We start from the raw sequence: 122,069 nt of genomic DNA, 5'->3' as shown, positions 1-122,069 counted from the left end.
AATGCAGAAAGAGTAACGTTGGGGATTTGGAGCTAGAATAGTGAAAAGTTCATGTCAGTAGGTCAGCCCATCATTCATTTTGTACAGAAAACTCGTCCCATGTCAGCGGAGAAGATTAAACCTCGGGACCAGAAACACATGGATGTGCCTCTAAACAATAAGATGTGTTTTCAGCGTTTACTTCCACTCACTCTGCTCTTGAGTGCCACTCAAACACTAGCATTCCTGTTTGTCTTGACTCTGCCGTGTCCCACATAACTTCTTCTGCCTCCTGTGCTTTCTAATTGCCTGCGTGCTGGATGTTAGAATGGGGAAATGGCTGTCTGTCGTGTCAAACCACTCAGCGTTCACTCCGTCTGTCTCTGTCACAATGTGGCCATGTGTCTGTCATCTCCCATGGCTCAGGCTCCTCAGCTTGTTCTTTCACAGCTCCGTTACCATGACTGCAGGATGGGGGGGGGGGGGGGGGGGGTTGCTGTCATGACAGTGAACCGGGAGCTGAACTGAAAACGTGGAGTTTGGAGAAGAGATTTAATGTTGAGCAAATGCAAGAAGTACGAGGCCAACAGTCTGTGGACGCAGTAAGCTCTGAGCAACGCACTTTGCCAGCGTCTGAGCGAAGAAAGAACGATGACTCACACACTATTGAACAATGCATCACACTTAAATTGTTCCAGGCCATGAAGTGCCTCCACCATTTCAACTTACACACATATACTGTATACAGACACACAAGTGTGTTGTTGCCACTGCAGACAATGATGTCTGTTTGAACCCCATTTGTATTTCACTGGTGCAAAGTGAAATTGAGTGACATGGCAGACGGACAACAATGTGCACCTGTACTTGTTTAACCTCTACTTATTTCTGCGTGTGTTCAGTGGAACAGAGCTCCCGCAGTGAATGCTGAATACAAAGAAGACCGCAGGAGAGGGATATTTGTACATACACACTGTTCTTAATTGAGTATTACACATTCATTACATACTATAGCACTGTCCCGATTCTTTACCTTACACTTATCATGGCACAAGGAACTAGAAAGGTGCACTCAGTAGAGTGCAGATCTCCATCAGGTGTGTCTGCAACGACCACTGCTGTAATGTTTGGTCGAATGAAGACAACTCACCGTTGGCTCCGTGATCCGTGCCGATGTCTGCAACGACTTCTCAGCTTCGTCTACTGGCCGTTAACTGCAACTTGAACCTTTCATTCAGGCTTCAGGCTTTTTTTCCCCCGACGACACACGTGTAAATGTGAGGTTGATGCCCAATAAAAGCCGGAACTGAGAAATGGGCCAGGGGGGTCGCAAAGGCCAATGTTGACTTCTGATCGGCCATGACAGCTTTTCCCCCAAAATTGTGGGCAGCAAAAGTATGAAAGCCATGTTAGAGATAGCATCATCATCCAACACATTGTTTTCTACTTCAAAACAATACCTGTGTTTTATCAACATGGTTTTTAGTCATGCAAAGCAAAAAGGAATGATCCGTGCCAAACTGCTATTGCTCAAGGGTATAACTCATCTGAGTAACAAATGGTCTTGGCACGCTGCTGGTCTCACAGGCCAATTGCAAAGGCAACAACTCAAGTCCACTTCAGTTTTCCTCCTAGCAGTAGCTAAACAGTTCTCATGACCAGTTTTAGGTATATTTATACAAGACATAATTAGTTTGGGGGGAAAAAAACTCCGCTGAAGGACACAATTCATTGTAGTTGCATATCCTGATGAATGTCTTCCTTACAACTTAAAAATATATAAATCTTTTGACCGACAACATCATCTCTTTATTGAGGAATGAAACAACGTAACTATTTTGGTTACCCTTTAAGAGGCTTTTTTTCAGTTTACATGTAGATGCAAAGGTGGCCTCCAGTAGCCTAAAGCTGAAAGCTGAAAACAGCCGACTCACTCGTCCCGATTAATTCTGTTCGGCTAAACTCTCAGAGGCACAGTCACATACTACACTGTGAAGCATTTACCTAGATGTGTCTGCCAGGTTTTCCAGCATATACAATTTCACTGAGTCAACTTACTACCCATCAACTTAACGCTGAGACAGTTTATATGGCCTTGTCCAAACAACAGATTTGGGTCTGGTGTTCAGTCGTTTATGTGACAGGAGGACCACAGTATGTGGGGAAAGTTGATCCTACTGTTTTTCAAAGGATGATACTCCACTTGGTCTGGAGGACATTTTCATTCGTCAAGGTGTCAGTGGGGCCACTTCCAGAGGCTGTTGGCCTAATCCTGAAGGTATGGGAGACACAGGGTTCTTATCACATGCTCACGTTTAGAGGCACCGCATTTAAAGAGGAAAGAAACTGAAAAATGTGAATGTAAAAATAATTGAACTCAAAAAAAATCGAGAACCAACCTGCTGCTTACTGAGAGAGCAAAAGAAACAGTACAACAATGCTCTGTGATCATGTAAACATTTCACTGTTTTTAGGAACTGTTAAGTATAATTAGATCACCCGTTCCAACTGCAATCATGAATCAGTCCCTAGATTACAGAACAATTAGAATTCATCACGTGATTGACCATTATAATTATTTCAGCGGTTGCACCAAAGACAAAGACGTCTGATAACATTGTACAAAATGAAGTGAAACATTTTCAAAACGTCGGGTGGTTTTGGCTCGACATTATCACAAGACCAACCACCCATAGAAGAAGCAAGCACAGACCCGACTAGACACAGCCGCAACTGGAGCAGAACTTAAATGGACCCAAAGAAAAGGACCACGTTCACGGAGCCACACAGTTTGTTTTATGTACAAGTCAATATTTGTATGTACAGGTGGATCAGAAGTGGAATAATGTTTCAATCACTGTGGAAAACTTGAATCATTTATCTTCTCTTTATCTGACGTAGAATCATTGTACAGAGAACCTCTTCTTAAAAACACAGAGATAACTGGTGCCATCCAACGCTTTCTTTCTGTAGTTCAGGAGTCAAAATACAGTTTGTCTTTTGGAATATTGGCATTTCATTTTTTTATACTGTGGCTGCAGTGCACATGGAAAAAAAACTCTACAATGTGAAGTGGCTTCAACTGGGCCTAGGGTAGAGTGGAAAAGCACAGACGTGGACCTGTGTGTCAGCGAACTCACTCATAATAACTGCGTCTTACTTTTCTTGGGTCCCGATGTGTTCAGTAAAATCTTCTATTCTGAAAAAACGTTTGTGTTTCTCGTGTCTTGTGATTTCTGTGACGTGTAGCAATGCGTTCAGTGTTAGTAACTAAACCAGCTCCTACAGAAATAACTAAATGTCTGTCATTTATGATCTCAAGACATTCAAGTGTCTGTTTTCAAGTCGTCGTGTTTGCCCACTGCTGAGACCCAACTAGCATCGATGTTTGTGACCGCGGCCCTCCCTCTGTGTCAGGGCATTGAGTTTTTGAGGTGATCCTGGCTGGTTTTATTTACACGTTGAGTAATGCACCCCTCCTTTTGACTTCTTTCAGGGGGGGGGGGGACAAGCTTTTCATGGGACTAATTGGAGTGTGCGAGCCATCACAGCTGAAGTGCTCCCGCAGGGCCTCTCTTTCTTTTTTTCCCTCTTTTCTTGCCTTCTCCCCTCCTCCAACACCCAGGCTTTTATTATCATTTGCCATATCGAGTAAACAACCTGTTAGTGTAAATTCGGGTCCAGTGAGTGATGAAGCGACACATCCAACCCCTCCTGCCTCTGCTTTCCCCCTCTCTCCCTTGCCATCACACTCTTTCCGTCCCTTTGAGCTCTTTCCTCTTTTGTGCCCCCACCCTCTGTTCTGCCTTGTTTGGCACGCAGCCTTTTCAAAGACAGTGGTAGTGATGGTGTTGTGTGTGTGTGTGTGTGGATGCAGGGGGTCTGAAATGAAGATTGAAGTGGACAAAAAAGCCCTGGCGCAACCTTGAGGTAGAAATTAATAATGATAAAAATAATTACTGCCCCACTCCCCACGCCTCCCCGACCTAGTTTTCATAATGGAGAACGATAGCCCCCAGTCGCACACTGTGTGTGTGTGTGTTTAAGTGTGTGTTAGTGTGTGTGTGCACATAAAGGAAGGGGCTGCACAACGGCCATGGTGTTAGGGATGGATGTAGGACAGGACCTACGGTACATGAGGAAAACACAGAGGCCATCGTGGTACAGGGAGGCGTGTTGCTGTTACTAAAGACGGCTACAGGTAACACAGATGGCTCGCACCGTTTCTCTCTCTGTCTCCCTGTTGTGCATCAGAAACACTCGCGCTGGCGTTCACACTGACATTGCTCACCTTGTCAAGGGTCCTCATTTTGGGAACATGTATTTTTGCACGTGCATGTGTGTGTGTGTGTGTGTGTTTGAACACTGTGAGTGCATGTATTCAGCAGCAGTGTGTGGAATAGATGGCGAAACACTGATGTGACCGATCCCTGCTAGCAGCTCCGGTCAGAGAAGGCTGCAGAAGGTCACACACAAACACACACTTGTGCGTGCACTTATGCAGACACACACACTTTTTATCATGATGAACTATTACACAATTACTGTCTTTGGAGACCTTTAGATGTCACATTTCTTGTCATTCGTGCCACACTTGTAAACTAATTGGGCTGTTCGCACAGGTCGCTTTGAGACACGCAGGTTCGCGATCTTTAGTTTTTGCCGTCTGGTCTATTTTCTCTGCGTCCCGCAAGCAAATCTGGCCAGAAAATACACTGATGATATCCTATAAATTATAGAAGTGATATATTATAGAAATTATAGAAATTATCTCATTCTGACAAATGATAACACGAGTATCGCACACATGCTTTTGACTTTCATTCCCTCTTTTTCTGCCGTTTCTCATGCAAGGCCTGCACCCCATTCAACCAAAAGTGATTTTTCTTCTTAAATTCCTCCGTAGACTCAAGTTTTGGGTCTTGCAGAAGAATCCGTCCTTCTGGCCTACTGACACTGTTCTGCTGTTAAACGAGGTCACTGGGCTGTTCAAGCCTGAAAAGCCTTTTGACTGACACACCCTCTGTGGACTGTGGACTCTTTAGCAAAGGCTCCAGACGTTCTTAAAGACCTCGAAAGTGGCAACAGACCAGTGGTGGTGGAGATTTGGCCCAAAATGTTCAAACATTGTTTTGGATAGAACGCCTCTTCCACGCTGCATGGAGGACAGTGCCAATTAACAGGCAAAAAGGGATTGTGGTTTCATTTTAAAGAAGAGAGCTGTAGTCTGTGCTCTGCAGTGCTCAGCCTCACCGTCTCCTCTTATTGCAGAGGAACAAGGAACAAGTTGTGTGTATTTCCATGTTTGTATGAACATTTTAACATTATTTTACAAGACAACTCAAAATAGAGAATTAAAGCGCTGTTGAAACCGAGCTTAGCCTTGAAGTATGGACATGTTTTACATTTGCCACCATGAAACAAGTTCCCTAGTGTCTTAGATGCCTTTTCTCAAAAACATCTCTTGCTTTTATTGGACCAAAAAGGAACATCTTGTTCACTTGTTTAAGTGTAACGCTGGATCCAAGTGAAAACTTAAAAGTTAAGAGGTCCACGGCGTAAACTACAATCTGGCCACATTTACAGAGTAGAATGCAATCAAAGCTGCACATACTGTGCAAGCCACTGTAAGGACTTAAGCTCTTTAAGAAGTCTCACCGGTGGGTTAATGCAGTTGGATTAATTAAAAGTGCTGAATTAAGGCATTGAGGAGCTGGAGGGTGGCTGTGGACTGGTTGAGAAGAACGACAGAGGAGGACTGCGATAACCTCTGACCTCACTCTCCAGTCTCAGCAGAACGGGCCACCGAGGTGACCCCGTAGAGCGGCTGGGGAGGACGCTCGGTGTTTCTGAAAGGTTACTGCCTCCGTTGGATCTTACTCTGTTTCTTTACTGTACTTTCTTCTCCAGTTCTTTTCTCACCGTCTTAAATCGGCACACTAAAACGAACATCACAACACACCTGGTCCTTGTGAAGCCCCTGTCACGCTTTCCACATCGCTTCATTCCGCTCTCGGATGTTGTGTTGTCCCACGGGCAGCAGGGGTCTGGTCACAGTATTACCGTGGACTCTGTTTGAGGAAAATGATTGCTTTCTCTTTTGAGCGACTTGGTCCTTTAAGGTTTTTATGTTGTGGAGGAGAATTGTTCGGGTGAAAAACTGAACTAAAACTCAAACACATGATCTCATCAGGCATAAAGTGTCCTCAGTGGAGACTGATGTGTCAAAGAGAGCACAGAGCAGTTATTTACTGGAGAAAGGCAGAACTTTTTTTTTTGTCAGACCGGCAGAATAGAGATGGTTGACCTCAATTTATCTTCTAAGTTACTGTATTTGAAGCATTGCTAGGCTGTGTAGGTTTTTCTAACTTTTATGGCTCTGTAAGTTAAAACAAATCAGTCTGACCACCATCAAACAAATCCACAAAGTGAGTCTGTGAAGCTCCTTAAAGTTGCATAACATTTGCCTTTTTTGTCCAGCATTGACGTGTGGACTGCTGTGTGGATACACGTGCTGATTTGAGCCGGTCTAGGTGCAGCAGCTGTTCTGGCAGGTGAATGACTGCGCTTGAGAAAGAAAATATATAAATCACACTAAATACTAAAGCAGAGAGAAACAAGTCATGGGCAGAGATACAGTGTGGTACTCATGCATTTTACTCCTGCATGTATCTTCATGTTCATCCATGTGTGTGTGTGTGTGTGTGTGTGTGTGTGTGTGTGTGTGTGTGTGTGTGTGTGTGTGTGTGTGAGATTCAGGGTTTAGACTGAGAGAGCATCTGGCCCTGCCGGCCTGGCTGTGTGCTCCTGCTGTGGGTCAGTCAGGCTGTTTGGACGTGAAGTGGCTGTGAGTGTGTGTGCGGCTTGCTGGCTTGGGAGTGTTTATGTCTGTAATAGGCACTTAACCACACAAACCCAGCAGGCAGCTAAAGAGAAATGCCAGAGGAGATGCTCAGCGGTGTTAACAGCAAGTTCTTCAAGTTCCCCCCTCTACCGTGATAATTTATCTAATGTGGTTTTCTCCGCAGAACCACATTATATAGCAGACCTCTGCTGAGAGGTATAGTGTATCACTTACACACAGAGCAAGAGATGGATGAGAGAGAGACGTGAGGGGAATCTATGGCTGAAAAGTGTGATCCATGTTTGTATTTATTCCTTGATAGGAGAGAGCGAGAAGGGTGTGTGTGCACAGGGTGAGATATACTTATCCATCATTTGTTGAGCTGGAGCTGGGGGGGGGGGGGGGGGGCAGCATTATGGCTGGTGTCTGCACTGTAGTGGTGGGTTGATCTCGAGCAGAGAGGCAGCGCACGCCGCTCTGACACAGAGGAAAAAGTTGGAGAATCTTGTGGAAAAGAAGATTCTGATGGAAAACCCATGAAAAAAGCAACAGTGGAGAAGAAGAAAAACAAATCTGAGTGCTGCTGAGGACGAGAGGAGAGACGGAGAGGTACAGGGTTGGAAAAAGAGGGAGATTGGGAGAGGGGAGGGGGACTAAGTGGGAGAGCAGCAGAGAGACACAGGGAAGGAGAGGGAGGTGAAGAGAGCGGAAGAGGGAGGGAGAAAGGAGGTGTGATAGTGGGTGGGAGAGGAGGAGACCGTCTGGTGGACGGGCAAAAAGACAAAGGAAAGAGAGGAGAGTGAAAGGGATATGTCAGCGAGCTGGTTAGGGATGAAGAAACTAACCGATGCATAGAGATAAGACAGCCAAGGTCTCAGGAGAGGGATACAGAAGTGCAATGTGGAGTAACACAGTGGTTTAGTGAGAGGTAAAGGAGAAGGGGAGAGAAGAGAGAGGGGGGGGGGGGGGAAAAGATTAAGAAAAAGAAGCAGAGTGATAGACTGGCCGAGAAGAGGGAGGAGAGAAGAGCTGGATGAGAGAGAGGAGGGAGGCCGTCTCGTAGAGCGCATACAGCACGCGTGGAGCTGGTGTTAGAGCGAAAGAGAGACAGAGCGAAAGGGAGGGAGGGAGGGTGGGAGGAGAGAGGGAAACAGAGGGAGGGGGTGAGGTATTTAAACGCCGGAGCAGGACAGCACAGGCGAAGCTCTGAACTCCCCGAGAGTGAAGGTAGGACAGGGAGAGGAAGCAGAAGAACAGAGCTTTTACAGTTTTCCTGACGGCCAAGCCCACATACAAACACACAACAGACGCACTTATTCTCACGCACGTGCTTTTGGACTTTCGACTCATCTGTGGACTTCAAAAGCTGTCCTCTGGAACTCTACCTGTGCCTTCCTCGCTCCCACTCATCACTCTCCTTAACTCTCCACCCAGCGTCACTCCCTCAGCCCCTCGCTTGGTGAGGGCAGATGGCCATGGCGCGGGCCTCTCTCGGGGGTGCCTTAGGCTGTGCCCTGCTGGCCCTGGTCTTGGGGAGCAGCATGGATTTCGGGGCGCCCCCCGCCAGCTTCTACCCCCGTTTCAACCCCTTCTTCTTCCTGTGCACCCACCATGGGGAGCTGGAAGGAACCGGGGTGGCAGAAGGTGGGGGAGAGGTGCTACTCACCCTCCAAATCACAGGCAACCCCATCGCCTACACCCCTGGACAGGAGTACCAAGGTGAGCAAACCCCCTTCGGCGTCCACTTTTTTTCTTCTTTTTTTGCTGCATGTTGAAGAGGATGGGATCTATTGTTTTAGCAATTTGTAAATATCAGTGTTGAATCACACACAGAAGAAATGTGTTCAATTGATCTGATTGTAAATTGCATTGGTTGTGAAAATACAAATGCATTTTGTGTTGTTGAAAATAGTTTTCCTCTTGTGAAAGAAATTCACTTTGAAATTCTCTGTTTTCTTGATGAATAGACATCGCTGAAATGTGCTGAAATTGTTATTATGCCGAAAGGACATTTCACATTAAAGATATAAAAAAACAACTTCATGATCAGAAATGCCGCACACGCGAGTGCAGCGAATGCATTTTACTTGCAGGTGTTTTGCTTCGCACACGCGGTACCGCTGTGGCGTGTGCATTTGGGAGGCTGCAGTTTGTGTGGGGTGGCTGTTGTTGCAAACCGGCATTTATGTAACTGTAATAAGTAGTGATGCTGAGTGGGACTCCTGTTCAGTGCCGTGAGCAGCTTTGGTGTTTCACTGAGCTGTGATCCTGATGCTCTATGTGTAGGTGGCTTCTCCACAGGACTAACAGCGAGTTCCCTCCAACTGAATGAGAGAGAGAGAGAGAGAGAGAGAGAGAGAGAGTGGGAAAACAACGAGTGCGAATGGACAAACGGAGCATCATAGAAAGCTCTGAAATAAAGACTTAGAAATCAGTAAACCATGCGTAGTGTGTAAGAGGGGACAGACATTGATGTCCCCTTTCCCCACACTGATGTGCTGGCACCTGGTCCTGGAAAAATGATCCCCTCTGACCTCTGTGTCTTCATCGCTCAGTCACTCACTCTCACCACTCACTTAACACTGGGGACAGTGAACCGCACAGGCCACCACAGACCGACTGAGGTCACATTCCCATGCAGCTATCTTCTTCACTTTGAGTTAAATACATACATATTTTATGTATATTACTGATATTATCTCACTTCCTAGATACAAACACATTGTGTGTACATTGCCCGTATCTCCTCCTAACCCCGTCTTTGTTGTATTTCATCTATTTTGATATGCCGGTGGATGAAACGTGATACAATGTTCTTGCGCTGTTAACAACTGCGATCCATCATCATGGCAAATAAACCTCTTAATAAAAAAAAAACGATCTGCGCAGCAGAGTTTGTGTAATTGTATATAGAAAGGAAAGGATGTGAGAAGGCCAGGAAAAAAAAGAGCAGGAAAGGAGAGAAGTCTGGAAGAAGCAGTATTATCCTCCGTCTGAAAATAACAGCCCGGATCAACCCTTCAGTCAAGCACCTTTTAACTGGGGCCGGGCTTGTAAGGAGAGCGGGTGGGGAGAGAGATTTGAATAACTAGCTGGTGGATGGGAGGGATAGAGCGCACGGAGAGGTTTAAATAATTAGCATTAGAAACGTGGTGGACTGGGAGGAGGGAGAGATTTAAATAGGGCCACGGCTGGGATCGGATGGAGTTGGGGGAGATTTAAATGACGATGAGAGGATTGAGCAGATAAGATACCAGCAGCGGGGCTTGCATGGGAAACTGACAGGGTTCCAAGCTGCTCACTTTTCTTTTCCTCTGTCCCCATGTTTTGGCACATGATGGCACCTCATTGTTACATTTCTAGGGTTTTGAAAGAGTTTGTATGGAGATTGAAGGACGAATGGCAAGTGAGCAAGTGAAACGTGGCTGGCTGTGTGCTCAGTTGTGCAATCAGGAGCAATCCCGGTCCGTGTCGCTCTCATCGTTTCAAACCTTCATGATTATATCCATCTTTACATGTTCTTACCACTGCCAGGTTCATTGTGACAATATAAATATATGTACAGGTGTTGAATTTAGGGTGGACGTGTATCTGCCTGCTCCGCCTGCTGAAAGCAGAATGAGAGAAAAAGATACAAAGAAACAGTAAATCACATATTCTGGTGGTGTGAAGGAAAAGGCAAGTGTGATTTTTTTTTTAGTCGATGCTTCTTCTATGTGGTTTGCGCTCAATTGTTTCCTACGTGCTCTCTGGGCTTTAGTTTTGGATTACATTTGGTTTAATCTTCTAAAAGCAACGTGTGATCTAACCACTGAAAGAGCTGCATGTGGAAATGGTGGGCGGAAGGCATTAGAGATGCTGGCCGTGTGGTTGTTGAAGGGCTGTAGAAAAGAAAACTGAAGAAAGAGCGCAAAGGAGAGAGGTTGTCAGTGGAGGGAGGGGAAGTCAGGAACAAGAAAAGAGATAAATGACCCCTTCTTAAGGAGACGGGAGCTGAGTGTCTCCAAGACCCACCTCGGTATCCGGTGCCGAGCCAGAGGGAGATTCTGTGTGGCAGAATTGTCGTACAGTAATTGGGTTTCTGACCTGACCTCACTGCCTCTCGCTTCTCTGTTGCTTTTGAGTGATAAGACCATGTGTGGGCAGCGTACTCTCTGTGTGTGTGTGTTGTAGACAAGATTACTGTGTTTAGCTATCAGAATGAAATGACCAAGAGAGGTTGCGCTGCTCTCTGTGTAAAATGTTTGAGAGGGTGGGTGTATTGGCAGGGTCATAGTGGACAAAATGGAAACAGAAATACTGTAGAGACACTCTGAACTGCTGGGAAACCGAACGAGGGGAAATGAAAAGATGTGTGTGCTTCCATTCAGACTCTAGGGTCAAACCTTGTACCAGACAAATGCAGAACAAGTGTCACCCACACACACTCTCATACTGCCCACACACAGCCTTATCTTTCAGAGGAGAGAGAGCAGCAACATGAACTGAGGTCACACTGGGATTTTAGCCTCTGAATAATCAAACAACCCCTTTGAACCACTTTTTCCACACTCGGGAAGCCGCTCTTTATTTCAATAATGTCAAAGCATTTTTTTATGAATTTAGTGTTTGACCTCTTTTAACTGCTGTGGGAATGCGAGATGTTCTCCACACAGCGGCCGCGTGTTTATAGGAGCACAAACCCCAGAGCTCCGTTTCTAAACACAGTCAATCAGAGAGTGCTGTTTTTCATTCTTGTTGTTTCTGGTCCCTCTTCTGTGGAAACGTTGCATGTTCATTTTTACAGATGAACAACGGTGTTCAAGGAGGGAGGGTGACGCAGCGGCGGGAAAACAGGACGATGCAACATTCCTCCAAATGGACTGTTTTAGTGTCAGAAAACATGGCCTTTTCCAGTAAAGCACATTTGATTAAAATCATGAGCAGAGGGGGCATCACTCTACTGTGTTATGCAGCATGATTAGAAAGGAATGCAATGGCAGCGCGGTGTCCTCTGCAAGTCCGTAGAGAACAGCCGGAAAAATGGAGGTGCATGAGCAGAAATTGGGCCAGTGAGGTTGATTGAGTGCCTTTGTGTGTCGAGGAATTTCAACCATTGTTTATGGCAGTGGTTTCAAGTACACTGCACGTTTGTTTGTGTACGGAACCCATTGTTATGTCTGCTGTCTGTGGATTTTCATCTTTATGCTGTTTGAGAAGCTTAAGTCAGTGCTTGTGTTGGCAGTATGCATATTTGCGCATCGGGTTTTTTTGTGTGTGTGTGTTTCTATGTGCAGGGTTATTTGATGTCAGTGTAAAGCACTGAATGAGCCACTAACACAAGCCCCTGCTGAGGCATGAAGGTTCAGGTATAGGCAGCATGGCTCTGCCTCTCACTATATTTGCACTATTGAAAGCCAAGCAATATGCAGTGGGCTGCAGCAGTGCCACATTAGAAAAACAGGAGGAGGAACAGCGGTGCGAGGGAAAGGGACAGAGGGTAAGACAAGAGAGCTGCTGGGAGAACTAGTTGACAGTACATGGCTGAAATGGACATTGCTAATCTGTCAATGGTCTCTACAGCAGTCCGGGTTCCATGGACCTTTTCATGTGCAAATGATTGAAGAGGCCCGAGAAACAATCAACATTTCAAGGGGATTTGGATGGTGCCACTAAATGACATTCTTAATGGGAACTCGGAGATAAATTCATCCCCACAAAATGCCATCAGCTCTTCCCAGGATAACCTATCAGATTATACATTGTGAATTACTTCAGCTGCTCTCCTGCCAACCACCAGAAACAACTCAATGTGGCTTACAATGGGAATGCGGACATTATCTATCGGCACAGTTGATTGCTTGTCGTGGGTTGGGGGAGTTTTTTTTTTTTTTCTACGAGTGTGCGGTTGACCGACGTGTGTGTAGAACAACAAGACATTCATGTCAAAGTGAAGGCCACAGACGCGTGGCCCCGGTGAGGCTGTAGGAAAGCAGGTATTATCTCGCTGTATGCAGGGTCACCATGGTGAGACACCATGGAAACACAGGGCCCATCTTACAGTCTTCGCTAACTCACAGTCGTCCAGATTGAAGACCAAAACGGCATCAATCTGCTGCGACTTCAGCAGCCCGTCGGATGTCATCATCGCCTTCTGCAGCACTTAACCTCTGAGGGGACCGTTGCGGGTCTGCTGTCTGACCTCTGACCTCTTCTTGTCAGTGCTGCATTGCTTGGAGCTCTGTTCCTACCGCGTGATTAGATTTGGCTGGTGTCCCTACTTTTCCTGTCCCACCAATCTAGTTCCCCTCACGTGTCTGTATACAGCTTAACTGTAGCATTTCATATTTATCTATTTAAAAAGACCAAAGGAAACTCTTAAGTATTTCTTAACGGTGCAGCAAGCATTGGTCAGTGACCCATCAAAAGACTGGCCTAGTTTTCATACAGACTTCTAGTTTAGGGGAGTAGGGACACTGGAAAACAGGAGGTACGAGTGAATGAGGAGTACAGGGATAGAGGCTAATGGTTTAATATCTCAGCACTAGCACTCTCAAGTGGTCCAAACCTGTGCATTCATTAGCTTCCCAGCTCTTCAGCCTCTCTGCCTCCTGCTGCTCCGTCTGAATAGGTCACTTCACTGAGTACAGAGAAGTGTGTTACTGTTTGTATGAGCTTGCTGGGTGTGTTTGGGTGTTCTGTCTTTGTGGACGTTGAATGATGAACCATTTAGAGTGCATTGTATCCAGCGAGATATGCCAGTTTCCTTTTTATAGGAAGGTGCAGATGGGCGAGAAATGAGAATAGATATTCATTGGGAATCTTCTCTTTGTCGCAAATGCACGCTCGGCCATGCGCACAGCACTCGGCTCTTAGTGGGTGATCCATCATGACACAGAGACAGGTCAGATGTTACGCTGGCTAACCACAAATGTCATGATCAGCGGGCTGTTGCGATTCTTTGTGTCGATGTTACAACAGAATATGACATGATAACGTGAACAGGAGCTGACTATTTTCCTCCTGTCAGGAGCTAAATGGCTGCGTCACAGGAACATGCCCGAGCTATTCTAGCATACTGCATAAACCTATGACTTTGTAATGATGCTACAAGAAACGTGCAGGGACGCGTGTGATGTGTCTCTGCCGTTGTGTTGCCTCATAAAGAGGCAGTGAGCTGCAGCAGCTCTGGAGAATTTGAAGCCGAGATAGTTGAGATGGCCCAGATGTCACCTATACGCCACGTTTGTGTAAAATTGATTTACTGCATCAGAGAACGGAGAATCAACTCCGATAACGGTGACGTTGTTAGCCTTTGCCAGGCTGGTGCCAGAGTGATGCCAGCATGGTGCCAGGTGTGCTAGAAAGAGCTCAAAACGCAGGCAGTGAGTGGAAGCCTGCCAGGCAGAGGTGTGTGCCTGTGCCAGTCTTATCTGGGCAAGCGGCAATGAGCGCTTACATTTTTTATTTTCAATTTCCTCAGCGGATTCACATTCCAGCCAAAACAAGAAAGCTCTTAACAAGCAATTGTGAGCTGTGTTTTCAGTAACTTTTCTGAGTGGGCAGACGAGTGGGCGTAAGTATTTTCAGGATGTTGGAGTGAGTGCTTGCCTTTTGGGGGTTTGCCTGATTTGGATTGCCTCTCTGTTGATAATACAAGCTGGGGTGTGCAGATGCTGGGCTCCTGCTGTCCTACTATGTACTCGCTTGCTGTGTTTCCCTTGTGTCTGGAGGTTTAAGGTTTAGACAGCAGAAGCACCAACAGAGATTCCACTCCTGGCATAACTTTAGCAACATGAAAACCGCCCAAAATATGGTGTCATTATTAGGTTTCTTTTCCACGCCTGAAGCACAAAACATTTGGTAGCATTTTCGTCGGTTGCTCACTCACATTCCTGTTGTTGCTGAAGATTCATTTTGGTGAGGAATTCTGTATTTAAGACACATTGTATTTGTATCACTCCCAATGGTAAAGCATAGTGAGAAACAACCCCAGCCCACAAAGCCCACACAACATGCTCTGGACCCTGAGGGTGTGAGGATGAATCCCAACCATTTTTTTCCCAACCATGTATTTTCTTCCAAGGTTTTTCAATAGAAAGCACAAGGGAAGCAGCATTCTAATTTAATTATTTTCTATTGGCACGTTACCTTTCTTCTGCCCCTTTGATGTTTACTTACAACTTACAAACAGGTTGTAAATATAATTACAAAGGTTTTTTGTTTGTTTTTAATCACAGAAAGCCCCAATACCAGGCCCACATATAACATTAAGAGCTCCTTGTGTCTATGCAAACTCATGCTAATGTCCCCATCCCAATCTACCTCGTAACAATGGAGCAGTGTTCATTCTCCTTAAGGAGTACCAAGTGGCTCTAAGCCGGATTTTGAAAAGTGATGGATCCTTTTCAAACCTTTCTTCCCTCCTCCCCATCCTTCGTGCTGGATGTGTTGTTCTCATGGGGTGGTTTCCCAGCCGCTGTTGATTAGCGTGTCAGCTTTGTCTATGGCCTCTTCCTTTTAGAGAATGGAGGTCCTGTTGGAGGATTGTGTACCTCCTCCTCCTTCTTCTCCTCCTCTTGCTCTGGATCCTCCTCCTGGCGGCGTCGTTGAGAGAGCTGTAATCCCTGCTTGGGGGGCAGTGTGCCGTCTGTGCTGATAGCATTCAGAGGGCCTTGTTGCGCTCCAATGGACCCACTACAGAGGAGGCAGCATGGTGCAACTGGCTGGGTGCTGGGCACACGTCGCGTGGCTGGGGCGGATTAGCCCCAGCTACTACCCCCCCATTCAGCTCCAGCCTCCTTCAAACAACCAGGCCCACTCTGCCCACAGAGACCCGGCAGGCTGGCAGAGGCAGATTACACATCCGCACACGGGCACAAGCTCGCTCGTATTGCAGCCGAAAGTGACAGCATGGGTGAGGGGGTTAGCGTTAACAGGGCCCCTGAAAATACCTCATTCCCCTAATGCTCTGTTGTAAAACCCCACATGTCAAACCTCCAGCCCCCACGGCTCTACGTGACACCAGTGAGCTCTGACTCGGGATTAGAAACTCCACAGATTCTCCCAGTAAAATAAAGATGAGTACATTTATCTTGCTTTTGAGGCTTTATCAGAATGATTTTTGAAAGGCAAGCTTACCATTACCTTTCATATGTCATCAATGAATATAAAATGTCCGTTCCTACCAAGTTGTAGCAGCATGTCTTACACCTCAGTGGACCAGGTGTTCGATTGCGTGTCGGGGAGTGATTTACAACTGAAATTCTGAACAAGAAGAAGTGACACTTCACCTTTGTGCCTCACTAGACTCTAGAGTGTGATGGCATCCATCCAACATAAAGGACAGCATGGCTCTCTCTCTCGGCTGATTTCTATCCTTGACTTCCCTTTTCCTTCCAGAAATGAACGTGGAGCTGTCTATCTGCCGCTCAGTGCTCACTTTCATAGGACAGATAATATTAAAAAACACCTCAGCATTTTCCTCTGCCCACTCTGGAGATGCAGACTTTCCAGTGACAATGAATAAATAGAAACAGCCATGTTTATTTATTGCATCGTTTTTGATTTGTCAGCGAAATTGCTCGGATACAGTGATTTAAATAAGTCACATGTAAAGGAGAGTATACTCAACCATTTGTTTAGATAAGGTAGGTATCAGAAGAACACAAAAAATATTAAGAAACCCTAAAACTGGTATACCTCTCACAAGTACTGGGGCATTGTTGTGACCAGTTGCTGTTGACTGTGTACTTAGGACTATGAATGAGGCTCGGCCAAGGTTTGAGTTACAACAACACAATTCTTTGACAGTGACTCAACACAGTTTTTTAATGCACACATATCACTTTGTCTTGACAGCAGAGGATACAGAGTGATGGTCATTGAGTGATCCTTGCTATCGAGTGAAAGCAGAGGTCTGAGGTAGAGGTTAAGGCAGAAAAGAGGTGGTGATGAGAGATGGGTGATGGAGGGAGCGTGACAGTGTTAATTACAGCAATGAGAGCATTCTTACCAAGCCGAGCTGGTGTGATTAAGACTGGATGTCAAGGGAAATGCTCCCCATTGATCCACTGCCAGTAGAGACCATCTAGTTTTTCATTGCCGCAACCAGCTTGTTAATTATAAATCAATCTTTCCCCTCTGCTCTATGAACCCCCCTCCCCCCCCCCCCCACACCACTGTCACTTTCTTTCCACCCAAACATTCATACCCAAAAGCTATGGAGGCATGTCAGACTTTGACTAATGTCAGTACTTTTTCACTTCGTTGGCCATAATCTGTATTTTCACGCCAAGAAAGAGCAGGGAGCGGAGAGAAAAACAGTGAGGCACAATATCCTGCCTTCCTTTCCAACTCACAGGACGTCTTTCACTTCTTTAAAGAATTTGCCAAACTCTAGATTGCTTTAAGATTTAAGAGGACTGAAATCAAATGTACTTGTTGAATAACAATTATCAATTGTTTATTATGGGTCATTAATCTTTAAAGGCTTATTGTTATTTTACATAATTTTACATCAATTTAATATTTTTGAAAGTTGATCTATTGGCACCATTTATTAATATGTAATGCATTACATTGTACCTAATTTATTTTGAATAAAGTCTCACATTATAGTACATAGTCTCCTAATCCCCTATGCAGGAGTGCTGTAATGTTGAAAACATTGTCTGAGCAGGAAGGAGAGACTAAAGAAGGTGTGGAAGTAATGCTGAAGAGGACGGACGGAGCGGGGATGTAAATTAAACCCCCGAGTAAAGTCACAATTCCATTATTCATATTCGAGCTATTATATCTATGATAGAGTGTGTTGGGGACTGCTGTCAGTCTGTAACACTGTAGGCAGCTTGAGCCTGGCTTTGTGCTGTGTGCATGTGCTCCTATGTGCACATATGCATGTGTGTACAGTAGTAGGCACTAACAGGCACAGCAGCTCTCTGGTTTTGGAAAAGGCAGATGTGTCCAGATGTTTCTGGGCTGGTCCAAACTAGGCGCAGATGTTACCATGTTACAGGCACAGGTAGATGGACTTTTTGGCAGACTGATTTTGTGTGTCAGCTTAAAAGCATGCAAAGATGTATTTTATTTCAAATATCCATGTGAAACCTACCACTGTTTCTTCATTGTTGTAACTATTCTGTCAAGTGTGGCCCCTAGAAGCCATGACTGCCTTACGTTAAAAACTCTCTGATTTGTTAAAAAGCCACGCATACTGCATGTCAGAAAAGCTGACTTGTTTTTGGAACACTAACAATAGTTGCTGTCCAACATAAAATGAGAAGCATGTCTTTGACTTTTCACGAGGCTGAAACAGTTCAAAAGTCCAGGTTGGATAAAAACTGCAGTTTGAAGTGTCAGCCCATGAGGAAGATGAGGGCGGGTGCACCTGATGCTAACTTACTCACTTATTCTCTTTCATCTCATAAACCTTAGTGAGACTGGAATACGCAATGTTTGAACTAAAGAGGTGGAAAATCAGCAAAAAGAACGTTTTTGCATTTTTTTTAAGTACAATATGAGAATAAAGTATTAACTTTGTAAGGATATTTGATCGCTGTTTGGAAATAATTCAATAGAAGCACTGTATGTGCTTTGTTTTCTCCTGTACTGTACACCCTCTGCACTGGCTACAAATTCATCTATGATATTGACCACTTGTTTCTTAACATATATATAAAGTCACTAAATGCCATCAAATGGCCAATTGGCATTCTGTTAAAATGACTCAAATTGGAAACACCTTCAGTGTTGGCTGGTTAGTTAATTTCAATGGCATTCTTCTTCAGGAGAATGTTAGAGAAGACACAATTGTGAAGGAAGACCGCTCTATTGTGTCTTCATGAGCCCCTTAGGTTTACTCAGGAAGTGATTAAAGACAGATTGTGTTGTGCTTTTGATATGTAAAGGACTTCACTAAGAATTAATTAAGCAAAGAAAAAAAGCTTTTCACAGCAAACCTACTATCTTCCCTCCTTCCTTGGATCAATGAGATTGCTTCTTTTATTGAAGTATCAGCATGTACGGATACAAACTGCAGTATATGATGACCTGTGGGACAAGTTTCCAAAACATAAGATGCAGGGAGCATTTTGGTTCTTTCATTTATAGCACTTGAGCCATTGTGCTACAGACCTCCAACAATCAGGTTAGGGTTTGAATTGGCTAACTAAGATCCCCGCTCCACTTGCCATGTGAAATAACTGCTTTCTTTAGTTCAAAATGATGTGGGTATTGTTTGGTTCTTCAAAATGTATGACTTCGTTGGACAGGTAGTGACATGATCTGTGGCCTTCTCGGGGCCTTGTCCAAAGTCTCAAGGCCGTGCTTTGACAGATGCATTCCGGTCATGGCTCGCTCAGTAGTGAAGCAGTTTGTGGAGGGAGGTGGGGGACAGACCAGCTGTGAGAAGGGGGGGGGGGGGGTCACTTAGGTTTAGTAGCCTGTGGGGTTATATAGGCTGTGGTTGACAACTTGGCCCTCATTACCTCCTTCCTGTTTCCTATCAGGACAGCTCCTAGTGGAGCAGGTGACATGGAAAGAGAATTATGCAACAGTGTTGGTCCATGTCCAATGTCTGAATTCTGTCTGTGCGTACTTTCACAGCTGTCTATGTTTGAGTGTGTTTCTGTGCAATTGCATGGGATGTTGACGTGTCTCTTTACACATGTGGATGGATGTGTTTAGTGTCATTGATCTGTGTGTGTGTGTGTGTGTGTTGTGTGTCTGTGTAACGAGTTGTGGTTTGGTTCTTACCCCGGTCTTTGAGGCTGACTGGGCTTTTAGTGTTTTCCTACATTCCTTTGATTCTGTCTCGGAAGGCAAAGCCGTACACAGTGGCTTTCCTCCGTAACCTGCGTTTAGAATATAGTTTATGTGTTAAACACCTGGTCTCCTCAAGGGCATGTTCAGAATGGCTCTGATAAGTAAAGGAAGATGCTTTGCTTGTCAGGGCTGGATGGCTGAAGCCTTTTCTCTGTCTACAGAACACATGGTGTTGATCATAAGTACAGCTCACTCTCCAGTCCTGGCAGTCACCAAGCGACAGAGGCCTTACCTTATTACAATGTAACCCTTTAAGTTTACAGCAACCACCAATTATGCATCTTATTCTGAATGATATTCTCTTTAGGCTGACTGCTCTGTAAACCTAATGCTTTCTAAGATGTCTTTCATAAGTGATTATGCAGGATGCTGTTGCTTGCCGCTTTGGGCCTCGGCTCTTTTCTTATCCAGTTGTCTTTTAGTCTTATACGTACAGTAGATATTCTTACCCTTTCTCTTCTACTAAGATTTCATCAAGATTGCTGAAGACATGGTCCATATAGCAGAACTGTAGATTATCAAAACCCATTTAGAGTCTCGTAGCAGAGATCAGTACTATGATGGGATGGGATTGGCATTCTGTTTGAGGCCTCTGTACAATGAACCAATGAATAATGTTAAAAGCCCAGAGAGATGATTTGCTATCAAAGCCACACACAGGTAAAGAGAATAGCCTTTGAGTTGTCCCAACGGGATGTGCTTCTTCTGAACATGCAATGTTCAGTTAGGAACTACGAAGAAATGTTCTGTCGTAACTGATTTGGCCTCGTCGATTCGTGGATATGCCTTCATAATGGGGTGGGACCTTCCTTGTAAATCAAGTGTCGACCTTTTGACACATCACGAAGAATGTGTGCGGAATAATATAACTTTTATATTACCGGCAGATTATATGCGTATGGTGATATACCCCAGAAATCATAATGAAAGGAAAGAAAATGTCCGCAAAGCATGAGGATTAAAATACTCTGGAGACTTTCAGAAGATATAAACCGATGCTTCTTTTTGTGTAGAATAACTCGCACACCTGTGCTTGTTTGTGCTCAAGAACGTGACACGCGTGCTCATATGAATGGAAACAGACACACGCATACATTGCATGGTTTGAGAGCCGCACAATGAAGTGTGATTCTGAAGCAGATTATGTGTGAGGAACAGGATGTTTGTGACAGAACTGCCTCTTCACTCCTGTTTTTCTCCACGGCTGTTGCAGGGGTGAAGCCAAGTTAGGCAGGCAGTAAGGCTTCGACTCCCCTCCTTGGTAAACAGTGGAGAACCTCATCAAATTGGACCAAGAACAAGAATAGGCTGCACATTATGATCTCTGGCAGTGATCATGAGAGGACCTGTAAACTGGTCCCCAGAGATGAATTGCTTTCATGCAAAACAATTTTTTAGAGATGTTGCAGTTAAGCAGACCTGTAGAAGCTCAGTGGCTGATAGGTTGTCTGTGATCTAGTGTCAGCAGCAGATGGCAGTGCCAGCAGGCCAGGATGGTGCCAGAAGGTTACGCAATGGAATGATGCCTCTAAGACCTGACTAGAACACCACATGACACATATATGTGCAGAAACACACTTCCCACACAATCTTTTGAAACTGTAGAGAGACATTCATACTTGCAGTTTCTCTGCATCTGCCTGTACTTTAAAGGGACTGTCTTTACCTTCTGTATCGGAGGACATAACGGCCTATCCTTCAAGGTGCCATGCTCAGGTGACTGATGGTTTGGACCATTTCAGGAAGCGCAGAGTGAAGTGGCACCCCGAGACTGGCATGGCCACGGAAACAGATGGAACTATAGCTTCCCCATGGTCTGGTCTCCATTTCCTGGTACTCTCTGGGGCACGTGCGTGTCTGCCAGTGGGATATGAGTCAGATGGTCGACTATCTTTATCCAGATTGTTGCCAGGAAAATCTCCATCCATTTGGAAACAAAAAGGGTGTCCTCGTAAAAAAACCCGGGGATTTCATTGATAATACTTTCTGTTACAGTATCCCTTGCAGTATGCTGTAATCATGCAACAGTGCAGACTATGCTTTCTTGTTTGTGAGTGCTAAGTTAGTGCTACCAAATCCAATCTTGTCAGAACCTCTTTGTGTAGCAGCCATGTCTTTTCAGTCTTGGGGACTTTCCAAATGTTTTCTGAGACTTGTTTTAGCGAAGTAAAGGTTATGAATGCGGGTGTGGTGAAGACTGGCGTGTGTGTTGGTACACAAAGAGCAGAAAGGAGCTGTTCAGGCCATGCCAACCATACAGGGTCTTAAAACGCAAGTTGTCTAAATCAGGTCTTCTCTCATAGCTCCCAGACTTCCTGTCCAGCTCCAGCCTAGTCCCTCGTCATGCTGTTTTTTAAGAATGAGCTCATGCCGCTAAGCATTGCCAACAACAGTGCGACCGTGCTTTGCTTTACATGAAGCGAGACATTACCAATGCTTTTAGGATACCACTGGGCCCTATTTTTCATGTCCCTAATATGATTGCTTACCCAGCACACAGTGCGCAACACTTTGGTCAGTTTTTCACTGTTTAATAGTCCTTGTTCTTCGAGGAAATGGCCAAAACCATCTATCAATCATGGCTGCTCCCTCACTGCGTGTACTAGAAAGAAAGAAAGAAAGAAAGAAAGAACCAGGGACAAAAACAGATTCTCTGTCTACCTCAGGTGCATTCATTTCTACAGCATACCTCTTTGGGACGAGTGTAAAACCTTACTACAGTATCTTATACAATTTTAAACATCTATTCCCTAACCGCCCATAGTACCTTGTTTGTCTCATGTTGAGGTGATCCACTCTGGTAATAGCAGGAATCCTGATTGACAGGTGGTAAGAAGAAGTTTTGAAATCCTAGCTGAAATATGAATCAAACAAATTAAAATGAGTTTGGGGGACAAAAAAAGTAGCATGCCGTTCTGCTCGTTGATGAAGCTGGATGGAAAACCTTTCTAATTTGCCAGCAATTATTTACATTTACATCACATTTACATTTTCTCAATAGATTGTCGCGGAAGATTGATTTCTCATCACTGATTAGTCGTCGCCGTGTATATTCACTGTGTGTCTGCTTAAGCTCTGAGAGACTTGTCGGCAAAGAGTGTGTGTTTTGTTGGCTTGTGTGGTGGGCTGGTACTTTGTGCCTTTAATATCACGCCTGGTGGATCCAAGGAAGTGAAGAAAGCCCAAGGCCCATCAATAGTTGAGTAGGAGCACGGTTGTGTGTGTCTGTAATGAGGCATACCACATCGCATCATCAATATTGCATGTCGACTGAGGGCCAAGGGAGGTGCTCTGTGGTGTGTTCAAGTATAAAGTATGAGCGTGTGCATGTGCAAGTGAAATGGGTGTTTTTTCTAAGCCAGGTGAACTTGCAACTACTGACACCAGACTTGTCCAGGAGCATGTCGATGTTCTGATGTGGAGTTGAAGGGAGGGAGGGATCCAGAGCAAAGGCTACCTGTAGGTCAGCCGAGATGCACCTTACTGCTGGAGAGTGCTCTGGCTCCTCAAGCTATCACAAACAGCTGCAAACTGCACATTTTACTCTGCCACCACTCAATACTAACCTGGCAATCAAAATAGACAGAGTTAACATGTTATGATATTAGATATTTTCACAAAAATGAAGTTGTGTGCATTTGTGCAAAGAGACTGCATTATATATATCCAGAATACCTCATTCAGACACATGTTAGTCAAAGCCTCCTGTTACTTGAAGAGTTATACACAGGTGCACACACAGTGTGTGTACGCATATGCTCACACACACACACAGAACCTGCTAATGTGTTGGATGAGAGCGTTGGTAATAAAGTTCAGCCCCTTTCCCTCCTCGTGGCTTTCTCATCCCCTCAGCCAAGTGAACAGTACTCAGACATGAAGTATGGACAAGAATTTTAAAGGCTACCATCAAAGGCCGCCAGCCTCCTCCTCGTGTGTGTGTGTGTGTGGGGGCGTGTGTGTGTGTGTGTGTGTGTGTGTGAAGTACCCCCACAGGTGATTGGATCTGATCTGATCTCATCCGATTGGCTCATCCGTCTGTTGCGTTCAGCAGGCGATAGAGAGAGGGGTGTTAGAGGCCTGTCTAAATAATTTAGATCTTGCATTTGTATTGATCAGGCCGCGTCGCTCTCCGTGGGCCACTCCACGACTACTCCTCTCTCCATTCCTCTTCGCCCCTGTTCTTGTTTTTTGATTGTAACCTTGTGCCCTTAGCTTTGCCTCCCCTCCATGCTTTCTTCCTCCAACTCCCACATCAAACAGAGTGCAGGAAAACTGCTGCGAGGGAGCAGAAAATGCATGAGAAGGGAGAAGATGGAGGGGGGAAATGCAGGAGAGAGCATTTTTACCATGATTCCTCATACGGGAGTGAGGCTGAGGGAAAGAGGCTTGGAGAGAGGCGTAAGCGGTAGATAAAGAGAGAAATACCATGGTGGAGGCAGAGAAATATCTTGTGTGTGTGTGTGTGTGTGTGTGTGCGTGTAGCTCATATGCAAGTGTCTGCAGAGAGTAATGGAGTGTGTGCAACCTTGCAGGTGAGTGGAAATGCAGAAATGAGCGTATTGTGTGTATGGAAGCTGGTGAAGCCTGCTCCAACTTACTACATTAAATCCAGTCCATTACTCCATTACTACTGTATCATGCCATGGCCTTGGATCAATGCGACATCACGCAAACACTGATAACCTGGGTCACCACACTCTGGAATGGATTTGTTGAATAGGTAAAAATAGCATAAAAGAGGAGCAGATGTATGCTCAGCACGAGCATGATAATTGCTTGTTTGAATGGAAAGGCCTTTTCTCTGCATTCTGTTGGGATTGCAGTGTTAGAGGTGCACCGAGGAACATGGATTTAATATGATAATGTATCGGTTGCCAAGCAAAATATCTCTTTCTCACAATACAGCTTCTTGTTCACGCTGCTCATGCTGGGACACTATTGCAGTGCACACAGCCGATAACAAACGGAACACAGATAGATTACGTGTTGCTCTCACAGAGACAGTCATACAAAAGAGAAATGTTTGCAAATAATTGAGAATTTACATTGTTAATATTAATTCAGTTGTAGAATATTTTGTATTCACCAAAATCAACTGCAAACAGCTCCTTCTTTTGATTGGTTGACATTTAGATTTAGGTTGACTTTTTTTTTGACAATTTACAACAGTAAGTCAACTGAGAGTTCAAAGAGCTCCTGTTTACCGTGTTCACCATGTCTCATTTTGCTTGGATCATATGGCTTGAGTGGGCATTTTTAAGATATTCAGAGAGCCGCCTTAACAAATATGTAATTTACTGTTGTGGAACAACGAGCATGTTAAATACAGCATTAGCGCTATATTGCCGGATTTCTGTGTAAGAACGGTGTCAGGAGAAGGGGAGGACATGTCTGGATGTAATAACGAGAGCTGTGGGATGAATGTTTGAGGCTTTGATGTGGAGGAGAGACGGGCGGGGAGAGACGGGCTGAACTGTGCTCTTATAACAGGGCGTAGCACATCCAATATACACCGACACATGCAGAACACACGCATTCAGACACACACACACACACAAATGCTGGGCGCCTTGTGTGAGGACGTGTTAATGGAGTCGCCGAGACAGACAGGCAGGAAGACTGGGCCACACAGGAGTCTGCTCTGCCCAGATTCCCACACTGCAACACACCAAGCCCAGAAGAAAGAACGCCCCGAGACCAAATCGACATGTTGCTATTCTTACGAAAAACACGGCAACGCCGCGGGTGTCTCCTCCATTTTTCTCATCTTTTCAAGCAGGGGGGGGGGGGGGTTCCAGGGTCAGGAAATAACAATGCCTTCATCTTTCCCCACTGGAAAGGATTGTTTTCAAAGTGCAAAAGTGTATTTTTGTGGGAGTGTGCTCTCCTTTGAGCCGCAGTCTGTTCCCCTGTGCTCTGATCTGTCTGGCTGGAAGGAGTCCAGTGGCTGAGCTCTTTTCCTCCAGTGATGGAGCTGGCTCTGTGGTCCCGTCACTCACGGCCTTTGTTTACTGGGTAGATCAATAGTCAACTTGCCGCTGGATACACTAAGCTGTGGATCTCCACAGCTGGATAATAGACCTCTGGCAGTTTTCTACTCTGTGATGACCTGTGATGAATGGAGACTGAGCAAAGCTATCAAGGTTACAGCCAATTAGCTCACCAGTCTCTTCTAATATGGTTGTCAACAGGCTTTGATTAAAGCACAGTGATTTGTTCAGGATTAGTTAACATTCTTGAGCTGTTGGCCATGAGACAAACGTTGAGGTTTTGGATTGTTTTTTGTTCAATTACTTGAAAGTGACTCAAACCTCCATTTAGGCGGCTCCTGTGTGTTTTTGTGTGTGTGTGTGTGTGTGTGTGTGTGTTGTGTGGGCGTGTGTGACGGTGTTGCTTCAACACCTGCTTGCACATTTGTGCGCTCTCCTCTGCACCTGCAGGGCGTTTGGTCTCATTGGCCTCCCAGTAAATGCTCGCTTTACATTTCCATTTGTTGACACCTGATCTCTGTGCTCATTAGCAGCAGTATGTCAGGGAGCTGTAGTGTGTATTCACGTCCAGACGTCCTGTCCACACGAATGTTCACAACACCAACTAATTATCTGCGTAGCTCGCAAACGAAGTGTGAACATAACTTTGTACTTGCGATCTCTGACACCTTATCAGCAGTAAATTACAGTTTATCTCACTGTCCTCTTTTGAGTTATCAATAAAAGGTCACTGAAAGATGTGAGGATAGTGTATTATATTTCATAATTTACATTTGTAAAGCAATTGCTTTATGGTGTAACCAACTGTATGTGTAACAACAGTAACATTGCAGCTTGACAGTTAACACCGATGTTTAATGTCTTCCTTTTCTCTGTCTCTTCAGTAACCGTCTCTACCAGTGTATCTTTTGATGGTCTGCTGGTGACCGGCCTCTACACCTCCACGCCAGTCCAGTCGGCTCCCATTCCTGCTCCAGCGGCCTTTGGCTTCGGTAAGTCTTCTTAAGATATCACTGGAGGCTTTTTAGAGTGCTTTCCCCACCCATGCTCTTTGTGCCGATGCAAACTCCTCTTTAAATGCTGAACTTAGTTTTTGCATTTTAGCACAAACGACAAACTCGTAGATAATGTGAATAGCATCTTAGTGCCGAGACTATGGAGTATCACAGTGAGCGCGACCCAGCTCAGTTATCCACATCCGTATCCAGAATCCAAAAGACCACTTCCCCTCTCCTGTTGTGACAGGCCGTGACGGATGAGGACTGGGGATGAGGTGACCATGGTTTCGGCCAGATGCGCTTTCATTGATGCTTGAGGGAAGAAAAACAGACGCGTGAATATGAGATGATATGAGAACAAACCAGCAAAAGTATGTGAGCCCTCTGAGAGACGAAACCAAACTTCCAATAACAAAGGAGAGAATATTAATGATCAGTAAGTCAGCTGGTCAGATGTTGAGTTGCAGAAAAGATGCAGTGGTCCAGTTGCATTGCATTTGGATTGCGTACTGTATCATTACAATAGCAAGAATTTGGAAAACAATTCAGGAATTGGGGACTTTTTAATGCTATTGTTACAGTTTTCTCAACATGATCAGTATTTTGTTTTTGCATCATCTGCATCCATAGCTGTGTCTTATCTCAAAAGTTAAATTTACACCTTCAATTGTTTTGACAAGGACAGTACAATGAGGATTTTTGGACTCTGTGCGGATGGAGTCCCTGTGTGCATGGGTGGGGGCTATCTCGGGTGATGGATCGGCCATAAAGAACTCCTGTGAGAACAGGGCTACTGGCCCAGAACTGCTGCCCAGCGGGCTCACTTACCCTGACTCACTCCACTGTTCTTCAGACGCTGACTTCACCCTGGCCAGAGCAGCTCTTCTCTCTAGGCAGCCCTGCTTACTGGTGAGGCATCCAAGCAAGGATTGCGTCACCTTTGCTTCGCTCTCATTCATTTGAAAAGTTTCAAAGGGTAGATGGTATTTCCTCAAGGTACCCTATGCAGCCTGGCTGGTTCTGCACACCATGGTCCATGGCAGGGTGTCACACCTGTGGAGAGAAGGATTCTTCAGCCTTGGGAGGGCTGAAGAATGACGCTCACAGAGAGGGAGAGTAAAAGAGCTTCATTAATGAGCTCATGGAAACCCGCCTATGCTGTGCATAAGAGAGCCAAAGCAAAATGCTTTGAAGATCATGCAGTGGAACTACAATGGAACTGCTTGATGTCCATTGGTGTTGTGACAAATATAAAAAGATCTGTGAGGACAAGAGGGTCATGTAACTCCATAAGGGAGTTTTACGAGCCCAGTGTTTAGTGTAGAGGGCCTTACTATAGGATGTGGCTCTAATCCCCTTCTTATTGGAGGCATGTAGGGGACACAGCTACACATGGACATGGCCGTATACACACGGAGAATAAAAAAAAAGAGATACTCATCTACTCTAACTCAACCAACATGAAATCCAGCAGGGGAAAAACCTCACTGCACCGCCACCACAGGATCTCGCACACAGGGAGAAGATCAGTGGTACATCGAAATTGCCGAATGTTTTTGAGGATTGAAATCACAAGATAATGCTTAGCAAGAAGAGAGAGGTAAGACTTTTAAGTTTGTAGATCTTTTATTTCTGCTGAGTTGATGTCAGTGTAGAGACAGACAAAGACGGACATATAGTGAACATAAATGGTTTGAAACGGAGACGAGGGAAGAAGAATCAACGGGTAAAGGCAGGGCACAGAGGAGACGGAGAGGTTGGTGTTTGCACACTAACCTGGGGATGTCTAGTGGTTGGTGTGGTCAGAGCTCTTGCAGACAGGATGACTGCAAGCCGGCCTCCAAAGAGAGAATTCCCCACGGCCTTCCGTTTCACCCTTCATTGCTTTTTACGGAAAACTCATAAAACCGGTGCATGACCACACTGCACACAAACGCACATGCTCTATCACTGTTCCTCCTCTTCCTTTGTCTTTTGTTTTCTTCTATTTTTGCTCTGTCCCATGCACTAATGTAGATACCTTCACATGTACACAGATACACCACGACATGGAGACAGGGAAGTGAGCATTTTATTGGCTTCCACTCCCTCTGAATAACAATACACTCTACACTACATTAGTAATAAAAATGTGAAGCTTTGAGGGACAGACTTTTTACTGCGTCGCCAGAACACCCACACATCGTCGAGTTAACCAAAGTGTAATGGAGCAATTAGGGTGGTTATCAGTGTAGTCTAAGGAATGCCGTATCTTTGGCTTCTGGGCTGAGCTGTGGTTGCTCGAGGCTCATTCCTCCGTTACCTAAAGGCTGGGGATCCCCCACTCGCCGCCGGGTGGCTAACCACAAACCTTTATGATGCTGCAATTGCTTTGCTATGGCTAGTGCAAAATCAGACAAACTGGAGCTAAAAACAATGTTATGTTTGGGAGCCAGGCCTGCTTTAGAGAGGCAGAACACAGGAGTGTAAATTCAGTGTGTTTTTTTTTATAAATCTGACCTTAAGGAGCCCAATGAACCAGTCTGGCTGAGGCACAGCCACAACAATTATTCTGTTTCAAAGTGTGAGGCGCTGGCAGGAAAGAACAAACGCATCATTGTGGGATTCACTCAGTCACAATATACAGTGTAATTCATGCGCGAGGTAGAGTGTGTAAGGTGATTCATTTAACTATATTGTCTGGCATAGTTTGACAACCTAATTGCTCACCAGAGACCTTTGCAACATGTTTTACATTTAAACTTTTAGACTCCGTGTGTGTGTGTGTGCGTGTGTGTGTGTGTGTGTGTGTCTGTGTGTGTGTGTGTGTGTGTGTGTCTGACATGCACGAGGGGATGTATACACACATTGCCAGAAAAGGAACATGAGTCTGAACTGACTCGGCTGCTGGAGAATTCCAACTTCTGCTTCGTGTTTTTCCCTCCTTTGACTGTTATTCCATTAAGAGCACTTTCTTTCCATTCCAGCCTCTTGCCGTTCTGTCAGGAGCTCACACAGATTACAAACTTCTTATGATGAACACAAAGACTTTTGTAAATTGTCATAATAATTTTGATTTATTTGGTTGGGGTTTAAAAAAAGAACAGTTTGCTGTTGTATGTCGCACAGCAACAATGAGGTGATGAATTGGACTCCACAGGCCGGGGGCCTGTATGGAAAGAATTGTCACATGTGGTCTGATTTGTATTGCTCCCTTAATGGCAAAATGTTTCCCACATCATTATCCATTCAAACACAAAAGTATTCATTCTTAATGTCGCCAGATATTTTATAATTACGATGATGAGAAAAAGGCACTTAAAGGAAGGAGAGAGCTTTGGAAATAGACAGGAGAGGGAAATGGATGGGCGACAATGCCAACATGGGGCTAACAGAGTGTTTGAGATTAAGGGAATGAGTGTGAGTGGTGAGTGAGAGGAGAAAATTGGGGAAAGTGCGAACGAAAAATGGCAAAGAGGGACCAATGAAAGGGAGACAGTATGTGAATGATATGAGGAGGGGGAAGGAGGGAGAGAAGATGAGAAGATGGCGTTCCATCTCTGACGAAGTCGCTGATTGGTGTTGCCGTGCCAATGCTGAGCTGCTGAGAAACTGGTCATTGATGGATGGCTCGTTTGCCAGGTGATGTTTATTTTGTCGTTAATTTGCATATTTGTATGTATTTGCGGGCGGTTGGCTTCTTCTAGCAAGGATCAGTCCCCATCTCAATATGATGGATCTGGCTGTCTGACAAAATGGACAGCTTAGTGACGGGGACATCCAGCCGACACTCCGTCCCCATGACGGATGGGCTCATGCTAACACACAGCACGATTAGAGATGAAATCCTGCCGCACCTTGACCTGTGGAGGAGGGGCCAGAGAGGCCGCCGCCAAAAGTCTAATCATACCATACACATGTTTAACAGGACTCCTGCACAAATAGAAACGTATGGAAATACAACACACAATCACGAATGATCTTTCCTTCTCATCGTGCATAATTATGCATTCAAATCCTGATAGCCACACACTCATCCATCTCAAGGCTGAAGTTCGGCTGTCTGCCCCGCTGCCACTGAGCCAGACTGAATGTCAGTGAGAATGTCAGACTACGAGAGACGGCAGCTCATCATGTCAGTATTTACAGGGACGCACTCACAGGTGTGATTCCTGCTGAACAAAGCCTCGCTTTGGAAGCAACAACGGTCCAGAGGGAGCACAAGTGTGCTTCCGCATACCTCTTCCATCAATGGCATAGGGAGAAAAACTGAGATGGAGTTATACTGTGTCGGGAGAGATGGAGGATAAAGAGGAATGATATAGAGAAAAGGGTGGTGCTCGGAGGAGGGAAGGGGTTCCCATGGGGAGAGAAGCTGTCAGTCCCTCGGAGACTTCAAACGCACTGAAGCCCTGTGATCAACCTGCTCCCTGGCTCGCTGCTGACAGCTCCCTGACTGCGCCGCTTAGACTCCTTCATGCACGCACACACATACACACACATACACACACATGCTACCATAAGAGCTCTCACACCCGCTGATTTAGCCACTCATTCCACAACGCATTCAAATTCCATTGACATACACGGAATCATGCCGATTCCCTCAGGTAGGACGCACTTCCGTGACACGTTTGCTCTGACATCCATCCTTGTAATAACCTTGGACACTCCCAAAGTTCCCCTCTTGCAACTCTGCCAAGGACATTGCACTGTCCCAAACTGTTGCTCCGGATCTGTGGGGCTGAACAGAGGCACGGTGGTGCTGGCGGCGCTGATGTTGATAATGATGACGATGACTTATCTCAGCCATTACTCCTTCTCTGCTCAGAGCTAAAGGCACCCACAGGCAGATCCCTCCTGATGATGAATTCATTAGTGCAAAAGATGAAATGAGTTGTCGGGGGCAGGGTTATGGATGGGAGGTGATTTGTGTTCTCTGCGGCACGGTGTTGGATCAGGCCCGAGATCGGCTGGGTCGGCTCGCTGTAAATCTCGCTGCTTTGCTGGCACAGGGCTTTCCCACCCTTCACGCCCAGACTGAGCCTCTGCTCTGTCCCTCACACTGCCCGGCAAAGTCCTCCTGCTGCTAACAGGTGGCTCAGCATTTGGGTGCTCTCAGAGTCCAGAGGAATGCTCGGGTGATTATGCATCACAAGTTACGTAGCTTCTTTCCACGCACAAAGCCTCTTGAGATGCGAAAAAAGCAACCGAAATTTGAAAAGAATTCAAACAGAATACAACATAATCCATTATTCATAAGGTGAACCCACAGCAGACTCTGGACTCGTGCATAGTGCACATCCCAACTGTGCAGGTCTTGTGTCTCAGGTGCGATGGTACAGTAGACCTTCTGGAGCACTGCTGCTGGGAATTACTGGTTAACTAAGTGCCCGCTAGCTCTCCTGGAAAACATAGTCCCTTCTTTGAACTCCCACGGCTTCACGAGGTGTGCTTACATGTGGTATTCAGTATGTGTGTCTATGCTCATGCATATGTGCATCTATTTGTGTGTGTGTGTGTGTGTTTATATTTGCTTTCTGTGGGAGCTCACATGTATTTTGATGTACATGCTGAGCATTTGAGTGCTTTTTCCTTTCTTCGCTGTATTTGCTGCATCCATATGTATGGTAAAAAAGGTCCAGGGTGACCAAGAGAGTAGAGAAAGGGGAAGGCAGGAGCTGGACTGACTGATAGAGATTTCAAAGTGTTGTGTGAGATGTTGGCCAGTTTTTAAATATCATTTAATTTTTTTATCCTGCAGGAGAGAGCAGCAGGCGTAGGCTGTTCCTCCCATGTGTGGTCTCTCTTGAGCAGAGCAATGTTATTTTCTGCCATGCAGAGAGGTTGGTTCCATGCCAGAGAGAGTGAGAGAGGAGAGAGAAATAAAGATAGAATGAAGACAGAGGGAGCTTCGACTAGAAGACTGCTCGGTTTGACACATTTCTGTGAACACTAGTGGGTTTGCATCATTTCAACAAAGAGGCAAGCTGACTGTTGTGTTGTGATATAAAACTCCTTATACTCTATACCTCCACATGCACCTTGCAAGTGTGTGGGCATCTGTGGGTTTCGTGTGCAAACTGCAAGAAAGTGATTTTACAAAGCCTTCTCCACAAAGTGCACACCATCCAGGCTGCACTCTGAGGTCTATTCATTTTTAAAGTTCCCTGGCAGAGAGTATTAGAAAAAGTGGAAGTGCTCTCTCTGACTCTGTGAGATGAGGGAGCTTAGTGGTTCCACCGGTTTCTCCCTGCAGGGCCCTGCCTGGATCTGGCCCTACACCCTCTAAAAGCCTCAGAGAAGAACAGGAATGCTCCACCGCCTCGCCCATTTTTTACATTACATACAAGTTATCTGTGAACAACTCACCCAGATCCAATCTGACCCATATTTTGGCTGCAAAAATAGTTGGTGACCTTCTCAGTGTTTCGCCCTCCTTACGAGAGCCAGGCTGTTGCCGTGATTAGTTCACTGCCTCCCAGCACTCCTCTGTCAGACCAGGCTCAGCTCCAGCCTCCTGCATGAACACATCTAGGTACACACACATACTACACACGCACACACACACACACTTGCTGCGCATGCACCATGCCGAGCTTCCCCAGGCTTTCCACTGGCTCCTCACCTGTCGCCCCAGGTCTCTATCTCTCACACTCAACATGTGTGTCAGGACGGAGCCTGCGAGAGCCCGGCCTAACCAGTTTGTTTGTTTACTGCGTTGATGGGTGGGGAGCAGGGACGTGGGTGCAAGAAATTAGCTCAAGTCAAATCGGATTAATTAATCCCCAGCTCAAACTATTAGCCGAGGAGTCGTGTTGAATTAAAAATCAAATTAGCCCTGGCGCCTGCCGTTAAAGCTGTGGTGTGTGCCTGCCAAGCTACAATGACACACACCCACAGGAGCCAGCCGCTCATGGGCTTCACGTGTGGATGGATGGATGGATGGATGGATGGAGGGGATGAAGAAGAAATGGGTGCTGGAGGACTGGAGGTGTGGGGGAAGGGGAGTTTGGTGACTTTGCCACCCACTGTGGTAAGCATATCCAGGGGCACGGAGCTGGCCGTCCTCCACTGGGTGCTGCTCCACAGTCCTCACACCGCTAGCACTCACTCGAGTTCGGCCTTTCAGCAACATTTCACCCTGATGGTTTACATAACGCACACACACATCTTGACCCTGGGACTGAACCCAGTTTTATACAGGCCCCTGTTCCTCAGCTGGGCTCAGAAACACAAACGAAAATACAATTTTTACACAACTTTGGTCTCATTTCCGCAGTTTTGGCCATCGGTACTTTGAGTAATCGCAACATTGTGCTCACCAAATTGATTGTTGATTTCTGAGACACCATCAGTGAAAATAAATGTGAGTGTGCCTTTGAGATGGATCACAGGGCTGTGCAGAGACGTAGAAGTCTCATTTATCATTCAGGGGTGGGGCTCCAAAACACACAACACTTGTTTGATTCAGAACAACATTCATTTCAATTATGACACATTAGTTCAGGGGGGTATATCATGCTCCAGTGGTGCTCCTGTAGTCCATTCATCATTTACGCTTGTGTGGCTTGTAGCCCTTGCTCATTGAAAGGAAGCCGTACACAGCCTCAAGCAATGAACTAAATGTTCATTTTCTTCATACTTTTATGATTTGTATTATTCAGTTATTGGTTTTGATAGATGCAATAATGTAGAGGACACATAACAGAAGAATAAGCAATTATTAAATGTGAAGGGTATTTAATAATTGTTCATATGTTGATGTGTACAGTGCGGTTTCTCTTTCAGCTGGTTACAGCTACAGTGGCAGCTCTTACAATAAGCCTTGGCTTTGTGTGTTGTGTGGGCGTGTTTGTGTGTGTGGCCTTGCCTTCAGAAGTTTATGGATAATGGATGGTGGATGCTGTGAGATACAATGGAGGCCTAAATGAAAGAGCAGTTGTTCTGTAAATGTATGCACGTGGTCAAAAATTGGTCTGGTGCTGCGAGCCAGGGCATGTATTCCAACGTTGTATCGATACACAAATGGCTTCTTTCACAGAACATTCAATTGACCGTACTGTGCACACATGGAAAAACATAATAATGTAAACATGTACATATACACAGTAAGTCTCTCATATACATGCTTGTGCATGCTCACCTACACACACACACACACACGGCTCAACAGACCTCCAGGTGTCCTTTACTGCCGGTTAAACTCTCCTTCATTCATATGGCGAAACCTCTCCCCCACACATTTTCCCACAGAGTCTCTTACCCCATTTCCCCCCCGGCCACAGGCATCTTTCACCACCCATATTAACACACAGCTTCCTTCTGGCAACGCTGCGCCGGACCCCTGCCATCACCCCAACGCTGCCAACCCGTTTCCATGGTGTCGTGATTGGCAGATGCATGAGATGGATGCTCGTTTGAGCCAGTACACAGATCAGAGTCAGGTTGTCATGCGCCGTGAGACCCTGCAGTGGCCCAGCTGACCAGCTGAGGATGGTGTTGAGAAGAGGCGGTGAATGCAACACAACAGGCGCACACAAACGCACACACACACACACACACACACACACACGTAGCATGGGATCATTCAGCAGCACAAAGCGTATGGGGTCCCTACTCAGGCTGTCAGTACTGTTGTGATGTATCATTTATGTCGCCATTGTGCGGCCTTTTCTTGAAACATGTTGACAGAGGCATTATTTTGGCTTTTGACAGATTCCCATACATTCACAGGCTTTTAATAACACATGTTAATGCTCCAGTAGGTTTATGACAGGTTTTAAGAATTACCAAATGAAATATGAGCCTAAAATGTGCCTGCTCTCCAAATGATCTGAGGTGGTATACATTGGATTTCTACGTCTGAGTAAGTGGGAGAATGATCACTGCTTATAAGGCCATTATCTGTGTGCACATAGTAAAGACACACATGCACACCACAGGCAAAGATATGCATCATAAGCATTAATCTGTGCTCTTTAAATGAGACGCACGTCTCTGTGTTTAATCAAGAAGTGTATAGTGAGCAGTGACAAATATAAATATATCCTCATTTGCTTACAGCACATTACGCTACTTCGTAGGGATTTATTTCATTAACGCTCCAGGCAAACTGCTATGCATACACATGCATTTTAATATTCTGTTTGCGGTTGCTTCTGTATACGTGTGCGCAGACGTGCAGGGTCATGAAAGTGCATTTGCGCTTTAGCAATGAAGTGGAATTTATTGAACATGAATTCATTAAAAACAACAATTGGACCAGTTTATTAGAACTTTTGGTCGAAAAAAAGCAACAAGCATCCAGATTCCTTTTAACCTTTAGGACTGAAGTGCATTATCCTACTGCCTACCTGTCAATCACAACTCTCGCATGAAAAACATGTTTGTCCTGAATGTATCTTAGAAACCATTTAACAGGAATGAATACAGTCGACTCACAGACACACACACAGATCAGTCAAACTAATAGTTTGCTGTTGCTCTTCAAGCCAGACATTGCTGAAGGGCAATTGGGGAATGAGGGACAAATCCAGTAGCTGTTTGTTAGACCAGATGTCAAATGGTGTGTATAACTCTCGTAAATGTGCATATCAATTTGAATGGTGCCTCTCGGATCCTCGCAACTCTGCCACCAAACCGAACTATCAGCCAGTTAGACCGGCTCCTGCTGGTCCTGCAGCGTGAAGTCGCTGCCAGGCTGAGCCACCGATTGCCCATCTGCTCCATCGGGGGAGAATTCTCACTCCATCTATTTGACTTGTTTTGAGCTTGGCTGTGGAAAAGCTCATTAGCTTTGCAAAGTGAGATATAAAGACAGATAAATAAATAAAAAATGTTGTGTTCAAACAGAGAGATGTTAAAGAGGACACAGACAGATGTGAATTGAAGTGTTTACATATTTAAAAGAAGGAAAACCAGACGGAGGGGAAAAATGTCTTTGTTACTCGACGGGTGGACTGAATATGAATACATGAGAGGCGACAACTTCCCACTTCCTTTTTATGGGGCGCTTAAAGAATTCTCTACAATTACCAGCAGAGATTGATGTCGGGTTGAAAGCCCTACAACCAACAGATGACCCTTAAAATCCTGACACACCCATTTCCTGTGTGTATCTGAGTGAGTTTTTGTGTGTGGAGTGCATGTGTGTGTGTGTGTGTGTGTGTGTGTGTGGGGGGGGGTTGTATTTATGAAACATGCTCTGCCCAGTCACACCGTGGGAGTTAGCAGGTCATCTTCCATTGCCATTAATCACTGTCGACAGCTCATAAGTGCCCAATCTGCATGTGAAAGACCTGCATGTATTTGCATGTGTGCATCTGACTGAGGATGTGTGGTTGCAACAGTCCTCCAAGACCCCCCCCATCCCCCTGTGGCAGCTTATTGAATCAGAAGTGGCCTCAGCCTCTGCTGATACTTATCTAACATGCAGCACGGTGGCATTTGTACTGCAGCTACAACTTCTGTCATTGTCAGCTCATTAGGTAAGTTCTGCATGCGGCTGATTGTTTGCTAACGAGTCCCAGTGTGGAGAACAAACCGTCACAGTAGATGAAGCACAACATGTGCTCGCTAAAATGAAACGCTGCTTTCATTTTGTGGAAAGAGGTTAAATGCCAAAATGTAGCAAGTTCTTCCCATCGATCACCTAGTTACTGTGTGTTTTAACAGACGAACAAATGAATGAACAGTTTTTTTTCAGTTGCCGTGACCCCAGTGAATGAGGACACAGGAAGGGCTTTGTTATATATTTTGATTTCACAATGACGAAAGATGTCTTTTTATTTCTCTGGACAGAACCAGGACTGTTCGAGTTGTCTTATTCTTTCTGCCCAGCTTCACTACAGCTTGTTGCTTCACTGGAACCTTTGGGATTTGGATCTCGTTGAATAATAGTGATATTTTTTTCGCTCTCTCTTCACACCCAGACATGAAAGGGAATAGTTTCGTTATTTGCATTTTTACGCCTGAGTGTATTTTTCAAGTGGGAGAAATTCTGTGAGCGGTGTCGATTCCCACCGCTGCTGTGTCCTGGAGTGCATCAGACTGCCTTTTCATCTTCACCCTAGTCTAACTGCTCTCTGCTTCTCTTCAGCCATATCCTCAGTTCCTCCCTCTCTCTGCCTCTCCCACTGTCTGCTGCTTTTTTCTTTTCCTACTTTTCTCACAGTGCTATGCACATCTTTCTTGTTTCAAACATTGAATTCTGTGTTTGGTTTCACTTCATCCAGCATTAGTTCATTTTCCTATTGAAGTTGCTTGTGGTGAATTAATTGATGTTGTATTACAAGAGTGTTTCATCATTGTAAATGAAAAAAACACTTACGGTGTTGTTGGTGCCCTGCCCACCTTTCTCTTTTACTCAATGATGAGAGACGGCGCTGAAGTCCTTTTTAAATGAGTTGAACCGGCCACAGCCCGTTCACTGACTCACGTCTGCTGTATCCCCTCTGCTCATTCTCCTGCTCAACTCACATCATCTCTCTTTCCGTTTGTCCTCGCAGCTTTGCAGATCGTGTTTCCATTGTCGCGAGTGCTAAACTTGTATTATGCACATCTGCAGGGATTCTCAGATTGCACCATGGCAATTTGGTGAAAAAGGATTCACAGTGCTTCTCCTTCTCTTCTTCTGCCACAAAATTGGACATTTAGTGCCAAATCTGTTGTGTTGAGATCCTTGGTTGCGACAGTAAATGGGTGGCACATAACAGCCAGGAAATTGTTCTGGAAATGGCACTTTTTTGTGTCAGAGGGGCTTAAAGAAAGAGAAAGAAGTATGCGTATGTCAACGTTCTATAGAGTGGTCTCACCTACGTTACGATCTCCTTAGTTACGAGGTCTGTCCGCGATGTTGGAGTACATACAGATCCTACATGGCGGCGCGTAAGCAAGGAAGTGCGGCGAAAATACAATACTTTGAATCACTGGATAGTGCATCAAAGGTTCGCTACCTGGCCAAATTGAAGGTTATTGGTAACTTGGATCCCTATACGATGAGTGCAGATGGTTTCAGTGCCGATCCTACTTATCTTCCATCGGTAAACTACGGCAACATCTACGCGTATCTCGTGAACACCCCCAGTCCTTACACAAAAGACGAGCTGGAGTGCTACAAAGGGCTCGACGCTTATAATCAGTTTGTCAGTGGATGGGTCCGAGACGTCAAAGCAACGGTCGTCGAGAATTCTCATCTCGTCATTGGGAGAGTAAATATATACAGATCTGGTCCGATATTTAGCAATATTCAATGTTTACTCACTGCAAACAGACACGTGTGTTTGTTTACATTGTACATGCATGTCATTGTGTGCGTGTGTGTAGGAATTCACTTTAAACTAACCCCTAACTTCACCCCCCCCCCCACACACACACATATATATATATATGATCTGACATTAAACTCATATCAAGCAGTAGAGGGTTTACCTGAAACAGTTTGTAATAAACATTGAAATACAAGTTTACCGAAGTAGTCTTATCGGATTAATTTATATTTCCTTTATTAAATACTGTTCACAAACGAATTTGTAAATAAAATCACTGACCACTTATAAAGTGATCCGCACATACTCTAGTGTACGCCAAATTCCATTCCTTTATATCTCGAGAGATGCGTGACAGCCATTTCTCGCGACGTCGCTTGGATAGCTCCTTCGTGTCATTCCCTTGATGTGTAATGACCGCTGGCAAACGAAAGAATGATTTCTTGTCTCTATCAGCTCTGCTGCCACAACCAAAGACAGCACAAAAGTTCACCACCGATAGGTTATGCGACTCAGCCGTGCATGCCAGTGGCTTTGTGTGTACTCCAACATGGCCGACAGCTAAACTGTGACGTCACACGAGACCGCTCTATTAGCGGGTGATTACATCTCGGTCTGTTGTTACACACCGGCAGCTCCTTAGCGATGTGAAAGGCTGCTCCGCTCGACGCCTCGTAAATCTGACACACGAGGCGCACACGCTGCATGCACTCAAACATAATGACGCAATACGTTTTTGTTTGTCACGTGAAACCTTTTAAATCATGTAGCTTTGATGATTATTCAGTTTGAACTCTAGTTTTAAAGAGTTTCATGTGTCCCACCATGATGAGAACAAGAAAACCTTTGCAAAGCCCGCAGGGTAAACAAATGAATGCGCGGTGCTCGATTTAAAAACAAGCTTGTTTTTCCTGTCGTTTTTTGTCCGACAGCAATGATAAGTTGCTTTGTTTGTCCCGTGGCACACACGTACACACATCAACATAAATTTCATGCAACGGTACAAACGAGCACACACACACACACACACACACACACACACACACACACACACACACACACACACACACACACACACACACACACCTATACACACAAGCAGCTGGCAGAGTTTAACAGAAACATTTATGGTGCTGTCGACATTGTGTGTATTTATGGATGCAATCTGTGCGGTCAAATTCATTACTGTCAGAAAATGGGCGGAATTATTTATCTTTAAATAATTAGTTTTGAACCGCACGCACGCACACACAATCTTTACATATTGATTTGCACATTGATTCAGGGGATATTAAAGCTCCGATGTTATTAATCATTGCTGATTCGGTTTTCAGTGAGCTGACTTATGATTGAGGAGAGGAGAGTGTTGTGTTCGCAGGTTGTATAGAGCAGAGGCCAGCCACCAGAGCGCTGCAGCTCAGAGCACATCTTCATGCACAGATGGGACGTCGCTTACATTTTTAACCCGGCTGAATGTGTTTGCTCTGTGAGCACTGGACCACACTGTGTTGTCTTAGTGTTTTAAAATGATTACAAATGCTCAGATCGCTGTCTGGGAGATGCACACATGTTTTAGCAAATTCATAGTTAAGCGGTGTTTTCATTTGTGCTGGTTACAGCTCAGTTTGGACGCCTCTTTGCCAACACTGCGCTGCTGTTTAGCTACAGTAAATTATTTAAATGTTCTGTGTGTCTGCGCAGTGATTGATGAGTCTGGCGGCGTCCTGCCCTTGCCCTCTGTGATATGAAGAACAGATTATGTGATATGATGTCATTCCGCCGGTGCGATCATAGCCGGACACAGACCGTCATCGGTAAAAGCACCGCTATGTAGTATCAGCTGGCGGGGAGGGAGAGAAGAAAGAGAGGGTCAAGAAAAAGAGAACGAATGAAAGGAGAGCAGGAGAGAGGGGAAAAGAGCAAAGTAGAAACGATGGATGAGAAGTGAGCGTCAGGCAGGATGAAGAAGGAAAGAAAGCTATGATGCCGGTGGAGGGAAACGCATATCAGTAGAATGACACGAGATCAAACGAGTGAGGGAGAAATGAGAAGAAAAACAAAGGGAGGAAGACATCAAGACATTGGTACATATATCAATACTATCATCCAGGTCCTTGTGGCTTTCTGTTACTCTATCTGGATCTATTGGCTCGTCACTTCATGCATTAGTTTCAGACTTGTGCTGATTTGTCTCTGTGTCTTAATAACTAATATTATTGCCGTATTTTAATTGCATACAAGCTGTTTTACTTTGCTGCAAATCACCTTTCACAGAAAAGCATTTTTTATTTTCATACGACTTTCATTTCATCACCAACACGAACAGACTTACTTGAGATGCTTTTGGTAATCCATCACAGGGAACATCAATATTGTGTTTTCATTTTGTGAAAGTCTTGCCGAGTGTGCAGTAATGTAGTGGAGTGCGGGTACGTTTAAATCTGCTGATTGGAAACCGATGACCGTTGGCAACCAAAAAGAAGAGACCACGAATTAAATATAAGACTTTACATCACAGCCATGTTTTAGTAATTGTTTGCCGTTGGATGTGGCTATCTGACAATGCATTTTATGAAGGAAATGTTGTTCGGAAGGCCGATTAACACACACCACTGGCAGGCTATAAAAACAATCTCTTAAATGGGCTTACCAAATAATGATAATGTAACATTTAAAGCAGATAGATAAATAGCAGACATGTACTGTGATTAATGATTCTATAACGCACAATAAAACAAATGTAAACGAGCTGCTACTCCAAGAAAAACTAAAATAATGTGAAATGTATCTAATAATAAACGTGATACTAAAAATGTTTAGTACTAATTACATTACATTTATCCCCTTCACAAACATCTTAAATGTGCGCCAGGTAACTTTCTCTGTCCCTCTCAATTAATCCATTTGCTCTTCTTCTCCTCCCTCTTCCAGGTGTGATGCCAGAGCGCCACTTTGGTGGAACCCAGTTTGTTTGCAGTGTGGTCGCTTCACATGTTAGCCACCAGCCCGCCACCAGCTTCAGCTTTGTCTGGATCGCCCCGCCACCTGGCACTGGCTGTGTCAACTTCCTGTAAGTCATGTGTGAGTGTGTATAAGAGAATGCGTGAGGGAGAATAACACAGACGAGTAGTTGAGATGCAGGCTAGGACCTTACCAGCTGTCCCGTGTCTAACTCAGACATGGAAGTCGTTAACTGTTATGAAAATATCCGTTAATGTTGCGTGGCTGCATATTGACCCAGTAAGCCTGAGTGAGGTTTATCAGCTGACATCATGGCCGTTGTTTTCTCTGTCAGAGCCACGGAAAGAATGTGAAAAGGCCATCCTCTCAGACAAAGCATGCATAATGACTGGAAAGAGGTTAAACCGGGGACAGAGACCGCGTGTATGTGTGTGATAGTACTATAGTACTATCACACACATACATACCTTTCTTGACATGGCCGGTGTGAATGCGTGTGTGTTTACCCATGCTGACATTAAGGGAAATATCCCCATCCTCTCATTCAATGGGCTTGGTCCCTCATCTCACTGGAAAATGTGTGAGTGGTTGAACAGATCCACCCAGTCCCCGAGGATGGGTGTGATACAGACACACACACACGCACTCACTTTATAGAAAAACTCTGGTTCACATGACGCTCTTCTTCTGGGGCATTACACACACGCATTAGTTAGGAGCAATGCCTTCCTTTAGGATCTTAAAGGAGCAGTGTGTAGGATTTAGTGACAGACCGACAGTGGCATCCCTTTCCAAGCGGGTTGAAGAAGCATGGTGGCATAAAGGTAACGTGGAATCGGGAAAGGCTCTCGCTAGAGCCGGTGCTTGGTTTGTCCGTTCTGGGCTACTGTAGAAACATGGCAGTGCAACATGACAGACTCCTTAAAGAGGACCCGCTCCGATGTAGCTAGTTCTAAGGTAACAAAAACCACCCTGTAGACATGAGTTTTTGATACACTGCCCCCTACAGTTTGGGAGAATATTTGATCGCCACGAGGAGAAACCCCACACAAAGTATCAAAGCTCCAAACGTTTCCTCGTCACAATTCCACAGCAGCTAATGTCAAAGTGCGACCATCCGAGAGAAAAGCATGAGTGGGGATTGACTTGCTGTGTTTACCTGAAGCTTGCATGTTGTTTGATGGGCCCAAGTTGGAAAAGATCGAGCTTCACACATTTGAGAACAGCCTTGGTCTTTCCCTTTTTTCATTTTCATTCCCCCTTTGGTTTTTCCGTGCTGTTCATCATGTTCTCCGTCTCTATCTGTTGGAAACATCCTCTAACTGTCTTTCCCTCGAGTTCTCTTTGCTGGTGATTTACGGCCTCAAGCTGATAATTAGTCAAAATGCAATTAGCAGCTGCTGCTGGAGAAGTGTAGAGGAAAAGGGAGGACTCCAGTAACTCTGCCCGTGCAAAGTCACAGCAGCACATTACAAAACTCTTTGAGAAATTCCCCCACATAGTGACAGTGACTTATGTTTAAGTATCATGAAATATGAAAATGAATCATCGTCATCATCATATCATTGGAATGCTTGGATAGTCACATCAAACTGCAAATGAATCCCTTATTTATTCATTTGTTTTAAATTACCAGTCATCCTCTTTCCATATTTGAAAGACGTTGCAAATTGCACATCAATGTTTCATAAAAAACACAACTAAATGAAACATTTTGGCAGTACTCATAAAAACCCCTCAATGAATTTCTGGAGGGACACGATAGTCTATCAGACAAAGACTTTTATGGGCAGACTGACAGAAAGGGATTCAGCCGGGGAATTTGTTGAAGTGGAGCTGCCATTTACACAATATCCACAGAGCCAAACAGATTTACTGGCTTTTTTTTTGTCTGCCAGCAAACACATCGACTGTTGGGCGTGTGTCAGCTTACGAGGATTGTGCGTTTCCTCTGTATTTGTGTGCCGTCCATGCGTGTGCCGTGTGTTTGCGTGCGAGTGTAAACCGCGGAGCAGCAGTGTGCCAGTGCTGATGACAGTGTGGCTGGCAGGGGGCCGCGACTGTGTGACAATAGGGGCCCCTGCGGCTGACCTTATCAAAGTCAGCCAGTCACACTCCAGCTGGCGGGAGACTGCTCCTTTCAAACACACCCAAACGCACTTACTGCACCCTGTTCCAGTTCACAGCTCCCGTCTCCACCAGTAGGGTTCAGTGACCCGACACCGGGAGGAATTCAACAGGAGAGGCCCTTGTGACCAAAGCCAGGGCCACGTTGGGTGCTATATTATGTTTTTCCAGCGCTGATATGTCAGTATTATTCCTCTTGAGGTGATCAAACAACTGTCAATTTAGTTCCCTGTCATATTTTCTTCTTCCAATCACTTTAAAAGGTATTAAAAGTATCGGTGCAAGTGAAAGGACATTCGTCTTGACCATACAACATGTAAATCATGCAATGGCCTGCCCTTGCCCGTAGTATTCCTACCCTGATTGATGCACGGATCATTTTCCACAGGCAGTGTCCATGAGTGTTTGAATTAAAGGCACAGACATCCTATGTCCTTCACAGGGCTGGAGCTGGTCCGCCACTGCATTAATATAGGGCCTGTGAGAAGTTTTATGGGCGATATTGTGGGAGTGTTCCTGGTAACAGATCACGAGCGGGAGGGTGATGGAGTGCAGTGGCGTTGGCATCCAGAAGAACTCATTTTCTGGGCGGCTGTAAATTGCCACCTAAAGAGAAGGGGAGGCCTTGGAAGAGAGGAGGAGAGGAAGTGAAGGAACAGGGAGGACACACACACACACACACACACACACACAAGTTAAACCTGCAGCTGTCACAGTGAAGCTGTGGGCCAGGATCAAACCTTTTCTTACATACAACATTCATAAAAGCTAACTCAGGCTTTAATGATTGCATAAAACACAGTTGTGCCCCACTTTTTATTCTTCTTGCTCAGACAGACAGTGCACGCCACTACACAATCTACTGAATGCTTTGCTGCACTTAGCAGAGGTGAGAATGGTTAATAGCTTCCTCTAGCGAATGCACAGATGCACTGGTGTGTCTCGTCCTTTCTTTGCCTTTATTCTGCTTCACTTACAGCCCCAAGGCAGTCAGCGTAGTGTGTGTGTGTGTGTGTGCGCGAGTGTGTGTAGGTGTGTGTGTGTGTGTGTGTGTGTGCGAGTGTGTGCGGCTGCATGTGTCCATGGGATTTTATTTGTTAAAACAGCTACCTTCAGAGAAACATGTTAGCACTGTGCAAAGGTCTTGCTTGTGGATGTATTTGCATACACGTGTGTGTGTGTGCGTGTGTGTGTGTGTGTGTGTGATGTGTTTTTGAGCTCTAGTGTTTTGTACTATCCCCCTGTGAGACTAAGAAAGTTGCCTGGTTGGAGATTGCTTTAATTAATGTGATTCTCCTTCCCAAAATGTTCCCCTGAGGAGATGCATGTCTGCGTATCTAATGGCACACTGTTCCTTTATGTCATTGCATGCCATGCTTTTGTGTGTTTATGTGCATTTGTTTGCAAATCCTTATTTACTACTACGATTAGTTCTTTTTATACGTCTCTGCTACCTGCGGTTCCTGTGTGGAGTCCTAGACAGTTTGAAGCCACTTGCTGGAGCAGTTAGGAGGAGACATCCAAATAGAGTGAGGAAGAGGAGGTTGGCACTCAAACACTCTCTTGTCTTGTTAGCTGTAATTAAAAAGGAATGGTTCCTGTGCTGTAATTATGCCGACTGTTGTTGTGTTGTTGATACTGCCATCTGTTCAAAGTAGGCAGGTCTGTGTGAGCATGACGTTTGTGAGACGCACGCTACGGTATTGCATAGTACGTGGCTTCCTGCAGTCCACTGCTGCATGTGAACACAGCCCGGTTTGGCTGCTGTTGTACAGAGCGCATCGCTCTTCGTCAAACTTGACTCCGTGTGCGTCAACAACTCGTAGCAGGCAGCCGCCATCCATGCTGCTAAGAAGTCACAGCCCACCAACTACAGGCCATTCAGGGCCATGAGAACAGTCCATATTTATACTCTCACGACAGCTTCAGGTACATGTGTCCTTTTTGGAAACATGACAATTCAATAAAGTGATCAATTTAACTTTGACCTTTGCATTTCATGACAATAATGTGTCCTTATGCTCATGCAGTCTGGTGATTCTGACAGACAGCTTGTTATATTAATCAGCGGTGAAAGGTCAGAGTTCAGACATCAGGCTGACAGATGACCTATCTCACCCGGCGCCTCAATTCTCCAAGTATTAGTCTTCTCCATTGATTTCCTATTTTTCCGAGTCAATCTTCTGTTCCGTTTTAACATAAAACCGCTGGTTAATGAGCTCCCCTCATCATTACAGCTCCACAGTAGCCTGTGGCTGTGGCACAGATTCACTGGAGACGTTGGGCCAGGGAACATGAATGATTGGTTAAGGGTGATCGCATTTTGGCATTGTAGATATAGAAATATGAGGTCGAAATATGAAGCATGACCGAGCACATAAATCCAGTCCACTTTTCTTTCTCCACAAACCGACCAGAGCTGCAAATATGACACGGCCCACCCATATAATTCCAATTTTCATATATCACACCTTCATAAGACAGCAACTCTTATATCTCTCATATTCCACCGCCTTTTTAACTTCTCCTAAACTTTTAGGACATTTTTTTTTTTTCCAGAATTTAACAGTAAATCAAACTTTTAGAGGCAACCCCATGCACTGCTCAACAGATCACAACACAGACTCCTGTTGCTGTTCACCCTGAAGGTCTCCGCATCATGACATTGTCTTATTTCCCCAGGGACGGTCCATGACCCCTGTATTGAAATACATACACCTGTGTACACAGAGACACACATGCACACACATGTACACACACATATATATATCCATATTACACATCAGTGCTCTGATCAATACTGCCACAAATTGTCTCCATCGCATCTGCGCTGCACCACCAGCGCAGACTCTCATCAGGAGGTCACCGTCCCAGCAGGTGGGACGGTGACCTCCTTATCAATTTAAGATGAAATGGAGCGTGGCGATTGAAAAAAGAAGGTGCTTGATTATGAATGCAGCAAAATGAACCATGCTCAGGGGAGAGTGGGTCTTCTCCAGATGTATTCGTCGAGAAATTATTTGTTCACATTCTGCGCCGTCTGTTCCTGCAAATGTGCTTCAATGTGACTGATAAATTACAGACATGACTTGTTATGGGGATTCATCTCTCTGTTGTTGACTCTGTGTCAATACGGTAGATTATTCTCTTTCTCGCCCTCCTGCCCTCGGCTGACCCTCGCTGAGGAAGGGAGACAAAGGTTTTTAAGAGGCTGGTTTTCTCAGATACAAATTTTTGAAATCGTTGTTGAGGGCTAAATTAACAGAAAATGAACAGCTTTCCTTCCTCACATATTTACTCCTAACTGCTGTTGTTTTCCTAATCCCCCTAATTATAACTAACTAACAGTAGTCACGGTCAATTGCTCTTCTCCTGGCTGTATACTGAGCAGTAGCTGCTCTTCTCCTGGCTGTATTTGGAGCTCTCTAATAACTCTCTATGACCCTGTGCTAACAAGCAGGTAATTTGCCAAACAACTCCCAAATCCCTCCTCTGTGGAGCTTCATTATATTTGCATGTTCTCCAAGAGCCTTTTTCAATTAATTAATTTAGGGTCAGCGGGAGGGGGGGATGGGGGACAGAGTAATGTGTTTCCAAGAAGCCAGCCACGCCTTTTCAGGCCCTGATTGGTGTGAAAATATCGAGGCTAGGTCGAAATCAAGAAACTACTTTACATTTCATCGGAGCTCCTCAGTGATTTTCTGAAGCAGTGAATTCTTCCCTCTGATTCTCATTGTCCTGGCTTCACTTCACCACCTTCCTGCCGCTCCATTCTTTTACCCGTCGTCCTTGATTGCTGTGCCATAACCACAGCTGGTCCTCAACGTGGAAGATAAATCAACCAATTAGGGTGTATTATTTTAAGGGCTAGATCCAAATGCACCAAATCAGTGCTGGCTACTGGATCTGCACCCCATTGAAGCTCCTCATATTAATCATGATTACCAACAAGCCTGGTGAGCTGGGAGGGAAAATTGGCTTTTAATTGGGATTTGAGGAGACCGGGATGGGAGAGAGTCATCTAACGAGGGGAAAAGAGCGAGGCAGTGTGTGTGTTCTCCGAACCTCAGACAAAGTGGTGTGTGTGGAGCCAGACAATCATACTTTTCACCTCCCTTTGCATGAAATCAGTTAAAAAAGGTTTGTCTGTGTGGTCAGTATTCAGTGCATGTTTGTGTCTTTAAAAGACAGCAGTCTCTATATTTATCTGCATGTATACAGCTCTAGGGTAAATCAACCATCCCCTCTGTGTGTGTGTGTGTGTGTGTGTAACTGTCAAGCTTGCTCCTGAGGGATACTTATGGCCGACAGCAACATGTAATCTAACATGGAAGACATGCTTGGTAATTACCCACTCCAGGGCCTTTTGGGAGCTCTTTGAGTGACAGCCTGTCCATCTGCATCCATGTTAAAGCTCGTATGTGGCTTGGAGTGTGTGTGTGTCCGTGCGGACTGGATCTCGTATGCCTCGCTATTTGACAGCAGATTTTGGACTTTGAAAGACAAGGCCATCTCATCTCTATCTCCACTGACCAAATCCCCCCATCCCCCTCCTCTCCCTTCCCCCTCAATTTATCCACATCTCTCACTCAATCCTCCTCTTTTTCTTCATCTTCCTCAATCCCTCCCTCTTTCCCATCTCTCAGATTTGCTCCTCTAGACTAATGAGAGGGTAGAGGATGACACTTATTTTCACAAGATAAATGATCCCTCGTTTGATTCAGAGTATTGGAGAGAGGAGAAAATAGAAAAAAACAGCAACACGTTAAGGGCCTTAATTGGTTCCCCCCCCCCCCCCCCAAGAAAGTCAAATTAACATTTAGATGTTCAATACATGTTTTGTGTGTGTGTGTGTGTATGTGGGCGTGCGGCTCCCAGAGTGGAGGCGGTAATGAGAGACACACGCTGAGGAGCCACTGGAGTGTGACGGCAGGACAGACGCTGGCGTCGCGCTACGATGATCACACACTCTCCAGCTCCGACTAAATGCCCTCTCCTGGCTACTGTTTTAACGACATGCACGTTATTAAGCCACACGCAGTCAAACCACACAAACACACACTTTCAAAGGAAAAGCATTCTTTCCCACTCAAATGATCTCTTCTGTCATTGTGTAGAAGATGCCTTAAAAACAGGCAAGTGCTTCTATTTTCAAAGGCACTTCTGCAAAATTGCATTTTAGAAAGACCTCTCTCAAAAATACAACACAGCTTTTACATTGTGGTGGTATTATAGTAACTATGTACATTCACTGAAGTACTTATGTACAATTTTGAGGTACCTTTACTTTAGTTGAGACTTCTGTTGCTTTTCGGATTCAGATTTTACCAACAGAACTTTTTATTTATCAAATTTGACACATTGTTACAGACTATATTACCCAACAGTCTATACAACAGTTCAAACTAGCTCCACCACAACCAGCTACAATATTCAAATGTTTTTATGCATCAGTGATGAGAAAATCGAATATTTAATCAAATCATTTTGACGAGCCATTCTGCGTAATAAGTACATTTAGTTGATATTAGTCATGCAATGGAATGCAGGACTTTTACTGGAGTCTCTGCGTCATTTGTTAAAGTTTCCTGTCACAGATGTGCGTGTGTGCGTGTGTGTGTGTGTGTGTGTGTGTGTGTGCGTGTATTCAAGAAACAGTGTTCGGTTTAAATGTGCTCTTTGACAGATGCCCCTGTCCCTTAACAGAATCTGTTTCGTGAACTTGAGCTGAGACTGTGTTTGGTAAATATTTAAAAGCCTTGTTCCTACATCCCCACCCGCTGTTCGTTACGCGCCATCTTTTATTCATAAATACCAAACTCAAATTAGTTTTCGCCCAATTCTGAAATATGAGCGTAATTAAGTATGTTTTCTCCCCAGCGCTGCAAAGGCACAAGAGCTCTTTACTAAGTGATGAGTGGCCTGTTCATTATTCATAGCTGGGATGAACGTGTAAATGCCTTGGCACCCATAAAAGGCCTGAGTCTGCATGGTGGGCCGGGGTGGGGTGGAGTTGGGAGGCGCGAGGCAAAAGCCACATGAGACTGTAGAGAAGGAAACAGGACTGAAGCAGCAGCAGGAGGAGGAGAAAGTCTGCAAAATGGAAGTGACTCGGGCACACACTACGTTGTGTATGAAGTTCAGCTCATTTGTAATCTTCTCATCATCTTCTTGGTCCGTGTTGTAACGTGAAATATATTGACCGGGTGTGGCACAGCAGCACACATGCAACTGTCTGGATTGCTTCCATAGAGTTTGACGTACAGTGAATTTGAAATGACAATGAGGTTATTCAGAGCTCTATTATGGGTTTGACTTCAATAAAAGGAACTGTTGTGTAATGCCTCTGGATCCAGGGAATACCCTGAACCCTGGGACAACAGTGTGAGTCTCACAAGTGTGTCCTCACATGGCAGAGACCAAGATTATTCAACCTTAAAGGGACTTTCTCAGTGGATGTGGGTGGCACTCATAGTTCTGTGTCAGTGTGTGTTTTAGCGTGAGCCTGCTCAGATTTACAAGCCACAGATGATGTTCATAATTAATAGCAAGGCCAAATTACAACATGAGAATTTAGTCAGGGAGCCAGACGGATGAGACAAGAGTCCAACTGTTCTCCTCTGCTTTATGGACAACACTGCAAGCAGTCAGTGAGGAAACACGTCATGTCTGCTTTATGCGTTTGACCTCAAACCCACTCCAATTGTTTCCCTCTGTGTGTTATGTGGGGAAAATGCAGGTTATGCTGTCGGACTGTGTAATACTGATTTTACTAGCCATCTTAAAACGTAGTGTTGTCTCCCCTTGCACAGAACCTTCCTCCATGGGGCCTCTACAAAACCCATCTTGCTGCTGCCACTGACTAGAAGGGCTCTGGGCTGTAAAACTTTCATTTTTTTTTCCAATAACTCATTTCAAGGACTCTCTGAAAATTTCAGCTTATTCCATACTCTTTCCACCCCAATCTCCCCCCTGTGTCCGAGTTATGGGATTTTATTTTCATGTTCACACTTCAAACTATTACTATTATCCACTGTTTTTGACATTATAACAACTTATTATTATGGTATTATTGCTGTTATTAGTATTATTAGTCGTGGTGGTAGTATTAGTCGTAGTTGTATTGTGGTTGTTTATCATTATCATAGTTAAGAATGACAGTTCTGACTTGAGAGCAGCTTTGTTAGTGTCCATCTTTAGAATCAGCGATTGCAAATGAGAGTAGATCTCTTTCCACACGGCCACAGCACAGCAGAGCATGTCTCAGTGTCTGTGTAAAAGATACCACTGCACCTGCTATTTCACCCTCTCAGATTGTTAAAGATCTCTCCATTTTCAAATGAATAATTCATGTCATGGCCACCGGAAGGAAACTCATATTGCATTCCATACATTCAGCACGCAACGTACAGTTAGATTGACACCGGCATGCAAGAGTGCAGTGTGGTAGTGCAGGCAACTGATGACACTGGAAGACATTTGATAACCCACACTATATTTGATACCATATGAGCACACAAAATGATGTTGCTGTTGAGGAAATATCCCCGTCAATGCTTGGATAATAATAAATATAATAATAAAAACCAAATGATCTGGGATTGGCGAAAGGTTGGGCAATGACTTCAACTCAGATGTGGATGTTTTCATAAGGCTGACAACCTTCTTGTATCGTGCTGCTATATACAAATTACAATGTCCTGTTAGGGGAGGAGAATGCTTTTCAATCATGTTGCACGTTATATGGATGGAATAAAGTGACAGATCCGTTGGAGAGGGCTGCATGACGTGGTATCACAGTTAATCTTTATGTTAATCTTCATGTTGAAGTGGTGCACTGATTAACAAGAAACTTTAAAAATGGCACTTCACCTGCATTGACAGATGAGCTTGTTATTTCTTGTTGTTTTTTTTACCTCAAAGTCACATCATGAACCTGAGAAAATGTCCTCTTTTATGGAGGATGCCATGACACATTTTTGGTTTCGTGGGAAATGATGCCATCTGTGCTGGATTGATCTTCGTATGTTTAGAACAGACGAGTTAACTTTCCCATGAGTGCTGTTTGTGTTAATGCTCTTTTCCTCCTTCTCTCTCTTGTTTCTCTCAGAGCGACAGCAACACACCGGGGACAGATCCTTTTCAAGGATGCTCTGGCCCAACAGCTCTGTGAGCAAGGAGGTGAGTAGCATCAGCACGGAATCCATTCAGTGTACGCCCCTCTTCCCCCTTTATGAAAGAAACATGTTCAGATACTGCACATGCAGGAAGATATTCACATGTGGATAGACATATATGTTGAAGCACACATGTGCACCGACATATATATACACGTACCGAACACCCTTCTCACCTCTCATTACTGTTCATCATATACGCACAGATTGTCAGAATATGGATGACACATTATGGTCGATATGCTGCTTCTGCTCGACGGTGGCATTGCTGCACTTCCTGGCTCTCTTTCTGCCTCATGATGCAGCCAGAGCCAGAGATATTTGGATGTCCTATATTGCCAGCTTAATTTCAGCTTATGCTAAACTCATCTTTTTATCTCTCTCTCTCGCTCTCTCTCGCTCTCTCTCTCTGAGATTTACGCTTTATGGCAGACACTTCTTACATCCACTTTCTGCGACAGCCTTAAGTAGCTGTTGACAGACAGTGTCGTCCCACTCTGCATGCTGAGTGTGTATAATTGCTTGTTTACAGGAAAGAAGCCTCCACCTCACTCAACAACTCCTCCTTGTAGATCAAGAGTGACTTTAATGCTGAAAGTGGAGAAGTACACCAACTGCTGCTGGGGTCTTTATTCGCTAACTGTTTCAGGGGGAAAACAACAACATTTCAGCTTTAAGACATAGTCTTCATTAGAAAAAAACCAACCTCTGTGGCGTGTCTCTGAGGACTCTTCATTTCAAGGACCGGTATGTCCCTCAGCAGGTCATTGGAGACACGACCGATGACTGTTGTCAGTCGGTTATTTGTACTTTTCTGCGTGAAACTTTTCTGCTGCTGTTTGGCCAGGACGCCCGCAGAAAAGAGATTGTAATCTTAATGGGACTATCCTGGATAAATGAAGGTGAGATAGATAAAACGAAAGTCAGCAAAAGCCGAGCAATAAAATATTAAACCCAAAATGATGGTAATGGCAATTTCTGTCTAATTGGTGAAGGACAGATGGGAGGATAGAAGGACAAAGATAAAGAGATGAAAAGATATTGTATGATATAATATGTATAGAATGAGAAAGTTAAAGGTCATAAATTGCAGGTGATTTGAGGGTTGGGGAGAGAAATGGAGTGATTAAACATCGTTAATAAAAGAAAAGTGGGGAAAGAGTAGACGTGAGCGGGTGGCTGATCTTGTAGTCCTTTGACGGACAATAAGGCACTGCTCTTACTACACCAGGAGAAGCTGCCACGGATGAAAAACTATACATAAACCATGCATAGGATATGTATTAGTTCCCTCAGCAAAGTCAGACTTGCAGAGGCCTGTAGACTTCTCTCTACCGGCGGGATCAAATCGGCTACCGTCTCAAATTCAGCAGCAGAGTGGCAAAGAGAGTGCAAGCTGCTTTGAGCAAAGTTACTTCAAATCCAGGCATTAGCATTCAAAGTGGAATAGAAGATATACCAGGCCAGCTCAAGCCACTTCAGAAGTTCATTTGCTTAAGACTTTGAAAAGCTGGTGAAATGAAAGCCATCTAAAGCAGGGTTATGATCCACGGAGGAGAGGGAGGGAAGGAGGAAAAGAGAAAGGAAGGGATGGAGAGAAACAGTGCAGGCTGCTCAAATAAGAAGGCAATCAGGGGTGATCAGCCAGGGTGAAGACTTTTAAGAACAAATGGGCACATTAGCCATGGAGATAAAAGTAGAAGGTGACATTGGAGTGTGAATTTGAGCTTAGCATGATAAAGAGATGGAGATATGAATTCTAATGCCAATAAGAGATTTAAGGATAAGGAAAGAAGAGGAGAAGTATAAGCCTTTAACTCACTGTGGTACGTCTGACATGCAGCACTTTGCCTCTCAGTAACAGAAAGCCTCCCTGAGTGTTAACAGAGACAGGTGTTTGTAGTAATGTTTCCACGGCGGTGCCCCTAAAAGCCTGCTGAGACACACGCAAAGGCTGTGTGTGTGTGTGTGTGTGTGGGGGGGGGGGGGGGGGGGCTGCCTGGTCCCAGACACACTGCTCTAACAGCCCCTTTCTGCTGTGCCTGTTCTCTTCTTCATTCCTTCATTCAATGTTCAATTCATCCCTCCCAACTTCTCTCCCAGTTTGCTGTGACACCCGATTACTTTATTCTACAACCAGCACGGAAAAATACCCATATTTTGTTCTTACTTGGTGATTCAAAAGACAAAACTAATGGTTGTCTGCCAAACAATGCTGCCACCAAGTGAGACGCAGAGCACAACGGAGAAGTTCGTTGCACCAATCAGCGCGTTGCCAAATTGTTTGGACAGGCTCCTGGAGATGCTTTAAAGCATGATGCGGCAAAATGCAAATCACCGGCACACTTTTAAACGACTGCAAGTATAAGAACTGACAGGCAGGAGGATGAAACAGAAGTACATTTCCGCTCCTACTGAGCGAACATAAAAAGTCTTATTAAGTCCATATGAGAGGAGTCAAGGTGGAGAATGAGGAGAGGTAGGGGTGGGCTACGAAAGGGTGCTCTGTGCTAGAGGGTGGAGGGTCGTGGTGGGTGTTCAATGGCGCTGCAGGCCGTCCATCAGCCCCTGCTCTCTGCCCAGCATCGCCAGGTCCTCTCATTCCCAGTGAGGGAATAAATCAGGTCTTTATGGGCCTGGCCGAGTGCGCTGCGCCCCAGATGGATTATTAAAGGGACATATAACTCAAAGAGGCCACTGCTCCCTGAGGGACGCCTGATCACAGCCCAACAGAGGAGCGACGAGTGGCCTCCCCTCTTCCACCTCCTCGCCACACACCCAGTCTGCCAGCCAGCCTGCTTGCCTGGCTGAACGCCGGCTCGCCTGACATCCCTCATCGTTCACCAGCAAGAATCCTTGAGACGTCGCTGTCTCGTCCATATCTCTTCCCCTCTCGCATCCTGACCGTCTCCTCTAGCCCTCTTTTCTCCAGTTTTTCTCTTTTCTCTCATCCCAGTCTTCCTTTCTGTTCATCTTCCGTTAAGATTTTCCTCATTTGCTTTTTTGTTTGTGTAGTTTCAGTTGGAATTACCTTAATTACGAGACTTCAGCGGGCAAACGGTGACATGTGGAAGAATATGCGGTGTGTTTCTCTGATACAATGACAGCAAGGAGATGTTTATCAAAGACATAAACACATAAAGCCAAACACTGCATGCCTAATAAGCCTGTCCTCATGTTTTGAGGCTCTTGGTTCGACTCATTAAGTCTCTCTATTGTGAAGAAATCTTGTTTTTACCTTGGATTCCACCTTTACTTACTGTAAATACAGCTAGAAAAGGTAAAATGGAAATTGGAAAAAGTCTTTCTTCTTTGCTGGTCTCCTCTCCACTCACCTGTGATTATTGTAATGATGCCAATTGAAGCCCACACAAAGGCCCTGGTCTTTGCTGTGTGGAGGGAGAGTGCGCTCCTATCTGACCTTGGAGAACCATTTCCTTTCTAGTCATTGTAAAAGGGAAAAACAACAGCATCCTGCGCCCTGGTGAGGCTGTAATTGCAACCGCCAGTTGGACGGGAGCAACTCAACTTCAAACGCGATTCACGTCGTCAAGGATGTGAGTCAGACGAAGGGAAAAAAAGAGCAAACGAAAGGAGAACAAGGGAGATTGGAAGAGCGGGTGCAGTTTACAGGGTGGGGAGAAAAATCTGAGAGAGAGGAGATTAGAGCAGGAAGATGGAGAGAAGAGGGGGAGAAGATTTAACATGACTTGTGCCCTGCGCTCTTTGTGCCGATATGTCGGTCTGCCAAAGCTTATGCTCATTTAGTCCCCCCTTGTATTACCCCAACCCTGCTCATCAGCACCCATCCGAGTTTAGTCCCGCCATAGTTTTTTTGCATCTGCATGTGTGCATGTGCATATTAGCGAAATAGCAGAGAGGGTTGGGTCAGCTCTGGAAGGAAAAGCCATCTGCGTGTGTGTGTGTGTGTGTGTGTGTGTGTGTGTGTGTGCGTGTGTGTGTGTGTGTGTGTGTGTGTGTGTCCCTCTGCCTGCTTGTCAGTATAAGCCCTGGCCAGGGAGATACAGGCATTAGCAGAGATGAGCAGCAAATAGAGGGGGCAGTAATTGAAGTCTTTAAGAAAGTGAGAGGGGATTAATCGGAGTGAAATGAGCGCCACTGTCTGCTCCCGATGCGCAGAGGGAAGACAGAATGGGTGCGGATGGAGGGGTGGGCAGGAGGGAGAGAAATGAGAGAGACAGCAGGAGAGTGTGATGAAGCATGGAGAAAGAAAACTGTAAATGAGGCCTTTTTGGAAGCTTGAAGGGATTATCCACCCAAAAAAATAATTATTTTGGGCCTTTCTCCAGCCAAATGGCCTCACGAGAAAGACTGAGAGAGATTTGGAAGGGTTTGTTTCAGAGAGAGACTGTAGAGAGCAGAATACCAACGACGCATGTATTACTGTATGTCAGTGTGAGAGGGTGGATTACCAGGAATCAGGTTTTAGTGCGGGAGATGAACACTCATGTAAACTTAGCACAACACTGCACATCTTATTTGTATTACAGTTTAATAGGAATGTTAATAGGGTACAAGAAACATGAGAGAGTTGCACATGCTGGGATTGATAGCTCCTCGAAACATGTTTTGAATCAGCCGACATTGGAGGATTATAGGGCTGAGGAAGGGAGAGAGCACGGGAGACAGAGTGGGAGTAAGAGGGCCCTTTGATCTGCTTTTAATGGGCTTCATCGTCGAGCTCGGGCTCCAGCCATGGAGCTGAGCATCAGGGCCCACCAGAGCAACAGTCGCAGCCGCTGAACCGCCCAGCTCTGTCACACAGGCCACTAAGACTCCAACTTCTGCCGTCAGCATGAAACTTTCCCGTCACTCTGTGAAAAGTAAATCCATCTCTAAGTGCCCGGCATTTGGATCCAATGGGAGGAAATTACAGCTTGAGCTCCAAATAAAGACATTTGGAGAGCCTTTACGATAGTGAGAAATCTTTTTTTGATAATCCCTCCTCTTTTGATTCATGTTCCGTTGTTTATGAGGGGTTTTAGGTGGGCTTCTCAAAAGTAAGCCCCTCTCTCAGAGGACATTTTAAAACTGCTGCAAGGTTTGAAAGAAACTCTGAAGTTACTTGAAACGAAACTTTTGAGTGAGTGAGTGTGTTATCGTGGTGTGTTTTGTCAGGTGGGACTCATCCTGGATGGCGAATACTGCGGCAGATTATCCTTCTCTTCTGTCTGGAGTAAGGCTGTCTTAAAAAGAACTACCAGAGCAGCGTAAAGCTCAAAGGGATTGAAGGGTCACATGTTCGCGAAGGTTAACACCATAATGCCAAACCCATCAGGGACTGATTACGAAACAATTTAAAATTCTAATTCTCTAATATGAGCGAGCAACGTAAACTCTGAAATGTTTCTTATCGAGATAAAACAAAGGGGCACTTTGCTTTATGCTCGAAGTAACTGAATCTTAAATATACAGAAGGGAAGGTTTAATTCTCAACTTTTTTGACTTCCACCAAACTGCATTTGTCACACCCTTCCTGTCTCTTTTTTTCTGTGTGCATCAGCTAATAAAACACCAAAAACGAACCGATCAAAATGTCCTCAGTTTGATTTATTAGGTTTTAAACCTCACCAGCTCCTCCATCTTTTCTAGAACAAAGGTCAAACTCATACAGTACTTTGCAACTTCATGGTGTTTTAAAAAGAATGTGTATGCAGACTGTATTCTATCGTGGTCTCAGTGATTGCGTCAGAGCCAGTGTGTTTTTCTTAAACCCATGTTTGATTCATTAAGTCTCAACGCTCACTACCCCCCCTCCATGCACCTCCCTCCTCCTCGCGGAGCCGTGCATCCCCTGGGAGAGATTGATGGTTGAGTGTGTTAGCTAGGCAGTGGCCACAGATTAGAGCACACAGGCGCCTCTGGGGTGGATGGCGGTTAATTGGCATTGAACCGTTAATCATGGCCGCCCGGCCCTTCATTACTGAAAGGAATTAACATCGGCAGCCAGGAGACTGCAGCCGTGGCCGGCCAGGACACAGAGAGAGTTAGTTTCACTCAGAGATCATTTAAGAATGGGCCCTCTTCGCTGCACGTAATGACTATTACACACTTTTTCCAGACAGTTAACAATGCAAAACTGCACTGATAGGAAACGTTACATGAAGGTTCATACATGCACTTCAATCTGTCTACAACTCACAATATTTCCTTTCTTCTTCTCTGTTTCTGTTTCAGCTCCAACCGAGTCCCCATTGAGGCCTAGTCTTGGTGAGTCTGCATGCTTTTCTTTGGATACTATAAGCACACAGGTAATTGCAACATGAAATGCAAGGTATCATACAGACTGTGCCTAACTGTGAGCATATGGTGTTTTTGTGTAGTGGAGCTCCATGGAAAACACGCTGTGCTGCGTGACGACTTTGACTCAAACCTACAAGGAGAGCTGGACCCGAGCATCTGGTCGGTGAAAATGTTCCGACTCTTCTTGTAGTTCAATCACTTTCTAAATCTGCGCTCCCTTGACGCTTGCTTTTGTTACAACTCAGTTTCCTCTCCTCTCCTCTCCTCACAGGGCTGAGTGCAGTAACTGTGAGGTGGGAGAGCAGTGTGGTGTACTGATGCATGGCAGAGCGGTCACTTTCTGCGAGCCCTTTGGAGAACGAGAGCTGGTAACTGCCATGTTTGACCACACTGCCACCGCTGTACATTTCACAGCCCATTGACCATACATGCAAACCAACCACTGGGTAGCCACAGTAAATTACAGCACGCGAGCTGTGACCACAGTAGAATCTGATGTTTCAACATCTGCACAGATGTACCCTCTCTAACAAAGAAGGGGGCTTTGCCTTGAAATGAATACCTGAAGTATCATTAAGAAATACAAAGACATTTATTTATATCTAGTCAGTTATTTTCATCATTTGTGTCACCGGCTTATACAACTTTGTATACAGCAGCTTTTTTTACTCATCTGACAACTTTAACTGAAAATATTTCTGCAAAACTAACTTCTCAAACCGCTGCAGAACGCAGACCTTACAGAATGTAACGGCTAATGTTACATGTAAAAGTGAAATCAGAAGGAGCACAAGGGACTTAATATCATCCCATGTTCATTTTACAGTAGAAGTACAGTCGTCGAGCCATTTCATGCCCTCGTGCTATCTTTACAAAGCTGATTTCAGACTGTTTCGTTTTCTGTAAGAGATGAAAGCCGGTCAGCAGCAGAGACGTGTTCAGTGCCTCATGAGTCGATGTACTTTTCTGAAAAACATTTGCTTTGTCTGTCACTGTTCCAATTGTTTGATGCCGCTGCCTGCCAGCTCTTCTGTCAAGTGCCACAAAGCGTGCACATCCAGAAACACAGAAAGGTTTCCACAGAACGGCTCAAATATGATATCATTGACAATGAGAACATCTATTTATGTGCACACAGCCTGTCCTTTGCTTCTCTCACACTCTCTCTCTCTCTCTCACACACACACACACACACACACACACACACACACACACACACACACACACACACACACACACACACACACACACACACACACACACACTTCTAGTCTATTTGAGTTTTCTATATGTTATACTCGCCTCCAGGGGTTGAGGTCCTCACCCTTCTGCAGAGATGTGGCAATATGTTGAAAACACTTTACAACATTGTTCGTTGGGGATACCGGCGCAACAGACTTCGAACTTTTAACCTGAAAACATCAACAAAACAAAGCTTTTCAGCTTGGTGTTAAGTCACACACACTTTAAGTGCAGTAAATAATACTGGTTTATGATTGAGATGATTTATGGGTGATAACCTAAACTGCCGTGTGTTCTCTTCCCCAGACCACTGTACCTCTCAACACTAGCACAGCGTCAGTCCTGCAGTTTGCCCTGGGTGAGTATTAAATCTCTACGCACATTGCAAACAATACATGACGACACTGTTCAGATATCTTCGACCCTGTGTGCAACAGTGTTTGGCAGCCAGGACAATAGATCACTTCGTCATCCTCAGGAGAGCACCGTGTTTTGTTCCGTTTCTTGCCAGTGTGTTTCTTTCTCTCTCTGCCTCCCCTATCACAGGAATGAATTATTTAAAATATTCTGGAAAGACACCCAGAAGGTCATGGCTGAGTTTTTAGAGAATGTGTCCTGTCCCCCCCCCCCCCCCTCTTTTCCGATCTCTCGTTCTGTCTGGCCGTGCTCTCGCAGATGGCTATAGAGTATCTGGTCCTACATCAGCTCCTCCCATCACTTCTGCGTACTTCTCTCAGCCCTGTTAAGCTGCTGATCTCTTCGTTCCACCAGGACACCGTTTAGACGTCATTTTCCACTTGGCTAAAGGGGGAATGTGGGAGCAGTCAAAAGAAGCCATCACGCCCGGCCTGGCTGCCCCTCAGGGCTTACTAAGGATCATTGCCCTGCTGATGAAATTCAATTGTTGAAAAAAAAGAAAAAGAAACGAGCGAACACTTTCAGAAGCTGTTCCCTCAACGAGAGTGTTAACTGTTATATATGTCTGTCCTCTGTGTGCATTTATATTCCCCAGGCTCAGGCTCCTGCCGGTTCAGTTACCCAGACCCCAGCATCACTGTGTCATACAGCCTAAGTGGTAACGCCAACGCCTCCGATGACTGGATCACACTGGAGAAGATCAGGTCTCTCTCTCTCCCGCTCTCTCTCCTCTTCTTCCTCCTTCCTCGTCCATCCCACAGTCCTTCCATCTGTTATGAACACCCGTCCTCTCTTTTTTCCCTCATTCACACCTCCCCCTCTCAATTTGTCATTCCTCTCCAGTTTGTTTCTCTGTGATCCCCCTGTTTTTCATCCCTCTATCCCTGCCTCTCTCTGTTTAGTCAGCTCAGAGAGGAGAACAGAGGCATAATGCAATGATGCAGTCTTCTGACTACAATATTTCGCTGCAGCAAGTTGTACTTTTGTGTGGACACAGAAACCAACTCATGAATCAACTACTAATACACTTCTCATACATTCTGAAAGCTGCTCATTCTCTCTGTTTCACTCCACCATAAGGACAAGTAGTGTCTCTCCATATGTGGCTATTTCAGCCTCATTTAAATGATTAATGATAATTATTGAATGCATAAACATGTAGCACTTAATTACGTAAACACAGCCATCACACACAAGACCCTCATGTTATATGCTTCTCCTCCAGAGCCCCGACCAACAGCAGCACCGTTGTCCACCTGCTTCCCCTGCCACATCAATCCAAGGCGTATGGCGTTCGTCTCCGCTGGTCTCAGGAGGTCCCCCATGGCCCCGAAGGCTACGAGTCCTGCTGGGGGCTGGACAACGTGCTGCTGGTCAATGCTGCCCACAGAGCCCCCCTCATGGAGGACAACTTGGACCCTCCAGACACTGCCAACTGGCTCTTCTTCCCTGGAGCTACCGTCAAGGTACACAGATAAATCAGTGTACATTTACATGGATTCATTTACAAAGAAATATGATAGATGTCCGAATGACCAGTCAAATGAAGAAACTCGCTGTTGCCCGAAAGACAGCTTTTCAACTTTTGCTCTGCTGCATGTTAAAGCAGAGGAAACACCATATGAGGAGCAAGAGAAAAACATTTCCACATTCAAGACACTGCTCTGCAAATGTGGTAAAGTGTTGCATGTGTTAACGCCTGTGTTGTTATTTGCCAGCGTGCCTGTCAGTCCGAGGGCAATGCCCTGTATTTCCATGGTGGCGAGGGAGTGGGCCACAGCTTTGCTACCACCAGAGACATCGACCTGCATCGTGAGGAGGGAAGGAGCTACTGGGAGGAAGACTTTGAAAGCCCACCGTCGAAGTAAGCCAAGATGATGGTCTCATTTCTTCCCCCACCCCCTTTATGGCATCATTTTGAACAGATTAAACATTACAATTTACAATTGCACATAAGAACACCATGAAACACAACAAAACAATTACAGGGAAAGGTCAAACTCACGAAATAATTTACAAAGACAACAAAAACCTGTAGTACGACATTATCAAATGCCAATCTGTAGAGATTTTCAGGTTGCCGGACCTGAGGCAGGAGTATTTTATGGAGTTAAAAGAACAATATATCTACAGAGCCAGCTCAAACCCACATAAACATCATCCTTAATGAATGTAGGGTCAGTTTGTGATGATAATTGATGCAGTGATTTAACACCAGGCCATATAATAGCTGGGAAAGAGAGAGTTAACACAGATTCTTTTTGGTAGCATATCAGCGCTCAGGTCTTTGTGTGTGTGTGTGTGTGTGTGTGTGTGTGTGTGTGTGTGTGTGTGCGTGTGCATGCATGCTTTGACACCTGTCACTTGTCATATGCCAAGCGATGCGACATGCAGCGTGTTGCACAAGTTTAAGTCAAGCATGGGGGCTGACACAGGTGAATGCCATGCCTCTGACTGCTACAGAGACAGCAGTCCATCTGTTCAGAGTGAGACACACACACACACACACACACACATTCTTGCTTTCAAACACACACTGGACAGCGGACAGCAAGGTAACACAGTCGGAGGCACTGCAAGAGGCAGAGAGATAAAATAAGAGAGAGGTGATAGATAGCGTTACTGCCAGAGAGTAATGAACAGACCTCATGCACCAGGTCTGTCATTACGCTTTTTCATTAATGAGAAGGCTCTAAAACAGGAGGGTATTTCTACGGCCGCCCCCCCCCCGCCCCCCCCTCACACCTTCCTGCAGCATGCCAACGGGCTACACTGCATGCTATCTCTCACCTATCAGGCGTCATGGGCTGACACACGTGTGAGGTATATGGGGAGAGTTGTTGCTTGTGTTAAGGCTCCTCTCCACTAAGTGTCATTTAACCCAATAGTGGCCGTGACAGAGACGCAAGGAAAGGAAAGGGGAGCGAAAGAGAAAGAGGGAGGTAGAGGAACACAGGAGAGGGCTGACACACTGAGTTAACTTCTGTCACTGCTAATGAGGATCCTCTCTCCGCTGTGCAGAAATATGTGTCTGTATGTGCGCGTGTGTGTGTGTGTGTGTGTGCACGCGCCTGTCCTTCATGTGTAAGTCCTCTTGCAGGTGATTTATTTATTACTGGCATTGTGTGTTTGTTTACTGGCAAGTTGCAAATTATGGCAACTGTTGACTGACTTGAGTAATACTCCTCGGGGAAATGCAATCTTTAAACGCAGGTGTTTGCATCCTATGATTTCCGTGTGCTCGGCCAATTAAGTCTCATTTGGGGTTAATGTTTGGTTACGGGTAAGTGCTTAAGATTTAGCAATCAATGAAGCGCCGCTGTTTACTTTTCTATTAACATGACTGTAAATTACATATTCACATTACGTTGTTATTTTCAGGCTTATTTTCCTTCTAAGTTGTTACTTTTAAACCATATTCAGGCCATAAACCATCTTACTGTGAAAAATATGAGTTTGCACGACTAATTATTTAAGTTTTTACGAGTAGTACATCTTGTGGCATGATTGCTTGAATTTTTTTATTTAACATTTTTCTTTTCTTATTAATGTTGTTGAAATACGGGCACATACTTCATGTACCCCTTATTTTACATATATAAATGTCAAACCTTTTGCCATGAATATTTTCTTTTACTTACTCAACCTGCCCTCGCTGTCTGTTTTCGTTACCCAGTTGGGACATAGAGGGAGCTGTCTGCGGGACCCAGTGTGGAGAGATTGAGTCGGGCTCGGCACTAGTGTTTGAGAAAGAGGGCCGGAGGAGAGTGTGCACCCCCTACCTCGACACCACGTCTTATGGAAACCTTCGCTTCTACTTTATCATGGGTACGGAACCCCCCCCTCATTTATTTGTCTTAAGCGATGGTAGATTTGCACACAAGTATGTTACATTGCATAAACATGGTGTGTTTGTGTTCAGGTGGTGGTGACTGTGATCCAGGAGAGTCTCATGAGAACGACGTGATTCTGTTTGGAAGGTCTGAAGGCAGGAGGGAACGTGTGGCCCTCGACACCCTTCCTTACTCTTCTTACAGGGTGCGACACACACACACATGTTCACACACACACACACAACAATGTGTACTTGTACTCCATCAAAACCTTATAGATAATAGGCCTGAAGTGCTCGCTTTACTGTATACCAGTAAATTGCATTAACAGCAGTTATATTTTATTCTTAGTCCAACTGTCCTACCATACATTACATAATGTTCAAAACATTTCATGAAATGGCAGCATGTTACCGTGGTGGAATTATTTACTCGAATGTTTCTCGGATAGATTCCAAGATACTCTAGATCGCAACAGCAGTGTTGTTCAGATGAATAGAATCAATAAAGAATCAAAACTTTGGAGTAACTTTTGATGTGTGTAAAGTATGTGACTTCTGAAAGGTCACTCTGTCATTCTGTTTCTCACAGAAACATGCGTAACTCCTGAACCAGTGCATTCACATTCCCAGTCATTCCATTTGAGCTGAAACTATTGGATGATTGATAGATTTGTAATCGGCAGGTCACAATCATTTATGTCATTTTTAAGCAAAAATGCTGAATGTTTACCAGCATGTTCCAGCATCTGTGAGGTTCTGCTGCTTTTTTTAATAACAAACTGAATATTGTTTGGTTTTGGACTGTTGGTCAAACAAATCAAGCAATTTAAAAAGATCATCTTCAGCCTTGGGGTATTTTGATTGTAAAAATACTGACGGCTTTTCACTATTTTCTAATTAGTATCTTCCCTCCGGTCTGATCTGTTCTATCCTCTGTTTGTTCGATGTCAGACTCCTGCGGTGGTATCGGTGGCGCTGCCCACTGAGCTGCAAACAACAGTCACCCAGTTCTGCCTGGAGCAGCGGTCACATGGGGGTGCCAACCGCCATGTATGGGCTGTGGACTTCATGCAGCTGCTCCCTGTGCTGCCTGGCACCCACACGCATGTTGCTCAGTTCTCCATCAACCTCGGCTGTGGCTCCTACCAGCCTGCCAACAGGTGTGACACATTTTTAAAACTAGGTTAGGCAGTGCTTTTATGTGAAAATATTGCCACTTTTCATGTCAAAATCACGAAATTGGGCTGCAACAAAGGAGACCTCCACATGCCAAGTGAGACACCTTTGATTGACTCAGTTATTTTAGTTCAGGTAGGGTTAATGCTACAAAGGGAACTTAAGGGTACAATGCTTGAATGTTTCATAACAGCGGCATCTAGAGAAGTCTGAAATCAATTGCCCTCTAAGAATAAGAAATGTAAGTTTAAGGCGTTTCTTAAGATTGTGTTTATTTGATAAGGGACGGGGCACATTAATAAAACCATTGCTGTAAATGCACCAGATTTGAAACTCTTGCACTCATTTCAAGCTTCAAATGCTTTAAATTGGGGAGTAAAGGGACAGGCTTTACAATGGAAGACTTCATTTACTTTTTCTTATCGAATCTAAATTGGAGCACTTGAGTCATTTTACTTTATTTTAGTTTGAAAATGTTGAGATGAGACGTCTGTTGTTTCCCATTAGCGTGAGTCTGGAGTTTTCCACCAATCACGGTCGCTCCTGGTCTCTGCTCCACACTGAGTGTCTGCCAGAGCTCTGTGCTGGACCTCATCTACCTCACAGCACCATCTACTCCTCTGACAACTACAGCGGGTATGAATGAGTCTGCAGATCTTTGTGTGTGACTGTACTTATATGTATCAGTCTGTCAATTTGGATTGATGCATATTGTATTTTGTCTCTCCAGGTGGACCAGAATCTCCATCCCCCTGCCCAACGCTGCCCTGACAGAGACGACACGTTTCCGCTGGAAACAGGCTGGCACTGGATTGGGCAACATGTGGGCTATAGACAATGGTTCGTACTATACATACAGCTCACATGGTGCACTCAGTGCCATATACACCCATTGTTTTTATGTTTAGTTTGACTCCAAAACCTCCTCCAGAAGAATGTGTTTAGGGTCACAGACATGTTTTTATTACAGCTTATCTCAGTATTCAAAAATGTATATTTTTGCAGAAAAATAAATTGATTTAATTATCTAATTATGTAATTTCCATGCCTGTGTTTTGCTTCAGTGTACCTTGGTCCAGCCTGCCTTCGTTTCTGCTCTGGGAGAGGACATTGTTCTCGCACAGGCTGCAAGTAAGGATCTGCTTTTTATTAAACCAAATAAATCCAATGTCTCTCCTTCAAAACGAGTCTGCTCGTTATCCACCTAATGCCTTCCAGCACCAATCACCATTCAAAGTTAATCAAATTGCATTATGGTTATGATTTATTGATGGATTTTCATTATCACTGTCTTCTTTTTCTCGTTTATATCCTTAACTAATTTGAATGTGTCATGTCTTCCCCTCCTACCGCTCCTCTCTTCTCCTCTCCTCGTCACTCTCTCTCCACCTCCCAGATGTGACCCAGGCTTCAGTGGTCCGGCCTGTGAGCTTGCCTCCCAGACCTTCCCGGCTTTCCTGTCGGAGGGCTTCTCCAGCCCACGCCTCTCCTCCTACCACAGCTTCTCCTCACTTCGTGGGGCTGAGGTCAGCTTTGGTTGTGGGGTGCTGGCCAGCGGCAAGGCCTTGGTCCTCAACAGAGACAGCAGGAGACACTTGGTTACCGCTCCACTGGACAGTTCCCAGGCCAGGTAATAAACTTGTACATGAACATGTTCGGCATGCACACAAGCCGATTTTGAATATGCTGATCTTGCCACCAAAATATTTCTTTGTAAAACTCTGGCTTGTCTTCATCATCTGGCTTTACTTCTGATTGATACTGCAAATGTTCCAGCCAGTCAGCTATCCACACTCCGGGTCCCTATGCTGCAGATGGATTGTGATCATGGGGGGGGACTGCAGATGAGAGGAGAGATGAAAAGAGAGGATGGAAATGTGAGGGAGAAAGATAGAGGGGGAACGGTGAAGTTAGATATGGCATCTGTGTTAGATTGATTATGCCTGTTGCAGCTCTCAGTGTGCCACCTGATGGCCATATTTAATGCCAGTTTCCTGGCTGATTGAGTGAACAGCTGCCTGAAAGAGGAAACAGCATCGCTATTGAAGGCACTGCTCAGCCAAGGACGGAGAGAGCTGGAGGGTGACTGGCAGCCCGAGAAAGATGATGGGAATTACAATAAATATTGCATTAGTATAGATGACAATACGTCTGCCAAAACATAGAAGAACACATGAAAGGATGGAAACTCCTGCTACTTTAGAACTATGTACAGTTAACACGGACACATTGATGTGAACTCTGGTTCTCATTCTCTCTCTCTCTGTCTCTCTCTCCCTCTCTCTCTCTCTCTCTGTCTTGGTCTTTATTTCCTTCCACCTCCTCATCTAATTTTGCCCTCATTCATTTAATCATCTCATCCATCATCCTGCCACCTCCCTCCCACCTGTCTACTCTGCATGACTCTGTTTGTCTACCCTTTTTCTCTCTCTCTCTCTCTCTCTCTCTCTCTCTCTCTCTCTCTCTCTCTCTCCTTCCTGACTCTTGGTCACCTTACCTTTCCTTCTTCTCATTCATCAACCTGCCCTCTTCTCTTTTTCTGTCTCATTTTTGTTTTTGTTTACACTATGTCCGTCCCAACTGCTATTGCACTCCCCCTTCTCACTTTACCCGCCCCTACTGCTTCTTGCTTTAATTGTCTTTCATATTCTTGCTTTCACTCTCTGCAGGTACCTACAGTTTACGCTTCGCCTGGGCAGCCGCAGCACCCTGAGCTCATGTCCTGCCCCAGACCAGCCAGGAGAGGGAGTCCTGCTACATTACTCCTCAGACCACGGCATCACCTGGACGCTGCTGCAGCACAACGCTTACCAAGGCTTCCATGAGCCAAGGTACCTCGTGTGTGTGTGTGTGTGTTTGTGTGTGCGTGCAGACACTTGTATGCTCATGATTCCGCAGAGATACTAAGACTCCATTAACACACACATTTGCGCTGCTAATGGCGTGCTGGAGGTGTAAGCCACTGGGACCCATTGAGTCAGTTAGAGCAGTCTATGTGTGTAATGAAGACAAAGTGGGCTGGGTTCCAGCTGCGCAGGCCGGGTCTCAGAGCTCTTCATCGCCACTAGAAAGATCAACGGGGGCCAATGAGTCAGAGGCAAGTTTTACACAACTATCTGACCTGCAGGTGCAATTGCAGGTTGTTACTCTTTCTAGTATGTTTGTACAAAACACCAACATACAGGAATCAGTCTTGGCAAAGAGGAAAAAATGGTCTTTGTGGTGAACAGATTGGGCAATAAGAATCTAAAGAGTGATGCCAGATGCTGTGTTCATAAATCTTGGTTATATTGACCATCTGCATTGTGTCAAAAATCTGTTTAACATTGTCCAAACAGACTGCGATTATGCAGGCTTTAGATCCAAGTCAGAGTCTAATTCCCAGTGCAGTCAGCTTGTGTGATTAATTCTAGCTAAAATGTTTGCCATTATGGATACTAACCCCAAATACACGATTCTCACGTTTGTGCGGATGTGACTATATGCACTACTTACTTCAAGCTAACTTGCCATTAATTGTCAATAAAGCTCCGTTTTAATAATCCCTTCCCCCAACCAGGATCGTGTCGGTTGAACTCCCGGCCGGTGCTCGTAAGTTCGGCGTGCAGTTCCGCTGGTGGCAGCCATACCATTCAGGCCGCGGTCACGATGTGTGGGCCCTGGATGAAATCAGCATGACCTCCGTGCTGTTCAACACCATCAGTCTCGACTTCAGCAACGTGCTGGACGTCACCCAGAGTCTTGGTTTCTATCTTGGCCATGTCCAGCCCTACTGCCAGCATGACTGGACCCTCAGGTGGGAGACTTAATGTTCTGATACAAATACTGTATTCGTCAATGGCATTTCAAAGCTTTTAGCTTTTAGATGCTAAAATCACACAACAATTCTGCACATAATATTCAGTATGGTATTCTCTCTTCTGACGTGTTCTACTCTAGTTTCTCTGGTGAGCCCAGCCCTGGCTCCAGTATTCGTTATGTGGAAACTCAGTCAATGCAGATCGGAGCCTCCTACAGTGTACAGTTCTCACTGGTCATGGGCTGTGGTCGCGAGCCCTCCCCTCACATTGACACTCAGGTGCGCCTGGAGTTCTCCACCAATCACGGCCTCACCTGGCACCTGGTCAAAGAGGTAAGGAGCGTAAACACAGTCAACTTTGTTCCCCATGTTAAGTGATCGATGACACCCGATCCTTTTTGTTTTCACGGCCAGGCTCACGCCGTTGTTTATGACTAAAACTTGTCCAAGTCGTCCTCGAGAAAGACAAGGAAACGTATAATTTATTCATGATCATGAATATTGATTTATCCATTACAGCCTCCGTAATAATATGTAAATAATGAGAGTCTTTAAATGTGGCACTTTGTTTCAGATGAGAAATTATTGCAATTACTTTTTATCATCCTACTATTAGCAAATACATGGCAACACTTGAATCAGCAAGCAGATTATCTTCCCATGATTCAACAAAGATTTTCTGCGATCACAACTGGCTCATGAATATTCATGAGGCACCAAAGTATCTGCCAAGATCTGTATTGCCTTTGGAATTGAATAGCGCGTAATGAGTCCTCCATCAGTGAATTTTCTCTAATTCTCCCATGTGCATGAAAACGCAGTCATCTGGCAGTTGCAGAATGTCACTCATTGAATGTCCTGTACTTCTAATCCTTACTTGTGTTCCAATATTCAAGATCAGAAATACTGTAATCCTGCCTTAGCCTTTTCTATGCACACACTGAGGGGCTAAGTCCACAATGGCAAATGAAAAACTGTGTTTTATGAATTCTGAGTAATCAACATTAAGCAACGCCTTTTCCCCCCAAAATGAGTATCCGATGAACAGTGTCTTTTAATGAAAGCTGTTATTTCTTTCACTAGGCCTGTCTGCCTGGCATGACGAGCTGCGCTGAGTTTACAGCTCCCAGTGTCTACCATCCATCAGAGTTCAAAGGCTGGAGACGCATCACTTTGTCTCTGCCTCAGAAGACATGGTAAGAAGCTCAAAATGCCTTAAATGCTCCAACAAAACAAGAAATAACATTTCCTTCTGTTCATTTTGAAAATCATCAAGAACAAAATAGAGATAATAAACAAATGAATAGATATGACATAATATTGTAAACATTATGTCAGTATTTATTACAGCTCTGGCACGTTTTAATTGTGGGACAGCAGTGATGTAATTAACGCTGCAGAGAAAATGACCCGAGTGTCCGTGAGTGTTTTTTCATCTTGCTGATGACCTCACTATAGAGTCCTCTATATTGTCATCTACATAGAACTCCCTAGATAGTAAGTAGGGAGCAGTGAATGAGTGAGTGATTTAGGACACAGCCTGTAATTGCATTGTATAAAGATAATAACACTGTAATGTTTCACTTTAAAGGGCGACCAGAACTGAAACAAGTCCCTTACTGAACCAGTCATCCTGTACCCACCAGTTCCTGAGGAATACCTGTTCTGTTACAGCCCTAGCTCGCACATATATCAACCCAAACAATCACATAAACCTTCCACGCGGAGCACTGTGACCTCCACCTCCATTTCATTCTGCCACCCAGCCCCTAAATGAATTGGCGGTCTAATCTCCTGCAGGGTGTGATGAGAGGTCACAGGGTCATGGCAGTAAATGATAATAAAATAGTCGTGGCCAGTTCTATATGATCAGGTGCTGGTCTGAGTTGATATGGGTCATCGAAGCAGCGAGCCAAGAAAGCTGCCTCCTATAAAACCCCCAATATACCTGACTATCTACGCTTTGACAGCCATTCGTCATCGCTCTACATGCGCGAAACTGCAAGGCACTCACAGTCCAAGCATGTATCCACACCGCACACACATTCACATCCACAGCCGACCTTTAACAGAGATGATGTGAGGATGATATTAACCCAGGCACACACACACACACACACACACACACACACAGGTAAATAGAAATTCACACATGCGATAAGGTTAATCTTTACCTGCCAGAACACTAAATCCACAAATCTCTATCCCCAGTAAAGAAGTAGATTCGGGAGTATCACATGATGCTGTGGTTGACATGGTAGCAACCACTGTCAATTTATGAGATCATGTAATGCACTTTTTACATTGTGGTTTTTTTTAACAGTTATGATGGAGTAGTCACTGACAGTATTTCATTACATTTTATTCAGCTTCTATAGTATGAATCTAGGTTATGTTTGTGATTGTGTACTTTCTGTGTTCAGGTCCAGTGCCACACGGTTCCGCTGGATCCAAAACTACTATGGAGAGCAGGACGAGTGGGCCCTGGATGACATCTACATCGGCCAGCAGTGTCCGAACATGTGCCACGGACACGGTTGGTGTGACCATGGACACTGCAGGTCAGCTTTCACACACAGACACACACATTAAACTCCTTAAGGATTTTACTCAACTCAAAGGCATGAAAAATATCTTCTGAGTGATGTTTGTGGGATTAAAGCAGAGATGAAACCAGAGCAACGATAATGAGTTCGGCCACTCTCTTCTCTTGTAGGTGTGAAGACGGTTTCTCTGGAACAGACTGCCAGCCCTCCTCCCCCCTCTCCTCCAGTGTACTCTCTGACTTTGAGTCCCAGGATGCACTGCTGGCCACATGGCAGGAGGTGATTGGTGGAGAGGTGGTCACGCCTGACGTTGGCTGTGGGGTGGTCTCATCTGGATCGTCCCTGTACTTCAGCAAGGTGAAACAACTATTAACTTGCCTTCAAGAATGTCAATTGTTTTGTTGTCAAGGTATCCAACAAGGTTGACATCATCCACAGATGAAGGTAAAGTTTGGGGGAAATCTATGCCACGTTTTTAGTGAAGATCCAGGTGCAGATCCCAGAAGTTTTTTAACAATTTCTTAACGTGACGCTTTTTTTCGAAGAAAGAAATCAGGGACATGAATTTCATGTGTGTTTTGGTGCAAATACAGATCCAAATTATAAATGTAAACACATTTGGTGTTGTGAAAATAAGTAATGTCGAGGATTGTGCAAACATTCTAGTTTTTCCTGCCAAAAACTGTTGACCTTTGACCTCTGAATTGCATCTACCCTGAAAACATATGGATCTTATTTAATCCTTCCATGTTTTTATGGAATAATTGATTCTTACTGGGTGGAGGGTGCACGCAATTTTCAGTCAGCTCTGTATTGTATCAACCACATCATATTTCCAAATTAGCAAACATAGCTGGAAATCGACTGATTACAAAGTTTCCATTTCAAGAGTTTGCTGCCCAACACAAACAAATAATATTTGAACCATTGAAAAATTGCCATGATACAGTGTGACCCTTGGAATATAAAAAAATAACACACCAAACAGAATGTGTTGCAGCTCCTCGGTGATCATTCCTTGTGTGTTGTCAGGCTGGACTGAGGCAGCTGGTGAGCTGGGACCTGGACACTGAATGGGCGGAGTTTGTGCAGTTCTACCTGCGGGTGGGCGGAGACTCTGCCGAGTGTAACCAGGCAGACAGCAGGGAGGAAGGAGTGCTGCTGCAGTACAGCAACGACGGAGGCATCAACTGGGGCCTCATCGCTGAGATGTACTTCACTGACTTCACAAAGCCTCGGTGAGAAACCTGAAGAAGAAAATGAATATTCCTCATCTTTACTTTTACTGTTTCTTGTTATCAAAACAGGAAAATAGTTTTAGACGTGCCTGTGAGGTTTGCATTTTTGGAAGAGAAACGTCAATAATCTGTCTCTTCTGTTCCCTTCTCAGCTTTGTCCACTATGAGCTTCCCTTGGCCTCTAAGACACCCTGCACAAGGTTCCGTTGGTGGCAGCCTCTTCACTCTGGGGACGGTTATGACCAGTGGGCAATCGATGACATCATCATTTTGTCAGAGAGGGAGAAACACATCATCCCCATGGCCAATCCAACTCTGCCACAGGTCAGGAATCTATTTCAACAGTTTTTCCTTTAACTTGTCATTTGCTCTCATCTTGAGATGTTATATATGTATTTTCTTGTTGAGGAAAGTGTGGAACAGCCATAAAGCCTTGAATCTTTCCAAAAATGTATCCATTCATCTTATGATGAATATGCTTTGCTGCAGACACTGGTACCTGTAACGAGACACTGGTACCTGTAACGCCTCAATAAACTTGGGTGTTTTCTGTCTCCACAGAACTTTTACGAGAAGCCAGCATTCGACTACCCTCTGAACCAGATGAGTGTGTGGCTGATGCTGGGTAATGAAGGCATGGAGAAGGAAAGCAACAACAGCTTTTGTGCCTCAACGCCCTCTGCCATGGTGTTTGGGCGCTCCGATGGGAACAGGGTGGCCGTCACCAGAGACCTGGCCCTGCGCCCTCGCTACTCACTTCAGTTTAAGGTACTCACATGGAAAGTTTAAAAAACTAGAAAGGCATTTTTAAGGTGCAGTTTTGAAAAAAACATGCACGCAATACCAACTAACCAGAATTAAGGTGTTCTTTCATTTTCTGTCCACTGTTTCCCCTACTAGTTGAACATAGGCTGCGAGTCAGAGTTCAGCGCGTCGGCTCCAGTCATGCTGCAGTACTCTCATGATGCCGGTCGCAGCTGGGCGCTGATCCGAGAGGGCTGTTACCCAGGAACCCCAGGGGCAGGTGTCTGTGAGGGCAGTGGTCGTGAGCTTAGAGAGCCCACTGTCTACAACACTGGAGACTATGAACAGTGGACCAGGGTCACTGTGGTCATACCACGCAATGTTGCAGCCAGGTAGCTATGGTAACAGGCATGCAATTGGATTTGCAACGATGTCAGCGTCATTTTAATCCTCAGACACATGAGGGGCGAGTTCACAGAAGGATTGTGGGGCTTTTGCGGCAGCTAAACCTGCAGAAACAAAACTAAAGAATCTTTTAAAAACAGTCGCAAAGGGTTAAAATAAGATTACTCTATAAATGAATCAACAAATGATTTCTTCCCTCCTTTCCCAAATCCTGGGCTTACATTTGTCCCTTTCCTCTCTCTTAATTGCCTTCAGGAGGTTTGGATGGAAGTAGCACTCTGGCAAGCCCCTCCTGACAAGACCTCTGGCTCAGGCTGATTCTCCCCCCTCACAACCGACTCATTGGCTTCAGGCTCATTTATAATTTGCCACATTGATAATTGCAATCAGATGCAAAAGAAGGGAAAATTGCACTCGGCTGCAAAACGTTATGGACGTATTTGTGCTGTAATGTCAATACAGTATCTTTTGTGAATCTGATCTTGAGACGGGGCAGATAGCAGTTGCAAATGATGCACTATTCATGGTGCTATCAGCGGACGCAAGCCATTCTTTGTGAATTCGCCCCAGAATATATATTTGTTATAGACTGGTCAATTTAAATGTCTGTATTTAGCTCCTTCCCTTACCCCCTTGCCCTCATTTTCACAGTAAAACCAGGTTCCGTTGGTTCCAGGAGAGCAGCATGTACAGAGATGCCCCACCTTTCGCCCTGGATGGGGTCTATATTTCTGAGCCTTGTCCAAACCACTGTGGGGGACATGGAGATTGTATCTCTGGAGTCTGCTTCTGTGATATGGGATACACAGGTACAATTACAGATAGAGAAGGGAAAACGATGAAACTGAAAGCAATAAAATAGATCATATTTTCCATGTATCTTTATATAACATACCTTCTGATTCCCTATGTTATTCTCTAGTGGAGCAGGATAGTTGTGTCCCATCGGTAGCCTGTCCCACAGAGCTGACCGAGGGCTTTGAGGGGAAGCTGAGCCCTCTCTGGCAGAGCCTAAGTGGGGGACAAATTGGAGGTGGATGTGGCATCATTGGTGAGGGCAAAGCTCTGTACTTCAGTAGTCCCGGGAGGAGAGAAGCACGCACGGTGCCTCTAGACACCACCAACACACGGTGAGGGGGATTCACACCTATAAAGCTCTTATTTGGAAGCACTGGAGACCAATTCAATCGGTGGCTGTTTTTTTGTTTTATGTGGAACTGAAATTTAGTTATTCCCGTTTACACACAGGTTGGTTCAATTCTACATCCGAATTGGCAGCAAGAGTTTGGGGCCCACTTGCACCAGGCCTCGGTCCCGCAACGAAGGTAATTCTAACACGCTGTATGAAGGCCCTCTGCTGCATTCATGTGGCTGTTCCTCAACAGTGCAGTGCAACGAGCAGCTCCACATCCGATCGGATCAGTTCACCACTGGCTTGTCTCATTTGTTCCTTCTCACCGTTTGTCTTTGATATGCCCTGTGATTGAGCCAAGGCTGTGTAGGTTCAGATCTGGTCCTCAGTGTCGGCGTTTTGTTTCGAGTGGAGAGTCAAAGTCCAGTGTTGTCTGTTCACCAGTCAGCAGATTGTGGATCTCTAGCCTGCAGCAGTGCTGAAGGCTCAGTCTGATCGTTCCTGCAATGTCAAATAAAACACTGCCGGCCTCCTCAACAGCTTATCTCAACAAAAAAAAATGTATTTTTAAAGTTTACGTGCTGTTCATTTGACTTAATGCTGTATCCATATCTATGCGAAATGATTTCCCATCTAAAAGTTCTCTCCACTCTGCTTTTTGTTCTGTGATTATAGGCGTCATTATCCAGTTCTCTACCAACAATGGCATCCAGTGGCAGTTCATCAGGGAGCTGGACTTTAGTTCCTTCCTAGAGTCCCAAGTGGTGACCATCGAGCTGCCACCTGCTGCCAAAACCCCTTACACAGTATTTCGGTGGTGGCAGCCACAGCAGGGTAAGTGCATAATCAGGGTGCACAATATGACAGAAAAGCACCGAAAATTACAATATTCTTTTTAAAACCACAGCTTTAGCTTTGTTATACATGCTCATTTGTCTCTCTCTCCATCCTTGTAGGGAAACACTCTGCCCAGTGGGCTTTGGATGATGTCTTGATTGGTTTGAACGACAGCTCCAGAACAGGTTTCCATGACAAGTTCGACGGCATGACGCCTCTGAGGCACAACTGGTACCGCATTCAGGGTGGGGAAGTGACTGTGGACTGTTTATCTCTGGACACAGCACTTACCTTCAACTCCGAGGCCATTGACAGTGAGTTACTCGAAACCATTACCGCTCATAAGTACATACATTTAGCGAAGAGGGTTTGTGACTGCAGGGTTGGGTGTTGTAATTCCTCGACTGGCTCAGAAAGCTTGTGTGCATGGACAGTGAAGGAGTAACTCCCTCGACACTCGCTGTCAAGTGGCCCCTGACTAAGACACTTCACACCCAACTGCTCCAGCGACTCTGCAGTGTTCACAGTTGAGCAGCCCAGTGTGAATGTGTTGAAGTGAATGTGCAGCAGCATGTGGCAGAAGCATATACACAGCCATGCATATGCACATCTAGTAACCCACCACATGCTGTATGTTCACATACTCAGCAAAAGTATGCACATAGATGGCTGCACGGTGAATTCATAGTGTTACCCGCACAAAAGGCTGAAATTGAATCACCAATTTACTGTGGCGCTGTGGGTCCTGCATTATGAATGAGAGCAAACCTGAATGAACATCCTGCTCGTTATTTATGCGTGCACCAAGCTGTGAACAGATTTACTTTGGAGAAATATTACATTACAACAGGGCCCATTCATTAAGCGTTCAAAGCCAGATCCATTTGACACATCTATGAATATAAAGCTCCAATGTCCCTGTGTGGAAACGGGAAGCACTGATTGTTCACGGATGCGCTGCAACCTGCACACATTTTACAATGAACTCCGATACCTAATCTTTTCAAAGCTATACTTGCATTTAGACTTTGTGTTTTTGGTGTACACTTCTCACTTCATGTGGCTTTGACGTGGAAATTAGAAAAAAAATATTTTTTTTGTTGTTTTCTGTTTAGGGTCAAAATACATAATTCACCCCCGAGCCTATTTCATCACGGTTACCGCGGGGCCACAGAATTTGCCGCAATCAAAGTTTAAAATCGAACCAGACACATACAAGTTAATATTGTTTCATGGTAACCCAGTGTGTAAACTACAATCAGATTACAGTAAATACCTGTAAGTGTGACATTTTGTTTTTCTCTCTGTCTGCAGAGAAGCCAAGGTATGCAGAGAGCTGGGACTTTGAGGTGTCAGGCTCGTCCTTCCTGCAATTTGAGTTGAGTATGGGCTGCAGTAAGTCCACCTCTTTCTCCCATGGCGTGCGACTGGAGTACTCCACAGACTGCGGTCATCACTGGTCTCTCATCACACCAGAGTGTGTGCCCCCAGCCATTGGCTGCGCTGGTTACACTCAGAGTTCCATCTATACCTCGACCCAGTACAAACACTGGAGGAGGATCACCGTCTACCTTCCCAGTGCTGCTAAGTACGTGTGTTTTATACCCAATATTAGTAGACAGTATTGGTATATTCTCTGGAATGAACCCCCGAAGCTAAGTAACTTTCTTATGCATCCCTTAGCTCCCCCAGAACTCGGTTCCGTTGGATCCAAACCCACTTCACCCCAGGGGCAGAGGGATGGGCTCTAGATAACGTGTTACTTGCCCCTGGCTGCCCCTGGATGTGCTCTGGACACGGTCTGTGTGACAACGGACGCTGTTTGTAAGTTAAACAGACTTCTGCTCAGCTGATGAATTTCGTCATTTTGACACTTATTTTCTGACTTCATGTAAACGTTACCGTTACTTTCGCACAGGTGTGACAAGGGTTATGGAGGGGCCCACTGTGTGCCTTTGGCCCACCTGCCATCTGTGCTGAGAGAGGACTTTAATGAGAACCTGCAACAGGAGACGTGGCCCGAGGTGTACGGAGCAGAGAGGGGAACTCTGAGTGGAGAGCCTCTTAAATCTGGCACTGCCCTTATCTTCAAAGGGGTATGGGTCCTTAACACCATGCAGAAAACATCCACAGCAATAACAATACAGTTAAATCACACAGACACAGCTTGATATCTTTCGATCACTGACTCCTCTTAGCTGACAAACAATGTAATCCTCGTCTGTCTGTTTGCAGGATGGTCTGCGAATGATAGTGTCGCAGGATCTGGACTGCACCTACACTCTCTACATCCAGTTCTCCTTCAAATTCATCACTAAAGGTGAGATGTAACTTCTTTATTTCTTGCTACAGCTGCACTTTTGATCATAACAGGATGTTGTCATCATCGTTTTTCTTGTGGGCTTTTCTAGGTGTCCCCGAGCGCTCCCATTCAGTGCTGCTGCAGTACTCTGTGAACGGAGGAATCAGCTGGCTGATGCTGGATGAGTTTTATTTCCCAGCTTCCACTGACACTCTGTTCCTCCACCTGCCGCTGCCAGCCAGCGCTCAGACCAACGCCACCCGCTTCAGACTCTGGCAGCCCTACAACAGCGGTGAGTGGACACATTGTGTGGTTGCACACTAGAATTCACACAATCTGTGCTCTTGCATACCTTGTACGTGTCTTCAACACATGCGCTCACTTCATGCGGCCTGAACCGGTGGAATCAGTGTGTAACAATCTCCAAAATATGTTGTCCTGCAGGTAAGAAAGAGGAGGTGTGGGTCATAGATGATCTCATCATTGATGGCAGCTCCCTACACAACCCACCGATGGTGATAGACAGCTTTGAGGAAGGCCCCAATGACTCCAACTGGTTGTTCTTCCCCGGGGGAAACACTGGCCTCTACTGTCCCTACCAGAAGACTGGACTGTAAGAAAAACAGATTTTAATGTTGACAATGGCCGTGTCTTGACAGTGTTTCTGATTTAATCTGTGAACCAAATAATGATAAAACTTGCAAAAACATGCTTTTATCCTTGACATGTGTGTGTGTGTGTGTGTGTGTGTGTGTGTGTGTGTGTGTGTGTGTGTGTGTGTGTGTGTGTGTGTGTGTGTGTGTGTGTGTGTGTTTCAGGGAGGAGGATGAGTCAGCCATGGTGTTTGTCTCCAGCGAGCTTGGCGAGCACTCCATTACCACCAGGGACATTGACGTAAATGAGAACACGATCATCCAGTTTGAGGTACACAAACACAGCCTTGATGACTCCTTTTCCAAAGCAACAATAACTCACACTCAATCAAAACATAAATCATGGCTCGTCATGTGTGTGTATTGATGTTTCTCCAGATTAATGTTGGCTGCACAGCTGAAAGCAGCTCCTCCCACCCAGTGCGTCTTGAGTTCTCACGGGACTTTGGTGCCACATGGCACCTTTTGGTGCCCCTGTGTGCCGGCGGGCCCCACCCGTCCTCACTGTGCTCCACGGAGCTCCATCCTGCCAGCATCTATTTCCCTGGTACAACTCAGGGCTGGAGGAGGGAGGTCATTCACTTTGGCAAGCTTCGCCTCTGTGGGTAAGGACCAGATACATCCTGAACAGCAGATGCGTAAAAAAAAACAAGGGGAAACGTTTTTCAAATCATTTTTATATGCAAGATAATATGTTGACAGTATCTGTCTGCCTCTCTAAGCCTTGCACTTTGACCTCCCTACAGGTCAGTGAGGTTCCGATGGTATCAAGGTTTCTTTTCAACTGGTTCTGCTCCCCCAACATGGGCGTTAGACAACATCTATATTGGCCCGCAGTGTCAGGACATGTGTAACGGCCACGGCACTTGTGTGGGGGGCAGCCACTGTGTGTGTGACCCCGGCTTCTCTGGATCTGACTGCTCTGTACCTGACACCCCCAACCCTGATTTCCTCAAGGAGGACTTTGAAGGTACACCAACATACCGGCACAAATAACAGTTTGTCGAAAAATGTGTGTGAGGGAATCTGTGTAGTATTCATTGCTCAGTCAGAGTTAGCAGAATGTGTACCTTAATTGATACTTTTACACACATATCTTCAATTAATGCTCATGTTTTTATTCGTATTTTTAAAGCGTTTTATGACATTATTTTAAGAACTGTTCAGTCAATTGAGGTCTTTAGTGTTTTTAGAACAGTTATGATGGATTTATGATTGTGTGTTTCCTGTTTTGTTGCTTTCTTTGTATGTGCGTTTGTGAACATCCTTGTGTCTGTAGGTGGAGCTGTGGATGCTGAGCGTTTCAGACTGCTGAGCGGTGGCAAACCGTCCAGGAAGTGTGGTATCATGTCGAGTGGAAACCACCTGTTCTTCAGTGAGGACGGCCTTCGCATGTTGCTCACCAATGACATGGACCTGGCAAATGCCAGGTAAAGCTACAGAAACCTACCAAGTCTCTGCAGAAACAAATACACCACCAACAACATTGTTGTTGTTTGATTGACAGTCGTCAGTGATAATCTCGTGTGCTTCTGGCTGTACTCTGCAGGTTTGTCCAGTTCTTCCTGCGTCTTGGTTGTGGTAAGGCTGCTCCAGACCCTCGCTCCCAGCCGGTTTTGCTGCAGTTCTCTGTGGATGGAGGTCTCTCCTGGGGCCTCTTGCAGGAATTTCTCTTCAGCAACAGCAGTAATCAGGCTCGCCTGGTGGCTTTGGAGATCCCGCTGCGTGCCCGCACTTCTTCCACTCGCCTCCGCTGGTGGCAGCCCTCTGAGAATGGACACTTTTACAGCCCATGGGTCATTGATCAGGTACATTAAGTGAGGATCCATTCAACCATCCCTCCATCAATAAGTCTTTTAATCATTTGCATTCAAGCAGTGAAACATCGTGGCTGTTATCCATCCAAGCTGTCATTTTTCACATCTCTGACGAATCCATTTTCTCTGCCTTCTTCACATTAACGATGCAAACATGTTTCTTTTATTCCCTAGGTGGTAGTAGGTGGCAGTGCCAGTGGCTGGGGACCTTTGGAAGATGATTTCTCATCAATCGACGGACGCTCATGGCTCCTCCACCCTGGAGGAACCCGTATGCCTGTCTGTGGCTCCGATGGGCCTGCCTTCGCATTCATAGAAAAGTCCAACACTCGCTATGCTGTTACCACTGACATCAGTTTGGGTCAAGACGCCTTCATCCAGTTTGACTTTTCTGCTTCCTGCTCTGTCACCAACTCCTGCTACTGTAAGCAATAAGAAGTGTGAAAAGGCTGTTATTGGTAGTCAACAGGGCTGCAACTGACAATTATTTTCATCATTGATAAATCTGGCAAATCTTTTTGTAATAATTAATTCATTATTTTGTCGATGCAATTTATTTAGTTATTATATTAACAAAATAGTTTCCAATTATTTGTTTGTAGATCAACTAATAAATCAATCAACAACAGCCATATTTAGTGAAAATCATGATTTTAAAAGACACATTTTAATCAACGTTCGATTCCGGCCGGTTCTGGTGTTGGAAATGTCCGCTAATAAATTAAAAAACTGCGTTAACGTGCGATAAAATAATTGTTGGCATTAATGAATTATGCGTTAACTTGCCCAGCACTAATATTGAGTTTTTTTCTTAAGTATGTTTTTAGACTGTAAAGCTGTTTCTTTTTTCGGTTGTTTCTGCAGTTTCTTGTTGACAACATTTGTGTTTCTCTTGTTTCTCTGCAGCGGTAGAGTTGGAGTATTCTCTGGATCTGGGTCTGACCTGGCAGCCTGTGGTCAGAGACTGTCTGCCTACAAGCCCTGACTGCTCCTCCTACACCCTGCAGAGGCTGCTGGTCTCTGACATTTATAATAAGTGGGGCCGCATTACCCTGCCTATCCCATCATATGCCAGGTCAGCACTGCCCTGAACTCACACATGGACAAACGAGTGTTTTATCATATCCTGATTCTGCAGTATACCCACATCACAAGCATATAGTGCCATGTCAGGATTTAATTTACTTTCTTGCTTTATATTTTTGTTTTAACATAACCTGTGAGATGTATCCGTGACTTTGATTTATGTCTTCAGGTCTCCAGCCACACGGTTCCGCTGGTTCCAGCAGGCTCCCTTTGACAAGCAGCAGACTTGGGCTCTGGACAACCTTTACATTGGAGATGGCTGCCCAGATATGTGCTCTGGACACGGACGCTGCCAACAAAGCTCCTGTGTGTAAGTCATTGCAGCCTCTGGCAGGCGTTTGATGTCTGAATTGTCAGCAATAAGGTGTAAAAGTAAAATACGCATTTGTATTTTAAATACTTCAATTTCCTAAGCTTTATTTAGCTTTGTGGCCATGTTGTTTCGTACGTTAATTAATGTGCTAACATGAGGAATACTGTGTCACCCTCATTATTCATTTGATTTGATCACGTAAAGTTCCTCTATCCAGTGATGGCACGTTTGCCTTTGTATCTGATTATGAGTATCTGACTCCACCATCCTCCCCAGATGTGACCCGGAGTGGGGTGGAGAGTACTGCGATGAGCCTGTGGTTCCTCTGCCCTCTCAGCTGAAGGACAGCTTCAGCCGAGCTCCTTCACTCAGCCACTGGCACGTACTCACCGGCGGCAAACTCAGCACTGTGTGTGGAGCCGTGGCCTCAGGAGCTGCTCTGCACTTCAGTGGGGTAAATACACATCTATACCCTCGTCGGTCAACCATGTTTTCTATAATACAAATAACATAACAGCTCATGAGCCTTCTGGGTTCGTTTTTAGATGTATTATGTCGTTAAATAGAGAATGCTGTGAATAGAGAAATAGAAAGACATCCGTTCATCACAGATCAATGCTGCCTGAGCCTCTGACTGACTCTACTGACTGCATTTCTACATGTGTCTGTGCTCAGAGTTGCAGCCGTCATCTGGTGACAGTGGACCTGAACCTGACCAACGCTGAGTTCATCCAGTTCTACTTCATGTACGGCTGCATGATCCCACCCAGCAATCGTAACCAGGGAGTGCTTCTGGAGTACAGTTTGAATGGAGGAATCAACTGGCACCTACTGACAGAGATCTTCTATGATCTGTACACCAAGCCCGGGTGAGTTTTTATCTTTATCATCAACGACACATGTACGTGACTACCCGCCGTACTCTGTGACTTTCTTCTTGTTTTTGTCTGTGTTCAGGTTTGTGAATGTGCTGCTGCCCCCTGCTGCCCGTCAGGAAGGAGTACGTGTGCGCTGGTGGCAGCCACAACACGAGGGAGCGGACCACGGTGATTGGGCTCTGGACAACGTCCTCATCGCAGGCTCGGACCCACGGGCGCAGATATCTGACACTTTTGGAGGGGTGGCATTGCCCAACCATGAGAGAGCTCCTGCTGATGGGACCTCAGGGCAGCTGAGCGAGCAGGAGGAAACACCGATAGGTAGAACTGAATCAATGCCTCAATCAAACAGTGTACAGGAATGCCAAATTATTTTTACCACGAAACAGAGCCTCTTGGTCTGATTCCTATTTCATTTGATCTTTTCCTTCTTTCTGTTTTGTCAGTGAGCGGCCATTGGTTGTTCTCAGAGGACTGCTCGGTGCAGCGTTTCTGCAGCTCCCCTGATGGAGTGATGGTGTGTGGCAATGCTGACGGGAGAGAGGCGTATGCTGTTACACATGATATTATTCCTGACAAGGGCTGGGTCATGCAATTTAAGGTAACTCATGAGCCTAAAAAGACTCATAGGCAAAAAAGAAAAAAAAACTTAATTGTGTTGCACGATGTCCTTCAGATCCTTGATCTGCTATGATGGTGACTGTCCGTGTTGCTTTAGATTGCAGTAGGCTGCAGTGAGCCAGAGCGTCATGCAGACCGACAAATCCACGTTCAGTATTCAGTGGACTTTGGAGTGACCTGGAAGTACCTGATGCCCCAGTGTCTGCCTGCTGACCCCCGCTGTGGAGGGCAGGTCTGCCAGCCGTCAGTCTTCTTCCCTGCTGAAGGCTGGAAGAGGGCAGTCTATCCCCTGCCTGACAGCCTGGCTGACACGTGAGTCATGCTCCCTCAAATCTACCTTCACATGCCTTTCACATACAGTACTGCTTCATATTTAATTGCACCGTCAAGGCAAGCTTGACCTAGATTATTGAGAGATGAAATTATTGTCATCTTATAAATTATTCAAACTTTTGTCTTATAAATTATGAAAGTATTCTGCATGTTGTTTGACTAACCTATCCTGTCTTTTTTTTTTTTTTCCAGTGCGGTACGATTCCGTTTTTTCCAGCAGCACTCAGACATCCAGTGGGGTGTGGAGAACTTTTACATCGGGCCAGCGTGTGACAGCCAGTGTGGGGGACATGGAGATTGTCTGGATCAGCGCTGTCTCTGTGACCCAGGGTTCACTGGACCAAACTGCTATGCCAGCACTCCTCTGAAGGTAGAATCTGGCTCTCACACAGTTAAAAAAAATTCAGATTCCAAAAGAAAAAGTAGAATTTAGCTGCCCAAGATGGTCGGTGATTCAGATATGTGTGTCTTTTGTCCTGTAGGGATCTCTGAAGGAGCGTTTTGACTGGGAGGGGGCAGCGGGCCCTCAGTGGCAGGTGCTGGAGGGCGGGAGGCCCTGTACAGACTGCGGTGTGTTGGTTGAGGGGACGGCCCTGTACTTCGGAGGGGCTGATGCCAGACAGGCTGTCACTGCAGATCTGGACCTCCGCGGAGCGAAGTTAGTACTTCTTTCAACCACAGCAAGAAGTCTTCGGTTTATCTTTAAATACTGTGCGACTCTACGTGCATTTTGAACTGTGTTTTGTGTGAATAGGTTTGTGGAGTACTGGGCCAGGATTGGAAGTGAAGATAACATGACCATGTGCCACCGTCCAACTTGTCGTAAAGAGGGAGTGCTGCTAGACTACTCTACTGATGGAGGTGCACTAACAACATGTGTACTTTTCCTTTCTCATCGTCATCATCACCACTTTATTTCTTCTCTTCTTTAATTTTTCTCGTTGTGTCCATATCTGTTCCTCAGGCGTGTCCTGGACACTGCTGCACGAGATGGACTATCTGAAGTACGTGTCCGTGAGGAGAGATTATATCGTCCTCCCAGAAGGAGCACTGACCAATGCTACTCGTCTGCGCTGGTGGCAACCATTTACCGTTTCCTCCGGCCTAGCCACTCCCAGTCTGGAGAGAGCCCAGTGGGCCATAGACAACATCTTGGTGGGGGGGTCAGACATCAACCCACCCACTCTGCTTGACACTTTTGATGATGGTGAGTTGGTTTTTGCGTTGATGTAATCTGAGCCTGTCATTGCAAATGAATGAATGATCTCCTCTGTTCATGTCTTTACCTTTCACCAGAGGGTGTTTCGCACGAGGAGAGCTGGAGTTTCTACCCTAATGCCGTGCGCACTGCTGGCTTCTGTGGAAACCCCTCCTTCCACTTGTACTGGCCAAATAAAAACCAAGACAAGACACACAACATCCTGGCCACACGAGAACTCATCGTGCAGCCTGGATATATTTTACAGTTTAAGGTACAGTACTGCAACAGAGCCACAAACCTGTCCGTTGTCTTGCATACGTGGAGGCTTTGTTCCTTTACTGTACATCTGTCTTGTTGATGCAGATTGTTGTCGGCTGTGAGGCAGACACCTGTGGAGACCATCACTCTGTCCTGCTGCAGTACAGGAAGGATGCGAGGTAAAAAAAAAAGACACGGAGGGGCCTGATAAAGAATTTGACTTTGACATATTTATAAAATGACTGTTTGAAATTGCACGTCAGGGCTCATTTTTTTATTTGATGATGTATCGTTTCTATTCCAACTGTAGACAAAGAACTGCATGAAAACATGTTCAGCCACTCTGGACATTTTTTATAAACTGACCTGACAGACACGGGAGGTGGTACCATGACATGATGTAAAACATGAATGTTAAATATCAGGTCAATAGCCTCAATGACGTATACCACCAGCCTGACTTTACACCCACCATTTTGACAGTTGTCAACTCTCGTGCTCTCCCTTTAGGTCCGACTCGTGGCAGCTGGTACAGTCAGAGTGCCTCCCCTCCTCAGTCAACAACGTGGGCTGCTCTCCCTTCCAGTTCCACGAGTCCACGATCTACAGCCCGGTCAACAGCTCAACGTGGACCAGGGTCACCGTGCAGCTGCCAGACCACGTCTCCTCAGGGTACGAGCACACAGATATACGATTTCCTTGGTTAGCACGGGAACATATCATGACTTTATGCTGGTGCATTTTGAAATGATATATTTTATACATATCAGCAGAATGACAGCAACATCTCTCTCTCCGTTGCCAGTTGAAGCAGTGTAATCCATGTGTGATTTGTTGTATATTTCCAGGGCGACCCAGTTCCGCTGGATTCAAAAGGAGGGGACAGGAGAGCGGCAGAGCTGGGGAGTGGACAATGTTTACATCGGCGAAGCCTGCCCAGGGCTCTGCAGCGGCCACGGCTACTGTACAAGTGGAGTGGTCTGCATCTGTGATGAAGGACACCAGGGTGGGCCACAAACAGCATATACTCTATTTGAACACAATTCTTTCTCATTGCTGCTATTCAGAGGAAATGTGCAAAGTAGTTTCTTTGTGGAGAAAAAATGATGCGCGTGGACAAAGTAAAAACAAAATGTTGAGACGCGTTTTCTGAAGAAACCTGAATACAGTGTTCCATCACAGTTGCACTGTTGCTGTATGCTTTCATTTCACCATCAATTTCAACCACGCCATCGACCGGCCTGCCGTCTTTATTTCATCCAATTTCATCATCTCCCCTCTGCTCCGCCTCACCTCACCAGGTGACGACTGCTCCCTCTCCAGCAGCAACCTGCCCAGCTCCATCAAGGACAACTTTGAGTCCGGCAGTATGTCTCAGGAGAGCTGGCAGTTGGTCCAGGGTGGTGGAGTGGGCAGCGGTTGTGGGCAGCTCTCACCGCATGCCCACGGAGACTCACTCTACTTCAATGGCTGTAAGATGAGGCAGGCAGTTACCAAACCGCTGGACCTCACTAGAGCCAGGTACAGGTACTACCAAAGTATACTGTACATGAACTAACTATGTAAACGCACACCTACCTGCCTCATAGCTACCGCAGATTAGTTTCCCCCACATCAGAGTCTGTATTATCAAGCTTTGATGTTTTCTTTCTCTAACCTCCTCTCTTTTTCCTTCCCTCTCTGTCTCCCCACAGTAAGATCATGTTTGTGCTGCAGATCGGCAGCGTCGCACAGACCGACAGCTGTAACATAGCTCTGGATCAGGCCGACACCGTCGACCGAGCTGTGCTGCTGCAATACAGCGTCAACAATGGAGTCAGCTGGCACGTGATCGCACAGCACCAGCCCAAAGACTTCATAAAGGCGCAGAGAGTCTCCTACAACATTCCACTGTGAGTGACGGACAGAGACACCGGTTTCAAATGTTGTACCATTTTTTCAAAGTTTCATGTGTTGTACCTAATGGCTTCATTAACGTTAACTCATCTTTTACTAACGCATCATCAATGTTAATATGTCATTGATAAACCATAACATAGTGATCTGCAGTTGCACTTGTAAATAAGTGATTGATACATTTTTAACAACCTTCCATCAAATGTGCATTTGTAAATATGAATAAGTTGTCAATAAATCGATTTTGGCCCAGATGCTCTACAGCTGTTTTCCAGAAGGTAAGTCCGTTGACGGAGTGTTCCTGATGGTATAATCGTCATAATGGTTTAGAACTGATAAACTATAAAGTATTTAAAAATGATTTACTCATCATCATTAAAGCCATCAGTTACACCTTTCAAACGCTTTATAACGGATGTCTCATTCGAGACTGCTACTGTTTAAACCAGTGTGGTAAACTCTGTGTAGACCGGTTTGAAGCGGCTGCAGTCATTGACATACTCGTTGACTCTTACTGACTCCGGAATGTTTCCCATAATCTCTCCAGAGAGGCGAGAGTTAAAGGGGTGATGCTGCGATGGTGGCAGCCACGCCACGACGGTGCAGGACATGACCAGTGGGCGTTGGACCATGTGGAAGTAGTTCTGTGAGTACCCAATTCCCAGCCTGCCCCAGGCACCCCAGACTGGCCCCCAAAAGATCCCCGATCTGCCCTCGTCTCTACCGCTGACTCAGCCTCACCTGTAGAAACGGTCCCTTCACAAACACAGGGAAGCTGCATACACATACATATAGTGTAAGCACACCTAGATGTGTGCTGCTCACCACCTACAGCCAACCGCTCACCAGTTCAACAAATCTCATCACGACTCTGGCGTCAGGCAAGCAGAGGAGAACATGACTGCAATGTGCTTTGCTGTGAAGAGTTGTGTTTGTGGATGGCTGCTCTGTGTACGACAGATCAACTCCGTCTGTCAGATCATCATATTCTCAGTGTCTTGTAGAACCCATGCATCTCCCATACAAACAACTTCTCAAGAATGTATGTATTATGTCACGGAAATGTTACGAAAAGTCCAAAGTATATCATACTTAAAACTTTAAACGGTCTTAGTCGTAGTTAAAATAAACGATTTAAGTTTTTAAAACATTCTTTGAAATGTTGCCATTTGTTTTTCATCAGCTGTGAAGCATTCATTCACATATTCATTCATCATTTTACAGCATTCACTCATTAGCATTTACAGTTGGCCCGCCTGCGAGGCATGACATAGAGCGCTGGACCGAGGTCATACGATATACATGACACAAACACGCCTATGACGGTGTGTCTTTGTTCTACTGTGAAGTCAGCGTTGTCAGACATCGTCTGACTGGTCTTGTTTTCATTTTCACATTCATTTCATGTGCAACAATGCTCCTGCATTCCACTTGGAATAAAAAATGTCCGTCTTAAATTGAATGGAAGTTTCAAACACCCTGCACTGATTCACTGATTGGCTTCCTTTCCTTTTTTTTTTTACATCAATATAGCATGTTAGTCAAACCAGGATCATGAAACATTTTCTCTTTGAAATCAAAGTGGCAAAGCTGGAGATTCTGCAGGGCACTGAAGATATCATGAACATGGTCTATCCAGCTGGCATATTCTTAACATATAATATCATAAAGTATTTCCTGCATGTAGCTGTGGGTATCAGAGCAACGGTCCCTCTGAAGTGGATGCTGATTGTTCGTTCAGACGGGTACCCAATGCATTTCAAATGCTGCACACAACAACCACGTCAGGTACCGCAATATATCACAGCTGATACAAACACACACATTTATGCCTAACCTGAGCTGTCCCTGGTCTTGGTGGTTGTGACCTGTCCCACTCCCTCCCTCGCACGCTTTTCAACAGTGTCTGCTGAACAGAGTGGCCGTGATCCTCACACTTTGCTCTGTTGTTTATCTCTCTCTGCTCACCACACCTCCACTCCTTCACACATTCTTCCTCTCACTCCTGTTCCTGCTCAATCTTATCTTTTGCTCCACGCGCCTTCCCTCCCTGCTGCTTAATGTCACCGACGTGTTTGATCATGTGGTCATGCTCACTCCTCTGCTTGTGCCGCATCGTATCCCACCTTACTTCCTCCTCCTCCTCCTTTCCTTCCTCAAAACTTGCTGATTCCCTTTTTCTCCTTTCCTCTTCTCGTTCTGACATACAACGAATGGAATACTGCTGTATATCGTGCTGTCTGTCTTCTCTTCTACTTGTGTTTGTCTCACTTTCCCTTCATCGTGTTACATGTACCTGCGGTCTCCTCACTCAATTCCCACCAACTACTCTTCATTCTTCTTTTTAACTTCTGTCTTCCTCATTCTCTCGTCTTTCCCACCCGCTATCACTCCTTCTTCCCTGAACCTCTGACTATCTTTATGCCTCTTCTCTCTCCTCCCCTTCTCCCCGCTTTGGGCCCCTGCCTCCCCAGGCCGGGGCTCCTACCCCCCCAGACCTTTCTGCGCGACAGCAGTCCCCTCCTCCTGCTTCTCCCCTCTTGCGCTCTAACCTCTGCTCTCTTCTGTATTATGCTCCCTCTGGCATGGCTGTAGTGTGAGGTAAGTTATCCGCCTCTTCCAGAATGCAGCCCCATCCCTCACCCTCCTTCCAACCCCTCTCTTCTCCCTGTTACACTGTGCGCACCCTCCCTCACTTTCACTGACACGCCCGGTCCTCCTCATCATCCCCACAGTCATCCTCGCCTGAACTCAAGCCCCAGGCAGGTCAACAAGCAGGCCAGCTGCTCACAGGTTTCAGGTGGCGGCTCGCTGACAAAAACATCCGACATACAGATCTAAAAGGTGGAGCGCGGACATGTTGTCTTCCCCTTCTGGCAGTTAGAGAAATAACACAATTACTGTACCTTCAATTGCGTCGATTGCTTTTTTTGACTTTCCGCCATATTATACAACAACCACACCTGGTGTATAAAACCTGGGTCTACAATTCCAAACACACCAGAGGGACTACAGGTTGTAACAAAGACAAATACATGTACTTGTACATTGGTTATACATTTGAACAGCTTGTTTGTTTGTGCATTCAGATATAGAGGACCGTTTCTCAACCCTTACAGCTGCCTTAAGCGCTGACTGGTTGATGTAGAAATATCACTTCCAGTGCACCAGCGCGGTAAAGTCGCCTCATTTGCCAGACACCACGAATCCAGTTTACTTCAAAATACAGAGCGCTTTCCCCGGCTTAATAAGCATTCATTAGGCAAGGACTTGATGACGGACGATCATTGTGTAAAAGTACCGCACTCCAGTGTTTAGAGGCATAAACATTGCAATAGAATCTTGGGTGATGCTTTTTCTTTTCTTTGAAATGTTTAAATGGCCTTTCATCCTCTAAAAGGGTTCAACACTATGTCACCAGATGAAAACAAATTCCTGATGAATGCCGTTGATTTTGAATGTGTCATCTTCAAGACATTTTGAATGTAATAATTTACATCTACAAGTGTCAATGGTATGGTGTTGTATGTGTATATGTGTGATGTAATCCATCACTATATCTGTTTGTTTTGTTTCAAACCGTTGGAGTGTTTTTGACCTGTAGCTGCGAATTTACACACACAGTTACAAAAGCCCAAGCACCAAAAGTCTTTTCATTTATTCACCAGCATCAGTTGCAATGCAGGGCATCTCACGTCATTGCTTTCAAATGTCGGCCCATTTGGCGAGAGAGTTCCATCTGACTTACCTCCTCCATCCGGCTCCTTGCACGGCTTTACGCATCGACTGTTGCCACAGCTCTCCATCCCTCTTTCACTCATGTCTGTCTGTCTGTGGACAGCAACAACAACATGACTCTGAGCCAGGAGCTCCCTCCTCACTACCCTCTGATTTCTGACCAAACATCTGAAAAACAAGTGTGTAAACACACAAACTCTCAAACTCGTGCAGTTTAACAGCCATCCCTCCCATCCGCCTTCACACACACTTCCACCTCCACAGCATCAACCATCACACACACCCACACACAGACAGACACACACACACACACACACACACACACACCATCCCCTCCCCTCCTGGTCACCCCCCGCTTCGCAGAGGCCCCTGGCTGCACTCCTGGCCCACTGGCAACGCCCTGCTGGATGGAAGAGGCAATGAACAGGCTAAGCAAGAGCGATGTTCCGCAGTTTTTTTTTTCCCGCAGTCTCTTAGATTCAACCCCCCCCCCCCCCCCCTTCTCTGCTCACAACCCTGCACTTGAATGGTCTTGGTTTACTCATTTGTCTTTTCTCCCAGTGACGGCTGTTAACTCTGACCTCAAACACTCAGTGTCAGAGTCCTCCCCTCCCCCTCCCCCTCTAGCATCTGTGGTAGTATGTTCGTAGATTCTGTGTCCCATGTCTTGTCCTGTGACATTTGGTCTCAGATACGTGTAGTTCTACTGCCATGTTCGTCATCTAGCTGCATTTCATTTGTGTGCAACGTAAACAAAATCCAGTTGTGTAGAGTAGCAGCACCCATTTTCCGAGCCATGAGACCCATACAGGTGTTGAGTGTTTGAGGTTATGGCTGAAAACGATAAAAAAAAAAAAAGCCAGCATGAAAAACGGATGCGAGTGAGTACGAAAGCTGCATTCAACCATTTGTGTGTTTGTGTGCATGATGCGTGGATTTGTAGTGCCCTTTACTTGGTCACTAATGTTCACACTTCTCTCTCCCCCCCCCCCCCCCCCCCCTTTCACTGTGTTTGTCTCCCCGCAGCACCCGTAAACAAAACTACATGATGAACTTTGCCAGACAGACCGGCACGCGTCACTATTACAGCCGCAAGAGGCGGGCACTGCAACAGCGTGCCTAAACCCACCGAGAAGGGATTCGCCCTCTGACCTGCCAATCATGCATTGATCCGCCATGCCCATCCTTTTTGCTCCCGACGACATATCGCCCCGTTGAGTCCCATCCACCAGCGGAGTCCAGTCAGCCTTAGACTTCCCTCACCCATCTCTCCCTATACCCTCTGCCACAAACACAGGCCAGCCAATCAAGGCCTTCACCAACCACAGGGAATGAAACTCAGAAGAAAGGAGTGAAGCGGCCATTTTGTTTACTTTTCTTCATGGACGGTGGAGGTTTCTAGTTGTTTTCTAATTGTTGCTGTGGTTCCTCTGATTTCTCCAATAACCCTCCCTCTGGCTTACCTCCCCGTCACACCCCTTCCCTCTCCTCATCCTCCTTTTCCTGCCACACTGTGAAATTGAGATAAAATGTCACTGCTGAACTGACCAGCCGATTGGAGAGTTGCCTCCCAGTTCCACCGAGCCGTCGGGGGGGGGGGGGGGGGGGGGGGGGGGAGGACCACTCCACTGCCGCTAACCAGTACGCCAAGAGAGGCGTAAAGGATGCCGACCATTAAGAGGAAAATCGGTGATGAAGAAGCTAAAAAAAAGTTGTAAAAAAAAAAATAAGAGTACTGTGTTCTTGCTGTTCTGTGTGTCCGTGGGTTCTTTTTGTGATGAGTTGACTGTGGTGTTCTGTTCATTCGTCCGTTCGTTTTCTACTAATTCATATGCTTTTAAGGGATGGTGGGGGGGGGGGGGTGGTTCTATTTCCTTTTCCTCGTTTATCTGGAACGGATGTTGGCAGGTTGGGAAAAAAAAGCTCGGCCTCCACAGGAAGAAGGAACGAAAAGGAACGATTTGCACGACGGGGAAAAGGAGAGAATAAGAAAAAATTAAAGACTGAACATTGATTTTTGTTGTTTTTTTTAAACATTTTTTTATATATGTTGGTTCCCGAAAATACAGATATTTATGGTAAATGGTTCTTCACGTAACCTATTTAAGATGCACTGTGCGTGAAATCTGTATGTTATTTTCTAGTGTTAAGTTATTAGGCCGTCGAGTCAGGCTCTCAGACTGCATCATCGCCCTCTTCTCTCTCTTCCCTCTTCTCTTGTGCTGTTGCGCGTCCCCTCTCCCTCCCTCTCTCTCCCTCCCCTCTCTCTCTCTCTCTGTTGATTTCTGATAACTGGAGGTGAGGCTCTATTCGTGTTGTTTTTTGAAGTCTGTGTAATATGGACCCTCTGCCCTCAGTGTTACTCCAGTATAGCAATCTCCTGTATATATATATATGTATATCCACTATGGGGAGACCCAGCAGCCTTATAAAAGGGAAATAAAGAACTGTCCAAACCTCATACTGTACACATTGTTTGAGCTGCTCTCTTTCACTCTTAACAGATAAGCCTGGCATTCCTCTATACTTTCCTCATTGTTACCAAATACCAACAATGAGTCTGTCCCGTCTATCAATACTTTCCGACATCCCTTCCCCCGTCTGTGGCACTCAGCCCCAAGTCCATTACCATTAGATCCTACCAAAGACCGAAATAGTTTCACTGCATTCGTGGGGACTATTTTCAGACATTTGGTGCTCTGGTCCGCCCATTGGTGACCCCCGCTCTAGAGTCTTTAACCGAGAATGGACAGACTTGTATATCTTCATTCTTCCTACAGGCAGTTTAACACCAGTATGTCTCCTATCAGAGACCGTAATGTGAAGCGCCACAAAGCACACCTTCTGAGCAAACGTACCCACTCAAATCCAAAGTGAAGGTGCAAATAAAGGATCTAAGAGCCCAATATGATCAGAATCCACTAACCAACGATGGAGAGGTATGGAGCTGAAACAAGTGGTTTGAAGAACCACATAAGGTCCCTGCACACACCTTTTTAGAAGATGAGAATAATATAAATGAACTGAATTTAAAGCTGCAGGACAGACAATTCCGTTAAATTCATTTTTCTAAAACTAAAGTACTTTGTTTTAAGAGTCACATTTATGTAATGCAAGTTGACATTATTTGGTGTTCCGGACCTTTGGATGAGGAAGTCCTCCAACTGGACCTTGTTAAATACGGAGTGTATTTACAGCAGCAGGATGGTGTATCTGAATCAACTCAAAGTCTCCTGCAGCATCTTCATTGGGATGAAGGAACATGGCACTCAGACAAGTGTCGCTCATTGATGTGCTTTTAATAGATTTCAGACAATGGAGCTCTATAGCACAGAGGAATAACTTCAGGATATGGAAATGCATTTGTTGAGATAACAAGAAAAATGTATCGCCAGCACTGTCTGGTGTGTGTTGAGAGAAAGGAAGGTCCCTGAAAATATCGAAGAAAATAGTTTCTTATTCAAATTTTTATTTATAGACATTAAAACATTCTAAAAACAAATTTGTCACTCAGACAATGTAAAAGAATATGCTGAAATCTCTGGTTGGTGCACACCTCAGTGTCTTCAGACTGGGCATTCACCACACACCGCTGCAGGCTCTCTGCATTACTCGTTGCAGAGGCTGCAGAGATACGTCTTACCAATGCTCACTTCAAACATCAAACATCTTCCCCCTCTACATGAACCCCCCACAGGTACATAGCGCATCAGGTGTCTTTGGTCACCAGCTGCCGGTCATCACAGCTACAGTCATGAGTGTTACAGTGATGTAGAGGGAATAGGCTGTGACGCCCGGGCAGGAGTTACAGTACGGCGAATCACAGCAGCTGTAGCTCATGGTGTGGACTATTCCATAGAGGTTGATGCTGTGCACCTGGCTGCAGTCCTTCTTCGCCATGCAGCCCCTGGCCGACAGTGAGCTGTGGTTGCCATAGCGGCCGTCGGCCTTGAAGCACAGCTTATCGGGAGGGCACTCTGTCACAATGAGCTCAAATGGCTTCTCCACCTCCAGGATGGGGCTGAAGTAGCAGAACAGGTTGTCACACAGCAACGAGGGGAGGAGAAGGTAGAACCACAACACGGCAAAGTGCAGGAGCTGCAACATGTTCGGGCTGCAAGGTGAAGAAGAGGAATTTCAGAATCACAATCCTTTGCCAAGTACATCACACATACAAGGAATTTAACTTGGTGACTGGTGTATAACAATGAACCCAGTACATATTCAAATTTACAATAAGATATGCTAAACAAACAAACAGTACTTTAAAACAAGTATATTATAAAAGTGGCAAGTGTATTTAAATATAGAAAGAAAGAAAGGGTGTGAAATGGGATGTAGGAGTCAGTCAGCGGGGGTCCCGGGCTTTGTTGATGAACCCAACTGCGAAGGAAAGAAACTGTTCTTGTGGCGTGAGTTCTTGGTCCTGATGGACCGCAGCCTCCGCAGTGAAGGGACTCGAACAGTTTACGTCCAGGGTGAGAGGAGTCGGCTACAATCTTTCTTGCCCGCTTCAGGGTCCTGGAAGCAAAGAAGTCTTGGAAGGACGGCAGATTGCAGCCAATCACCCTCTCGCCACACAACAAGGGATGATGGTGGAGGTCTTGAAGCAGGCTGGTATGTGGCATGTCTTCAGGGAGGTGTTGAAGATGTCTGTAAACACCGGAGACAGCTGACCAGCACAATGCTTCAAGGTGGAGACAGAGTCTGGGCCGGCTGCTTTGCGGGGGTTCTGACTTTTAAAAAGCCTGTTGATGTCTCTCTCCAGAAGAGAGAGAGTTGTAACTGGGGAGGGGGTTCAGCTCGTTTGCCAGGCGTAGATCATTCATGGAGTAGGGGGGGTTGAGGCTTGCTACAGACAGAAGCAGAGTCACTTGCTCACCAATAACTCACCCTGGTGCTTATTTGGTATTTCACTGACCTAATGACCCAATATTGTGGCAATAAATAAATAATAATTCACACAAAAAGAGAACAGCAGTTCACTGAGTACACTGAGTACCAGCACTCCCATTAATGCAACTCGTCAATCCCCTTCCTGCCATGTAAATGCAGACAATAATTTATCATGTTCCACTGACCCAGTTTGCAGATTTTCTGTTCAACATGTGTGGCCTCATAGCCATGATTGAGTCACCTCACTGAACAAAGCTCCTCCAGAGTCACAAAAGATGGAATGTAACAGATTTCATATGGGCTCTGTAGAACTCCATGTGACTAATATACAGACTTTGACACGTAAAATCTGTGTGATCACATCTCATCATTGAATCTCCTCTGCACAGGTGTCAGTGATCTTCACTGATTGGCCCAGTCAACATGCTCAAGGCAGAAAGAGATGGCAGACACAATTTCAGTGTGCAACTTTCAAAAGCTGTATTATGAAGACTCACCTGGCCATTTGAAAGATTTGAATTCAGGTAAAACAGGTCAAACTTTCCAGAGCTTCTCCTGATGAGCTCTGCTCTCACCACTGACTCCAGATCGTCCTGCACAGGCCACACCTCCGAGCACACCTGCTTGTAAAATGAACACAAAGGAACTACACCAAGTGGGAGGCTTAATCATGGCGCTTTTATTTTTGCAGCATTCGTCAGTAACCACAGGAATAATGTGACTGTTCATCTATATTATCAGGAGGATGGCTGACAAGTCCACCGTTCTCTCTGAAGCAAAAATGTAATCTAACAAAACATGCACCATGGTGCGTTCTTCACTCATTTACACATTCATTTAGCAAAGATACTTAGAATCACAAACATTTGACCAAATGTCTGACCTTTCAGAGACTCAGGTTAGTGCCTATGGCTAACAGGCCTCTCCCCAGCCTGCTACAAGCACGTCTATCATGCAGTGGCAGGTGATGTGGAGCTCTCCGATGTGTAGTTTGCACATGAATCCCAAAGCTCCTCTCTAAGAACATTAGTGGTGTTAGTATAATCTATCAGCCCTATCAGCATCTTCAGGTTGGCGTGAGACTTCGGCCGGCCGTTACATTTGTCTTTGCAGCAGCAGGTGTGGCTGACGTTGTACTTGACCCCCCGATAAGAGGCGATTTCATGGGAGCCACAGAGTTCAGTGTCCATGCAGCCCTGAGCAGACAGAATGTGGACGGAGCCGTAGTGGCCTCTGGAGCTGGAGCAGCGCTGATCAGGCAGACACTGACTGGAGATGATGGGGCAGGACTGGCCCTTCTGCTGCAGAGGACAGTAGTAACACAGCAGGCTGTCCAGGCTCAGAGCGGGGAGGACCAGAGCCGTGGCAAACAGGATGGAGGTCAGGAGGCTGCGTGGTCCCAACAGATGGACGTCCAGACTAATGTAGATCCACCCACAGCGTTAAGGATGCAGACCGCAAACATTCACATCATTAGACACATTCATCAATCAGAGGTTTGTTTCGGTGTAATGTTCACCTGATTTCTCTTTGTGATCCCATCTTTTTGTATGTGAAAACCCGCTGAACGGGTGGAGATGTGTCGACCTGAGGAACCTCCAAACACCAGCAAACCCTCTGATTGCTGAGCAGGAACAGGTGTGTGTATTTGAAGCTCTTTCAACACAATCCATAAACCCTCTTAGAAATTCACACTAAAAACAAGCTTTTAGTTTTGGATTTTCGCATTCAGTTTATTGCTCAAAAATAACATCACGATTCATCCATCAGAACACTTTGAAGAGTCTTTAAAAGAAAATCTCAACTGAGGCAAAAGAACAGATTACAGCGCCGTCTGCTGCCTGCCGCTCTGCAGAGAACGAGTCATGAGGGAAGACATTTAAATGACAGTACTTGATGTGATGCTGCAGCTGTGGAACGTCTCCCAGATGTTAGTTTTAAACTTCATGAAGCGGCCGGTCTCTGTTTGTAAAGTGTCTGCATTACAAAATATGAATCCTTTAATCTGCCACATTCTGTTTTCTTTCTTGATTTTCTGTTCATGGCCCAGATGAAAAGGACAGCTTTCCCTCCTTATACAAAGGTTCCTGTCGAGAAAAAACAAATTACCGGTATCGATTCGTTTGAATGGTCATGACGACCCATATCTGATAGAAAATGTAGGTATATTATATACAGTTTGTAAAGTTTCAGTGGTTTGCTCACAGCCAGCTCCTCCTCCTCCACCCTGCCAGCATCCTCCCACTCTTCTTGTTCCTCTGTGGGGTCATAGCTGTACAGAGGAATCAGCCTATGCCGCAGCTCATCTAGTCTAAAGCAGAGCACACAAAAGAAACCAAATGTTAACAGAACATAAAAGATACCAAATTGTTCTGAAAGTGACGCTTAAACCACAGAAAACAACTTACCTGGACCTCCTCCTGATATAAACAACCTGAAGAGGAGCACAACAACACAAACTTAAGAGATAAACCTCTACAGCAGTCATGTGAAATGAAATGTACAAAACTATTCTTACCATTGCCATCACACATCCAATCAGTATGAGTAGGACCAAGATGAGGAGTGCATAGTAAGCAGGAAATCCAGGTTTGGGGTTTGGGGGTGAAATGTGGGGAGTTGTGTGGTTGAAATGCATCTCTGTGTGCTTGATCTCCTCTCACATCCAGTGCACCCCCACGCTCCTCAGCTCACACCTTTGTGACACATTCAGCGGAGTGTCGTCGCCGTCGGTCCCAACTGAAAGGCCATGGTGGGCTTTCTCAACCCCAGGAAGACTAATAACTATTGCTATAGAGAGTCAAACAGCACGCACTTTACTACGAGGTTTATAATCCAAGAATCAGTATGCAGGACGTAGTGTTTCAAATGAGCTGTCTAGGATATTGATGATGGCACAGATAATGCCTTCTATGGCATCCAAAGCTTTCCTCAGGAGAAAAAAGAAGCAGTCTTACCGTATGTATCGTGTGTAGAGTGCGCAAACACATTTCTTTCTTGCTGCTTTAACTTCACATGAGAAACACGGTGGTTACATACTTCAACCTGCTCAATGACATTCCTGAGTGAGGAGTGGATGTGATGTAGTCTGTTGGTTTCGTTGAACTGGACAGATGTATTCATTCCTTCTAATGCAAATTGATATAACGAGAGATTTAAAAAAAATAAAAAATTTAAAATGTATCTGGATTGTTTTGCAAATTTAACAAAAGTGCAAACTAATTGATCTCTGCAATAATCCACACATGTGATGTTCCCTTTCCTCCAGCAGAGGGGAGGTTTGTGTGGTGCAGGGTGAGGGGGGGAGGGAGGGAGGGGAGGGAGGGACAGTGGGAGGGGTAAGGAAACACAGCTTTCCAGGTCTTGGAGCAGGTCTAACTAGCTGGCTCCAGTCTGACATTCACCAACACAAGATGGGTCAACAGGAACACGGCTAACAGAACTCTGGTGGTAAGTTGTCAACAACAACAATAAAGCTCAGAATACTTTTCAAAAAGACTAAATTTGTGAATTGGAGCTTAAGTTGTCAACTGTGAATGTGCTTTTAGTAAATGTGAGATCCTTGATGTGAAAAGTGTACTTTCTTATTGAACCATAATGTTTTGACACAACAGCAGTTAAGTATCAGTGAAGTTGTGTGTCGATCGTGGTGTTATTGAGAACTTCTGTCATGTTTCACTGTCTCATAGATATAGTGGCGCGCAGTGCTAGATTTCCTGTTGAGATTTGAAAGCCTGTTAATAATTAGACCAGCGTTAACCCCGCAGGTTCTGTTACACTCCAGTCATAAAACAGCTCACTTCTCCCGCTGTAATTCCTAATTCTGGTTTTCATTCTGTTTTTAATGCCACACAGTTCTGCATTCTGCTGTGTTATGAAGTGAGGACTTGCTGGAGGTGTGAGACAAACAGGAGGATTTGAACGTCTTCCTAAAATGTGATGGATCCCAATCAAAGGCCAAAAGGAAGAATTCAGAGACAGGATGCAAACGCCGCTGACCTCCCTGTGCGTCTTACTGACTATCTGTCTGCAACGCACGTTTACGAGTGCATTGGACTCGTCCCTGAAGATAATGAAACCAATTCATATGGGACTGGGACTGGGATCATCTCCTCAACTGAATCCCAATCCAAACCCCCCGGCCAGCTGTGGAATCATGGGGGAGGAGGTCCGGGGAACACAGGACCCCAAAACTCAAATGGACCTCCTCCACCAATCCGTCGGCCTGCCCCTCCACTCAGAACCAGACTTCCCAGTGCATGTGTGCCAGGTAGACAAGGCCATGCACCCCCCCCTGTTCCCTCCAGGACACAAATGAAACTCGGCAACTGCAAAAAGCAGATATCCTGTGACCTCAGTGACCCCGTTCACAAACTGAATCGTTCCCGTACAGAAATAGACGATCATGTGAGTATCTCCAGTGGTGTCTCCCTCAGCGAAGACAAAAAGCTCCTTTGTGATTGAATCAAATGACCCGAATTAACATCGGCAAAATCAGAGAAAAGGCCCAAGAGTGCAATCGGTCTTCTTTTTCTTCACCTCAGGACCCATGGACCATCTCACTGATAGACACGCCACAAGGCAGCACCAAGAGGCTGACGTCTTTTTGTGCTGCAACTTCCAAGTGAGAGAGTGCATGCAAATACGTTCCAACATATGTATAGCAGTTCTTTTTCTAGTTGTATTCAATATTAGATACTGGGAGACGAATTTGAAAAGTTGTATTGAAAATATCCACCTTTAAGACACTGCAACGCTCAAAATGACGTATAAATCCGAAACAGTAATTCTCATGAGGATGTTTTACAAAATGTTTCGTGTTATTTTTGTGCCTTTGGTGAGCTGAAGTTGATAATGTTCATATGAAGTTTAAATACAGGACATATCTGTCATCTTACTTCCATTTTCACTCTGGCAACCTGTTCTTCTCTTTACTGTCCCTGGCAGGCTGATGTCACGGTACAGGCATGCAGACAGCCTTCATAACTCAGGTGTGGTATGGAGTCGTTTGTCACGAATCCACCCGACCCTGCTGCAGCAGGTGGAGGTGAATGTCAGTGTGGCCACTGAGTGGGGCCATCACCAGCTCCCCTTCCCCACCACAGGTAAGGTGAACCAACACGGTACCGCAGGCAGTTATAATACTGATCATCAGAAATTAAATTCAGGTTGTCTTTCATTTGATGATGTCACACCTACAAATCACAACGATCAGAACTAGAGACCATCTTGCGATGGAATCACACCAAGATTTCAACCTTCATTTTGATCATACACACTGAAACTGTAAGTTTCATGACTGCTTCTTGCACGGTTGTGACACTGTCACGAAGACAAAATATGCACACAGACAGACATTTAAACCTGGCAAAGGACTGAAAAACACACACACACACACAGACTCACAGGATGAAAACAATACCAGCGTCACTGTTGTGGCTGGTAATTCTAAGGTGTACAGTAAACGTAGTAATACTGTTGTTCATTTAGTTTTTACATCTATGTTTGCAGTGGTGGAAGAAGTACTCAGATCCTTTACTTAAGTAAAAGTGTCAACGCCACAATGTAAAAACATGTATTTTGTCTGGAAAAGTGTACTTAAAGTATCAAAAGTAAAACGACCAATTACGGAAAATGGCCATTAAATTCCAGAGCTCCACGGTATTTTTTTTACAAACAATAATAATACACAATAATAATTTGCACAAATCCAACCTGAGCAGGTCTAATCAGCCACAAAACTAAAAGCATCTGTGAGGATGTGCAGGGCCTCTAATCTACAACGATGCATCATATTTATTCAGTTGATCATGAGGTTTGAATGTAAGATAAAAGTAACTTTAATTTGCAGATAAATAGTGGTAGTAAAGTAAAAGTGCAAAGGAGCAGAAAAGCACTTCTTCACTCACTCCAGAAGCATGTGGACTCTGAACTCTAATCTTTCATCCAGTGAACAGGACAGTGACGAGTCTGATTGATGAAATCTTCCAGCTGCTCGACCTCACTCCCAACCCGAGTGGGCGTCATTATTTAAAACTGTGCGACTCCGACGAGTACCTCCAAAAGTAAGTCACTCATCCAGAAAGTATTGTTTCCGTTCAAACATGCTGCGTTTCCACATGCATTGTTTTATTTGATGATCTCTCCTCAGTGAAGAACTGCTGGGCATGCACGAGACCATTCAGTTCTCCTGCAGGTTAAAACTCGTCGTCCCCCTCCGACTGCTCCACGTGAACGACCTCAAACACCGTCTGTGCCGGGATGTAAGTCCGTTCAAACTCCTTCTCTGTTCCAACCTGCGGTGTCGATTATTTACCAAGAAGGGGTGGCCGATCTTCAGTCTTGAAATGCTGCTCTCACAAACAACCCGTGCCTGGCCCCTCGCCAGCTTACAGTTCTCGTCAGGGCTGTTGAAAACCTCCACCCTCACTTCTTATCTTTCTTCTGTTTACACATCACGTCATGCTGGTGGCATTCAGCAGCAAGAATGAAATAGAATAAAGGTGAACGTGATGTAGCCATAGATTAATAGTCATAAAATCAAATGTTCACTGCCATTTAAGGAGTCGACATGCTTTATAAGGATTGAAACACGACACAATACATTGCCACAATCCTACACAGCAATTTCAATCTGTTTTTTTCTCCGAGGGCGCGGACGACAGAACACCGTGTCAACTGTACCAGCTCCTGCGTCCGGTTTGTGTCTTCAATACCTGCAAGTAAGATGCCTCCCACATCAGCTTTGTGAAATGGAAAGAACTGTTCAGTGGGTCACGTGTCAACCAGTGTCTGTTTGTAGGCGACATAAGGACAGGTTTGCTTTATGGTCCCCTACCGCCATGACATCTGTGTGTTTAACCTGCCCTGCTCTCTCAGGTTGAGCCTGCAGGATGTGCTCAGTAGCTACAACAGAGAGGTGACAGAGCTGATGAGGAGTAAGGTCAGTAAAGAGAGGATAACCAGTAGAACATTATTTCTGTCTCCCACATATCGCACAGTATCACAGTGTTTAAACTGTGTGCTGTGGGGTTCACCACCTCAGGATTAATTCAGATGTATCAGTCGGAGTGATGTGTGTGAAGTTGACTGTTTCATTTCGTTGCGTCTGCAGTCTGGGATGAACGTTAACGTGCTGGCGTGCCGTGTTCGCTCCATCAGCAGTCTTCTGTGTGGGCTCTCATGTGAGGAGCTGGAGGACGCTATTGGCAGTCTCAACAGAATCAATCCCATAACTCTGGTAGGATGTCACGTACAATGGTTCAACTTTTCTACTGTCAGTATAATCATACAGTGCAACACTTTGCCTTTTTTTTTTCTTGTGTGATCACTTTTGAATTCTGCTGTAAGATACAAACAGCAACACTTCCTCATATTCTTTTACAGAGTCACGATGAGATGTCTCAGTGTGAAACCGGTGAGTAGCTGTTACTCAACTGATGCCAGTTTCAGGTTATTTATCGTCCTTTGTTATTCAAGAACTCAACTGGGTAACCTATAAGCAGAGTCTGGTGTTTAAATAGATTATGAAGGACAATACAGCACAACACAATTGTAATAACATAAAATATGTCTTCATAGGAGAAGTACTGTATTGACAAATACTGTACATTAAAAATACACAAAAATGTATATATATATATATATATATATATATAGCTGCTTTTAACTACATTATAGGGTGTTGCAAACCATTTATTAGATGCTTTTTTTACTGCTTATAAATGCTTAATAGGGGGACTTAAAGTAAAGTGTTACTGGTTTGGTATATTAACATTCTAAACAGTTTATTCTCTATATTCCAGCCATGATCATGCTCCACAGGGCGCTGCTGAAAGTGCTTCAGATCTTTTTTGACAACTTCCAGTCGGACTTCAGAGGTCAGGAAGTAACCAGCAACCTGCAAATATTAGACGTTGAGGGCAACACTGAAATCCTCCAATTCAATATTTCTGCACTCTACCAACTGCAACCCACCTGGCTGATCAAGTACGTGTGCATTTATGGTCACACTCAAACACACACACACACACACACACATACTGATACACAAACATGTGCACCCTGATAAGGACAAAAGGTTTGATTGCTTTGGTTTTCCACTCCCTTGTTTCCAGTTATGAATGCTTCTCTGTTTCCTGTGAGTTGACGTACGGAGGAACAAAGATCTGTGACACAGGCATCTCTGAAAATATCAGCACCGCCTTGGCATCCGGAAACAAGATCCAGTGTAACCGTGTGTAAGGGCAAGATCCTGTAGAGAACTGTGAATTATATCACATTCAACTTCCTCGTCACTATTCCCAGAAGAATCGCATTGTCATTGATGAAGAAGTGAAACTAGATTCAGCGTCTTTAAGACAGTTTGTTGTCCTCTTTTGTACTGATGCCATCATAAGTGTGTGTGTGTATGAGAAATAGTAGAAAATGATAAGAGTCAACAAAAAAGTGTACACAAATATTTCACATAAATAGATGGCTGAGGACAAAAGGCACATGTTCATGTCTGTTTTTATGATTTTAGGATGGTGTTTCCTGTTCTAGTTCATAAGCTGCCATACGAGTGCATGCTGACATTTCGCCTCAAGGCCTCCAAGCGAGGCAAGAGTCCCGAGCTTTTAGGCTGGGCTGTACTACCTCTTTACAGCGACGGGTAGGTTGTCCACACCGTTTACACCATCTTGTCATGATTCTGTACGGTATAATGAGTGACAAAGTGTGTGTGTCTGTCTAGGACTCTGGTAAAGGGGACCGTTCTGCTCAGTTTGTCCACACTGAGCGAGCTGGCCGTCCCTCCCTCCCCTGCCCTGTTCGACGGCCACAGGAAAGCCATCGGAGTCATTCTGCAGGTCAGTAACACTGGACAACTCTGCCGCCTGCTGACAGAAAGACAAACAACATCCCATTACCTGCTCAAACATTTGTCCTCTCATCTTTCCCCAGTTTGGGTTTCTAGATCAGTTCGAGTGGAAGTACCAGAGGCCCATCGCCCTCCCCGGGTCAGTCATATTTACTGAGCCTTGTGAGGAACTGCAGAGGAAAATGTTGGAAGTCTCTAAGAAGCACTGTCTCTGCTTGTGAGTAGAAGAAAACGCCACACATATTAAGAACTACTGTGTGTATATGTGCTGTGTTCAACGTTTTATATTTTTGGACATAAATCATCTTTTCATTTCGAAAGGGAGGTTTTCTAATCCTTTGTTCTCAAGTTCAAGACCATTTTTAACCCCGAGGGGCAATTGGTTCTGCCGCAGTAGCAACAATAAAATAATGTATCCGTTAACTCACTCCTCAGATGTTCTCTCCTTCAGGCTAACAGAAAATGAGAAGGCTTTCCTCTGGAGTAAGCGTCACAGCAGTGACCAAGGAAGTGCTTTTCTCCACATGCTGCTGGGTGGAGTCCCCCAGTGGTGTCCTGAAGACCTGACAGAAATCTACACTGTTGTGGAGAACTGGATCATCCATCTACCTGAGGAGGCCCTCTTCCTGCTCAGTCACAGGTAGGTTCCTCCTGGTTCCCATACACACACATGGACACAGTCAGTGTGCAAAGCTGCAAGGACCAAGAGGAAACATGCAGCTGGTGTGTGTCTGGTGATGTGTTTACAACCATCCCATTGGTTGCAAGGAGGTGATGCAAAGAAATGATATGATGGTTTCCCACGCATCATGTCGTCTCTTTTGTCCATTCTAGCAGCACAAGTGTGTCAGTTCAGCTCGCACGCCCATTCAAACACAAATACACACAATAAATACGGGAAGAAGAAACGCTCTTAATCACAGAGCTAAAAAAACAATCATCGGTTATGAGCTTGAAAAACTAGTTGGTCATAACTTAATTCATCAATATCTAAAAACACACATAAGAAATTGAGCTGTGTACGAGCAGGAGAAATATCTATGAAGAACAGAGCCGGCTCATAGCAAAAGGGAACAAAGGATGATTAGTTTTACAGGCAGGTAGCACATCGATACAGGACGTCCTGAAGGCAGCAGAATGTGACCAGGTAGGATCAATATGCTCATTGATTTCCACAAAAGAACAGTTTCCCTCTGGCTGTTTCTGTCCTTCACTGACAGGCCGTGGAAGCGAACAATAAAAAATGCTTGCCTAATACAGCGCTCTCTGCCCTGCATGTTGTTATTTTTACAAATACATACAACAATACGACAATTTCTCACTATGTACTGTAAGATGCTCTCTTTGATGTTATCTTTTAGTGTCTTTTAGTATGTTGTCTTTTGTAGTCTGCTGTTGTCTGTTGTTGTCTTTTGTCTATACAAGGAGACAAATAACCCAAAATGACATCTTTTATCGCAACCATGACACAAGCTTGTTGAATATATCTGTTTTCTTTTTAACAGCTTTCATGATCAGACTGTGAGGAGGGCTGCAGTTCATTACTTTGAACAGATTCCAGATGAAGAGCTAGAGGTGTTTCTACCACAGTTGGTCCAGGTAAGCACACTAACTATTACTACACACGCCCAGTGACAGAACGCGATTCACACTTTGCACACTTCTCATTCGTCTCCTCGTCCAATGTTTAATTGGTTTAAGCCGTCTGATTTTAACTGTGAGGATAGGTGGCACACTCTGTAGATCCCTCATTGGTGTAAATATAGTTGGATCAGTCATCTTGTCCTGCAGGCTCTGAAGAGCGAGTGGGAGTTGGATGGACCTCTGGTGATGCTGCTGTTGGAGAGATCACTGAAGAACATTCGGATTGCCCATCAACTCTACTGGTGAGCAGCAGAGTCGGACATCAAACTGTGGGAATGTAGTTTTGTCAATGCCGTGTTTTTCACTGCAGTATTTCCAGTCAAATGATGTCATTTATTGTTTATGTAAAATGCTGACAGGCTGCTGGAGGATGCCCACACTGACCACTACTACCAGAGTTGGTTCAGTAAGGTCCAGGCTGCCCTGCGGCACTGTTGTGGCCGAGCACTGAGGCAGGAGCTGGAGCACGAAACCCGCCTGGTGTCTGTGCTCGTGCAGGTGGCTGAGAAGGTCCACACCGCTAAAGAGGCTCACCGTAAGGTTTGTAAACAGATCTCTCATCTACCCATTTATACTCATAATCCTCCATTGTTATAACCAACTATGCATCTTAGCTCTTTCATTTTATGTGTTTTTCTGCAGAATGTTTTGAACAAAGAAAAGTTAAAGATTGATAACTTCTTCAGAGATGGGATCAGTTGTTGTCTGCCTCTGGATCCTGCACTCCGTGTAAAGGCATTGGACCTGGAAGTAATGATAACTTTTTATACATTGAACATTACCCAACATATTTAATTACCTTCATCTAATATTCAAGTTATTTTGTATAACCCAAAATCCCAAATTTGCCTCAGAGGGCTTTACAATGTGTACAGCATACAGTTTAATATGCACACAGTGATTTTGGAGAGTTTACTCCTCTGATGTGTGACTTGCAGGCCTGTAAGTTTTACAACTCCAACGCTGCTCCTCTTGGGATCTCATTCATCTGCTCTGACCCTCTGGCCAAAAACATCAGTGTCATCTGCAAGGTTGGTAATAATATGTTGCTTTATTCATCCACACTGAGCCTCATGCTTCTAGATGTGTCTTACTTTTGTCTTTGATGTTTGCTGCTACGAGTTTTCCAAGTCAGCATAATAAATTGCCCTAAAATTGCCAGAAGGGTTCTGCTGTGTTTATGGGCAGGTTTTATTCACTCTAATCCTGCTTTCAGAAATCAGCATAGGAAACTATTTAGCAGTGTCAGCAGTCTCATTAAAGGGGCACTTTGTTGTTTTTACATTACTCTGTTGAATGTGTCGTTCAGACAGGAGATGACCTGCGTCAGGACATGTTGATGCTTCAGATAGTCGGTGTGATGAACAACGTTTGGCTACAGGATGGGCTGGACCTGCAAATGATCACCTACAGGTGTCTTTCTACGGGCAGAGCTCAGGGTCAGTGGACTTGATTGTGTTTTTTAATGTACATTAAAAATGTCCTTGTCTTACAAGCCAACTCTGGGGCTGTGCATTCATTCTATTCCCATATATTCTGTGTGGCTTGTCAGGCCTGGTGGAAGTGGTTCCAGATGCAGTGACCCTAGGGCAGATTCAGCAGGAGTGGGGTCTGGGTGGCACCCTTCGAGAAGACACACTGGAGAAATGGTTCCACATGTGGAACAAAACTAAAGAGGACTATGAGAAGGTTAGGACCACTAGAAGATCGTTGAAAACGTACCCTTTATGCTGGACCGTACACTTGAACACTCACTTGTGTTTGTTGCATTGTGTAACACTCTCCTACTGTGAATGTGCAGGCTGTAATGAACTTCATCCACTCGTGTGCAGGGTGGTGTGTGGCCACCTTCATCCTGGGCATCTGTGACCGCCACAATGACAACATCATGTTGAAGCACAGTGGACACATGTTTCATATTGACTTTGGTAAGATCATGGGCAACGCACAGAAGTTCGGAAGCTTTAAAAGGCAAGTGAATGAAAAGTTGAGCGCGACTTTAAAAAAGTGAAAAGAGTGGCATTTGGGAGACACAGAAAAGTATGAAGTCGAGAACCTTCCCCTGCTCTTTTCCTCCAATGATAGGGACCGATCACCATTCATCTTCACCTCTGAGATGCAGCACTTCATCACAGCAGGGGGCCAGAAGCCTCAGCACTTGCAGCGCTTTGTGGAGCTCTGCTGTGAAGCTTACAACATGATCAGAAAGCGCTCTGCACTGATACTCAGCTTGTTGGAGCTGGTAAGGCCTTTACTGAATAGCATCATCACGGTAATAACCTCCTAGCTATATCCGAGAATAGAAAATATAACATAAGCACCTTTTCATTCGCGTGGTTTCCAGATGCTACACGCAAGAATGCCAGAACTGAAGCACTCTAATGACCTGCAGTATGTCCAGAACAACCTCAGACCTCATGACACAGACCTGGAGGCCACTTCCTACTTTACAAAGTAATTTAATGCACACACAAACACACGGCCTCTCTCTTACTAAACAACATCTTCAGAATATCCCCTATTTTATTTCTGCCGCTGCATTAATCTGATTCTTAAAGTAACGGTTTGTGTCCCTCCTGCTGCAGGAAGATCAAGGAGAGCTTGGGCTGTGTGGCAGTCAAGTTCAACTTCCTGACACACAGCATGGCTCAAGGGAAGAAACAAGATCCACGAAGGCGGGTCAGCATCCCCGGTCCCAGCACCAACATCCAAGAAGCTGTCATCCAGGGATACACGAGCAGGGGAAAAGATGTGGTGAGGCGTGAGAGTGAGGAGGGTTACTGATGTTTGTTGGCATTTCACTGCTCATTGATCAGATTAAGTCTTCTGGTGTCAGATTTAGCTCTTCTAGACTGAGGATGGAGCACCTTCAGTCAACAAGACATTTGCCCTGTTTCTCAGATTCACAAGTATCATGCACTCAGGTGTTTATGTAAAGGTAGTGTAAATAAAGGCTTTCCCAGTTGAATGAATGAATGAATGAATGAATTTTATTTATCGAGCGCTTTTCACAGACATAACATCACAAAGTGCTTAACAGAGCAGAGATTTAAAAGCATAAAAAACACAATGTGACCCTAGGGTCAATAAATTACATACACAGAGAAAAATAAAAAATAAATAAATAAATAAAATAAAAATGTAAAACATATTTTAAGAGCAGGTCTAGGACATGGGTTTACTTTTTACTCAAACGCCAGCCTGTGTGTTCAGTTGATCAGTGAACGTTTAGAATAAGCACGTGGGAACTCTCACTTTCCACTGTTTGGTTAGCACAGTGTAAATCCAAAAATTCCACATTGTTTTTTGATTTGGACTCCAGCGAATGCATTACAGAAATCAAACATTAAACAGAGAAGATATTTAACAGAAATACTATGGTAAAGAAGGCGATTGGTTAGGATTTCCTTCTATTATAGAAAGCAGTGTAAAAGTCCAAACACACATTTTTATCTGACGTTCTCAACTCAAGAGACGGACCACTAAAACTCTCAATAGGGGATGCTTTACAGATCCTTGAGGGGATGCTTTACAGATCATTGAGGGGATGCTTTACAGATCCTTGAGGGGATGCTTTACAGATCATTGAGGGGATGCTTTACAGATCATTGAGGGGATGCTTTACAGATCATTGAGGGGATGCTTTACAGATCATTGAGGGGATGCTTTACAGATCCTTGAGGGGATGCTTTACAGATCCTTGAGGGGATGCTTTACAGATCCTTGAGGGGATGCTTTACAGATCATTGAGGGGATGCTTTACAGATCATTGAGGGGATGCTTTACAGATCATTGAGGGGATGCTTTACAGATCATTGAGGGGATGCTTTACAGATCCTTGAGGGGATGCTTTACAGATCCTTGAGGGGATGCTTTACAGATCATTGAGGGTAAACATTCCCTTGAGCTGCCTTCTTCCAAGAGGTTTTAAGTGTGTGGGCCAGTTACCCAAGCAGCTTCCACCTGCATGTGTTATCAGCAGTCTCTTTTCATATGTTCACCCTACAACCTAATTAATTTGTTCTGTTTTGATTTGCAGATCTATAACCTCAGAGTAACCATTCATGATGGTTTTCTGAACAGGGAGAAGACATTTGGGCAGTTTGAGCTGATCCATAAGCAGCTGCAAAAACACTTCATTGAAACCAAGCTGCCTCAGTGAGTGGAAAAAGAAATATATATATATATATATATATATATATATATATATATATATATATATATATATATGCATACAACGCACATCATGTGGCTATTTTTAGTTAGAAAAGCCGCTTTTTTTTCTTCCACAATAATGACATAATTTGATGCTTGTCTCTAAATAGGTTTCCTCGGTGGTTTAAGATGTCATTCACCACGGGCAGGAAGATGTCTCTCCTCAACACATACCTGAATCAGCTTTTTGAAGGACCATGCAAGGGAGTAAGTTCCTCTTGTCACTTGTTGAGTTCTCTCAGTGACCTCTTGGTTTGCCTGCCTCTAAACCCACAAACCTGCCTCGCTCTGTCACTTGCAGAATGAATATGTGTGCAGCTTGTTCCTGGACGGCCCCAACAAAGTCCCAGAAAGTGTGGTGGCAGGTAATACCTCGCTCTTAAATAACCAGTGGCCGTCATGCTAAAGCCAATATTTACCGTACAATGTGAAGATAGATTCTGTGCTATGACTTGATGGAATTTTGATGCTATACTGTACAGTGTAAGATATATTGTGCTGGGATTTACTGACATTGATGCGGTGATCTATTGCAGGAGCCCATCCTCAGATCCAGCTCAACATTTCCTACTCTGACTGTAAGCTCTCGGTCTTGGTAAAACACCTAAAGAACATTGTGAGTTTCCTTCACTCTTATGATTGCATTGTTTGTAGCATTCAACAAGAGGAAAGCAAACATAGTAAATGTGTGTGCTGAAGTACAGGCTATCCCTTCTGGCCCTCTTTCTCTTTTAAACAGAAGCAGGCAAACGGCGCCAACCCCGACTCCTACGTGGTCATGCATCTTAGACCGGACCCTCAGCAGCTCTCCAAGAAGAAGACGAAGGTGGTCCGAAATAATGACAACCCCACCTTCAATGAGCTGGTACAACTTTCATCCTTCCCTCTCTTCATGATTTAACACAGTCACAGCATCCTTTGGTTTCCCATTAGATTAATGGTTTAAGAAAGTAATGCTTTCATGTATTTTGTTAAAGGGCCAGTCCATGTAGCGTTCACATTAGTTTGCACATACAGTAAGTTCCAAACTTAAGTATTTAGTAAATTGAATAAAAAAAAGTTTCTTTCCAACTTTCCTTTGGAAAAGAAAAAAATAGTGCGGTTAGAAAATGAAATATTTAGGTTGTTTTAGAATAAATACGTTCTCAGCTTCTATGCAGGACAGTACATACTGACAATGTTAAGTCATTTGTGTTTTTAAAGCCCCAAATTACAAGTTTGCTTCAAAGGGATTTACAGCAAAACCCTCCATCAGACCCTCGATTCAGAGAAGGAAACACTCCCCACAGGAAGAGCAACAGGGGAGGGATTCCCACAATGGCCTCACATAATTTAAACATAATTCACATTTCTAAATGCTCTTTTATTATGAGAATGTGTATTTTTCCCAAATTTGTTTTGCATATCCGGTCCTTCTTGAGATGAAATGCTGTCAGTCAAACTTTCAAAAGTGAAAATCACACAAAGTTGGAGTGAATGTTTAATGTGTGCTCTGCCTGCGGCGCTGCTCCCCGCTGTGAGTCTGATCTTTGAGTGTTAAACCCTGCAGACTCTGAACAGAAGCCAAAAGGAAGGAAACGGAAAAAAAAATTGACAGAAATTTCAGATAAAAGCCAAACTGCACAGCAGAAAAATTCTGAACGTTAAGTTGTCTTGATAGCTAAAATATCTGCCTCTTATTCACAGCTGGAGTACAATTCCGTCCCACTGCTGTATGGGATGGTGCTGGAAGTGACAGTGAAGAGCAAGAATACTTTTGTGGCTGCAACCAACATCAGACTGGAGGAAGTGTTGCTTGACAAGGAGACGTGGTTTCCCCTCGGGAACTGTGCAATCTGACCTCAGAGAGCTGCACCGTAGGTCTGCTGCCAGCAGGGGGAGCAGCCACACCGAGGGCCACAATCAAGCCAAAGATTTCTCTCACAATGACTGAGAAACAGTCACCTGAGCAGAGGAAGTGTGCACTCTAATTTATACTTATTCATCAGACGCAACTTAACCTCACTCCAGAGCTAAATATGCCGCCATTGGATTGTGTATGTAGATGACGTTACAAGACGGAGTAAAAAAAACTCAGGGAAGGAGACTGTTTACTGTATGAAGCATCATTTACCATGTGTGTTTATTTTTAAAAATGGCAATCAAATGAAGGAGTTTTGCTAATTAGTCCCATTTTTAGATGTGAACTTGGTGATGGATGAAGGAAAGAAACTACTTTTTATTATCGTATTTGCACTCCTGTTTGTACTTTAACTTCTAAACAGTCCTTGGAAGTGTGTGTGTGGTCGGGACTGTCGAGATTACAGCGGAGGGCAGTGCAGTGCAGTCAGGGGCTGCCTGTCTGGTACCTGCTCAGACTGAGTGTGTTCGTCCCTTTGGGCTGTGTCAACTGGATGTCCTTGACCAGTGGAATTGGAGGCGGGGAGGGAGAGGGGTGAGGAGAGTGTGTGAGCAGGATGACAACTCTGCCTCTCCAGCCTGAGGGGCTGAGGTAACACTCTCCCCATCACTCCATCCTTTTGTCTTATCCATCAGTGGCATTCACACACAGCTATGCACATGCGTGTGCAAACAGGCAAAGGCAGACACTCGCATGCCCGCACAAATACTCCGGTGTAAAAAACATACACATACACACTTTCTAGGCTAAGGCAGGTCTTCGTGTTATCTTCACGCCATCTTACTCCTGACAGGCCTGCTGACCCGTACTCTCCTCCGCCTCATTCATAGGATTTAGTGATGAACGAGGATAGAAGTAGTCTCCCAGCACTGGATTCGGTTCAATAATGTATACCTCTGTGAATGCTATTTATATTATTCCCTGCTGGGTCTCTCACGTAGAGGTAGGCTTGGAAGAAAATTCTGGCTGCTACTCTTTCACAGTAGTGCTCATGGACTATTAATGTATCCTGGCATCAGTTTCAGATCCAATAGAATAATTACATCTATTGTTTTGGACTAGATGATAAATCCAGAAACAACACTGTCTTGTGGTTTCTCTTATGTGTGATCAACTCTGCCACAATAATTGCACTTGCATCAATTATTAATTTGATGATGAGAATCTAATATCCGACTCCAGGGATTTCTCCACTACTTGAGTGATGCCAGCAGAGAGTTATTCTTCCTGCTGGTCTTTTTCCTCCACAGTGGAGAAAAAAAGCATATCTATTTTCTGACAATAAATCTGGTATTTATATCTGAGGAAATAGTGCTTTTGATTCATTTATATATTTTTGTTGATGTTGCATCAGCCACGCTTCTCTGTTGGCGAGGTGTGTGTGTGTGTGTGTGTGTGTGTGAGAGAGAGCGAGAGAGAGTTTGATATATTCAATTCAATTTATTTTTGTGTAGCCCAAAATCACAAATTTGCCTCAGAGGGCTTTACAGTCTGTACACATACGACATCCTCTTGTCCCGGGACCCTCACATCGGAACAGGAAAAACTCCCCCAAAAAAACCCCTTTAATGGGGAGAAAAGAGGGAGAGACCTTAGGGAGAGCAACAGAGGAGGGATCCCTCTCCCTGGATGGACAGAAGTGCAATAGATGTCATGTGAACACAATGAACAACAACAGAGTTACAACACATTCAATGCATGTGACAGAATCACGGCAGGAAGCAAGACCAGGGTCCAGGTATCTCCAGGGTCCAGGGAAACCTGCGAGGCGAGAAAGCACAGAGACTCCGGTGAAGAAGCAAAGTCAGTCATGTGCATTCATGGTATCGGTAATATAATTAATAATGTTAATAATAAAAAAAATGATAGTAGCAGTAGGTGTCAGTAGGGCCATGGCGGGAGGAAGGACCAGGGTCCAGATATAACCACGATCCATGGAAACCTGTGAGGCGAGAAAGCACAAAGACTGCAGGGAAGAAGCAAAGTCAGTAATGAGCATTAATGGAACATGAATTCATAAGGAGATGAAGAAGAGGAGAGAGGAGCTCAGTGTATCCTAGGAAGTCCCCTGGCAGTCTAGGCCTATAGCAGCTTCTCTAGGGGCCAGAGGAACGTCTAAAGCCTACTCTCAAATGTGGTGAGTGTGTTAGTTTCTTAGTCCTTGAAGTTTGTTTTTATCTGAGAGTTAAAAGACAAATCCTGATCAAAGATAACGGTGCTGCTGGATGTCAGGGCAATGCCATCTAGAGAAACTTCATCATCAGATAATTGATTTCGGAGGTGTTCTGGGCCCAGTAGAATAACTTCAGTTCTGTCTGAGTTTAACATCAGGAAGATGCAGGTCATCCAGGTTTGTATGTCCTTAAGACATATAGAGAGCTGTTTTTATTCATGCCAAACAAAGACGAAGAGGGAGGCTGGATCCAGGCTGCATCTGTCTCGGAACCGGAGAGGCACCCAGCGGTAGCCTGGAGGTGGAAAAGGAAGGGGGGCGTGAAAAGAAATGTGTGTATAGCCGCTAATTACATGAGCATCATATAGACACGCAGAAGCATTTCCATGAAACGCGAGCACAGAGCAGAGACCGACCTTCAGTAATGCTGACACTGTGTATGAAGGGAAATACAACGATGGTCGCACAATGTCACCTGATGTAATTTAGCTCTTTGTCTGACTCCCAACCCCCCCCCCCCCCCCCCCTCTGTCGCTCTTTCTGCCTCTGTGGCTCACCTTTCTTCAGGCTGGTGAAGGGCAGGGTGTGCTGGCCCACAAAATCGCTGCTGAAGAAGCCGGTCTGCTGACGGACACAGAGGCGGATGAGGCAGAGCTCGGGGACACTGATGCTGAACTTCATGGTGGCATTCCAGTGAGGACTCAGAGCTGTAATGGTAATTAGATTTAATTCATTAAGTCTTAAGTGGATGCGTTAATCGGCAACGGTTTGTCAAAAGGTGTTGTCATCTTTACAGGATGATATATCAGTGTTGTGTTCAGCTTGTTTCTGTTATCCCAAAGTGTTTTTTGTCTTCTTTCTATTACACAAAGAATCAGCACCAGAACTAGAGGAAAAGTCAGACAATTTACAAAGTTATTACAATTCATCCTGGAGGGGGACTGAATGTCTCCCAGTCAGTCTGGACCAAAGTGTTAAGCTGACCTACAACTGACATCGACAGAGTAAATAAACGATTATCCGATCCACAGTAGAGTCCCTGTCAGGATGACGTGATGCATGACATGAAGTGCCATTTGTTTGTTTACGACAAATGAAGAGAGCACACGTAGATAACTGAAGAGTCACCTCTGCTGCAGTCTGCAATCCATTTCTGATTCCAAACAATGTTCTCATGTTCCTCTGTTGCATCCAAATTTCCTTCTAAGTCCACATTATTCACCAGTGACCTTTATCGGTTTCATAGCGTGAAATGATTTTATGATTTATGCCTATTCATAAGTGTTCTGCACCATCCAGGACTGTTTCTCTCTCTCACTCTCTCGCTCTCTCGCTCTCTCTCTCTCTCTCTCTCTCAACATTTGCCACTTTAAATTCAAGGAACTGTCATAATGTCGATATTCAGAAAGAAAAAACATGGCCCACGATGCCCACACAACTCATTTGAGCTTCTGATAGGATCTCAGAAATTCACGTTTTCTGTAATTCTTCGTTTCTAGAACATTGAACAGTTAACTCTGACAAAATACATCTTGGAATGATTAAAGTAAAAGTTTAGCTGGGCCAGTCAAGCTTTATCTCGAGAACAAGGCCACATGCAATTGGTCTTGTAGTACTTACAGTTGTTTTTGACAATATGTGTGTTATTTCTGCACGAGTCAGATGCAATCCCATGAATCTCCACTCTGACAAAGGAGTCCAGAGCTTTGCCAGTCCTGGAAAGGGGAAGGTTGGATGCACCAATCACCTGCAGATAGACACACAGAGATGCATTTCTGATGGTCACAAAGGGAGTGTATGAGAATCGATATCAGGGAAGAACAGGACATATAAAAGAGAAGAGAAAACCGGAGAGCCAGTAAGAGTAGAGAAAAGAAGAGAGGGCTGTAATTACACTAGTCTGGAGAGAGGCAGGCTTATCTGCAGTCCTCTCACACTGAGCCGTCCCTTCCCCAGCTCTGATCAAAGACAAACCTGCATGTACTTATCGCGACGTGCACCGCTTGGCACTGCTGGAGCTTTACAGTGGCCGGCCCAAAATGACAGTCTTCCTTGATGAAGTCATGCTACAAAACAGCCCTGCATTATGCTCATTCACACTTACAACGGTCCGTACGTATAGAACAGTTTGGAGTTGTCATCGCAAGATTCTCGATTGAAGAACAAACCATTGCTAGTAGTTGACAGTTTTATGCGAAATAGACTCATGAGAGCTCAAGAGGAAATATTGTTTTTCCCGAGCAGATGAATAATTTACGGTTTAAAGATTGAAAACTCAACCCTTTCTGAGTTACACTACTCGTGACTCCTATTTCCGCTGAGTTGAGAGCTGAGTCAAGATTGCAGGATTTTCCCTGAAGTTTGATCAAATAATACAGAATGGTGATTTCTATATAGGTAGGGTGTCTCCCGGGGCACCCAAAAAAAACAAAGCGCACCGCATTTATATTTCATGCACTGTGCTCGGATACTGTGTGTGTGCATCCTCCTTTAGAAGACAATGTCTGATGTGCTCATCCATCCTCATGAACTATTGTCTGATCAAGATTCATTTCCTTCATCAGACAACAGCAAAAACCAGGAATTATAGTCGAATTAAATACTGTACTATAGGGCTTTAAAGCAAAGGATATCGCCGATGTAACAGGTGACATTTAGAACAGCTGCAAAACTGACTGAGCTTAATTTAGGAAATAATCCACGACTGAGTCTTTTTGAAAAACATAAACACACAGTCAGCTTAAATGATTCATTGCTGTTCATAAGACTAAGATGAGAGAGTAAGATGTTCCCTCGCCTACCTCCTCTGCAGTGAGTCCCATGTGATCCCAGGCAATTCCACATATTGTCTTTGCAGTAAAAAGCCTAAGATATCTCTCTCTCGAGTCCCACCATTATGTTCCACATAAGAGGAAACTCTTGTATCTCTGTAATTGGACTTAGAAGAGTGAGTGCGTGACAGTCGTCCTGATGGCGAAGAGATGCGACTGTTCTCTACAGCTTCATTCATCTGTTGCCGTGTGACTTGGATGCAGTACATTACAAGTGTCTGCTAACAAAAGAATGGAAAATAAAAGGATTCATTAATCGCACCCGGGTCTAATTACATTGGATCACCCGTCTCCTTTCCTTCTACTTTCTGAAGGACTTAATCTAATTAAACGGAGACTATCTCAGGGAGATTTATGTTGTTGTTGGTTCACAGCATCCGGCAGGAAAGCATGAGAGGCTAAGAGTAAGATGAGCGCTTCTGCACAACCGCTATATAGTGAGGCATAGACAAGCGCATGCATGCACACAAAGCACACACACAGCCCTGTAACATTACACCTTCATCCGTAAATCCACCCTGAGTGGATTATTGAGCGTTCAGTGCTCCTGAGCTGTACCTTGAGCATCAGGGTTGTGGGTTTGATGCTGCACTGGCTGCAGCTCGGATCAAAGCTCCTCTGACTGCACACGAGCACCGCCGGCTTCAGGACGTATCCACAGCCGCCGTTGTCCTGGAAACGGCCATTATTAAGGTCCATAGGCAAGCCCCGAGTTTGGAAATTGAGAGCCACTGCAACACACCGCGGGAGAATGTTTGGAACAATGAAAATGAGGAGCTATAGCTGTGACAACATTTTTTCTTTTTTTTTACAAGAACAAAATTGAGAATGCTGAAAGCTTGTTCAAATAAAACTGGCAGCGTGAGATGATCTCCTGCATACCTTCTGTGTTCATTCTGCAGGAGGGAGCTAAATCATATATTGACTTGGAATGTTTTGCTTACATTGCATCAGGGACACATTCACCAGTGCAATAAGTGCATCTGTAGTGGGATTTCTGCAGTGCAAAGCTCTTTGTTGGCATGTGTGCTGCATATATCATGTTTTCAGTTACATTTCAGACATATGAATAGATTGTCAGACAAAGGATGTGGCAGGGTCTGCAATTACAGGGACCAACAATGCAAAACACCTTTAATGTTGTCCTAACCAACACACTGCAATGCATCTTTCTGCTTCTTTTAATATATGTCACGGGGTCCCAGTGAATGTTCTGCTCATCTAACTGTAATTGATCCTTCCAGGCTGCTGCTTTTTTACCGCAGCCCCCTGCAACTGTGAAAAGTGCCGCTCACCATCTGCACAGCTGCCACCGAAGCGCAGAGACAATCTGCTCAGCCATCGGCAGGGCTTCGTGTCACAATCAGTGGCTGGCCGACTGAGCGATGGAGACGGATGAGGAGGATGTGTAAAGACAGACGAAGTGACGGAGCCAGACAGATCAGGGCTGTGACTTTAAGTTCACGTATTGCCCCCCGTGTTTGGGGGGGGGGGGGGGGGGGGGGGTGCAAATCGATTTAGAAAATGTGTGAGAAGGACCAGGAGAGGACTTGCTCCGGGGAAATCACCGGTGAGGTGGTCAGGCTGTGGACCGGAATGAAATGTTCTTTTCACTGCTAATCGACAGGACACTAGGCCGGGTTGTTCCCTCTGAAGTTTGACAATTTCTGTTTCCGAATTACGTTTCTCTCCATTTCAAAAGCTTGAAATGGATTGTGGTGGTTGTTCAGTGTGTACCGATAACTGCTGCCACAAGAAAACCAGAGAAGACTTCATGTCTTTTTCTGAATTGGTGTTTTGACCAAAATTGAAATATCATTGGCAACAAAGTACGAATAACATCAGGGACATTGTATTAACCATATTTTTTCATAATCCTTTTTTTATTTTCCATATAAATCTAAACAAATTAAAATACAATTGAATCAAATAATTTATGGTTTAATGTATTTACTTTTTTTAAAGAAAATGATTTATAAACTACTCAGATTGGTCCTAATGATAGAATGCTTAGAAAGATTTCCATGACTCCATAACTGCATATTGGATAACATTGCATGCACAGTATGCATAAACCACATCAACGAACACCAATCTTCCAAGTTTGGAAATTTGTAACGGTTCAACAAATATTATAAAATCAATTTCAGATTCCTGTGCCTAAATAAGTGTGTGTGTGTGTGTGTGTGTGTGTGTGTGTGTGTGTGTGTGTGTGTGTGTGCACAGACAGGCGTATGCTCGCCCTCTCTGACTCACCGAGCTGTGAGCCGACGTTCCAAAACTTCTGAGGGTTGTAGTTGGTGGAAGTCGTCCTCGTGCCCGCTGGGTAAATCCTGCTGAGGAACTTCTGTGTGTGCTGAACAAAATCTGCCCCTGAGTGAGAGGACGCACAACACTCGCAGGTCACATGTCTCCTCTGACTCACACTGCTTCATCACAACGTCCACTGATTCAAACTTCACAGATGTCGTGATGGTGATGCTGTACATTTTAGTCTAACTCAGTGTCTGTTTGATGCAGTGATCAAGGAAAACATTTGGGTTTATCTACAGGGACGTGGTCACTTTTTAATAGTGTCAGATTTCAGTGTTCCCGAATGTTTTTTACTGATGAGTTGCTTTTATTCAAAATATTACCTAAAATAGGATCCTACAGGGAAGATGCACCAATTTCTATGGAAGTTAGTCGAATGTGGAATGTAAATTTCATGACCTGAAAAGGTGAACTGTTTGTCGTGATCACCTCATGAAGCCTGAATAATTATCTTTAATCTGGATAGACGACAAAAAGGCTCAGAGCTTCAGTCTGTGTGGACTCGTGCCATTGCTGTGTAGTTTCCCTGCAGGGCCTGAGGACAACAAGGGCCGACACACTTTCTACAGTATAGTCGAGACTATACAGCCAAGCAACAAGCTCATAATGTAGCTGTGTGTCTGGAAAGTGTCACTCCTCTGATTTCATTTCTCTACATCACTGTTTCTTCAATATACTGCCGCCCAGAAATGCGATTTAAACTTCTGTGGGCTCTTTCCACTTCTCCAACAGTGGTTGGAGGCACATTTCTGGACCTGTGCTGTTGTGCTTTATTCCCTATAAAGTACTCCCCTATGTCGTATATATGTCATGTTCAATATGCTTTCGCTATTATGGAGGTTTATGGTGCCAGATGTGATTGCATTTCTCGTCCAAAGAGGACCTACTGAGACTTGTCCTTTGAGCTCAGTGTGATTATAAATCATGCAAATCTGCTGGGCTCATCGGAATTAGATTTTGTGATACCTGCAATTATCTGCAATCTCTTCCCATAGTTTCTGCTCCATACATAACATTTTACCAGAGGCTTTGGCTAGCCTGCGAGCTTTCTTCTCTGCCACGGATGTGTTCTCTTTGAAGTCCTGCTTGTCCTTTGAATGCCTGAAGCTGATGAACTTCACAGACCTTGTGTACACAACCAGGTCAGATAGAGCCTCTGCCACCGCCACCTTCTTCTTATGCTTATCACATTTAGGGTGGAGAGAAAGACAAACCAAAAAGAGTGTTCACCAAATTGCAACAAATGCTGTTGAAATTCCAAAGAGCAAAGCTTCACCTTCTTGTCCCATCATCTTGTAGCGTACATTCAACTATATCCGTACGGAATCTCCAAACAGTATAGAAATCTGCTCCTGAATCTAACTGACTTACTTTCTTCTTTGCCTTTGCCTTTCTGGGAGAACAGAACTTTGCCTTGTTTTGACGATCCTCTTCCTCCTCCTCCTCCTCCTCCTCCTCCTCCTCATCATCCTCATCCTCATCCTCGCCCTCATCTGTGTTCTCCTCTGCCTCTGTCCCTGCTGCGCCTTCAGCCTTTAGCTTTTTATTTTTGACCAGGATCTTATACTTCAGGTCCTGGTATCCCCACAAATGCAAAAACATGCATGAATTCACACATGAGTAAATGCAAAGGTACCTTCTTCATCCTGGCACCTACATTCACCATCACACAGTTGCATCAGTCAAGCAAACTCTGAGTCGTATGTAGTATTTAAGTCATACTACAGTAATGATAAGCTTCATGGCTTCCTTTGGCACAGCACTCTTTAATCTTTCCTCGCTGTTGCACAAAACTATACAGTCTGGAGAGCTAGAACAGAGGCTTTGCGTCTCTCGCTGTAATTTAGGATTAAAATGTGTCCATGTTTACGATAAAAAAAGAGTAAGAACTGATTTGAAGCCTTTGATCTAAAGGGTCAGAGTGGAGTATAAGGTAATGAACAGTTTTTAAAGGTTGCATAGTGGTTACACTTTCGTAATTGGATGGTAACTTGGGTGTGAAGCTGTATGGGTGTGACACATGAACACTGAGTATTCAAGTTGCTGAGGGTTAATAGTCAAGATGAAACCATTAGTGCTGAGGCTCCATATCTAAGCCCCAACTTCCTGAGTCATGAAGATAAAGAATGATATGGGGAAGGAAATATTATATGCACACTCAAGATAAAACTAATTTCTTGCTGTAAATTCCAAAGCAGTAAGAAGTCTGAGGCAGCAAGAAACTCCAGCGAGACAGCACACATCCATCCACTCTCAGAGAAAAAGCCTTCATCCTCCTCGTCATTTTTAATAGAATGTAGAGACGGTGCCAGCGTCTCTCAGGCCAGTCGCTCAGTCAAGGGTTTATGCAGCGCTTTCATTGGAGAAATCAGAAC

The 122,069-nt window shown here is 44.9% G+C and overlaps 4 protein-coding genes across 4 annotated transcripts in view; 2 read left to right on the top strand and 2 right to left on the bottom strand.

Moving 5' to 3' along the window:
- The first annotated feature begins 8,167 nt into the window (after positions 1–8,167).
- Positions 8,168–93,314, top strand: reln (reelin). Its single transcript, XM_079272118.1, has 64 exons — positions 8,168–8,542; positions 26,505–26,612; positions 41,798–41,936; positions 52,065–52,135; positions 58,330–58,362; positions 58,476–58,558; positions 58,671–58,763; positions 59,944–59,995; positions 60,650–60,758; positions 61,280–61,520; positions 61,773–61,918; positions 63,731–63,882; positions 63,977–64,092; positions 64,841–65,049; positions 65,573–65,701; positions 65,796–65,905; positions 66,130–66,196; positions 66,462–66,695; positions 67,735–67,896; positions 68,625–68,861; positions 69,005–69,197; positions 69,948–70,060; positions 71,288–71,425; positions 71,581–71,767; positions 72,443–72,648; positions 72,801–72,972; positions 73,210–73,416; positions 73,549–73,784; positions 74,449–74,606; positions 74,720–74,927; positions 75,046–75,122; positions 75,605–75,763; positions 75,886–76,080; positions 77,081–77,354; positions 77,450–77,590; positions 77,685–77,862; positions 78,002–78,086; positions 78,178–78,360; positions 78,513–78,681; positions 78,887–78,992; positions 79,100–79,326; positions 79,468–79,691; positions 80,001–80,151; positions 80,271–80,529; positions 80,713–80,962; positions 81,445–81,613; positions 81,794–81,934; positions 82,214–82,391; positions 82,613–82,806; positions 82,895–83,136; positions 83,262–83,416; positions 83,534–83,748; positions 83,962–84,139; positions 84,252–84,427; positions 84,524–84,630; positions 84,734–84,976; positions 85,066–85,241; positions 85,334–85,407; positions 85,739–85,900; positions 86,077–86,234; positions 86,530–86,749; positions 86,923–87,120; positions 87,672–87,770; positions 91,889–93,314. Exons 1-64 carry the CDS (start codon positions 8,293–8,295, stop codon positions 91,983–91,985), a joined length of 10,419 nt encoding a protein of 3,472 aa, XP_079128244.1. The 5' UTR covers positions 8,168–8,292; the 3' UTR covers positions 91,986–93,314.
- Positions 93,315–97,615: 4,301 nt separating this feature from the next.
- LOC306785655 (uncharacterized protein) lies at positions 97,616–98,802 on the bottom strand. The gene is made up of 5 exons (XM_079280112.1): positions 98,716–98,802; positions 98,277–98,548; positions 98,167–98,192; positions 97,964–98,069; positions 97,616–97,845 (listed from the first exon to the last, which is right to left on the bottom strand). Exons 2-5 carry the CDS (start codon positions 98,394–98,396, stop codon positions 97,798–97,800), a joined length of 300 nt encoding a protein of 99 aa, XP_079136238.1. The 5' UTR covers positions 98,397–98,548; positions 98,716–98,802; the 3' UTR covers positions 97,616–97,797.
- A 1,270-nt stretch (positions 98,803–100,072) lies between these two features.
- pik3c2g (phosphatidylinositol-4-phosphate 3-kinase catalytic subunit type 2 gamma) lies at positions 100,073–113,494 on the top strand (the record flags this gene model as incomplete). The annotated part of the gene is made up of 32 exons (XM_079276692.1): positions 100,073–100,165; positions 100,303–100,382; positions 100,706–100,863; positions 101,709–101,823; positions 101,910–102,021; positions 102,410–102,480; positions 102,638–102,701; positions 102,873–102,998; positions 103,145–103,166; positions 103,564–103,747; positions 103,876–103,998; positions 104,283–104,411; positions 104,493–104,607; positions 104,702–104,835; positions 105,070–105,258; positions 106,124–106,217; positions 106,410–106,504; positions 106,622–106,802; positions 106,905–107,012; positions 107,201–107,293; positions 107,572–107,701; positions 107,815–107,951; positions 108,064–108,233; positions 108,348–108,504; positions 108,607–108,716; positions 108,848–109,016; positions 110,302–110,420; positions 110,588–110,684; positions 110,779–110,842; positions 111,014–111,093; positions 111,217–111,342; positions 112,164–113,494. The coding sequence occupies 32 exons, from the start codon at positions 100,073–100,075 to the stop codon at positions 112,314–112,316; spliced, it is 3,798 nt and encodes a 1,265-aa protein (XP_079132818.1). The 3' UTR covers positions 112,317–113,494.
- A 1,268-nt stretch (positions 113,495–114,762) lies between these two features.
- LOC306783147 (1-phosphatidylinositol 4,5-bisphosphate phosphodiesterase zeta-1-like) overlaps positions 114,763–122,069 on the bottom strand; it is a gene marked incomplete at both ends in the record, with an annotated part of 10,947 nt that continues 3,640 nt past the window's right edge. Inside the window, 7 exons of the mRNA XM_079276680.1 lie at positions 114,763–114,845; positions 115,108–115,257; positions 116,171–116,297; positions 117,940–118,112; positions 119,638–119,754; positions 120,716–120,872; positions 121,066–121,269. Of these exons, the coding sequence (XP_079132806.1) occupies positions 114,763–114,845; positions 115,108–115,257; positions 116,171–116,297; positions 117,940–118,112; positions 119,638–119,754; positions 120,716–120,872; positions 121,066–121,269 (1,011 nt within the window). The remainder of the gene's footprint in view (positions 114,846–115,107; positions 115,258–116,170; positions 116,298–117,939; positions 118,113–119,637; positions 119,755–120,715; positions 120,873–121,065; positions 121,270–122,069) is intronic.

The sequence above is a fragment of the Melanostigma gelatinosum genome (genome assembly GCF_949748355.1).
Source record: "Melanostigma gelatinosum genome assembly, chromosome: 1".
NCBI lineage: Eukaryota > Metazoa > Chordata > Actinopteri > Perciformes > Zoarcidae > Melanostigma > Melanostigma gelatinosum.
The sequence above is the reverse complement of the archived record's forward strand: the minus strand, read 5'-3'. Positions and strand labels throughout refer to the sequence as shown.

Excerpts from the sequence above, each read along its gene's own strand:
- LOC306785655 (XM_079280112.1), bottom strand. The coding sequence starts at position 98,396 with ATGCATTTCAACCACACAACTCCCCACATTTCACCCCCAAACCCCAAA. Across the intron at positions 98,070-98,166 it reads TATATCAGGAGGAGGTCCAG|ACTAGATGAGCTGCGGCATA; the intron begins GTAAGTTGTTTT and ends GCTCTGCTTTAG. Across the intron at positions 97,846-97,963 it reads TGGAGGAGGAGGAGCTGGCT|GAACCTTTGTATAAGGAGGG; the intron begins GTGAGCAAACCA and ends TTTTCTCGACAG.
- reln (XM_079272118.1), top strand. The coding sequence starts at position 8,293 with ATGGCCATGGCGCGGGCCTCTCTCGGGGGTGCCTTAGGCTGTGCCCTG. Across the intron at positions 80,152-80,270 it reads ATGGACCTGGCAAATGCCAG|GTTTGTCCAGTTCTTCCTGC; the intron begins GTAAAGCTACAG and ends TGTACTCTGCAG. Across the intron at positions 85,408-85,738 it reads CAGTACAGGAAGGATGCGAG|GTCCGACTCGTGGCAGCTGG; the intron begins GTAAAAAAAAAA and ends CTCTCCCTTTAG.